General features: G+C 32.9%; 2 protein-coding genes and 1 long non-coding RNA gene across 6 annotated transcripts; 1 reads left to right on the forward strand and 2 right to left on the reverse strand.

Annotated features, from left to right (window-relative positions):
• Window positions 1–3,355: 3,355 nt before the first annotated feature.
• On the forward strand, window positions 3,356–68,449 carry LOC143226424 (lipase maturation factor 2-like). The gene is made up of 16 exons (XM_076457362.1): window positions 3,356–3,680; window positions 15,224–15,274; window positions 17,189–17,397; window positions 18,475–18,503; window positions 21,911–22,128; window positions 22,380–22,558; window positions 24,563–24,689; window positions 38,281–38,436; window positions 47,486–47,591; window positions 48,476–48,572; window positions 50,464–50,579; window positions 53,099–53,223; window positions 57,957–58,070; window positions 60,958–61,069; window positions 62,616–62,724; window positions 67,892–68,449. The coding sequence occupies exons 1-16, from the start codon at window positions 3,587–3,589 to the stop codon at window positions 68,048–68,050; spliced, it is 2,001 nt and encodes a 666-aa protein (XP_076313477.1). The 5' UTR covers window positions 3,356–3,586; the 3' UTR covers window positions 68,051–68,449.
• On the reverse strand, window positions 62,277–81,906 carry LOC143226425 (uncharacterized). The gene is made up of 3 exons (XR_013014612.1): window positions 81,753–81,906; window positions 72,237–72,373; window positions 62,277–62,719 (listed from the first exon to the last, which is right to left on the reverse strand). It is a non-coding gene; the product is annotated as an uncharacterized LOC143226425 (long non-coding RNA).
• Window positions 81,907–84,373: 2,467 nt separating this feature from the next.
• Window positions 84,374–106,690, reverse strand: LOC143226426 (uncharacterized). 4 transcript variants are annotated; one of them, XM_076457364.1, is made up of 3 exons: window positions 104,067–106,690; window positions 95,157–95,332; window positions 84,374–84,432 (listed from the first exon to the last, which is right to left on the reverse strand). In XM_076457364.1, exons 1-3 carry the CDS (start codon window positions 105,012–105,014, stop codon window positions 84,411–84,413), a joined length of 1,146 nt encoding a protein of 381 aa, XP_076313479.1. In that variant the 5' UTR covers window positions 105,015–106,690; the 3' UTR covers window positions 84,374–84,410. The 4 variants fall into 4 exon arrangements, with proteins under 4 accessions (XP_076313479.1, XP_076313480.1, XP_076313481.1 ...); XM_076457365.1 differs by having other exon boundaries at window positions 84,396–84,429; XM_076457366.1 differs by lacking the exon at window positions 84,374–84,432 and adding an exon at window positions 91,895–94,645.
• Window positions 106,691–144,179: the final 37,489 nt, after the last annotated feature.

Raw genomic sequence — 144,179 nt, forward strand, 5'->3', positions numbered from 1 at the left:
ATTGTTTTGTACTAAAAATAAGTACCACAACCAAATCCATTCATCAAATTCGAAATTTATTCGGGTACTGTTTTACTGTAAAATCACTTTTAATGTCGGACTACCTAACCATTTACTGATTTGCATATTTATGTGTATCAGCTATTACAGAATGCAGCCAGTTTTATGTTCACGAACGTATTTGTTCTTGATGAACAGTCATACATAAAATTCACTTGGAGTTGTACCTGTTTGAACATATGGAAATTTGGAGAATAACAGTCGACTGCTGCTTAGTTACGTTGTGTACTATCATGCCAGTTAGTTCTGTCAAGGTCAACAGATTAAACAAGCCCAAAAAGCCAAACCATCAGACTGAGAATGACGATATGGTGAAACGAATATTTTCAACCCATCCAACACTTGGCACAACACATCGAACAACTCGCTAATAAAGTTAGCACCATGATCTGAACTAGCTTCATTAGCCAGATATTCTAAAACATGATATTCATTTTCAGACAATAATTCTGCAATAGTCTGCATAATTTGTTCAGCCACTGAATAAGCTATTTATAGCCCACTTGGTGAGATCATGATAATGACAAATGTATACAGATTATTCTACTTCATTTTGGACAATAGGTCAGTTATATCCAAGGCAATTCACTAGAGAAGAGAATCTACAATTTATGTTTGGGTGTTCCCCATTGTTATTCATTTTCTTCTGGACAGTGCACATGATACACTGTCTGCACCATTCCTTGATGTCTTTTGGAAAAAGCAGTCAGAAAGCTACTTTTACAAATTCCTAGCAATTCTTTCATTATGTACAGTTAAAGTACTTCCTACTTTATACACTTGGATACTGTATCACTACTTATCCGCCTCTATTTGTTGGCTCATAATGGTAGTGCAATACAACATCCTGCTTTCATAAACAACCATAAAGGTATCAGATGATGCATACATTACCACTATGTTTACCAGTTTGTATTAATCTTGTTTCACCTTGCAAAAGACATGTCTGAATCTTTCATCTGTTATTCCAAAAGCTCCTTATTGTTCATTCATGATGTCCATCCACTGACTGTTTTGACTGTTACGCAGTTTCCAAGTTGTGCACATTCGATGAACAGGCTGGATTCAATATACTGAAATTTCTAAGTCTCTGACTCAAGTAGTTTTATACAACAACATTGTTCTTTTGTAAGATCATTATCCAAGACGCAATTATACATTCCAGATTTTCGAAGTACATTAATTGTCTCAATTCTGCATGGCTAACTCAGATAGTAAACTCCTAACCATAAAAGTAGAGACGTAGTATTCAACAGTTATTACAAATAGAAAACGTTCTGTTCTTGATGTGCACTATCGACATTCAGAGGTGTCCAGCATACAATTTATATATATAATTATGTATACTTCACACCATCCTAATACACTAGGACACAACTGCTCCAATTCCATTATCACTGATGATTTTACGATGAATTAACAATTTCTGCAAAGATAATACAGCACTAACGATTCGACCAAAGAACTTAATCATATTCTACAAAAAATCATCAACCTTATCCAGTGCAAACAATTGTGAGACTAGTTTTGGAGAAGTGAGCTCCAAATAATCGATAATACGATATAAAACCTAAAAAACTGTGGATTTCTCGTTTGATCAAGTTAATCCTTGACCACTGCAATCTCCAGAGGGTTAGTGAATGTTCCATTCCTATTAATAAGAACTCTCTTCCATTACAGTCCCATAAGTGTTCCTTTAAAGTGGCAGTTGCATGATACAGAATATAAATTGCATGACATAGAATTGATACTGTCATTTTTTTAAAGATGAAACGGTTACAAATCTAACTTTAACCCTCCCCAAGTTTAATTTCCTTAAAGCTAGAAGTCAGATCTAGTGTTCTGAACCAATTGGCATCATACACTGCAAACAGATATTCAACTGTGTGTGGTAAAAGAAAGGGACTGATACATGTTGCCCATTCACCTGTATAAAATCCACACAAACCATGGGATCTCTTTCTTCCTTCTTAAGTCACTTCCGGTAATAACCAAACACTTGATAAAGGTTGCACTAACCTATCCTTAGTATTTACGTAGTTTTAGAATTAATAAAATCCCTGCTACTCAAAGGATGTCTGGAGGATGTTTGTTTTATTAGACATGTGTCAGTTCTATCTAGATGATGATATGTAATTGTTAATCAGGTTAATCATGTTCCATATGCGCATCTACAAAATCCCTGAACATTTCAGCAAGTTTAAGTCCCTATGTTAAGATCAGATTGTTAGCCCAATTCTTAACTAGATACTTCAACTGCTTTGGAAATAAAGCCTTTGTTCTGAAATGTAATACAGTGATTGTACCATTACTGCCTTTGTTATTAAACTAATGACAATTTAATTTTCCAAGAATTCGACGTTATTAAACAGATTTAAATTATTAGAAGTTATTTATCTCCTCAACCAACTATTTCAGGTACACACATTCAAAAATTAACTAGAAAAAACAAAATAAGACAACTTCATTTGTTGATAAATTATAATGTAACATACAATTCTATATGTTTAGAAAACAAGAATATGGAAAACGTAAGTAAACAACAATTGAGAAATGGGTTTATTGGTTTGTTTTGAATTTTACGCAAAGTTACACGATGTCTATCTGCGCTAGCCATCCCTAAACTTTGCAGTGTAAGACTACAGGGAAGACAGAAAGTCATCACCACCCACCGCCAACTATTGGGTTACTCTTTTACCAACGAATAATGGGATTGACCATTCTTTATAACGCCTACACGGCTGAAAGGGCGAGTATGTTTGGTGTGACAGGGATTCTAATGCTCGCCCTTTCAGCCGTGGGAGCGTTATAATGTGTCAATCAATCCAACTATTCTTGGTGAAAGAGCTGCCCAAGAGTTGGCAGTGGGTGGTGACAACTACCTGCCTTCCCTCTAGTCCTACACTGCTAAATTAAGAAAGGCTAGCACAGAGAGCCCTCGTATAGCTTTGCGTGAATTTCAAAAACAAATAAACAGCAACAGTGCCCGAACCATGTTTCCTGAGATTCTCTGTCCGGCTCTCCCAACCCTTCAGCAAAATCAAAACAACGAGATATCAACATGTATACGGATAATTTGATAACAACGTATAACATTATAACTATCTGACGTGCAAAGTTTAGTCTGGATTTGCGAAATAAGTGTTCGAAATCATTGAAAAAAATAATGTTAGTTGTTTATTTGTGAAACTACGATTGTTTTAATTTTTAAGTTTCAAATTATGTATTTATAAAAATAATTTTCAAATTCATTTATATCAGTATATTAGTGTTTATCCTATTTTGTATTACATCGTGACTCATACATTTACAACAAAAAATGCACAGTTAATACGACTGGATTCAGAGAATGGGCATTAAAAAGCCTTTTTAAGCTTTTATTTAAGTTTTAACTATACAGATGGCGAAACTGGTAACATAGTTATTGAGTTAATTTAAATTTAGAGGCTTAACTTCTTAATTATTTACACTCCAGATTTGTAGTGAACTGTGTCGATGTGCAAGTGTTATCAGAACTGAGAGAAGAATGGGCGAAATTAAAATAACTCGAGATTTTTTCTTGTGGTGCATGTCTGTTATTTACTTATGTGCCTTTTCTTCACTTTACTACCAAATCCCAGGTAACGTAGAACTAAGCTATTTGAAACTTAAAGCACTTTTTTTTTTTTTTTGCATGGTGTTACTAAAGTTAAGGCTAGTTAATATAGAACAGTATTTAATACTATAGTCCAGATAAGTATATTGTTAGTAGCAGTAGCACGTTATTAATACTAGAGCTACAGTATTTATCAGTGTTGATTGGCATTACTGAGAGTAACTATTACTGACGCTGTGACTACCGGTACTGTAGCACTATTTAATCATTATTGTTATTATTATTATATATTAATAATTCAAAGTAATTATGGATGAGTGACAGTGTCAGACAGCAAGGTAGTAAGAAACACCTAAGTTTATACAAATATTTGTAACTGCTTTACTTTTTAATTTGCTATAGAACCATGACTTTTCTGTACTTAAGTTTTAAATGTTTAATATTAGAGGCCTGGCATGGCCAAGCGCGTAAGGCGTGCGACTCGTAATCTGAGGGTCGCGGGTTCGCGCCCGCGTCGCGCTAAATATGCTCGCCCTCTCAGCCGTGGGGGTGTATAATGTTACGTTCAATCCCACTTTTCGTTGGTAAAAGAGTAGCCCAAGAGTTGGCGGTGGGTGGTGATGACTAGCTGCCTTCCCTTTAGTCTTACACTGCTAAATTAGGGACGGCTAGCACAGATAGCCCTCGAGTAACTTTGTGCGAAATTCCAAAACAAACAAACAAACAAACTAATATTAGAAATATTATTGTTAATAATATTATACTCTCAGGCTATATGTGGGAAGGAATTACTTTGCATGACCTAAGACTTAAAACTAAAATAAAAGATAGTAATAATGTACTCTGAGTAACAAGTGGGCTGGTTCAAAAGCGAAGTGTTGTATATTAAAGATGGGGCCCTTTTAAACAAACTAAAATAGATAGCAAGACATTTGAAGAAGATAAAGAACCTTATAAAAGTAGTTTAACCTTGAATGATGGTGGGAAAGTTTGGGAAATTAGAAATAAATAAACTGGTTGGATAAGAAGGACATTGGAAAAAGGTTCAGAGAATTGCAAGTTAAATAACAGTTTAACAATACATTTGTCAAACCTGAACTGTTACTATGAGTATTAGGAACAAAATGGATGAGTTCAGGGCTCTAGTTAAAAGATGAGACTGATGTAATGGCAATTACTGAAAACTAATTAGACGTGGAAAATATTTATAATAGGAACAACTTTGAAATGTTCACGCTACAAGTTATTTCACAGTGACATGCTTTCATAGAAGGATTGGGCTGGCACTTTAATAATAGATGTTGTGCATCCTGTTAGGAAAAAAGAAAAAATCTAGTGGTTAAAAGGTTGATTCTATATATTTAGATAATCTAGTTTTGTTGTAGTAACTTGAAAACTAAATCACTTACAGTAGCTTTGACTAGCACAATATAGAAACATCAAATAATCCTATGGACTGTGTAATAATCCATTAATTTTCTCAAGGTTGTTACATGTTATCTGGACGATGGAAAGAGATATTTAAATTTTCACAAACATTTTTATAAGCAACACCCATAAGATCAGTTAAGAAAACCACATCCCTGGGCTGAAAAGGACTAGTAAATTGAATTTGAAGTTATCAAGCAGTCTTATCATACTATATCTTTGTTATTGTTTTTTTTGTACTTGCATTAATTATATCAATAGGAGCATAATAACTGGTAAAACTTGAGGTACAAAATACTGTATGATTCAAGTGTATAATTAGACAAATATAGGATTTGCTAAATTGCTTTATAACCAGTAAAGACACAGAACTGTCATATCTGTATGAAATAGTAACTCTCACTGGTAGCAAAGACACGTACAAAAAAACTGTACAAACAACTTTCTCTTAAAACCATTTCTGACTCTTCTGTAGATCTGATTTCCAAAAAATGTTTATTTGTAGTATATGTGGTGGGGCATTTGATCATACACACAAACAGTTAGAAGATAGCCAGAATTTGCAATAGTGTGCACAAAAAGAAATAAACAACTGTTCAAAAAATTCCAAGATGTCAGTGTTTGTTATTCTAAGAGAGAAACAAGTGATATCCTTGAGGTACATATGCAGTCATACTTAACTTTTATGATCTGTAGAGTGTTTGTTGTTCTCACAAATTATTCTTAGTTCCCAGACATATCACCTTGTGGGAATATAATGGCAATATATACACAACAAAGAAGATCCACACACCACAGCAGAGTTCATTTCAACCATTGTAGTGATATGTACCCATGTCATAATAGGCCTAATACTAATATTTTGTGAATCCATATACTAGGAATATAATTTTGCTGTGATGTGAACTGAAGTGATAAAGTGAGTGTTTTACATAATTAAAGGGAGTAGATCTGGATGTTATTATGATACCAAATATGATATGCTAAAATTCATGTATGATTCAAGTGGATAGTTAGACAAATACAGGATTTGCTAAATTGCTTTATAACTATAGTAAGTGCAAAATAATGCATTTGTGTTATCATAATTTGGATTGCACCTTCAGTATTGATGGGAGTTCACTTGGTAGCCTGATTGAAGAATATTATCTTGGCACAAATGGTTAAGTCGTTCAAGTCATCAAAGTTGTTATGTATTGTTAGTTTGGTATGTGAGTATGCCATGCATTTCTATCTTATGATTGTATAGTACTTACTCCAAATGTATTCATAATTCAGTGCAGGTGGTCATGAAAGCTCTTATGTTTCTGTTCTAGTTGCCTTCATTTCTTTTTTACTTTCTTGAAAATATACCTGTTCTATTTATCTGATTTACTGCTGTAATACTGCACTTTGTATAAGGATATTGCTGTGTCCTTCAGTGTTAGTTCAGATGACATTTCAAGGTTACAGCTTCACCTCATTTTGAATGACCAGTCATGTCAGTAGTACTAGTTGCTATGGGTAAATATTACATATATTGCAAAGCAAGAAACGTTGGACTTAAACAGTTTTAAGGAATATCCAATGAAAGTGATATTGTGTAATAACAGCAGATACAGTTCATTTTGTGCATTAACTATTGTCTTGTCTGTCTTTTTTTAGATTGAATTATTTTAGATTTAGGAATTTTCCATAATAGATATATTGATAAAATCTCTTGCTTTGCAGATCTATCCCATTATTCTTAACTTAAATCAGTTTGATCTGGGTATACCACACTAGTTGCAAAGATAATAACATTTATTTTTATTCAGTTTCATTGATTGAAAGACACAGGATGAAATTGTCTTTACAAGTCAATAGTTAGGTCTCACATGGAATAGTATTTACAGTATTGGCCTTATCTGAGGAAAGGCTTTATACAAGTGCTACTTGGATGATTCCAGGAGTACATGGAAGAGTTATTTTATTGAGGATTGATAAATCTCTTAATTTTTTTTTCTTTCTTTCTTTCTGGATTTTGTTTTTCCATAAAAGGAAAAAGAAAATCAATGTATCGAAACTGTCGTTCAATGGTGGAAATGATTTGATGTTGAAGTGACATAAAGCTTGACAACTATAAGATAAAGAGTGGACCCATTGAAACACTATCCTCTATTCTTCTAATCTACACAACTTTCAAATTCTGATAAAAGTAATCTGATTGCATATAAGTTTTAAGAGTGATGGCCCATTAGTTCAAGGAATCTAGCTCTTATGGAAGAATGGACATTCACAATTCTTATTCCCTAGTGTTGTGACAACAAATGTTATATCTCCAACTTATTAAACATGTTAAGCTTCCATTCAGTTAAATGATATTGATGTTAAGCCAAAATGTTCAGAATCTTAGATTTGAAGTTTCAAAATAAAATGGCTGGTGAGAAATTTGCAGAGATGTTGATGAAACAGATTTTGAGTAGTCCATATAATTATAGAGGTGAGGAATTACTGCAAGATGGAGAACCCATAAATATTAATTTTTAGTGATCTGTAAAAGTTCTTTTATGATTGTTTTAGTTTTTAATTGGATAATTTTATTGCTCTACTATAAAAGATTACCTGAAATAAAGTTGTTTTTTTGTATATTTGAAAAGGTATTCATTCTGATTGTGTTTTGTAAAAACTTTATTGTAATTTTCCCCAAATTTTCAACTAATTATTTAATATAGAAAAGAAGATATTTCAATGGTAATATCATCCCCTGCTGGGACAGTGGTAATTCTAAAGATTTAGAACACTAAAATCTGGGGTTTGATTCCCCTGATGTGGCTTTGCTATAAGAAAAACACAAGGAACAAGTACTTTAGAATATCCTTTTAAATAGTTTGTGTAGTGTATGTGAAAACTCACCTGTAGAAGGTTAGAGCTTGTGAAATAAAAATGATGTTAGAAAAGGTTAAGAAAAATTTTTAAACTATTTGTAATTTTATCTTGTGTTAACTGTGTGAAATATTGTAGTAATAATTATCACACAATTTTATTGCAAAGAGATGAGAGATGTATTTGACCCATCTATGCTATCATATTTAGTACTGTGGAAGGATGTGCTGTAAGTTATTTTAAAAAGACAGCGAAATTTTCCACTGTGAATTTCAAGTGGTTTTCTAGACTTAATAAAATATTTTAAATCATCTAATTACTTTACATTTTTTCATGTAATGTATATGAGTGACTTGCCATAAGATAGTCTAACAATAACTTTAAAACTGTTTTGGTATTGTTTTTAACATTTAAACATACCTAGTGATGTGGTACTAAATAAAGAAGTGCTTTAACATGCTTAACCACATAAGGTGTAATACCTTTATCTGAGTTTCATTTTTTTTTAATCCAAGCTACTTGAATGTTCTATACTTTTAAAAGAAACATTAACAAATTTTGCTTTTGCTAATTAAATAACTTAAAGAAATTTTTAATACAATTGAAGAACCTTTGCACATTAGGTTAGAAGGTAACTTTGTTTGCCACTAATTCAAGTTTAACAGTCAATACAGTTTAATGCACAACTTATCTTAAGCCTAAGAATCTGGAAGATAGCAATCATTCATGAAATGGATTACTTCTTTTTGTTTCTTTTCTAATTAAATTAAAACATACAATGTGTGTATATTTTATTTTAGCCATTTAAACTCTTTCTTAGCATGATGATAATCCACTGTTTAGGCTCTTTTTATCAACTTACAAATGACACTACTCTTCTATACTATACCAACCAAGATTAAAATGTGTAATTCTGTTGCAAGGATTTGTTCAAGATTGGAGGAGACTCACTAGAAGTGAGTTATCTAACAGGTTACTGAATAGATCTAATAAGAAAACTGTAAATAGGTTTTAATTCCAACTAACAGTTTGCCCATACAAAAACTTTATAACATTTTGGTGATGGAATTACAGACAAAATAAATAAAGAAAAAAAGTCATCACCCGAGGAAAAGTATAAAATTTACACTGTAATTGCATTCTATATTTCAATTTTAAGGTTTATGAACTTAAACAATAAGCAAAAAAGGAATAACTAAAATTGGAAGTAAGAGGAAGAGGGAAGGGTTTACAGTGGAAGCCTTTTTTTTTCCTTCTATCTGATGCTAAAAATGCAATCCAATAGGAGTACTATTTCTCAAAAAATGAACCAACACCAATAAAAACTTGGCATTGAACCAAATTCTACACATTTCACATCAACTGCTGAAACGTTTATGTAGTTTTATAAAGATTTAATATTTGCTGATGAAAACCCTCTGTCATGAAGTTTCTCTAATGGGTCAATCAGTGAGTTTCTATGAGTAGGTTGCAGATATTCACATATTATACATGCTATTTATACCTTACATCTATTTAGTTTCATTTTTAACAAGCATCATTATTACAGATGATGTTAATAAAATATTTCAATCACCATTCTCATTCATGATTTTTCCTGTTAAAGACTTTTTAAACATTTGTTTGTATTTTCCAGGTATGATCAAAATTTGAATGTTGATTGTTATTTTAAACTGAGAATGTGTGATGCATAATATAAGTAATAGCAAATTATGATCCTATAATTGTAATACTTGAACTTATTATATCATAACTGGCTTTTTGATCAGATTGCAAGGTTTTGGACTGAATATACAGTCTTTTTTTCCTATTTTAAAATGTAATAATTAACTAATTAAAGAAATATAACCATGTAGTTTTCAATATCTTGTAGCCCAACTCAAACAGTTTTTATTAACATTTTAGTAGACTTCTTTCTACACATGCACCATTAGTGGCTGTCAGCATGCCTAACTATTGTTTGATTTCAGTCCATCTTTGTTGCAACATGTCCACAGTTGTGGTGGTGATAATGTCCACTTTCTTGGTCCTTGAGTCTGTAATTTCTTCAGACAGGAACAAGCACTAAATGATCCTCACCCTGTCAAACTCTTGGTTTAAAACTTTCAGGTAATGATTCTTCAGGCAGGAATAAGCACTAAATGATCCTCATCCTGTCAAACTCTTGGTTGAAGACTTTCAGGTGATCCTAAGTAGGTTTTTTTTTAAAGTGTCAGGATATTTTGCATTTTGAAACCCAGAAAGTTAGATAAAAAGTTCTCTAGGTAAATTTGGGAAATTTCAACGAGTTTTTAATATGAATATCTTTATCAATTTAACATGAGTAATCAAATTACCAGATTGAAATAATGTTCGCTTTGCATGATACTGATTACAATGTAGCAATTAAACATTTTCTTAAATCATTTTCAAACGATGCAAAGAAGAAAAAAAGTGAAACCTACAAGGGAGACTTTATTTTTTCAGATACAGTTTTCTAAACTTTATCATATTTCTGTTAATTATGTGCCTTTAATTATTGTGTATATTAATCTTTTATTTCTTGTAAACCTATTAATGAAAATATATGAAACAAAATTTCATTTGCATTGTTGTTACTTTATATTTACTCTTATCTTATATTAATTATGGGGTGGGGTGATTCTTTCTTAACTTACCTCCATACTTCTTTAGAGCACTGGTGTCTGTAATTACTTTACACCACAGTCACTGACTTGGAATCTGCAAGCTAAATGACACATTAAGCTGCTTCTTGTGAAGCTGTCATCTTATAGGGTTACACTACTCACTGCAGTAAAAAAATACATTACAGTAATAACTGAGTTTGGCTTTAAGGTGTTGAACACTATACATTGTTGTAATTCCTTAGTTATTTAATTATTAAATTTGAAAACAAAGATAATTTGGGCCATCCCATATATATTTTCACTAAGTGTAATCAAGCTAACTTGTTTATATAGGCTTTATTAAGATCCATCCTATTTAGGTTAGTCTCATAGTTATTAACTCTAACTTCTTGTAAATCATTCTAGTTCTTAATTTCAAGGACAGAATTATTACCCTTTATCAGGAACTAGGGTAGGAGGTATTACAGTTGAATCTATGTGTGTGTTTGTACCTCAGACTTACACTGATGCACATGAAAAATTTACATAAAAAGGGGAGGTGGTATACGACAGTCTTCAGATCTGAATTGTGGATCACTTTGAAGCACTTTTTATTATGTGGAGATAGACCATTTTTGTGGTTTTGAGTTTGAGTTTGTGATCAGATTTGTACCAACTTTTATGGGCACATTAAGGTTGCTACACCTAATCATAATACAGAAGATGATCATCCAAATTGGTGATTGTCTGGATCCAAGAATTATTTGCTGAGTTTTTGAAGGTGAAACTTGAACTTAATGTTATCTATCTAACACATGAAACCTTGAAAAACAGTGGCAGAGCCATGGGCATGCAATAACTCTAATTGCTTTTCTTGTTAATCGAGAATAATATAGCAGGCTATATAAAATAAACATCAGTAATATGACTATCAGTACTAGTCTTCATTAGCAACTACATTTTTTTACATGTATTTACTTTACTGCTTTAACCAAGCAAACAACCATTTGTATTGTCTAATTTTTTTACACTGTATTCACTTAGAAGTCACTCCTCACAGCTTCAGAAACTGTGTATATTTCATAATACATAAGACAGACTAAACAAGTGTTTTCATGAAAATAGTCTTCCATAATAATTTTTGGGTCATTTTTTAAATTTTGGCAAATTCACATTTGGGCTGCTTTGGCTGCTTAAAGCTCTAAGAGTAATGGTGGTAGAAGGCTGAAATTTGCTACACTGACTGAATTAATCTCGCAGAATTCAAAAATGGTCTCAAACCAAGTTTATCTCTTTTAGGATTTGCATAGTGAGGCAGCAAAATCACCTGAAAACCCAAAATTGTAAAAAACATTGGTTTATGTAATAAGCTGTAGCTTTGAGAATTAATATGATACAAAGCTGAATTTTGTTTTTAAATTTCCTATTACATATCAGTTGATAAGTCAGCAATTGTTGTAATTAAAAGTATATTAGATCTCCTGTAAAAAATTTAGTTGCATGCAACGTTTTATGATTTAGCTAAAAATAGCCCTACTTCAGGCCACAGTTATTCAGCCTTTTCAGATATTTACCATATATTCTTACATCTCTGAATATGATCTACAAAAAAAATCAGGATGGTGTTCAACCTACTTTTTGAGTTATAATTTTCTAAAGTATCCTCTGACCATATGTTGTTTTCTTGAAAAAAACAACTTTAATTCAGGTGTGTTAGTGTGTGCAACTATATCCATACAATTGTGAAATAATTGATGAATCCCATTGAAATATTCTAATCAGCCTTTACCATATATTCTTACATCTCTGAACATGACCTTCAAATAATCAAGGTTGTGAACAATAATAAATTATCAAATTTTAAGTGTCTCTGATATGTACCATTGGGTACATAAAGGACCACATTCAGGGCATTCAGTTCTTTCTTGTCAATCAGGAATCAGTCCTGCAGAATTGTGTAAAGTTTGATCTACTTGAGCACCGAAAAACACAAAACTGTGGGAGGTATTAGGTCACATCATAGCTTTATTCTCTACTCTACCAACAAATTGTATACGTGAAGGCTATCAGATATTGATGTGTACACAGTTGTAACTGTTGGTAGTAGCAGTGAAAGTGATGCTGCAGCAGCTCAAATAGGGTCTAATGATGGCAATGACAATTATCAGCCAGTGAAATATGTGGCATGCATATACGATCATGAATGGTATGTGGGAAACCTAAAAGATAGATCAGATGAACACTCCAATGTGTTGGTGTCGTTTATGAAGAAATCAAGAAACGAACAGTTCTCATGGCCTGCAAGGTCACATAAAGATGAAAGCTGAATTCCTTTCCAACATATTTTTTGTCTGATAAGTGCACCTACTGCCCAAGGCAGTAGTGCTCGCCACTTACTTCTAAGTCAAAGTTATCTCAACATAATCAAACTCGGAGATTTATTCAAGTTGTCTGAACAAAGCAATGTTTATTTGATGTTGTTAAGGCTAATTTATTGCCAAAGCAGTTTTTGAAACATTTCATTGTCACAATTATTGCAGTTTGGTGTGACTATAATCTTTCTCAGTTATTCCTAGCACTGTGCATTTTGTGTCTGATTTACCTTTGTATTTATTATATTATGAATCTTAAACTCAGCCATATCTGCATAACTGTAATGCATACACAATATATTTGCATTGCCATGTGATCTAACTAGCTATGCCAATAAACTTGTTCAGAAATGAATTAATTCTTTCTTGTTTCTTACAACTTCATTATTTAACATTGTGAAAGGCTGGTTAGAATATTTCAGTGGGATTCATATTAAATAAACCAATGTATTTTACAATTTTGGGTTTTCAGGTGATTTTGCTGCCTCACTATGCAAATCCTAAAAGAGATAAACTTGGTTTGAGACCATTTTTGAATTCTGCGAGATTAATTCAGTCAGTGTAGCAAATTTCAGCCTTCTAACACCATTACTCTTAGAGCTTTAAGCAGCCAAAGTTCTCCAAAAATGAATTTGCCAAAAATAACAAAAAATTAATTAAATTTTACAGTGCTGTAAATCAGAAACTATCAGAGATATTGATCTAATCTTTGGCAGTTTTTCATTATATGGGTAGATGAGCACATGTGAATTTTTTCAAGGCATTTTGAGGGGTTCATGTGGAAAATTTTCCAAAATCTGGATGATTTGACATGGAATGGCCCAATATCACTGAGTGATTATCACTTTTGCACTTTGATATTTGTAAATAATTTTATTATAATTATCAATTATTCTAATTAGATAACTTTGAAAAACAACAAGAACAACATAGAAACAAGATACTTAGAAGTTTCCAGATTAAACATTTTTTAAAACTTTATTAAACAACTCCTAATGGATTATAAGGTGATGTTTTCTGATTAGTAATTAGACTGTAGAATTCATATTCCCCTTATAATTGCAGCCAACCACATGTCTCTTATCCCTATCCTATCCTGTTGCATTTCTGAATGTCTAGATAGCATTCATTTATGCATGCTACGTGTTTGCTCAAGGTTATTGTTAATTTGTATACCTAACCCACCTGCTATCTGCTTATTTATAGTATTGATTTTGCTGATGCATTATTGCTTTGGCTTTACTCATTTTAAATTTTATAATTGTTGGCTGTAAGTTTCATTTTAGTGATTTGCCCTTATGCAAGAATGAGTGAGCAAACTGGAAAGCAGGGAACAAAAAAGTGTTAAATTAATAAAGGATTGCTACTGAGCTATGATGCAAACTTTTAAAATTGTGGTGATATGTGAGGCAAAAGAAACAGTTTATCTATTTTAGAAAATTTGATGTAATTGAGAACAATGTGAGGTATTGATGGGGGTGGGGAGACTGAACTCCTTAATTCTACAATATGGTGTTATTCTCTCTTTTAGTCAATCCTATATGTGAGTATAATGACAAGAATAATGGTTCCAAGTGTTTGTTTTTGTGAATAAATATACAAACAGTGATCAGTTGTATGTAATAATCAAATTAAAACATATTAAGTAATCACATTAATTCTATACATATTTATTAAATGAAGGAATTAAACATTTGTTGTTAATAGGAAAGCCACCGTCACAGTGATGCTGTGAAATGAGCAAAAAATATATTTAAATCTAACTTTTACCATCCATCTAAAAGTATACATGTCTTAAAAATTGAACTATTAATTTAAATTCTGCCCATTAAAGTAATTGTTTCATGAGTGGTATTTTCATTTTAGTTCATAATTCTAAAAAATAACTATGCAAAATACTTCTGTAATAACAAACTTTTTTAAAACAAATTCTCTGTTAAAAATTGAATTGTTTAAAATATAGTAGTGATACCTTTTAAGATATGAATGACTTTTGTGAAAAAAGTGTACCTTAGAGTTTATTGTACTTGATTATATATCATACTTTAAATTTTTCTTGAAATATGAAATGAAAATAAATTCATTCAAATTCTTCACTCAATCATTTTAATATAGTTTATTGTAATAAAATAAAGTTTAAGGTTTTTTTTAAAGTCATTTATATTTTTTGTTATATATGATTAGAACAAGAAATCTAGTATATATTTTAGGTGTTGGGTTCCATCAAAAATATTTTTGATAAAGCAAAGGCAAAAAACAATTATGCAATTATATTTGTTTAACATTTGGTTGCTAATAGAACTTTTTCTCTTGTGTAGGGTTATATGGAGAAAATGGAATCTTACCAGTCAGTTCTGTTATTGCCCTAGGTATGAAGAGCCGTATGATTTTAACTAACCTTTTTCCACTTCTACTAAATTCTATAAAATCCTTTATTTTTCTAATTGTATATTTATCACTTGCCACATTTATCATTAATAATGTCTGATAAAATCTAAATTATAAGTTAAGTATTTGTTCTTTGTGAGTGTAGTTGTACAAGTAATTTGTAGTATCTTATAATGGAGACAGTGTGTGTGCATATCTGTCTATGTATGTGTCCAAAATGATAAATGTGACACTACAAAAAAGCCATAAAATTTCACACTTTGGGTATTCAAGGTTTAGCTAATTAGAAGAAAATAACTATAATATTTCTTTATTGCAGAAGACAGTTTAAAATAAAAGTACTCTCTTCACAATAAGAACATAACTTTTACTATGACTATACATGAGGGTTTGGTTATATCTTTATTGATGCCATTTGTAAATGTAATACTAAAACATGGAGTTCTTAAAATTTTTTAAGTATTTTTCTCTGTATAAAAACATTACAGTTGATATTGGCACAATTTAAACATTTTTTCCCAAACAGTACTTTCCAGATAAATCCTTTTTCAGGAAATGTTAATTTTTAATACTTTTTTTTTTTTTCAAAGTGGTACAGATACTACAATTGGTAATTACTAACACACAGAGCCACCTTTAGGGTAGAGTTTCTGCCAGTATACTTAATTGTAATATATTGCATGCTCTTTGAAATAGTTTTTTTTCTTTTAACTTTTTCCAGGCATTATACTGTGTCTTATGATTAAATGATACTGACATATTAATGTTTTCTTCACTTCTGGTTTTTTTTTTTTTTTCAAATATTTAAAATATCCACAACAGTAAAACATGCCTTTTATTTCAAGCAACACAATTACTGTACTAATAGGATCCAAATGGTAATTTAAAAAAAAAGTTATTAAATGTTGAAATATTACTTTCAAAATTCATTAACCTACATGTGTTACTTATAAATAGTATCATCTGTTTCAACTTTATTTACAGCATCTACAGATATTACATGTGTATAAATGTCCAGGTTAATGTGTATGTGTGTGTCTTCTTAAACTAATATAACAAGCCATGGACCCCAAACTGAATATCTTTCAAATATTATTTTAAAAAATATCATACTACTTTGAAACAAGAAAAAATATCAGTTACCTACTAGCAGAACATGTATGGTTTGGAAATTTATTAACATTAATTATATTAATCTGGTAAGAGTACTTGTTTCTGGTATGACAGCAAAGTAAAAGCTATAATTTGTTCAACTAAACAGAGGTGAAGAAATGCTTTGATATATCCATTTATTAATAATTTCTATTTACAGAGAGGACAAAATTATTAAGATTCTGTAACTAAAAATATGAAACATTGACACTATGAGATCCTCATTCTTTGAAAACTAAAGAATTTGATTATAGTTAATTTTCAGTTCAAAATTCTCTAATACTGTTTGCTACAGATTGCATAAATTTTCAAACTTGTGTTAGTGATTTAAAATAGCCAATAAAATATGTGAGATTTCAAGGAAACAAAACTAACATCCAATATATTTCTTGTTTGAGGAAATTATGTATATCATCCAGTGATATATGCTAGTGGACAGTTTTGAAATGACAAAGTAGTGTAAAGTTGGTTAACGTGTATAGGAAATGTGCAAAAACTAATAAGATAAAATATTTTGTTGTGCTTTATGACTGGATATGGTATTTGAAGCCATGTTGTAAGAATGGTTGATCAAATGAATTCTCACAACATCTAGAAATGAAACATTTTGTGTAACTTTGCATTCAAATGCCCAAGAAACTCCTATTACAGTTTGTATGTGTATATGACATAATCAAAATGTTTGGTTAAGATCACAGTGCACTGTTTGAGATTTATTACTATGAAGTGCACTCCTTTTACAGAATCTGGGACAGCTCAAGTGGAAAAGAAAGCAAAGGAGCTACCATCATTACTTTGGTTAGCTCCATCATTTGGACTTGATGTGCCAACTTTCATGGAGTTTTTAAGCATAGTTGGCATGCTAGTTTCTTTTGGAGGAATGATATGGGTTCGACTTAGAGACTGTGCTAACTTTGGATTACTGTGGATACTGTATTTCTCACTATATCAGGTAACAGTTTTTTTGATAAAAATGCACTGCAGAACAGAAACTATTACTGAAATATTAAATAAAAAAAAGGTCATTAACAGATTAGACTGATGTAAAGTCACACAGAAGTTTTTTGGTGGTACACAGTTTATCTTGATCACAACTTTTTAGAAGGTTTACTGTCGCCATCATCAGATGAGATATGAGAATCGAGGCTAATAGAAATTAATTGAAGAAACAAGGAATTGCTTTAGAATTGATTATTCTTACTAATCTACAAACACATGATTAAATACATGCTGCTTATATTCTTATGGATTCTTACATTATTCCTTTTCTTGTTCAAGTTAATTAGCCTCAGTTCTTGTATTTTGCCAGATTATGGCAGATAAACCTGATGAAACATTATGAACTAAATAAACCAGTTTTTGCCATGTATAAGATATTTAAAAATAAATAACTATAACATGTATACATAATTGCATGCACATACACATTTGGACACTAGTTTCAGGATGTACATTGTTTTTCAAGTGCAGTAGATCACTGGTTATCCAGACTAATTTGGATCATGGGTAGTCCAGGTGGTCAAAAATCTGGATAACTAGATGTTATTAAAAAATCATATCTTAAACATAACATAACAAAGTTATATTTTGTCTTGTACTTTATGATATTTCTCTGCTAGCTTTTGACCACATTCACCTTTTTGTTTAAAACTTGTTCACAATGTCCACTTTATCATTCAGTGAGAAAAAAAACAACTTATGTTTGGTAGAGATTTTCACCCTAACAAAAAACAACTTTCATTTAAAAAAAATAAAAACATATTTGTTACTTAAGTATGTCTGTACTAAATAAAACTAATGTTTCAAAATATGCCCTTTGCTACGAAATGATCCAAGCATGTTAGAACCTGTTTAATATTTTTGTGTATTTCTTTTATAAATAAAATATATATACATGCATGTACACATTTTGTAAAGTTGACCCAAATAATTGGCATTATATTGTATAAACTTTTTTGTTGATTAGCAAATACTGTGTATTACATTTTCACTAAATGATATTCATTATATATTTGTTGTATTGTCCTAGGGTGGACAGACCTTTTTATGGTTCCAGTGGTAAGTTTTTTCTGTATTTGTAAGTTGTATTATGTTCAGTGAGTTTATGAATGATTTTGTAGAAAAACTAATATTATTAACACACTCAAGTACTATATATAACATATTACAATTCTGAGTTGGTGGTATTAATCTCTCCTCAGACATTTAACAAAAAATAATAACATCTTGAAACTAAAATTATAACAGTGAAGTACAGATTTAATTAATATTTGATAGAAACAAGATAGAAAATTATTAAAACTCTGTTATTTGTTTGCTCACTTTTTTACTGTATGACTTAGGTGTTTTTTCCTTACCCACTGATAGTGAATGAACTTTTCTATTTTGTCCACTTCTTTTAACATAACCTACTTGTGTATATGTATCACAGCCAAACTATATAGAGCTTCATTTGCATATCTTGTGAAATGTATGAAACTTTTCTCATTATTGGTTAATTTTGTTTCCTTTAGTCATCCTTTGAAAAAATATAAATTAAAATTCTATTTATAACTTCAGTTTTTAACAGTTTTGATCAATATTGATTATCGTCTTATGACTCTATACAAAATCTTTTAATCTTTGTTTACATTTTCCAGTCTTTTTGAAATATTTTTCTATCTTCATACATTATTTTAGTTACTATTGTCTTAAAGCAATGGATTGTTTTATCCAGGCCTATTATGGAAAGGCTATTATTAGCTTGTAGATATTTTAACTTACTTTTACATTACTATACATTTTTTGCTAAACATTGTTTGCAGAATTATAAAATATTAAATGCTTGTAAGATTATCTTTTAGTTCTTATAGTAATATATATAACATGTTGGGTAATTTTAAGATATCTACATATGATATGAATCTTCATAGTATTTGTTTTTTTATTTGTTATCATAATACTGTGAGTTTTGTAAAATATTAAATATAAAGCTTCTGAGTTGGTATATGATACCATATTATTCAGTTGTAATTATGAAATATTAAATATAAATAATAAATATGAAATATTTTAATTTGTGTTTGTTTTTATTCATTACCAAAATACTCTACTGAGTAATTATGAAGTATTAAATGTAAGCTGGTCAGTTAGTATTATTTATTTACTATCTTATTATTGTTTTGAGTGTTTGTAAAGTATTGAATGTGAATTCAATAGTTGTTACCAGGGTACTGTGTTGATTGTGAGTTATTTATTTTGATTGTTTTGGGTTTCAGTTTACTTGTATCTGTGGCTGTATATGAATTTAACATGCCGTTTTGTTGCAGATGCTTAGGTGTAGGTGTAAAAAGGTAGATGTTGGGATGTGGTGATACTACATAACAGGTGCAATTGTATTTGTAGTATGTAACTAACAGCTGTTTATCATTTTGAAGAAAATAATTTCAAATAATAGATAGGTTTCTTGAAGGAAATGGTTGAAACTTAAATTACTGTATATGAATTATAATACAATTATTAAATAACTATTGAAATATCCTTTTTGTACTAAGTAGGTGTTGTTCCTGCACTTCAGTATCTCAAAATAAATGTTAATGGACAGATGTAAGTTTGAAATATTTGAATCATTTAGGGAGTGCATTGATTTTAAAAAAAAAAAAACCTTTGTATTTAACTATTAAAATTTGTCTTTTTCCTGCAGCTGGAAATTAAGTTTGAGATATGTGCATGTTTTTGGATCTATATGATTATAATGCCACATATATTCTGTACATTTATGCTTAACATTGTAAACATTTATAAAATGCAAGAAATATGAACAAATATTTTAAAAAACTGAACTTTTTGATTTTATCCACATTAATAATTAGAATAGGACATGCAGTATAGCAATATGCAATACTTAGGTTTTGCACCTGTACATGTATGCACTATTATATAGTATATAATATATGTACTATTACAGTTATGAGATAAAGTGTTTGTACCCCTGCGTCCCGAGTGGTTTTTTCCTCATAACTTAAAAAGTATCACGAGTATGCTAATAGAAGTATAATATATTATAATTATATAACACACATCTATATAAATTTTTATATAAATTAAAGGACAAATAAACTGTATAAACAACCAAAAATAGGAGGAGCATAAAGTGTTTGTAAACACTTTGTAAAGTGTTTGTAAAGGACGCCCCACCAAAATTCCAGAGAGAGAACCAAGAGGAAGGTTCTCAGGGAAGTTAGTAGGAACCCTCATTTAACACGTAATGACATACAAAAACTGGTAAGGGAAACTGGGTTTGATGTAAGCATCTTTACAGTTACGAACATGTTACGCTCTTCTGGATTCAAAACATGCCGTTTTTGTATAACTCCATATTTAAAGCCTGTTCATTTAGAAGCACGAATGAGGTATGCAAGAAAGCATGTAGATAAACCATTTACTTATTGGAAGAGTATTCTTTGGTCAGACAAGACTAAAATCAAGCTTTTTGGCTACAATGATGTTTGCAATATTTTCCGTAAGAAGGGGGAACGAAATCTTCCAAAGAACACCGTCCCTAGAGTTAAACACGGAGGTGGCTCAATCATGCTATGGGGTTCCTTCAGCTCTTCTGGTGTAGGTAGCCCTCACTGCATCAACGGAATCATTGAAAAAAGAAGAGTACGTTGATATATTAGGCACTGATATCAAGAATGATGCTCACAACTTGGGTGTCCTTGGATCTTCCAGCACGACATTGAGCCTAAGCACACATCGAAATATGTGCAATCCTGGTTGCAGAGGAACCATATAAGCACTCTGGAGTTGCCATCTCAGTCACCCGATCTCAACCCAATTGAAAGAGTTTGGCATGAGTTGAAGACCAGAGTTCGTCAGCGTCATCCGTAAAACTTGCAAGAATTGGAGGCCTTCTGTAAAGAAGAATGGAAGAAAATACCATTTGAGTACTGTAAAACGATCATGGAAAGCTATGAGGAGAGACTGCGCGAAGTAATTCACCTGAAAGGCTACACAACTGACCATTAAAGTAGATGCACAAACACTTTCTGCCCCTCCTATTTTTGGTTATTTGTTTATAAACAGTTTATTTGTCATTTAATTTACATAAAAATTTAATATACTTCTATTAGCCTACTCATGATACTTTTTAAGTTATGAGCAAAAAACCGCTTGGGATGCAGGGATACGAACACTTTCTGTCGTAACTGTATATACTTTCCTAACAACCAGAGAAAGAGCAATTGTGATAACATCACAATACATTTAGTGGCATAATTGAGGAAATGGAGTTGAATTTAATTATATCATAAATGTAACTAGAATACTTTCTAGTTATACAATCTGTAATAAGCTGTAGAACACTTTTTTTAAATTCAGGGCAACTTGTGAAAAAAACAGATTGCATTTCATACGTTGTTTTAAATTATTGTTTCCAGAAATGTTATATTAACATAAGTTTTTTTTGGTTTTTTTAAATATAGGGATATTCTACTTTTAGAAGCAGGATTTTTGACTGTCATCACTGCACCACTGGGACTATTGCAGTGGTCAAAGTCAAACACAGCATTTTCTGGCTTACCACATCGGCCCCATGACACAGTAACTTTTTGGTTGATACGGTGGCTTTTGTTTCGATTGATGTTTGCCTCTGGTGTAGTAAAGCTTACCAGTTTATGTCCAACATGGTGGGGACTCACAGGTGGGATTGCTGTTGGTCAACTGAAAGTTTCAGTAATATTCAAAACTACTTTTAAAAATTTGTAGATTGTAACTGAATTATAAGATACTGCATATTTGTCACACAAGATGTATGCTATTTAATACCAGTGTCCTTATTTCTTGATTTACTGTCTATATATTTAATCTGCTCATTATTTTTAATGTTGTATTTGTTAATGTTAAATAATCTACTTATTATTTTATCAAACTATAAATCTTTAACTTTTTCAGCTCTAAGCATTCACTTTGAAAGTCAGTGCATCCCAACAGCTCTTGCTTGGTTTTGCCATTACCTTCCTGCATGGTTATTGAAACTTGCAGTGGCTGTGACACTTGTGATTGAAATTGGTGTGCCTTTTCTCTTTTTTATACCTCTTCGTTCGGCCAAAACTTTCAGCTTTTACTCTCAGGTATTGTAATTAGTGTAGCTGACTATGCTCATTGTTTTCAAGATATCATTTGTAAGAGTGTTTTGTAGAATTTTAACACGTAGATGTGGTGATAATAATAAACAAAATGCCATAAAATTCCTAAAAGCAATCATATGTGCCTTATATAAATACAAACAAAAGTGGTAAAGACATGATTCTTGAGCATGATTAGTAAAGGTTTGGCATAGCATTTATAGTTCAACCAGCAATGCCAACTTTGGACCAAATAGATGCCTAGCACATATAAAACCTAAAGAGCATCAAGACCAACTTCCAGTAATTTAACATATCAAGTACATTATGAAGGAATAGTCTTTAAAATTGAACTATAAAACAAAACTTGGTGATGTTTAGTAGTAACATAAACTGCAAACAAAAAAAATAATTGTGGAAAATCAATTTTTTATAAAGCCACAGTTGCATAACTTTAAGTTTATTCGTGTAGAATATTTTGTGTATGCCAACTAAACTGTGTTCATGTCATGCATTTTGGAATTTACAGTTGAAAGCTAATCTGATAGAAGTTATAAGTGAATTGGGCATATAAATTATTGGATTCTTTTGAATTTTTCCATCCTAAATTGCAAGGAATAAGAAATTCTAAAAGTAAATGCTTAATTTACAAGGTTAATAAACAAAGCAGTTAATAGTTTTTAAACCAAATGAATATATCTAGGATACAAAAAAAAATAGTCCAAACATCACCTGTTATTGTTTTGCCATACATTGAAAGATAGTTTCAAGATTACAGAAAGGCTGAGGGAAAATTTGAAAAATTTATTTTTAGGATCTAAAGTTGATCAAACTACTAAAGAGCCTCTTCAGTATTAAAGATTGAGTGTCGATTTTACAAACATCATGTGGTGTATCTGTATAATTGTGCCAAATGTCAGTTGATGTATTTGAGGAGTACTAAACACCATTTAGGTAACCATCTAAAAGAATGTACAAAGAAGGTTATCAGACAGTAATTTAAGCATCTCCCAGCATATATTGTTTCTCAACCATTATCTTGAATTAAAGAGACCACACCAATCAAAAAATATCAGTCAAAGATGAATTGCAAAAATTAATTTACTTTTTTTTATATACTCTACTTTTAGCTATTTAACATTATCTTTAATAAATCCTCACTTGTACAAGGTTTTACTTCAATTTTTCATCATGTCTGGAAACTATAATTTTTTTAATCTGTTCACTAGTATTTTGTTCTTGTTGCTTAAGAATGATAAATTTGTTTGTCTTTGAAAAATAAATTAAAAAAACTTGTAAAACAATTTTACCAACACATTGTATCAAGCCTTCAAAATACTCTAATTCTTGCCTACTCGTTTTCTTAGAGCCCCACTATAGTTATAGAATCAATGATGATTTTAAGTGTTAAAGTCTATATCACTCATTTAGAAAACAAAACCTTAATCTTATCTTTCATAGGTAGTAATTATTATTGTTCTTTTGAATTGTATTTGTGATGTAATCATAGAAATAAACTTCAGACTACAGTGATAAATTTATCTTCTTTTAAAATGCATAATATATGAAATCATATTTTTGACAATTTTATGAAGTTGTTATTTTACATTTGTGACCAGTTTGGTCTTTGGGTTTAATGCTTGTTGTATTGTGAATATTGAAAACATCTTTTAAAGAGGTTTTTAAACTACATTTGGAAATGTGTATGTAGGTAAATGTATCTTTGATTTTTTTGTTTGAGAGAATCCATAATAGACTTGCACCTTATCATATAAGTTCTTTATAAGAAAATCTAAAATTATTGGAAACTTAAGGCACATATTCAGTTATTTTTATAAACTGAACTTTTAATGAGAACTTTTTGATAACATTTTATTTATTTAGAATTTAGAAATTAAAAAGTAAGTTAACACCTGTGTGACTTTACAGCTTTTTGTGAAGAATGGATACTGCACTGTAATTACAGTAACCTGTTATATTGTTATATGCTGTTTGCCCATTATATTCTAGGTGTTACTTCAGTTGTGCATCATTTTGTCTGGAAACTACAACTTCTTTAATCTGTTGACTATTGTTTTGTGCTTATCTCTTGTGGATGATGAATTTCTGCTGAATCTTGTGGGAAAACCTTCCATTAGTAAGTTCCTCCTTGATAAATCTTAAAAACAGTGAAACTTAGTATCTTTAGAGTTTGGAGCTCAAACATGATGTAAACAATGATTATTATAAACAAAATTATATTTAACTATTTAATCATCTCTAAGAAGTGATCTTGAACATGGATGCTGTAAAATTAGTTTTTCCTCCTATGCTGTTGTAAAAATAATGTAATAAGTGTTTGTGAAAATTTTAAATCTAATTTTTGGAAAACTAACTCCTAGTATGGTGTGTTTAGTTTAAAGTAGCATAATATTTATTTTATTTTTTAAGTTGACTGTATATATTTATTATTAATATCATTAATTTGAATTTTAGTTTCCTTGTTGGTCAGTACTACAGATGTATACTCTGAACATATTAATGTATACTTAACAATCAGTGCTAGTTAACTCAGTGTTAAATTAAGCATAGTGTGATCTTTGTAACATGTTTACTTATTTGTTTATGGAATTATAAAGTATAAAATTATTAAATTTATTTAAAAATTGTAAATATTTAACTCAAAGTTTAAAGCTATCACAGTGCAAATGTATTATTTAACTTCATGATAAATAATAAATATTATATAATGTGAAATCCAATGCAACCACAGTATAACGATTATTTCAGTTTTTAATAACTGCTTAAAAATTTGACCAAAGGTAAAATTATTGATATGACGTGTTCTTATAATCAGTAACCAAAAATTTTATAAAATTTTAGTGTGCACCATAAATTATCAGTGGTATGATAATAGAGTAAATAGATATAAAAATTATTTCTCACAATTTTAGCAAAATTTGTTAGACTTGAAATACTCTGAATATGGAATAAAATGAATCATATATTCTCAAATTTTAACTATTTTGACTTATATTTATTCACTATTCATAAATAATATCTTTAAGAAACATTTGATTAGTTAAAACTTACAATAATGTTTTATAGGCAAAACATTTGAAATTTAGATTGTAGCCTATAAAAGATAACTTTTTAAATATAATTTTGTATGTTTTATTCACCAAAAATATAAATTGCTATAAGATTATATTATTTTAGATTTAATCATAAGTTTTGCATTGTGCATATGCAGTAGTTATTTATGATCAGTACTTTAGATTAAAATGTTTAACTTGTACTGTTCTGTTGCCTTAATTTGAAAATCTGCATTTTAACTTAATATAATGAATTTGATTACAAATCTTATTTTTGTAGTGAAAGCAAAGTTAGATTATATTTAAAGAACAAACAAATTCACAAATCACAAACATGATGACAATGACTTCTTAATGTATTCATATGTTTGCATGCTCTATTTGTTCTTGGTTTTACTGTTGTTAAATCAGTATTTATATTTTGCAATATTAACACTTCTACGAAAAGTGGGGCCTAATAGGCCCCAGAGCAACTTGAAAGGTTATTAATATTGGGCTAATAATTTTGTATTTAAATGAAATTGCCGTTTAAATCCATTAATGAATGGATTAACGAGATTCCCACTGTCCCTATCTACTATCTAGCGAAACCACAGCCAGGGGAACGGGCTTGGAGAAATCAGGACTAGAAACGTCTTTTCGTAGGAGTGTTAAATTAAAAAGTATTTGCACGTTGGTATGTTACAAACAATTAATATTTGCTAGAACAACAAGCTTGTTAATTTTGGGTTATCGCATGCTTTAATTCAGTCACATTCAACCAGTGAGAATACTTCAGATATTAAACAGTTAAACCAAGGATATATAAACAGTTTTTTAATGCCTTCAAGGGGTCTGTTTGCTTAACATTCAGGCACTGAAATAAATGGGAATAATTTAGTGTGAACTCTTTTAGTAAAATTCACTGTTGAAATGAATATTAATACTTTTTTTCATTAAATTAAACTTTTACTATCCATCTATTCATATGAGATGGTACCTTCCACTTTTTTTTGTGTGCAATATTCATTTGGGTATGGATGGTAGATACACGTCACATGGTCACTTATGTTCAAATTTCTGTACACTGGGCAACTGAAGTTTTCCACGTTTATACATGTGACTCCCGTGATTTTACCAACCAGGTTTCTTTTTTCTGTCCTCTTCATGTATGCTATCTCATAAGTTTTATAAATTCCCTTGCATACTGCCACTAGGTGGGAAAAGTTATATTTGCTTTCCTCTCAGGATAATCCAAAAATTCTAATTTTTTGAATTCAGTTTCAATAATTTTGGTGACATCTCATGTTGCAGCACAGGTTATTTCAAATTTCATGTTACATGTTGAGAAATTGATTTTGTACACATGTACCTTTTACACAGGTTATGTTACAGCTGCATATAACATATTTACTGCAAAACTGTAATACAGGTTTGTTTTTTAAATCAAGCAACAATTAATTTTTTCTCTAAAAGAGTCCTAAGGTTTTGCTTTGAAGAAGATTGTTTATTATAAGGTATATTTATTTGAAAGATAATGTCATTTTAATAGGAAAGCACAGACAAAATATTTTTTATTACCTCTAACATTTGCTTTTTAGGAGAACCATAAAAGTGTGAATTCATGTGGTGAAAGTGGAATTTTTTTTTGGCCATGTTGCGGGTAGAAAAGGATGCTGTCTAAATAGCAGTGGTGTGAGATCAACTTTAGTATATGATCAAATGAGAATTCTGCAGCTTTGCAGGTTTCATATTGTACTATCATTGGTTCATGGGTAACTTCCCCAAAATTGCTTTTTCATAACAGGCTCTCAGAAAGTTGAGAAACACTTCAGATGAAGTGAAAAATGTAAATAATAATTCCAGTGTCTGATATGTGGATTAGTAGAGGTCCTGGTATTGATGTATTTTTAGTAAGATTGTGAGTTCTTGAGAGATACTTGTGCCAACAGTAGTGGAATCATAGCACTGTTATCACAACTGAAGGATTGAGTAGAAGGTGTAGTTGCATGTGCTAACCTTTACTCACTTGGTCCTTAATTTTAGTCAAAGATTGTTTGTATAAACTGTACAGCAAAGAATTGTTTGTTCTCCATTTGTCCTACACAGAGTAACCATGGACATCGTTGATTTTCTCTCTGAGAACAAAACACAAGGTCATGTATGCATGTTTACGGTCATTAATTATTTCACAAAGTAAGCAGAGTCTTATCTGTTAGGCAGTATGTCATTACAGTCAGTGGCTGATGCATTATCAAAGCACTGAATAGTCCATTTTGAATCAGAGTTCACTTTAACAACCATCTGTTCTCCAAGTTATTTAAATTTTCTGATGTGGAGATGTGCACTTCGTTTTATCGACGTGTCTCATGGCTTAATAGGGTGCATAATAGAAACTGTTGTCTATGATTGCCAAGTTTATTAATACCAACTAAACTGAATAGAATGAAAATGTTCTGTATGTAACGATGAATTTTGCATAACTGAGCAGAGATCAGCAGGTTGTTCATCAAACATTATTATGCTTGGATAAGAAGTCTTGCTCCCTGTACAATGCTGTGTGGTCATCGTCATAATATAGGTGTCTGCAGAAATATTTGGAGTGGGCAAAATCTACTTTAGTTTGCACTTCAACAACTAGAAAGACTCATGGAACAAGAGGGTCTATGACAAAACAGTGAAGAAACTGAGTGTGGCCTTGATATATGCCAGCAACATAGAAGCCAATCATCTTAGGCTCTAACAAGTGTCCATTGATGTAAATAAGGTGTAATAGTCGAGAAGGTGCAGAAAAACTCAACATATCAACCATCTGCATCCACACAAGTACCAAATGATTGGAAAAGGAGTCAGAATAGGAGACTGAACCAGAGGAAGAAAAAGAGCACTGTCTTATCTCACTCCAACCCAGAGGATGAGAAGGAAGGTGATAGTACTTATCTCACCTTTCTCTAAATACTAGATTTAAGAGGAACAGACATATCCAACAATTGGTTGCAACACCAGAGATGGTCTAGCAATCGATATGGTTGTTATTAAACTCAGTTGCTAGCAGGAACAATTATCTGGTCAAGAAATCAATGATTTTAAAGGAATTCATAGCTTTCATGCTATAACCTTTAAATTAGTGAGTGCATATTTACAAAATTTGACAGATTGTCAGTGAACATTACATTGCTTTTATATGTAAAATAGTAGATTTGTTTATTAAGTTTTAAGGCTTGTTAAGCAATGTTTTTTTTTTTTTTTCTTTTCTTGGTTCAGCTTGCAAAGTAATTTTCATTTGAAGAGTAACCATACTTTTAGGCATCAGAAATTTTCAACTTTCACATGCAAAATCCTTACTCTCAAATAGTTACCAAACATTTCTGAGAAAAAGTTTTATGTCTTATCTGTTATTTTCATTAAATCTTCATACAGGTTTTGTCAATTTGACCACTCTCGTAACCACTATAAAAAAAAAAAAGGAGATAAATATAAATTGTCTTTTTTTGTTCTAGAATGACTACAAACTATAACACAAAACATATACGTTTAGACTAAATATCTTAAATCTCATACATTTATATATAATTAATATATTGATCTTGCAGCCTTACATGACTAAGAATACAGAAGTTACAATGATACAGTGCACATAGACTCCTTATCTTATCCAATAATATAAAACTAACCTTTAGTCTTTACAAAGTGACCTATCTTGGCTGTGTTTAGTGGACTGGTATTTTGTAAAATAGTCACATTTCAATGATTATATATTATCACTGGCAGGGTCACTGTTCTTGATTCAGTACATGAGTGATATCTTGCTAACTAGAAATAATGGAATGTTTTTATTTTATATTCTAGCTTGTCAGTATTGGTAATTTGAGTTTCTAATTCTTACTGAACTATAGACTTTGTCTTCTGGCATTGCAAACATCTGATTCAAACCAATGCTGCATTCAACATTACACGTGACACAAAACATTGATGTTCAGGTGTTTTTCTAATATTTACCTTTAAGTTAACAAGTTAAATTAGGTATAATATAAAACTCTGGATTATAATCTATGGTTTGATACTAAATGTAAGGACATAAATGTAGGAAATAGTAGCTGAATAAATTTTGAATGCGAGTCAACAAATGTGATGATGTGGCCTTTGACCCATGACCCATCTAAAAAGGGTAAAATGTCATAATAGATGTTAAAGTTATATATTCAGTTTTATTTTGAGATAATGGAATATCTTCAGTCATGCAGATTAAAATACAGGGTGTTCACAAAGTTGTGTTCCAGCTTTAAGTGTATTAGAACAAAACCAAAAAAGATAATGCAATTTTTGTATTATATTAGTTGAAAAATAATTATATATGCTTTACAGTGCACCTCAATATGTGCACTGTTTGTGACCTGTAGCACATCCATTTCAGTCCATGTTCTTTGCTTCTCTTCTGATACCATTAATTATCCTTGACATACCCCCCCCAATGATCAGAAGTCTAAGGGTGTAATGTAGGGAAACTTTGATGGCCAAAGAACTGGCCCATCATGTCCAATGACATCCTTATTATTACCCTATCGTGCATAAGTTGACATCAAACATTAAGTTTTGGGCTATTTCAAAATTGTTCTTGAAACATGGGTTTTCAGATCCACATATTCAAAAGTTGCAGCAATTCAATGGTCCAGGCATTTGAAAGTTGGTTTCATCACAGAAGAATACCCTTTTTAGGTACTTTATTCATTGGTTGAGTTCAGCATGGAACATGCAAAATGTCACCAAGGCTCATCATTTTATTGTGAAGCTTGGACTATTTGCACTTTATGTGCAGGACTGTGTATTAGTGATCTTGGTAGCTTGCGTTCAGCTGAAGCATGACAGACTTTTTGAGCTACATTGGAATGTTTCCTAACACTAGTGATGATTTCTTCAGAAACAGCTGGATGTCCACTTCAAGGCAGATCACTTGCAATTTCTATCTCCTGAAGCTTGTGAAACTGCATCCTAATGCTGGTTTTGAAGGGGGAGAATCCTTCTCATATTTATGGCCATTATTTGATATAACAGTTGTCACTGATCTCAACTCAACTGTGCAAATCAGATGACACTTTCAGCTTTCTCGTATGTAGTCACCTTCTTCATTCAAATTTTAACTATTAGCAACTGGACACTCCAATTATAATGTGTAAATCAAAAAACAAACTTCATTAGTTATTCAACAAGATGCTAAAAACTGCATAATTATAGGTCTTTTGATGTTATTGTAATAAACTTTTAAAACCGGAACAGGAATTTGTGAATGCCTTGTGTTTTACACACAATTTTAGTAAAAAGTGCAGTAATAATAATGCATGAAAATATGAAATGTGAGTGTGGTACAGAGGTGGGAGTAATACCCACATGGTGGAATTTTGCCACACCAAAACTAGTACCAAACTTGGAACTGGAAGAGTTCTGAGAAGAGAGCATATAAACATCAGTGGATTTTAAGTTAGAGGCATTGTCTAGACTGAGATGGCTCATGTGAAGGAACCATTTTTATAGTCTCCATCCCATTCCTTCCTACTGAAACTAGGCACTGTTTATGTAACAACCAGATGATAGTGGAGAGAATGGTCCTGGTTCGAAGGATAAGTTGTATTGTCATGGGATTGACAATAGGTAGCAGCACAGTTATAGGTTTTGATCCAACTGGAAACCCACAGAACCCAGGAAACTGATAAGTTCATAAGCACTGGAGATGTATTTCTACAGGAAAATAGGACACAGGAATATGTGAAGCTCGTATAAATACTGCTTGACCAAGGAAATCAACAAATTAATTATTTCAGTGGTAGTTTTTATAGAATAATAATGGTTGTATTCAAACAGTTACTACCCTCTTTCACCTACACAAGTAACTGATTTGACCAATTGGTATTCATCTGAGCTTGCATCTTTAGTCAATACTTTTACTATATAGAATCAAATTCTTGACTATTGTAGTTATCTTGTTTTTCAACTATCCTGTGAGGATTTTTTTAACCAAAACCCTCATTATTCAAAATTCTGTAGAAGGAAATATTTATGACCATCATTGTACTGTATGAATTTTCTATTTAAGGAGCTAGAATTCCTTCACACACCTGAAAATTCCTCAAATCAGTCTAACATTCACCCCTAGAAAGCTGCTGGATGAAGATGATATACTGATCAATGTATCAGTCTTTCAGCATTTTGTCATCATGGTTGTCAGGCTGGTTATGAAGTCTTCCCAGGCTTGACAGCTGCAATAAGATGTGGACACCGTATGGACCCAAGTCCAAGATTCATGAAATGACCAAAGTAGCCAAATAAGTAACATCCCAGAGCACTACCTCAACACCAGTTAAGCCAATCCTCCAAGTGACTTATTTATAGCTCCCAGTTGCAACATTATCATCAATGAGAGGAGTCCAGGCTGACATTATAACACTGGGAGTCTTTCCTGAAGAAGGTTGCATTAATTAATATCCAAGTGAAGACCCCATATGTGTGCCCTTGTGGGACTGCTACTTCCCAAGAGGTAACTGAATGCCAGAAGTTTAAAGACAAAACCTCTTCTAAGTCTCAAATGACAAACTATGATAGGACCACAACAGCCAACTTGCTGTAATAATACCTCATCACCTAGAACTACTTCATCACTAATAATTGTTGGAACCTTCTGGATTAATGAAGGAACATTTACTTCTACAACTGGCCAAGAACATCTAAGGCAGTGGTTCTTAACCTTGTTAGAGGTACTGAACCACGGATGTTTTGTACTTGCATTCACTGAACCCTTTGTAATTGGAAAAATAAAATACGATTTTTTTCAAATTTAAAACATAAGTAGATATTTTATTAGTGCACAAAATGAACCATGCATCAATTGCACACAATATCACTGTGTTCAAAGAACAAAACCAACAAAACATGAATTTCACACAAAAACAAAAACGTAATTCAATGAATATTTACTGCAAATCAACGTGACTTTTGCTGTTGCCTTTCAAAGACAAGTTCAGAATTGCATGACTTCACCTTGGCAAGTGCCACTCTCATATCATTTTCACAACAAAGCCTGTTCCTTTTCTTTGTTTTTATGTCTACCATCCTCAAAAAGGATTCCTCGCAAAGATACGTTGTAACAAACGGTATGAGTATCTCAAGGGTTTTCTTTGCAATAAGAGGGTACGCTATGATTTGGGTGACACCAAAACGTTGAGAGCATTGTTGTTCTGAAAAGTTGCTGTTGAACCTGGCTCTGCTGAAGTTCAATGATTTCATCAAGGTATTTATCGCTGACATCTGCTGTTGCAATACTAAATGTGAACGGCTGTCTCACCCATGCTGGATATGACTTTCTGGTAGGGAAGTATCTGTCAAGAGACTTTGCAAGGTCATCTAAGTGCATAGCAATTGCTTGCTTCAGTTCCCCGGGTACAGAAATGTCTCCGATTTCAGACACATTTTCGATCTTAGTTACACAGTCATCCAGCAGGGGAAAGTTTGTGAAGTTATCGTTCTCTGTTCGTCGTTTCCATAATGGTAGCTTTTTTTGAAAAGCCTTCAGGTTTTCTTCCACTTCGATAATGTTGACTCCACCTCCCTGCATCTGGTGATTGAGATGATTGAAAGCAGTGAACATATCGGCCATGTACGCCAAAATGAGAATGAATTCAGATTTTTTGAAGCAATCTGCATGACAATGTTGGTGCTCTCACAAAAACAGGGCTAATTTCACACGCATGGCAAAAATACACTTCAGCACCTTTCCCCTGGATAACCATCTAATGTTAGAATGGTACAGAAGTACCTCAGATTCAGAGCTCTTTTCATTACACAGCTCTTTGAAGATGCAGTGCTTCAGGGCACTATTTTGCACAAAGTTCACACATTCCACTACAATTTTCAATACTTCTGCCAGTTTTGAAGGCAAGGTTTTTGTTGCCAACACATGCCTGTGCAGAACACAGTGCATTACAATGATGTATGGTGCATCAGCTTTCACCAGTGCACCAAAACCAGAGTTTCTTCCCAGCATGACTGGAGCTCTGTCTGAACAAACTGCAGAAACCATATCCCACAAAAGATCGCTGTCTTAGTTGTTGTTGTAAGAGGCTTACATAATAAAAAATATTTTTTATCTCGTCGTTCTTCACATAGCACACAAATACAACAAGCTGGCTTAGATTGGAAATGTCAGTGGTCTCCTCGAGTTGAAGGCTGAATTTTGTTGGGCTTGAAATCAGATCTGCAACTACTTGAGCCAAGATGCCATCGCTCATGTCATCTATTCTGCTGCTGATGGTGTCATTTGAAAGAGGAATTTGGGATAACTTATTTTCAGCAGTTGTTCCCAGCATGATATTTGCCATCTATAACGCAGCTGGTTTTACGAGTGCTTCCCCAATGGTGTGTGGTTTGCCCTGCTTTGCAATCAAGTACGCAACTTCGTACGATGCTGTGAGGATTGGTTTGTCAATGGGTACCAAAGCCAAGAACAGGCAAAGTAGCTTTTTCATCAAACCTGGCTCTTTTTACCTTGAATTCAGCAAGTGTTTTGTTCTTGTATTTCCCATCTCCATTCAGCTTTAGGGAGTGTTCTCTTAGTTTTGCCAGTGTTAGACTAGAATTAATCAACTTGGCATTGCAAATCATGCATTGAGGATGCTAATTCCCATTATGTTCCATTATACTTGTGAATCCATTTTGTATGTATTCATCCGACCACTTTCTGTTTTTGCTCGACATAGTTAGTACGAAGGGATTGAAAGATTAGAAAACAAATCACAAATGATGCACGATTACTACAGTCACAAGTCAACTGCTAAGTGCACAAAGTTCCCTGCAGCACAGATATTAAGGCCAAGTGATGTAACGTGATCAGCTGCAGCCAATGATGGCCAAGTGGAGCATGACATCACAAATCATACGAGTGGGGTAAATGGAATGGACACACACACAGTGTGTCTCTTGACCTCTGCCAAACCCTTAGGGTTAGATTGAACCCAGGTTAAGAACCACTGATCTAAGGGATCACTGTCAAAGCAAAGTGTGGGAACCATTAATATCATTTTGACAGCTTATTGATTAAGAGGTATCAACATTTACCTTAATGGTTGCCAAGAGTTGATTTGCTAATACCACCACCATAATCCTGATGATGACATATTAACCTCCAGAGAGGATTTATCCAAGAATGGCTGCCAAATGGACCAAGGCCTGTGCTGTGTATAACTGGGAAGAAAACTGATGGTGATAGCAGTTAATGCTACCTTCTATGTTAGAATAAGAGGTTTGCCAGCTGCAGATGGAACTGATTCAAACCAGTCGAGCCTTTGCATGGACCAGTGAGATAATCAGGGATAGTATGGTAGCCAGTCAGTAATCCACCACCACCTTGGAAATCTGTTTTCATGGCTAAACTGAGGATGGGGGAATTTCTAGTCACATTGCTTCCAGTGAAATAAGTGTATATTTTTTGTATAGTTTGTTTTTTTGCTAGTATGTACTTTTCATATTTAAAAAAATTAACTATTTCATATACATCTTTTTTCTCTTTGTTTGTGTAAGGTTTGTTTGTTTTTGAAATTCACACAAAGCTACTCGATGGCTATCTGTGCTAGCCATCCCTAATTTAGCAGTGTAAGGCTAGAGGGAAGGCAGCTAGTTATCATCACCCACCACCAACTCTTGGGCTACTCTTTTACCAATGAATAATGGGATTGACCGTCACATTATAAAGCTCCCATGGCCGAAAGGGCGAGCATGTTTGGTGCGACAGGGATGTGAACCTGCGACCCTCAGATTACGAGTTGCACGCCTTAACACGCTTGGCCATGCCGGGCCTTGTGTTAGGTATTAGGTTGTCGAGAAATAAATGTCGGAATTCTCATGATGACATTTAGAAGCTGAATATTGAGTAACTTATTGTTGGTGTTATTACTTACAAGGTGTCTTAATTGTCAGCCATTTCAACTTTACTCAGAGTAAGTTTTGCAATCCACAAGGCAGCTTGGACAAGAAGGACTTTTATTTGATTTTCCTCTATGACACAAACTTAGATGAAAAGCTATCAAAACTACAAAGAACATCAACTTGATATTCTGCCATGGATCTGTTAATGAATGTACAGTTTAGTGTTGGTTCCAAAGGTTTTGACACTGAGATAAGTCTTGAAGACCACGAAGTCATGGAAGGAAGCCATCCTTAGATGAAAACACATTGAAGGAAGCAGTTGAGACAGACCCTTGTACAACAGTATGTGAGCTTGCAGAAAAGCTGGGTACAAGCAGATCAAGCATTGCCAACCATCTGAGTGCAGTTGGAAAAACAAAGTTGGATAAGGGGGTTCCTCATGAGCCAACTGAAAATCAGTGTTATGAGACCTGTCAAGGGTGACACCAAAATTGAACTAATTGAGAATCAAGGTTCTGCCTCATCCACCTTATTCTCCAGAACTTTGCTCTACAGATTTTCATTTTTCTCAAGCACTTTGTCAACTTTTTGAGCAATAAATGCTTTCAAAATCAGGCAACAGCAGAAGCTTTCAGAGAGTTAGTTGATCATAGAAACTCTGTTTTCTACAGCAGGGGCATAAACAGCATTGTTGTACATTTGCAAAAGTGCATTGAAGCAAATGGTGCTTACTTTCATTAAAATATGTTTTACAACACTGGTTTATACTTTTCCAAACTTTTCAGTTCAAAAACGACATTTATTTCTGGACAATCCAATTTAATGGTTTTTCTGTCTGGTTTAAAAGAATGTCTATTTCAAGTGTGATTACATGGTAACTGTCAATATTTAAAGGTTACTAATTATTTAATTATATATGACCCCTCTAGTAGCACAGTGCTAAGTCTGAAGGTTTATAATTCTAAACACCAGGTTTCAACATACCCTTGGTGGGTAGAGCTGGTTATGCTTTGTGCTATGTTTTGTGAAATTTGTTGTGATAGTATGTATTTTAGGTTATCTTGTGCTATATCTCTAATGTAGTTTTGGAAAAATTTATTTTATACATTTTTATACAGGTCCAATATGTTTTATAATTTTATTCTGTATTTTAAGTTTAAATTAAGAGTCTTATGTGAGCATGTTGTTTTCTCTTCATCAGCTAAGCATTTATTTTGTAATCAGTGTTAAAGGATTTGATTATAATTATTAAAGGCTTTCTTGTTTATGTTGATACTCAGTTTGTTAAAGGGTATTTGATGCACTATGCTTATTATTAAAGTGTTGTTATATTAATTACATTGTGATGTTTTCTTTCTTAATGATTGTTTTGAAATCTAACAGTTTTTGTTAAATATTATTTTATATAACATTTGTATTATAGTCGTTGTTTAAGGGTTGTGTTCTAAGTGTTTATAGGTGCAAGAGAAACTTAACACGTTCATTGACCAAGGCACAAGTTTAAATTTTAAAATTAAAATTAATTGTTAGTTGGAGGACAAGCCTGAAGTAGGGGAGAGAGAAAAGTGTGACATGTGGTATACCATGCATTTCTACTATCTAATTTAATTTAGTTGTATTAAAAATGTATGGATCATTTGGTGTACCTGCAGTTTTCATTTAATGTTGTCACAACATAATATGAGCCTTTGCTCCTTCCATTCTTTTCTGATCACATCTGTCCTTCTCATGGGAATATAATTGTATGTTGCAATCTGTGCAAAGAAGACAACAGTGCCATACAGTGATAGTTTAGGTGGTGTCTTAAAGTCGTGCCCTCCTCTATACTTCAGTGAAAATGACTAGTCACTCTTGAATATATCCAGTATAAAGAACATTGAATTTAAACAGTCTGATAGATGATCTTAGCCTGATAAGTTTGGAAAAAAGTTACCAAATCCAGTAAAAGTAACCATTCTTTGTGTGTATGTGTGCTTGTTCTTACAGTGTTCATGGTAAGTCTGTTATAATAAATGTTGTACATTATATTTATTCTCTATATTTAATTCTTGTTTGCTCAGAGGTTCAGTATTATTTTGTAATAAATACCTTGTTGGATTTTTTGTTATTAAGCTGACTTATTGCATTGCTTTCAGGTTAAATCTGTTTTACCTGAATATTCTGTAGTCGGAACTATTTCATCCAACATGCTTTAGTATTTTTTATAAAAGACTAGATGTTGGCAACTGTTTAGTAGAGCAAGAGGTTCAAGGCTCATGCTGCACACCTTCAGATGTAGATGCATCATGATAGTAACATTGAATCCTGTTATTATAGTAAAAGTCTCATGTACCACTATGCTAAGGATGAGATTGGTGTATTCTTTTTAGTGAGTGGATTAAAGTTAAGGGCATCCATATCTGGACTAAAAGAGGTTTGGCCAAGCCATTTAGCTCATGTGTACAAAACTGTCTTGCAGGCTTAGAATGCCAAAACAATTGAGTGAAAATGTTGGGTGTTTTATGCTAGGCTATCCCATTGTATTAAAAGTACATATTGTTGAAAAAAGGTTAAATTTTGTTGGTCAAGGAAAACCTAGTACTGAGCAAATTGGGAAAAAAAACTCATCTGATCCATTAATAATGGTGAAAGAAATTCAGATTATCAAATGTCAAAAGTACACTGATATTTGTGATAAAATCTATCACAATAAGTGATGGAGAAGCAGTTTTTATTGAAAAGCATCAGGTACACAGCTAGGAAAATTTCTTTTTTTATTGTTAACAGATAAAGCTACCAGCTACAGTGGAAGATCACTTCAGTTTACCAGGATGTTACTGACATTTTGTGCAGAGCTGATAATATTTGGTGGTTTGGTGTACTGGTCAGCAAACCTCTTTTCAATACAGCTTTTACCAGATTGGACCATTTTTTCCAAAGTAGGTAAGTATTGTGGTATGTTAATTAATGCTGTGGACATATGCCTAGGCCTGTTATTTTATTTATTGTAGAACAAATGTTCCTTATTTTATTGTGGTTCTAGATGTAAAGGTTAGTTGTACACACAACTTGTATTTGGATATCATGATTAATTGTAAAAGAAATCTTGAAAATGGATTTCAAGATTAGCTGTGTATGCAAAGCCTGCACATGAAGCACATGTGGTATTAGGTTAATATTATTGTATTTAGTGGTTGTACTACAGAGTCTAACTACTCTCTTATGTTCATATTGGTTTCCATGGCAATGACCAGATGCTTTCAATAAACACAAATAAACTTGTGTTTATAAATACAGTTTATCCTTGATTAGAGCATTGAATATTTGGTAAATAAATTTTTTTTTTTTTTGTGACAATAGTATCTTTTGTTTATGGAAAGAGCAGGGTGTAGTTAGAAAATTATAATTCATTTATTTACTTTCCATTAGGTGCACAAAATTCATATTTAATCATAGAAATATAAATTTGGACAATGTTTTAAAAATTCTTTATTCAAAAGTCAATATTTAGGAAAGTAAAACTAACTGAAAAAAGATCTAATAAAGATTATTATTTGGCCAAAGTGTAGAAGCTTACTAACTTGAAAATAATTTTACAATGCCTCACAAAAATATTCACCCCCAAGTCAAAGTCTTTTACATTTAGTTTCATGACTGCAAGCTCAGGCAGCAACTTTCAAATTGGACATTATATCTTAAATCTGTGCAATGTATTCCAAACTGATCAAGCTAAAGAAATGGTGATATTATGTAAGTAAGTTAAATTTTCAAAGAAAATTTGAATAATCTCAATTGCATAAGTATTCAACCCCTTAGGAATGGCAACTCTGAAATGTATAGCCCCAAAGGTAACAAAATCAGTGTAATTGTCTCTGTCTGTGTGTGATCAAGGTGGTTTAACTTGACTTCAAAGTAAATGCTTCTGTTCAAGCTAAACCTTCATAGTGAAATGGAAAACTAATTGTGAAGACCAAGGAGCTTTCCAAATAAGTTGTGGATGAAGTGGTAGATCAGAAGAAGATTACAAGAAAATTTCAAAGTTGCTTATTACCCCTTTGAGTACAGTGAAGTTTGTCATTAAGAAGTCTAATGTGCTTGATTCTACCAAGCCACTATCGAAATCAGGCTGACCTTCCAAACAAAACAGCTGGGAACTTTGCAAATCTTTCAAAGTCACTGTTGGCTTCACAGTGACTTTGAAAGATTTGCAAAGTTCCATTTATGAGATGGGAGTTAGTGTTCATACATTGACAGTATACAAGTCTTTACTCAAAGCTAGCTTGTATGAACAAGTGGCAGGAGAAAAACCATAACTGAAAAAGAATCATTGTAAATTTTGAAAGGAGTTTGTGACAAAGCATGTAAATTATACTTCAGGCATGTGGCAGAAGGTTTTATGGTCAGACAAGACAAAAAAAGTTTGGTCCAAATTCAAAGTGTTATGTCTTGCAGAGGCCCAACACAGTACATCATCCAGACAGTACCATCCCAACTATGAAGCAAGGTAGTGGCAGCATCATGTTATGAGAATGCTTCTCATTAGCAAGGACTAGGAAACTTATTATGATTGAGGGAAAAATGGATGGTGCAAAGTAGAAGTAAATTTTCAAAGAAAACCTGCTTGAGTTAGCCAAGAATCTAAAACTGTGTTCAAAATTCACATTGCAGCAGGATAATGACCCAAAGTTTCAAAATAATAAAAAAATTATCTTGGTGTAGCCTAGTCAAAGTCCTGACTTGAATCTAGTGTAAAATGTACAGTAAAACTTAAAAATTTCAGTCCACCAGCAATCCTCAATGAATTTCTCAAAATTGGAGCAATTTTGCTAGGAAGAATGGGCAAAGATTACACTATCCCACAGTATAAAGCTGATAGTGACCTATCCAAAAAGGCTCAGAGCAATAATTACTGACAAAGGTTCTTCCACTGAGCACTGACTTAAGAATCTGAGTACTTCTGCAATCACAAATTTTGATTTGTTTTCTTTGCAGATTTTGTTGACATTCAACCTCCTTCACATATAAGGATAGATGTGATCATTGAAGATTTGAATGAAAACAAATTAAATAAAGTTATTTACATTATTTGTATTTCATCAAAATGTAACATTGGTAGGGGTAAATACTTTTGAAAGGCACTGTTTGTATAAAACTTGTTTTGCTGCTATTATAAACTTTTTAATTAAATAAGTGAAAGCATTTTAGAAAACAAGAATTTTTTAACCTTAAGTTTTGAGATTATCCAAAGAGAGAAGTTTTCTGTGAGGCTGTAATCTTAAGACAAATAGTAGTGTGTTTAAAATTTGTTTTAAACCTGGGAAAAACTTTTCAAACATTAATTTCTTACAAATAGACATGAATTAGAGGATCAGCTTACTAGCTATACCAACTATGCATAAATATTAAAATGTTTCTATAGTTTCTTTGTGAACCTGCCGATGACCATAGAAGGTCAAAATGTCATTCACTCCTCTACTAGTGCTTTCTCTACTCATACTAGCCATTTTTAAATATATAATTGTTTCTATAGTTATTTTGTCAATTCCCATATTTACACTGAACCTTACAAAGCACTGTATTTTTATACTATTTATTGAGCATTGTTGTGTGTCTGTCTGTACCTTCATACAGGCATGTACTTAATTGACATGATCTAGCTTTTGAACTGCCACATTTCTCATACATAACCTCCTTCATATTTTTTTTTTTTTAATTTTGCTCAAAACTACATAAGGGCTATCTGCACTTGTTCATATTCAAATTAGGGTTATAAGTAACAAAGCAAAATGTTAATTAGAAACCTATTAATGATTGGTTGTCTCTCAATGACTTTGTTGTCACTGGACAATACATTACATGTATTCATGAATAACTTACTAGAAACCTTGGTATTACATTTTTTCAGTATTTCTATTTAAATGAACATAATTAAATGCATTTCATCAAAATAAGTTTTACCCTATGCATGATGCCAAAAATGTGCATGTCAATGTTTTTCTACAGAGTTACATTGAAAATTTAATTGAACTATTATTATCACTGAGATAAGCTTGGTATCAAAGTGTAGCTTAATTCAAATTTTTATATTATCTAAGTTTTAATTTTTAATTTTGAAAGGAAGTATTTAAATTCTAATCTGCACATCAATGAGTCATGACATGGTTGGACTGTGACTTCACATTTGGAGGTTTTTTTTCTCTGCCATTATAAAGACTTCAGATTGATCAAGCATCAGAAACTGTAAATATTATCAAACTAGAATATAAGTTAAACATTTTATTGAAATATAACTATTTATTCAAACCATGTGACATGCCCCTCCCATCTCTTCTTGTCTTTAACAGATCTCAGTAATTCTTTTTCAGATTGCTCTTGAAGTTGTTTATAACCAATAGAAAGGGCATATTCTAAACTATATATACACTGCTGGTCAAAATCTTAAGGCTAATGAACATGAAGAAAAAATATGCATTTTGCATTGTTAGACTCAACCACTTATTTGAGTAGAGCTTCAAAAGATGAAAATAAGAAAAGGGAAAATAAAAATAAACTTTTTTAGCATTTAATAGGGAAAATGTGAACACTATGAAATTAGCTTAAATACTAGCTGGTCAAAAGTTTAAGACCACACTGAAACGAAGCATTAATCGGTAAACACGTAACAAAATTTAGTCATTTGTGTTCAAGCATTAGTGTTCTCATCATCTCCCACTGACATCTTCTGTGTTACATTGGGTAAAAACATGGCAAAGGCTAAAATGTTGAGAGAGTTTGAACATGGCAGAATTGCCAAGCTGCAAAAACAAGGTCTGTCTCAACGTGTTATTGCTGATGAGATTGGGCATAGTAAAACTGCTGTTGCAAATTTCTTAAAAGACCCTGAGGGATACAAAACAAGAATTTCAAGTGATTGGCCCATGAACATTTCGCTGGCATTGAGCAGGAGGATTCAACGGGTTGTCCGGCAAGACACCAGCCAATCGTTGAACCAGATTAAGGCCCTTATGGATGCAGAATGCAGCTCAAGAACAATAAGACAGCATCTATGATAAAAGGCTTTTAAAACCGTAAACACTTTCCAAGGCCACGCCTCCTTCCACACCATGAAACAGCGCAGTTAAACTTTGCTAAGAAGCACCAAACATGGGATGTAGAAAAGTGGAAGAAGGTTTTGTTCTCTGATGACAAAAAATTTAACCTGGATGGTCCTGGTGGCTTCCAACGTTACTGGCACGACAAGGATATCCCAGCGGAAACATTTTCTACATGACACAGTGGATCTGGGGTGCTTTTTCATTCCATGGAATAATGGAGCTTCAGGTTATACAGGGGTATCAAACAGCAGCTGGCTACATTGGCATATTGGAGAGAGCATCCTTATTGACTGAAAGCCCTTGCTTATGTGGAAATGACTGGATCTTTCAGCAGGACAATGTTGCAATCCACAATGCCTGCAGGACAAAGGACTTCTTCATGGCAAATGTGATTCTTTTTGACCATCCAGCATGTTTGCTCGAACTGAACCCCATTGAAAATGTTTGGGGATGGATGGCAAGGGAAGCTTATAGAAATGGACGTCAATTCCAAACAGTGCACGATCTTCGTGAAGCCATCTTCACCACTTGGAATAACATTCCAGCCAGCCTTCTGCAAACACTTACATATCGACCATGCCAAAGGGAATGTTTGAAGTTATTTGCAATGACAGCTGTGGAACTCACTACTGAGACCTCTTGTTGAGCATTTCCTCCCCTGTTTATGACTTCTTTTTGGTATGGTCTTAAACTTTTGACCAGCTAGTATTTAGGCTTACTTCATAGTGTTCACATTTTCTCTATTAAATGCTAAAATGTTTTTTATTTTTATTTTCCTTTTTCTTATTTTCATCTTTCAAAGCTCTACTCAAATAAGTGGTTGAGTCTAACAATGGAAAATGCATATTTTTTCTTTATGTTCATTGGCCTTAAGATTTTGGCCAGCAGTGTATCAAGTGATTGTTTTGATTTGATGGTTAAGTTTGATCATTTGCAAGGAAAGCTTTTTGTTTAGAATAAAGATGTTTTCCTGAGCAGTAATAGGATTTTGTAATGTAATATACTTTTTAGGTTAGTTAGAAAGCTGGATAAATTACAGTAGTTTTAAGTTATAACACTAAAATCAGGGGTTCTGTTCTCTGCTGTGGATACAACAGATAGTCCAGTGTGGCTGTGTTCTAAAATAAACAAAAAAATCTACAGTGGCTATATGAATGTTTTGTTAACTATTTTTATGAGTATCCAAAATAGTGAGAGGAAAAAGCAAGTTTAGTAAGCCACTAATTGCTAAATTTCTTGTTTTGTTTTTATTTATTGTTATATATTTCCAAACAAAAGTAATTAAATATAAAGCTTAAAAATTTATTAGAATTGATAATAAAACTTAGAGGAAATGGGAGAAAAAAATTTAAAATATTCTCATGATTTTTTCTTATTTGAACTACCAGGGTTATTGTCTCCTGAGGAAACTCAATAACATAATGTTTTGGGACAACATGGGACTTATTGATTCATCTTGTGTTTTTCATCTCCTAAACTAAATTAAAATTTAAAAAAACCTTAAAGCCAGTTCTTATCATTCATTTACTAATCAGACTTTCTTTTAAAATTTAATTTACTGCAAAGGCAACACATTTGAAATACCAACCACCATGTTATAAAAATGAAACTGTCTTAGCTGAAGATGACTCCATACTCTGCCAAAATTTATATTTCTTTCCCATAGTTCTACCATTCTCTCCATTAAGTATGAAAAAAAGATAACACCTCAATCAGATCATCTGCAAGTCTTCTTTTATTGCAAGAGAAAACAGTTTGAAATACTTCAGTCTCTCCTCATATGACAATCCCTCTATTCCAGGTACCATTCTCTGAAACCCTTCTAACAATTTAATGTCTTTTGTAAGGTAAGGACCCCAAGACTCTGAATACAATATTTCAAATGTGGCCTGACCAGCAACTTATACAATGAAATTATAACCTCTTTAGACATGTATTCAGTATTTCTGTAGATACATCTTAAAATCCTATTTGCCCTACCATTAGCAACATCCACTGCTTTGATTGCTTTAGAAACTGATCAACTATTACACCAAGATTCCTTTCCCTCCTAACATTATCAAGATTTATTCCCATTTAAATTATCATAACACATTTGTCATTTATTTGCTCAACTCACTAAATGATCTAAATATTTTTATAATAAACAGGCAGCATTCTCTTCACAACTGGTAACACTGAAGGCTTTTATCATCTGTAAATTTAAGTCGTTTATTGGCCATTCCTTTTCTGTGCCAGTGATGTAAATAAAAAAGAACAAGTGTCCTAAGACTGAGCCCTGTGGTACCCTACTTGTGACACTAATCCAGTTTGACTGAACTCCATTTGTAACAACCCTCTTCTTTCTTCCATCCAGCCACTCTTCTATCTGATTTGCTAATTTATCACCCACAACTACAGAGCTGATTTTTTGTACAAGCCTTTCATGTGGTATCTTGCCAACTGCTTTCTGAAAATCCAGAAATGCCAAATCTACATCCTTACCCTTGTCCACGTAAGCAGCAACCTTTTCAAGGAATGTCAAAAGATTTGTAAAGCATGATTTTCCCTCAGTGAAACCATGTTGACTATCTAATAAAATTCTAAACTTTGTTAAATGACTTTGCAAAGCATCCTTTATCAGACTTTCCAGAACTTTTCTCATAACTGATGTAAAAGTAATGGATCTATAATTACTGGGATCATTTTTATCACCTCTGTTAGAAAGAAGTGTTACATCAGCTAACTTCAAATTGTCTGGATACCTGCCCACTATTCAAGGACCTACAAAAAAAATAGTAGCAAGTGGCTCACATGTTCAATCTTTAACCTCTTTCAAAGGTCATGAGGAAATATTATCTGGTCCAGGAGCTTTATCATTCTTTAAACTTTCTAATGTTTTCTTAACCAGCTCAGATATAATGCAGTCATCTAGTTCTAATTGGCTTCCATATATTAATTGTTCAAGATGTGCAATACTTATGTTTTCATTAGTAAAAACCCAAAAAAAAGATGATTTAATAACCCACCCATCTTGTTATCATCAAATTTGAACATTCCTCTATCACTCTTCAAAACTACTACTCCTTTCCTAACATTTTGTTTACCCTTAATGTATTTAAAGAAATCCTTACTGTTAAATTTTTTTCATGCATTCTTTTTTGTCTTCATTTCCTGTTTCACCAACTCTCTTGATCTGTTATAATCTTCTAAATCTCCTGTCATACCAGTTCGTGTAAATTCCTTAAATATATTATAGTTAGTTAGTTATCACCATTAGATTCCATCTAGGAACATAGGGCTGCAATCGCTTGTGGATTCTTCGACAAGTATTTAAGTGAGTAGGTTGTTAGCCCATTGCATCGAGCCATCCCTAATTTAGCAGTGTAAGACTAGAGGGAAGGCAGCTAGTCATCACCACCCACCGCCAACTCTTGGGCTACTCTTTTACCAACAAATAGTGGGATTGACCGTCACATTATAACGCCCCCACGGCTGGGAGGGCGAGCATGTTTTGGCGGGACGCAGGTGTGAACCCGCGACCCTCAGATTAAGAGTCGCACGCCTTATGCACTTGGCCATGCCAGGCCTTTAAATATATGATGCTTTTCTTTAATTTTATCTTGTACTCTTTGTGAGCCAACCTGGTTTTTTTAATTACAGCTACCCTTTTCTTTATATAAAAAATATGTTTATATTGAATATTTAAAAAATTGTTACACATTTTTCACATTTGATTAGTGTCTCCAAATAATTCAGTATTACAATTGACAACAGACAGTTCTTGTGACATCCCTTCAAAATTTGCTTAGTGAAATTTATAGCCAAAATATCAGTATTCCTTATTTCCATATGTAGCAAACCATTGAGTTTGATACAGCAATGATCACTTGCATCTAGATATTCCAGTTTCTACTCTCTACATTTGAAAGTAACAGTGAATCTAAAATAGCATTGTGTTTGATAGGTTCTTTGGCTAATTGATGAAAAAGCCATCTTTGACTTTAGCATTTTTCAATCTGTATGCCTGAAATTAAAATCACCCTTAATCATGACTTCATTAACAAGTGAAATCTTTATATCATTGTAAAGTTTCTTACTAATTTCATCAGTATCATTTGGTGGTCTGTAACAAATTCCCACCCCTTTATTTTCACTAAAAGAAACCCAACTGGATTCAATCTCATTGTTGTTTTCTTTATCCTCAACTTCAACAGGATGTAACTTGTATAAATCCTCTCCCCCCTCTTTAATACTCTATCCCTATTAAATATTCCTGTATTTCAAAAACTTCTGTCATCAAAATCATCTATGTTTAACCATGTTTCAGTTATTCCCATTGTAACAAAACCCTCCATTCCTACTAGTGTTCTAAGATCATCTTTTTATTCTGTATATTTATAGCATTACAGTAGTGACAGTTAAGCCTATTCTTAAAACTACTTTATATTAATTTCCTATGTTAACTTTTGCTCTGCCTCTTCTTCTTTTTGCACATAGTTTTCCTGGTTCTCACCACTGTTTAGTCTTTGTTTAAAACTTCTTTTACTGTTGAGTTAATAACCTTAGCAAACAAGCCTGCTCCTACTCTATTTAAATGTAAACCATCTGTTCCAGAAATCTTCCTTCTTCCAATGAACTGATCCCACAAATACAAACTGGTATTAATAGTTGTTACAAGGTCAGTCAAACTGACCGATCCCTTGTAATAGGGTCGAAATCTGCCATAGCATTAAATAAATATTTAATTTTAATGTAAAATATTTTTTTCTGTTGTTACTTTTGTAGTATTTTATCTTCATTGCCTTGTTCAAGTCTAACACACACTTAAATTATCTTTAATGACAATTTTATTACAAATTAGAATAATATACAAAGTTATTACTGATATAAACAATTTATTTGAATTATGTTTCAAGCTTTTACTGCCAAAGATTTCGAATTGGCTCTGAAGAAGATGATGCCTGTTACCATTTGTTTTGGAGCACTTTCACTTGTAGTGAATATTCTAGCAGCAGTGTACAGGTAATAATAGTTACATATCATGATTAATTGGTTTTTATCTAATGTAATTTGTATGTGGCTTATCTGTTGTTGTTATTATTATTATGCTGAGGTACATGTGTTATAAAAATAAAATCTACCATAAACACAAACATCCATCGTGTTTTGCATGTCTTCTGTAGTTTATTTATCTCAGTATAATGAATGAATGATCAAAACTATTAATTTACTTTTATTTTCTGTTTAGTGCTGAATTTGATTGATTTCTTGTACATGCTGTTATTTTGTAGGATAATTTGCATTGTATTAAAATAAAGTGGTATATAATCTACACCATATAGTTCAACCTTTTTTAGTTGTGCTGTTGAAAACATTGTCTCCCTAAAGGGATGTTTGGCAACTTTTTGTGATTATTTCATGACACTCAAGAGCAAAGTGGTTACATACCAAATATACATAAATGTATGTACTAAAATCAAATATTGTTAGCTTATTACTTAGATTCTGGTAAGACTGCTAGTAATAGTGTTCACTCGTTTTTTTACATGTAATGAGAAGTTGTGTGTATGTTACACAGTTTATACATATAATGTTCAAATTAAATGTAGTTTATAATGTAAGAATGTGATGTTTTAGATACTGTATGCTAATGTGTTACATTAAAGGGAAAAAAATGATCAAAACTTACTTTTGTTGAATTTGAACCTTTAAGTATCAGGTAGAAACATAATACAAAATATTGGAATAGTTAACGTCTAGAGTGTTTCTTACAAGTAAAGTTTATTTTCATCAGATTTTTTTCACATATTTCAGTGAATTTTGCACTGTATTGTGAATATAACTTTTTATAATTCTGCAGCAAATTTCAGCATATAATTTGGGTGTATGACTTTCTTTTTTTTCAGATGCTTAACATCTAGTGGACATTTTAGAAAAGTGTTTTATATGGTGGGAGTAGTATTTTGGGGTGGTGTATCACTTTGGTTATTTGCTGTCAGCCTGGTAATTGAAACTTTATTACTTTTTCACATATAGACTTGTGTATATTTGAGTGCATTGATAAGTGAAATGAGAACATCTTTTAATCAATATTTGAACCGTTCTTACTGGAAGTACATTATTCTCTGGTCTCAAAATGTTTCAAGGTCATGAAAATAAAACGTCCCTATCTGTTAAGTTGGTATTGATTTTTTTGTTTAGTTTTGCTCTATAATTCAGTCAAAAATAATCTTATTTTGAGGAAACTTGGTGAAAATATATAGAATATTATTTCTCATTGCCCTGCCAATAATTGTCCACATCTGTTAATGGCAGACACATGGACACATTATTGTATTTCTTGAGAGCCGAATATAATAGTGCCCCATGGTGGAATTGTGCATTGAACTTAGTGCTCCTATAGCACATACTAGCACTCTCTCCCTATATTCTCAAAGAAATATAGTTACCTTGTACAATGCACCTGAAAGAAATTCCAAGTCTTCTATTATTATGTTCCTTACATTTTATGACAGTCATTTAATTAAAACATCTCTCTGCAAGTTTAACAAGTGTTTGTGGATAAGTTATGGTGCATTGTCTGACTTTCACTGCTTTGTAACTGCAGCTCAGCTATAATAACCTTGGAAAAGAAGGGGAAAATCAGCTATTTTTTCATTTATATTATAGCTTTTCCTCCATGTTACTCTGGGAAAAATCAAAGCAGTGAATGTTTGAAATGCCCCAATATCTGTCCCTAATAAGTCATGAAAACTGGATGTCTGTAGAAGTGTGCTGTATGTATGTATACACTGGAGATCTACTATAACATGGAACTCAGTATAATGCTGGTCTGTCTTGGACCACAGCTTTTTATTTAAACTTACCCTTTCATGATGTGTTGAACATTATTAAAGTATAAGTGCTCCACACTTGATAAAACTGCATTTTTTGTCAACTTCTGGATTGTCAGTTCTGTTTTCATTATTATTTTAATAAATTTTGAGTAATAAAACATGTAGGTAGATGTCAGCCTTATGACTAATTAAGAGATTTGGCCAGTGAACTTTCCCAATTATGAATGAACACCATTTTTCTCTCTATAAATGTGGATCAAATTTTTATTACCAGAAGAAATAAAATTCAATGTATTTGAATTAATTGTTTTTATTTGTAGCTAGAAGTCACTTTTTTTTTTTTTTTAACATCATATCAGATGGTTTATCTATTCATGAAGTCACTTTAACCAGCTTATCTGTAGTTCTGTATTATTCTGGCTACTGGCTTGGCACTTTTAAAAGGATCTCCTTATAATGCAGTTTCTGAATATGGGATCATGTTACAACAGGGCTGAAGTGAATTTAAAGGAAAAAATTAAGTAACTGAAAGACATAGGACTGGAATTGATAGTAATTCTTGAATGCCACTAAAAGTGAGTGACTGTGTGACAAAACAAAGATTCTGCCATAAAGTCATAAATGACTCATTTATGGTTTTGAAACTATGTAGCAAAAGCCAACATCATAACAAATTACCTAAACAATTTTAAACAAACAAAATAAACTGCTGCCACAGTGAATTGGTTAAATCATTGTAATTTTTCATTTGTACAGGTTTGCTGCTAGTGTTGGAAATGTTTGTTTTGTTGTTAGGTAGTAATGAATAAACTATTATTAGAGATAAATATTATAGCTTGAAAATGAAATATAAAAATGATTAATCATGCATTTATTAGGGTTTATATTAAATATTTATGATAGATAATAGTTAGTGGATTGCTATTGGTTTATTAAATGTTTCACAGAAATTCCCTCTTTTTTTTTGTCTCAGTTGTTTTTTCATTTATTTAATGGATGTTGCTGTTTTTAGAAGTTTAGAAGATAAACCTTTTTATAATTGATTTTGCTCTTTGAAGGTGCCTCATACAGTGGTAGATAGACAGAGCTATCAAACATTGTGGCCCATTATTCATCGTTGGAATTCTAAAGTTGACAAATTTCAGATTGCAAATTCTTATGGTTTATTCAGAAGGTACGTTTTTTAGGATTTTATGTGTATATTTATAAAGTACATTGGAACAAGCGTGTGTGTGTGTGTGCATGTGTAGATTGCTTGTTTTCTTAAAACTGTTAATATCATTATTATCCTTGCTAGTTATTTTGACACATTTACAGTCTGTTACTTTTTCATGTGTATTTTAATGTAGGTAAAGTTAATTTTTACCATCTTGTTGGATCCTGCAAATGTACTTTCAAGTTTTGTTACAATACTACTAACAGTGGTGTAAATTCTTGATATAGTGTTTTGGTTTTAATTATTGAGGACATATTCTTTCTCTAGATGAAAATATGCAGTTTGTCATACATAAAAATCTGGTCAATCTCTTCTGCATTATCAGTGCATATCTCTGTTTCTTGCTTTAATACATAACAGATGTTTATAATTTTAAGCTGCCAAACAGAGCAATTTGAGTGTAATAGTTATGTTGAATATGTTTGATTATCCATTAAACCAAATTATTACATCAGAAAATATCGACAACAGTTAGGGTACCCAAACAACCCTAGTAAGGCTGGTATTTTAAATTAGGTGGCCTGGCATGGCCAGGTGGTTAAGACACTCGACTTGTATTATGAGGGTTGCAGGTTCGAATCTACATCACACCAAACATGCTTGCCCTTTCAGCCATGGGGGCATTATAATGTGACGGTCAATCCCACTATTCATTGGTAAAAGATTAGCCCAAGAGTTGGCAGTGGGTGGTGATGACTAGTTGCCTTCCCGCTAGTCTTACACTGCAAAATTAGGGACAACTAGTGCAGATAGCCCTCGTGTAACTTTGCGCAAAATTCAAAACAAACCAATTTTAAATTAGGTACTTTGATTGCTTAGTTAACTTTTAGTTCTACTCTGTGTAGATAGTAACTTGACGAAGAGTTCTTCATAATAACCACTTGCTTTTTACATATTAATTTCTGTAACACCTTGTGAACTTTTTGCATTATTTTAGTATCTGATTTGTGCAGTTAGTAATACTTCATGTTCTGCAAATATGTATTGTAGTAACCAGTTTTTACACTTCACCTAGTAGTATTGCTTAGTATATTCATTATAAAAAAGTTGTATTTTTTAAGAAATTTTTTTTCTTTAAATAGCAGAAAAACAAAAGTGTATTATGATAAAACAATAAAATTTAATTCCACACAACATTCACTCAATAATACACATGATTTAACTGCAGTTATTGGGTCCAACAGAATTTCTTTGTGACATTAGATTTACAAATCACAAAGTAGCTGGAAAGACTTGTGTGTGCTCAGTATAGCTTAACTACTTAATATAGACCATATAACTTGGAGAACATTGTGAATAAAATCAACTTAAATAATTTGAAATAAAAGTAAAGTTAATAACTGTATCTTATTTTATTGACTTTTACTTTTTTATAAAAAACAGGCTATTTAACTAATGAATATTTTAAGAGTTACAATTAGGATTTTTTGTTTTGTATTTTACTTTTAATGTTTCTCTCTGCTGTAATCCCTTTTTTGTCATGCTGATAGTTGCTACGTGTTATAAATAGACATTTTGATTTCCCCTCTTAGTAAGTAAAATAAAATTTATTTCACTTCATGCTACATTAAACCATTAAAATTTTTACTGCTTTCAAAATTTTAAGCAAAGTAATTTAAGTAGATTTAAGTTGTGTATATTATCCACTGAAGTCTAAGACAATAGTTTTAAAGGATACATGGGGCTCCCATCAGGTGGTCCATGATAAGTTATATGATTACAAAACATAAGCAGCAGCATAGTGATAATAGATCCCATTGTAGGCTATCAAAATAAAAATTAAAAATTCAGTTTGGTCATGAATACAAAGTTTGAGAACCACTGGTCTAAGTGATATTGATGTTCTACCTCTAATTTAAACTGAAGTATTAGATACTTTAGTCTGACAGTGTATATATGTTTATTTTCTAAATTAAAATAATAATTTTTAATGAACTTTTTGTGAAATTTGTACAATATTCTTGTCTTTGCTGTAAAGTTTGATTTCAAGTCTTATCAACCATGTGGGTTCGAATACCAGTCACATCAAACATACTTGCCCTTTCAGCCATGGGAGCATTATAATGTGATGGTCAATCCCACTATTTGTTGGTAAAAGAGTAGCCCAAGAGTTGACAGTGGGTGGTGATGACTAGCTGCCTTCCCTCTAGTCTTACACTGCTAAATTAGGGACAGCTAGTGCAGATAGCTCTCGTGTAGCTTTGCACGAAAATTCAAAAACAAAACAAACTTATCAACCAATACAAATTCCAGAAACAGTCTGTCTTGCAAAGTTCTGGATAGCTTCAGAGTAAGAGCTTCTGTTAACAAGTAATGTTTCCTTCACTGTCTAAGTGGTATTTTGAACATAAGGTGGAAATTCTGTGATGGAGTTATGATTGGTCAATTAACTTCACTATTGAGCAATTATTATGATTTGTACTTAAACTGATGATTTTGTTGTATGATAACATTAAGAGTGTATTTTCTTTCTGAAGAATGACTGGGGTTGGTGGTAGACCAGAAGTTGTGATTGAAGGAAGTAACTCTAAAACATCAGGATGGAAGGAATATCACTTCTTATATAAGCCAGGAGATATGTCTGTCAGACCACCTTTTATCAGTAAGTTGTTCAGAGAATTTCTGTATAAGGTTAAAAGATTACCTACATAAGTGTATTACACGTACATGCAGGATGTCCCAGAATCTCAGCCCTATAGTATTACAAGTAAAGAAACAACTTTTCAAAAAAGTAAGTAAATGCAGGGATGGCTAATATCAATCCTTCACAAACAATGCAAACATGATAGGTAGGGTTAGCATTTACATCATTCCTACAGAATAAAATAGGACAAATTAAACTCAGTTCTGAATAAATGGTTACATATTTTGCTATATGTTATTCTTGCCTTTATCTTAAGTATCAGTTGTGACTGTTCTATGCACTCAGGAACAGTAGGGCCTGTTTAGTTTGATTTGTGGACCTTTGCCTTCTGTTAGCAGTAGAGCAGTAAAAGTTCTATCAGAGTATTACCCTTCACGTTTTTCCTTTATATCCTTCTCCACTTTCTCCTGTTCCTGTTACTGTCCCTCTTCCAAACAATCATTTTTCTTGACAACGTCTGTACATGGCAATGTTGGTCCTATTGGTTAAATATGCTATTGAATGGGTTTCTCCGCCTCCAGAATTTTATTCCTGTCTTTTAATTTTTTCCCACAAAACCAGGGGATTGGTATGTGGTCATAGATATTTCAAGTCTCAGTTGGTTTCTCAACCTCCCTTGATTTATCATGAAGACTTATCACCACAGTGGTATTTTGCTTCAGGTCTACGAACAAGGTGAACGTGTGAGATGCTTATTTTTGCATTAAGCTTCATCCAAATAAGCCACAGTCATTTCTTTCTCCTAGGAGGCAGATCTTCTGTGTTAGTTGTCCAAACTGTAGACTTCTTCTTACGTGCACTCATTATCTAATTTCTTTTGGACATGGAATGAATGGTTTCCATAGCAATGGCCTTTTTCTGCATGGGAGGTTCTCTCTTTGGGGGACTTAGGCTTCCATGTAATTTATTGTGTCATTGGATCTTTTAATCCTCAGACTTTCAAGTGACTTTGCTCTCATCAGAGTACTACTCTTATAGAAACAGTTTCTACTTGCCACAGCAACAGACTTCTGCTTTTCTAGTGTTCTATTCTGCATCCTTCCTTCATTCCTAGTGGAAGATGTACTCAGTCAAGGTTGCATTGACCTCTTTTTCTATATTTACCATCCTTTTTTTTTTTCTTCTCCTTCATTTGGAATACTCCCTGTTGGGTCCTAATGGTAGCTGTGTTTCTCCACTGTTGTTTTTTCTGTTGAACCTTCTCTGGACCTTCTCTTCTACCTCTTTCATGTTATCTTTTTCTTCACTTTCTTTCCTTCCTCTACCATCCAACTGTATCATCACTCTGAATTCTCATGTAGATTTTGTTCAGGCCCTAGAAAAATGTTCTAGACCCTGTGTGTGTGCGTGCATGCAGTCTTCCTTCTTCCATCCTTGTCTACAAATGAATATTGTATATTTTTTGCAGTTAGTCACTGCACAATTCCTTCCTCCTTCTCTTGTCCTTCCCTTCATCTTTAGGAATTCTTCATGTGGCTTATTGACCAAGGTTTATTAGTATCAACCATTGCTGTTTCCTAGTTGTTCTTTTTATTGTTTTGTGGTTTCCCTTTTGCCATAATTTTTTCTCCTCTTCAGTATACAGTTCTGTTCTCTTTAACACTTTTTTTCTCTGTCCTTACACCCACCCCAATAAGGCCTGAATTTTGTCCTGTATCCCTTATCTTCCTCCTTTTGAAATTTTGACCTCCTAATCCTTGTACCATCTCTCACTTAAATTTTATCCTCCTTTTTACCTGTGGTTGTCATTGTTTCTACATGCATGCCATCAATTCTTTCTGTATTCTCTTCTGTTATTCCTTTATTCTTCTCTATCCTGATTACATTTTTCTCTAAACCATCAGCACTTGAATATGACAATGCCTTTACTCCTGTATCTCTCTCATCAGTATCTCACCTTTATTTTGACTCTGATACTATCATCTACTTCGTCTTGTTCATTGTTATGTGGCCTGAACAGCAACTTTTTATGGTTTCTGTTCATTTCTTGGAATTCCACTTCCACCTGCAATATATCTATTATTTTTACTGGGTGGCTTTGTCAACTGATCTGTTTTCCATAATTTTTGTTGGATCAGGATGCTTCTTGAGCTTCCAGGTGATCTCTCATCAAATCTGATGCCTTACTAGCTGCTCACTTGCACAGTCCATTGGGGGAGATTGTTTATGGTGCATATGTGTGATCCCTCACACTGTCTTCATCATCCAGCTTTTACTTCATTATCAGGCTACAGGCTGCCTTCAGTACCATTCTACATCCTACTGATCTGACTGGGTAAGTTCTTTTTGTCTTTTCTTCTCAGAGTCCCTATCATACCACACTGGCTTCCACTCAGTAGCAAGTGATACCTGACAGGGTTCACTTATCCTAAATATGCACAGTGTAGGGCCTTCAAGACCTAATATAATACTCACTTATGAGATGGGGTGTTTGAAAAAATTGCTAGAGATATCTGTGCAGTGCTTACTTTCATGAACAAGACCCCTTCATAGACTATCATAAGTAAAACAGAAAAAGGATAGCTACTGATCTACCATGCTTAGTTGAAAAAATCTGGTGATGGCCTGTCTTTAAATATAAGGTTTTCATGGCCACTCATTGCATTATCTTATGATGTTGCACTGTTCTGGGCTTCCCAGTGTGCTTTCATCCCCTTCTAGTGGAGCATTGTGGTCCTTATCAGTCACCAGTTCCTATATGCTGGGGTGGTGAATCATGGAGGATTCCTCCTTAATGTTACCAATTCCACTCAGTAGAAAGTAGGATAGTGGTATTTCATTGCTGTAGTACATTTCACTTTTACAGCTAGATGATAGGGGCACTCTTCTACTGTAGACCAGATGAAAAATAATCAGCTGCTTGGTTTTGGTCTGGAATTGACCATCCATATACAGTTCACCTCACCAACTGGGTTTACTTTATTTTACTGCTATCGTATGTCAGGTTCCTGGATGATCTGGTGTTGGATAGGTGCATGATCTCCTAACATAAGCCTTTATTTATGAAGATGGTAAAGATCCTCCTCCTAATGCAGACTATAAATGAAAGGTACCTGAGGCCACCTAGTTTTATCCTGGAGTTGAACCACCTTGTATGGCTGGCTTTCCCCAATCCTACTGCTGCCTGGATTTTGGGTACCTAAGTGGTCTGGTGTTGGATAGATGCAGGACTAGCTGGCATGAGCCCTTCATTTGTATGCTGAACAGGTGATACTTTCCCTCCTGTTTCACTGTAATTGAGGTAAATCTGTACCAAACAAAACTTACCCAATATTACCCGGATTTGAACTGGAGTTAGCCCACCGTATACAATGTGACATACCCTGACCACACTACATTAATTGGGATGCATGTGATTAAGATTCTGCCCTGTGCTTGTCTTCTCCCAAACCTCGTGACACACCTCTTCTTTACAGGCAAAGAGTTCACCCTGGTACAGGTGGGATGTGATCTCCTATGGGTTTGCCCCTATACTCTTCTAAGGTACAGGATGGGCACCCCATGGGTTCCCTTCAGTTGCTTCTTGAAAGGGGTCATCTAGATACCTTTTGCACTTGTCTCTCCACAACTTTAATGTGAGATTCTATTTGAAAAGGAGATTAGTATCTACCAGAAATACATTTTCAGTATTAGAAAATGTTAACCTGTGTTCCAGAATTGTTTCGATTACCATCATCAGCTTGTGTTTTTGAGTAGATACTTATCTTCTCCATTCCCATTCTCCCTGGCTCTAGTGGGCTTTCTTCTTCTTCTTCTTCTTTTTTTTTTTTTTTGCCTAATCTTAAAATGATGGTTGAACAATTGGTATAGGAAGAGCCTGCTGTACTAGAAGTGTACTGCACTCTTATTGGTGAAGAATTGTTGTATGGCCATTTGCACACAAACTTGTGATTTTAGGGAGTTTTCAAGGCTAGTGGTGAACAAAAATTGTGCTTATACAGAGCAGTACTGACTCAGGGAGGTTATACCTGAGAAGAAGTATCTTTCAGAAATAGTTGTCAGTGCTGGATAATGCTAGTTTACATATTTCAGAATTGTTTCACTTATCAGTATTACAACCTCAAAGTTCACAATATTTTAAGTACAAAAGCAATTCAACAAGACATTTTTGAATTAAGTGAAAGTTAAATAATACATATTTAAACATTAAGAGTGTAATTGAATTTACAATAACAGACATATACTTAATAATATTGGTAAGATAAAAAATGTAATAGTTTAAACACTTGCATTAAAAAACTTGAGTTAGAGCACCTGGAAAATTGAAAATGATTAGTGTAATGACAATAAGGATGAGTTGATATTATTTAGTGTTGGGTGATCATTGAAAATGGAAATGCTTTTTTTTTACATATAAAACGAATTAGTTCTTAATAATGTCTCAGGGTTAAGTGTTATATTCTAGAAGGAAGTGTTGGTTATTATTCTTGCTATATAATGGATTGAAGATTCATAAATTACCTTATATCTGCTTCTAATTGAAATTCCTATGTGAACGTATTTGTAGGTAATGTAGTTTACTAATACCACAGTTGTATTTATAGATAACTTACAAGCTCATAGTCATTGAGTCTTTTGGTTTCTGAAAGGTTTGAATTCTAATTGTTTATTTAAGTACTAAATTTATAATGTGACATTTTACAGAGAAAAATGATTTTGTATGTTGTAAATAATCATTGTTTTATTTTCAGTACCACATCAGCCAAGATTAGACTGGCAGCTGTGGTTTGCTGCATTGGGAAGCTACAACCAGAATCCATGGTTTCTAAGTCTTGTATATAGACTTCTACAAGGACAACCTGAAGGTGAAAACTTTGTATATTTTTTTGGAAGCTGCCACTTAAAAATCCTCAAAGAATGATATCACTACAAGAAAGCATCATGCACTAATTAAGGATTTAAAATTAAGTATACTGTATGGTTACAGCAAGGTTTACAGTTTCTCAATTATATCTACAAGCTTGTTTTAATTGATTATTGAATGGTTTGTTCCAGTTCTTAAGTAAGGAAGCACATTATGGAAATATGATAATAGGTAGGCAAACAATTTATAACCATAAGGAAAGCACCACATACTACATGTTTTGACAAAACATTGGCCTGTCTTATTCAGATCTGATCAGTACTAGCAATATAAGGTTTACATATTTACAAAGACAATAGAGATTAAATATGTCAGCACATGTGACAGGATATAGGTAGAAGTCAAGTCTAATCAAGTGTATGAGTAGTGAGTAAGCCTTGACAAATACAGCTGATGTTGATAGAGCAGTTATCATGATTTAGTAAGAGATCACGTGCTTAAATTAATTCTATAGTTTGTAAAAAAAAAAAAAAAAACTGATTTTTACTTTTACCATGATGCAAGAGAAAAAGTTCATCCTGAAGTATTTTGTGACTTGTTTTATCTTAAAGACAGACCAATTTTCTGTCAAAAATGGCTCTTGTGTTCTGCCGTCAATAAAACTTTTCTTTATGCTATAAACTGCCTACCTGTTTGTTTCTATTCACTGAGGTTCTCAGGTCTTTAGAATGTGTTGTTTTAGAACTAGCAATGTATATTTTAGTTAAGTCAAGTTACATGGATTATCCTAGATACAGTATAAAGAAATCTACTGTGTCACTGAAATGTTCTTTAGTTACATTTTGATGATTTAAATGTTTGTTTTAATATTTTAAACATTTACCTTTTGCAAACAAACCTTCATGTAGTCTTGCCAAATTAGAATAAATTGTTTCTTACTTAAAGCTATGTGATCAGTTTATGAGTATACATTTTCAGTTTTTTTATTAATAGAATGTTGTTGAGTTGCTGCTGCTTTGAGTGAAAGTTTAACACCTTCCAGATATGGCCTTTGATTCATGACCTGTCTTCGTGTTTGTTGACTTGCATTTAAAATTTTGTTGAGCTACTATTTTATGAATTTATCTACTTAAAGTTGATATTAAAGTATAGATTATAATCCATATTTTCATATTATTCATTACATAATTTCTTAATTTAAAAATAAATATTGGATAAGCAATTTTAAACGTGTCATGATATGCTGAATGCAACACTGGTTCAGAGAACTTTGTGGTGTTTGTGATGTCAAAACATAGTCTGTAGTTTTTTATGAGTTAGGAGCTCAAATTACTTATTGGCAAACTAGAATATAAAATAAAAAACTTTTTTTCTATTTGTTGATCTATCACTATATTTAGTGAATCAAACACAGGGCCCCCACCTCATCTCTTTCCATTTTTGGAAACAATGCATTACATACACTTCTATATATGATGGAATAACCAACCAGAGCTTAGAATGTCCCTTTAGTGATTTTTATTGGCCATTTCCAAATATAAGTCCTTTCTTTCTTTCAAGACAAACATTTGAGCTGATAAGTTGAATCTTAAGTCTGTTTGTTCATGATTTCATTTTGTTTTTTAGATACGAGTACAAGTTAGTTATTGTATTTGGTAAATTATAATGGAATTCTATGGTACTGGTGAAGTAACTTCTACTTTTTTGGTTATTCAAATGTATACATAAAGCCTAAAAAAATAGTTTTACATCCTCCACATGCTAAATGTATTAGGCTTAGTAAGCTAAGATAAGCACCAATAGGTACAAAGGCAGTAACTAGAAGAGATAATTGTTTGCTTTATTTCTTTAATTAGTGTTCTGTGTTTCAAGAAACATAAGCTTAAGCACTTGTTTATAAATAATAATAATAATAATAATCTGTATACATACATACATACATGATTTATAATAATTGGAATGTGACTGTATCTTTGTAAAATCTAAAGGTAAGTTTTATATTATTGATAAGGTGTAACACGAGTGCCTGCATGCCCCATCATTGTACCTTCTGTATTGTTAAACACACATGGGTAAAAGATCAGTATAATAAAAATAATAAATATATAAGATTTTAAGCTATTTAGTGTAGCATTCATGTTTTCATTTTATAACCTGTAGTCATTCTAGAATGAAAAAGGCATAATTTACATTCATGTCTTAATTTATTAAATATGGTGGTGATGAGATCAGTCAAATCAAATGAACCCATAAAAAAATGTTAGTGAAAATAACACAAAATGTAATTTTTTCTTAGGAAACATTTGATAAAACTATCTGGACATTATAAGGATTTCACATGAAATATAAAAATTTTCTGATGCATAAAAGTGTTTTAATCTTAAAATAGAAATTGCTTTGCATGTTGGATAGGCAATATGTAAAAATAAAGACATGAGAAAAATGTTTAACAAACCTTAAGCCTTAATAAAGAAAAATCTGATATTTTGCATATGAAATCCTTTTAATGTTTATTGATAATCTGCCAAATTTTGTAAACATGTACTTACTAATTTAAAAGTAATAGAATGAAAACTACAAGTAGCACAGAATGGTTACATGGTTGGTCCCACTGACTAAACCCCTGCTTAAAAAAATAAATATCAGGTTTTGGAAATTAGTGTATATTGGTACATAAAGCTTTTGGACAAGCTCTGACTTGCCCATGATGAATAGAAAGAATTATCTTAATATGTGAATAAAATATTATTTGTGGAATTCTAGAAAATTCTCCTAATGTATTCTTAATGTTTATTTTTTGAATGAATTTACACATTTAATTATAGTTACATATCTTAACTTTATTAAAACAAAACTACCAATTTGTTTTTATTCTATGCTTTTTATAGTTTTAAACCTTTTGCACAAGGAGAGAAATCCATTCCCTACTCAACCACCAAAATACATAAGAGCAGTTCTATACAAGTACTTCTACACCCCTTGGGAGTTATCAAAAAGAAGGCATGTATTATCTTGTACCTTGTGAGTACTTAAGTTATAGATGGATTGTAGAAGAGTGCTACAATAACTGATGTTTATATCAAATTAATCATAGGATGTGTGACGACTTAAATTGCTTACTTCAGTTTTTGTAAATATATCATTGAAAAATTTTTTTTTGGCTTCACAAACTGCTATGTAATGGGATTGTGTATTTAATATCTGGTTTTCAAAAGATGTTTAAGGCTATGGAAACCAATATAATTTGAAAACAAAAGAAAGAGATTTACTGATTAGTAAATATGGCTGAATACCAGTTACTAAATAATTTAACAACAATGGCCTTAGCTAGTACCTTGATGCTCTGTGTGTGTAAAATTTTTCACTTCTTCACTTCATTTCTCAAAGAAAATTTATTATGTACTGAATTTTTGCACCATAACAATGGTGTTACTGTCATGTGGTCTTATTTAGTCAATTAGTTGGATGCTTTAAAACCCATATAAGGGTAGAAAGAAAAGCTGAAATGGAGAATTTAGTGTGTAAACATGTCATACATGAAATTGTGATTGAGAACTTATTTATATGATATCATGAATTTAATTGTGAACTACATTTGATGTTAAACTTATTAACATACTTTTATAATGCAGTTTAATTAAATTTGGAATGTAACAGTAAAAAAGTTAACCATTGTGACTCATATGCATATGGTTAATGCCTAAATAGTTAAATATATACTTAATTTTTAGTCTGTTTCCTCTTTTATTAAATTTGTTCGTGTAGTAGTTTTATTTCTGTTTTCTGTGTAGCCATTATCCATTGCTCTTTTCTATTGACCTTCATGTTTCCATTTATTGTTTCTATAAGATTCTATATTATTATATTCCTTCTTAAGAAAGGAGTTTGTTTTGATTTTTTTCAGTTCGTTTTTTGTTGTTGTTGTTTATTATAACAAAGCTTGAACATAAGGATGACAGCAGTTCACACTAAGTAAACTGAAACATTTATAGTCTATATTTGTCACTTTGAGCTTTAATAAGCGTGTGTACTTTTCAATATTTTGGTACTTAAACTTAGTGTGAACAAAATTTAGTTCCTACTGAAACAGTTGTTGTTCAAATAACTGATGAAACAAATAGGTTTTTGATTGCTACTATGTGTACCAGAATGCCTGATATGTAGTGAAGGCATGATTGACATAGTGTGTATATACATAACACACACGTTTGATAAATTATTGCATTCTTTACTTGTAGGCTGTTATAATTCTACTAATAACACATTTTTAAAGAGTTATTACTAAAAAAACTAAAATTCAGTTATAAAACTGTTAGCTAGATCTACGACCACTAATTTCCTCATATATATTATTACACATGCACACACACACACACACATATAAGCATATTTGAAACAATGAGCATTTACGTAGAACATTCAATTATTTGTAAGAAAGATAGCATTTAAGGAAATACCTTTTAAATATATATAAAATTTTTATTTGTTCTTGCTGTATTTCAGTTTGTACCAATTTAATTATCTGTTTATTTCTCTAAACGAACAGAACCAATGTAAACAACTGGTGGACCAGGAAGAAAGTTGGTGAATACCTTCCACCAGTTAGTATGGGAAGAGCTCTAGTGGACACACTGAAGTCTGTCAACATTCCTGTGGTAAATAAAAACAGTCTGTTTTAAATCTTTCATTGTGGAATAAGTATATTGATACTGCTAGCAATATTATCCAATAAATAATCTGTATATTACATGTTTTACTGAAATGCACTAAACCACAGCAGGTATTAGCTGATAGTTTTACAGTGAACAAATTGTAGACCACTATGTCAAGTTTTGACCTCAGAACCATGTCTGTCATGACACTGGTTTTACTGGTATTATCTGGTTAACTGCATACAATGTTCAGCATATTACATATGCTATCAAAGGAATTACATACAGATTTTAATCTGGGTATAAAGTGAATGGTAATGTTCGTTTTAGATGACATCTTTATTCATGCTGTAAAAGCAATATGATGGAGCTGCACAGCTGAGAGAAACTGTGATGTCCATAGAGAAAGAAATAGGAATCATGAGAGAAACTCAACATGAATGAGTGACAAAAGAAGTGGAAAAGCTTACAAGGCTTATATAAAATAGTTAACAGATCATTTTGTAAGAAAGCTAGGTTTGTGTTGGTAAGCATATCAGTAGCTGATGAATTATTGTTATTATTTAGATATTTGAATGGAGAATGTTGGTTATCAAGTCTCTTTGCTGTAAACACTAAGGAATGATGATGTATGTGTAGAGTACTGTACTGTGAGAATCAATAAGAACAGTGGCCCTGTTGTGAAGTACTGACACAATCTTGCAGATCCACAGTAACATTTTGCAGTGCCTGAGGTCAGTAATGTTTGAAGACAAGTGTTGGAACTATGCCAGAGTTTTCAGTTAAGTAATCTCACTACTTTTGAAGCATATCTCCACACCAAAGATAGAATTCATTAGTCCTGAAGAAATAGTTCCCTGGAATGAGAATATGAAGATTTCATTATAAATTATAAATTCTCAGTTTCTAGAGAATGAGCTGCAACAATGGTATAAAATACTAAGGCATTATTTTCTGTCAAATTTGATTGTGTCAATAAGCTTGTTCATAAGCACCAGTCAGCCTTGAATCAACCAAAGCAAAGAGATGAATGATTACATGAACATGTCTGTAAGCAGTAAGTACACAGACCAGAAAGTTTTTTGAATTCTCGGAAAGCCTAAAAATTGTTTAGTCGGTACATTTGCTGAAAGCAAAACTTTGCACATGAGAAAAACAGTTTACACACCTCGATCAGTTCTATATTCAAAGCCTGTATTCCTGTCTGTGAATGTGGGTTAAGTTTAATAAATTAGATCAAATCCAGTCTTGCATCATACTGGAGGTTATACATATGGACTAGCTAATGAGATTAATATTTTTACCTTTAAGGATATGAGGATGTCAACCTTGAGGAATAACCATCAGTGGAAAGTTAAGACAGATGAGATAAACTTTTAAAACAAGAACTAATGAGTATCTACTTGTCCAAATTTTCAGTTCATAGTATTTGTGACACACTTGATGTTTCAGTACCTACTTTTATTTATTTTCTATAAACATTTAATTTAGAAGACACTGCTTTCAGAAAAATGTGCATAATCTGATATATAGAAGATTAATACACACAGTCAAGTAAAAATAAAATCAAAAGGAAAACCTGCATTGAAAGCAGCAGATTCACACCTCTGACTACCGATATTTACAAATAAACAAAAACAAACACAAATAAAAAAAAAAAAATGCTCCACAAAATAAAAGTACCACCATGGTACAGGCTATAACATGGAATGTAAAATGTACCCTAGGTTTTGGAGGTGACTGAAGAAGTAGGGCCTATGTTGCACTGGGGATACATCATCTGTCAGTCTTTACCTCTTTTAACACCTTATTCCATATAAAGGCTTATATAGAGTGTGAAAATTAGTAATTACATCCTTGTGCAAATTAACTGAAACAAGATCGAAAGTTACGATTTTTTCAATTTTTTGTGTTTTATTTTTGAGAATCCAAAATTACAAATTAATACATGATATGACCACCTTTATTTTTCAGAAGATCATTAATCCACTTTGGCATCGAGTCCATGAGTTGACTGCAATCTTTACTACTTTTGGTTCGTGGTACCACACCTCAATTAGCTTGTGTTTCGTATAGTACAGTCTTTTCCCCGAAGTCTTTCTTTATAAATTGCCCAAAGATTTTCAATAGGATTTAAGTCCAGAGAGTTTCCAGGCCAGTCCAGCACCTTTATTTGCGTTGTAGTCATAAAATTCTTCACAAGTTTTGATGTGTGGCACGGAGCCAGATCTTGCTGAAAAATGCCAGATCCATCTGGAAATCTCTTTTTCAATTTTGGAATGACTCTTCTCTGCAAAACTTCAATGTACTGTGGTCCTCGCATCATACCTTTTACGATATGTCAGCCTCCGATGCCATAGTAGCTGAAAAAGCCCCAAAACATCTTCTTCAAGGGATGTTTTTAAACTGATTGATGTGAGATTCTCGAAGTTTCTCACCTGGAGATCTGCAAACATGCAGACTTCTTTGACCCTGTATGAAGAATGAGCATCCTCACTGAATAACACCTTCCTCCATTTTTCTTGCATCCAATCCTTGTATTTCAAACCCCATTGATACCGTTTTTTCTTCATTGAGTTGGTAAGAAGTTTTTTGACTGATCTCCTTGCTCTTCTAACGCAATTTCGAATGACGTAATATTCCTCAAAATTTCGTCATATATCCCAAAAATAGATCGACCGTACTGGAAAATACAGCTAATGACGCCGCCTGTGTGAAAAAATGACTATTAAAGGAAATCATCGGGTCCAGCGAGCCTACACTGGCCCCCATGCTGAAAATATTGTAAAATGACCATTTGTTTCAATTAATTTACACAAGGGTGTACAGTGGATTTAATGGGTGATAGTTAGGAGCTAAAGTAGTTAGTGTAGGTAACTGGTCAAGTTTCTCTATACTAGTATAATTTTCTACTGTTCAACTAACTTATGTTTTTACTACTATAATGGAGGCCAGAGTGTAAACTTCAGGAGATAAATTTATCTTACGTACCCCTATCTGGTAGTAGTACCTTATTTCATGTTTTTTTTTCTTCATCTTCTTTACTTTGGAGAGCAGTCACCTTCCTACAACTGCTAGTAGGCAGTGAAGAGTGACATAGATGTGAGGCATTGTGAGCTTGAACACCCACATCTCAGTTTCCTAACTTCTGTTTCCTATTATTGTTTTATTTAATTTTGATTATGTAATTATTATATTTATGAATCTCTTCATGTGAGACTGGAGAACAGATGCTAAGACTGATGTATTCCCACCATCTAATTCTTATTTTGTCTTGTCTTGTTTTTCATTAGAACACACACACACTGATATAAGTATTATAGTCAGTAAACTCTGTATGTAGGGATGACCAAGGTACTCGGTAGGCATGATAGAAATATGCATGCTAAGAAAAGGAACCATGACAGAGTTTTACTTTGTTACTCTATGCAATAAGTTCAAAAACAAGACAAGAAACCATCACTAAGATACCAGTGAGTGACCAACCCAACTAATTATTCATCTTTTTTCTTGTTTCAAGAATATTCTACAAGTCAAGATAATTCTACAACTACATTATCACTAACATCAGTTTAAACCTAAATCAATCTTGTCTTTCTGGGTAGTACATGATGTCATTGCTTAGTTGTAATAGCTAGTAGTAATTTTGATAAACTCATAATTATAGTGTAAATAATGTTACCATCATTTCTTGAAGTTAGTTTTGTTTTTTACAGTAATCTTGTGTTTCTTTAAAGAACTTAAGTACATTGTGAAACAGGAATTACCAGCCAATATTAAATGACTGTAACAAGCAGAATGCTATACAGTCTGTGTCTTTAAGGAGCCAACCCCTATATTATGTATGAAGTGTAGGAGTAAAGAAAATCATTACACATGATATTAAATTTTATTACACTTGTGTAATAAAAATGTGTTTTGGTTACAAGGTTGCTCAAATTGACCAACAACTTAACTCTCTTGTACTTGTGCATTTAATTGTGTAACATTAAATTACAATCTTGAAAATCATGTAGGAATGAACTATGTATGGCTGTCATCTCTATGTTCTTGTATGCATTCTTTTTATCACTGCCATTGCTGTATCATTTTACGAGTATAAAATATTTGTATTACTTGTTTTATATATATAAAAAGTTTAAATGGCAAATACTGTAAATTGGGCAGGTAAATGAGCCTTTTCAATACTTCATCTTTGTTTAGTGGCTTAAATTAAGGTATTGTGTAAAAAGGCTTCTAAAATGTAAACTACCCAACAACAAAAAAAAAGTTGAACTTAGTGGAATTTATACCTACCAAGTAAAAAGGTTTAGGAAAAATATTTCTATAAATTATAGACTTTAGTCAGTGACTTTTTTTTTGTGAGCCCATAAAATTTAGTATGTTTCTGATATTCTCAGTGTCTTGAGAACAAATGGTCTCACTACCCCATATTATTTTGTAATTATAACAGGTGTATGTTCTGTGTTTTAATATCTCTAACTGTTTTAAAGTGTTCTAAAACAAACTTGGCCTGATACGACAAGGTAATTAGGGCGCTCAACTCATAATCTGAAGGTTGCAGGTTCAACCCCTCTTCACACCAAACATGCTCACTCTTTCAGCCATGGGAGCATTATAGTGATGGTCAATTCCACTATTTGTTGGTAAAAGAGTAGCTCAAGGGTTGATGGTGAGAAGCTGCCTTCCCTCTAACTTTATACTGCTAAATTAGGCACAGCTAGCACAGATAGCCCTCATGTAGTTTTGAGCAAAATACAAAACAAACTAACTAAAACTTAATGCTTCTACATTGTATTTTCTTTATCGTCTTTAGTGTGTATCCTTCACGTAGCTTATGTTAACATAATTGGAATAAGCATCAAAATCCAATTGAATATGATGTATATTTTAAAAAACTTTGGAAACTGTCTTCAAGACAACTTGTACTCTTGTGATTTAAACGATTTCTGTTGGGATGATGGCTGCAAGTGAAATATTATATCTTTATTTTTTCTTCACAATATTGTGTAATATTATTAATGTATTTATATAAAATTAACATGCACTTGTAAACAAGTAACAACTTCTCTTTTTATAATATGATAGTTTTAACAAATATATTCTTCTCTGTTTTCCTTTAACTTTTCTGTGGTTGTAATTTTTTCGTGTATTTATTCTCTCCTAATAGGAAAAGACTCGATCAGTGAAGATCACCAACACATTTTTGTTTAACATACTTTGGCATTTGAAAGAAATAGCTCAAAAAGTCTATGGACACACATTTGTTTGGTCAGTCATTGGTACTGGACTGGTCATCAGCAGTTGTTCTGCCCTCCTTGCCATATAACATTACTACAGATCCTCAGAATTTCAAGCTTAAACGTAAATACTGTAATTTTAATTTACTTACTGTTACACTGCCGTGGATTAAGAACACATTGCATGAAAGAAGTAATTCCAATCTTAAGTAAATTGAACAAAGCTTTGAAATTCTATTATTAATAAATATGGCCTGTTCACCAAATTTCATCAATGTTAACATTTTTATTTCTGTATGTTTTATCAATATGTGAATTAAATTTTGGTAAGCTTGTTGCTGTTATCTTGTCAAAACTTCATTTGAAATTTACTTATGTTTGGTTTGATAAAAAAAAAAAAAAAACAATTACTTTTATACTTTGAGTGACTTGATTTCACTTTATCTTGTGTTTTGAATAAGGAATAAATAAAAGATCATGGAGATAAATTGCATTATGTTACTGAACTATTGTTGTGAAACATCTGTAACAAACATCATTAACACTGTAACACATGTATGCTCTCCCTTGTCATAAAATGTTAAATTGAACTGGAAAACAACATTTATTACTCAGTCCTTTTTAGAATTAAATGATAGTTTTTCCATTTTGTTGTTTTCAAATCACACCTAAATTATGCTAATATTTTGTTTGTCACACATGCAGCTAATATTTATGTCCCATGTAATTTTTCAACATCTGTTGTGTTGTTTATACTGCACAATATTACTTAATGGTTTGGTAGTACCTCTGATTCTTTCTCTATCATGTGCTTTAACAACAACAGTCTCCCTTCACATGCCTGCTACTTCTCAGTTCTATTCTAGATCATTTATGTAGAAATACTTTTATATGGACATTTCCACATAATTTTTGTATTTTTACTTTTTGCCCTGTCTTCATTCTTGTGTGTTTCCTTTGCAATCTACAGTTGTCTTTGGTACCACTGTAATTTTGCATTTTATGTAACATCAAAAAAGAAACTTCCAGTTTAATATTATATACTAATTGTAATCTAAGGCAATAAATGACCTGGCTTTTATCCAGAGTGACTCCAAGAATTTTAACTTATAAACATTTAACATTCCTGTTTCATACAATTGTAAAAAATTAGATTTGTCTGATTTTGTGTGCTTGGATTTTGCTTTCTTTGTTATTTTGGAAGGAATTCCACTTCTCTCTTTTATAATGTGCTTGATAATTTAGCTTCACTTTCTATTTACATCATACATACTTTGCTCATTTCACCATGAAACATTTAATGCCATTCTGTTGAGAATAAACAAGTCATTACAAGCATAAAAACTTCAATATTAGTTTTAAAAAATTCATTTTGAGTGCAATACAATTGCAGCCTTTTTTTACAAAGTTTTTACCTTCTTAATATCACCATAAAGCAATAAATATGAAAGTTAACCAATAGGACTTGTTGCTAGATCACAGAAGGAAATTGATATAATTTCATTATAAAAGTGAAATTAGTACATGAAAAATATAAACACAAGGTGTATAATAAGTATGATCAGTCTAGTAATACTGGAGAAAGATCATATGAAAGTCAATAAGTTGAATATTTTTATAATTATTAATGAGGTTAGAATGAGACAGTACAGAAGTTAGTTTTCATTAAACTATATTGCTCATATTTATGGGAGTTTTTTATAATTTATGAACAAAACACGTTCAATTAGTTGTTATCAAAGCAGAATACTGTTAAATGTTTTAAGAAATGTTGGTTTCAAAGATCACATTATATTCAAAGTGATTATTGGACACCTGGACTACTTTCTTGAATGAAGCATTAATTTCCTTAATGACTACATAGCTTTTTAACTACTGTCTTGAATGGCTCCTTTTATGATTTGCTTAAAAAGAAACTCATCAGAAGTAAACACCTACATAAAGCAATCTATTTTTTTTTTAATAATAGCCCATGTATATAATTTAGTAGTTGTTGATACCTGTTCTTTCACATGGTGTTACCATAATTTAAGATGTAATTCTCCTGAAAATATTGACATAGAACACACTAACTGCTAGTACCTGTGAAAGTATCAACTTTAAAGTTTTAGAATAGAAATTACTGTCTTATGAAACTGAATTTCATTAAGATGGCACTGATACTTAAAACTTGGTAAATTTACATGCTTAGAAAAGACGCATATAACTATGAAGTTCACTTTCAGTCATATACATGTCATGTGCATGTTTAATATGGCAGGGACAGAGAAGCACACAAACTGTTTTAATGCTGTAACTTCACTTGTGGATAATAGAAATGTTAACATTGATAAACATGCTCTTTGTGAACATCCTCATGGCTTGAATTAAATCTTTACAAATTTTCTGCATTGTTAACAAGCTATGGGCAATTAATTTTAACACTTTCGTTTGTGATATTTAGGTTCATAACATGACAATTGGTAAATATTTTTGAATTTTAAAAACTTTGAACTGTGGAAGAATGTAATAACAAATCTGCTGAATTTTATGCTGATGTTGGTTATAAAGATGAGGCTACCATGCTACTAAATTAGCAATCCCAGTGAAAACTAAGTTTTTGGAAAATAGCCATTAATACAAAAATGAATTATCTATGTAGAAAAAATCCTAAATCTTGATTTAGGTTAAATGTGATTTTTAAAATATTGGGACTACTTTTTAAGGGGCAGTACTACCTTAAGTTTTAATTGTTTATCATTTAATATTTGTGTCTCAGTAGATCGTTCCATTTTAAGTCTTATTCATTTAGTTGGTGATTGTACAACATCCTTCTCGCTAATTTTTTCTTGTAATTTTTGGCTGTATGTGAATGTTAGAATTAGGTTTTTTGTTCTTCGGTCCATTTTACTCGTTTCATGAGAACAAGTATTTTATTCCTGGTTATGCAAACTTTTCTTTGGGACTGTAACGATTTACTCTGTATTAACTTATCTTTCTTATCAGTTTCAATTATTATGCTTGGTAACATTTTCTACATACAAGAAATGGTCCACATTGTTAACATTTCTGTTACCTATATGCATGATTGTACCAGTATTCAAGCATCAACTTGTGACTAATGATTGAGTTACATTCTGTGTTTGTCCTGAAATATTACTGAACATCTAGTTTTTAGATGATCTTCATATGGTGAAAATGTTTGTATAAAAACATGTTAATCAGTTTCATTTTCCAGTCAAATTTTAAGCCAATTATATATATTAGGAACTCTGAAGGTTTTTTCTTCTTCTTGTAAAGATCATATGTATACTGATTTATAAATGCTAAAGAAAATGATCATTTGTAATTTTTTTCACTGTTCCAAAAGTTTAATTTGCCAAAACTTCATGCTTAATTTGGTTTAAGAAAAAAAAGTAGTTTGGTCAATTTTAGCTACAAATGTCTGTGTGTTTCCAACATTACTTGTTTAAAAGTTGATAAACAAGACAAATATTGTTTAAGGCTTGCAGTTGGTCATAGTTCAGGTTGTCAAATTACATTCAGATAATTTTGTCTACCAGACATTAATACATATGTTTAAGGACTATTGATTAACCTGTCATATAGGGTTCCTCTGACACTACAGATAGAAATATATGCCTGTTGTTCAGATATGCCATAAAAACATGCTGGAATGTGAATCTGATGCACCATAATATCTTGTATATTACCTGTTTTTTCCAAAACAAAAGTAACAGAGTGTTTCCAACTGTTTTTGAGAGTTTTTTTTTTCTTTTTTAAGTATTACTAACCTTTTTGATGCAGCCTTTAGACCACGTCTTTGTGTTTTGACAAGCAGGGTGTAAATGAATTTCGCAGCAAAAAGTTGAGTAACAACACTTAAGATTTAAATTTCCATTGGATTTCTTATAAACTGTTTTAATATGTGATGGATGTGTTGTCTTCTGTAACTAGTTTACGTTAATTTGGTATGTATGTATCTATAACATGACTAATGTATTGAATAAGTACTTTAATTTGTCTCAAGCCAAGCTTACCAAATAACCATCAAAATATATAAACTGCACCAATAATCAGCAAATTTTGCTTATTTTATCTGACTTACTAGTCTGTGCTCATCCAGAATGCTTCATGTAATATGCCAGTGCTATTAGAGGTTTTTTTATTTTTCTTTCATGTGGATAAAGAAACATTAGTTCTACAAGCTAATTCTTTACCTTTACAAAAGGCAGACATTATGTATTTACAGGACTTCTATAAAAGATATAATAGAACATATCTTTTAATACTTACTTTGATATTAGATAGAGCCACAGTCTTTTATATCTTTTGGAAGTTGCTGCTTAATATCCTGCATGGCTCTCTAAATGGTATTCTTTCAAGCAGATATTCCACTTGTGACATATAGAAGCTGAGATAGCATTGTTTACCTTCAAGAAAATACAAGTTTTTCAGTTTCTTCAACAATGTTTCCACTACATCAATCAGAAACTTCCTTACTTGTGTTTACAAATGTTTAAAGCTGTCTTAACTCTCAGATGTTCTAAATTTAACATGTTAAACAGTAGGTCTCCACAACATGGTGTTTCATAAACAGATTGTTTACAGCAATTTCTAATTGTTTGTTTAGATCTTTAATTTTTTTTTGAGTTAAAGAATGAATGAAATGTATAACATTTTAGCTAACAGCCAAATTAAGTATCCATTTCCCATAAGATGTGCAATAAACCTGAAGTAACACGGAAGACACGAGACTAGATTTAACCGATTACCTCAAATGTGAACATCCAAATTTCAGTTGGCTGTTTATGTGTCATAACTGAATGCTGTAGTACAAACCAACACTGAATGAAAATTGTGCAAACCTTGAAGGTATGTGTAAAAGAGTAAACGTGCTCATGTGCAATGTTAAGATTTAAAATAAGCACACTTCAGTTTAGGTTTTATTGAAAACAATCCCAGTCATGAATAGCAGCATTGTTTTATAAAAGTCTGATGTTTCAGTATGTGCTAGTAGTTATTTACTCAAATCTATGTCATTTTATCTGGCTATCAGTGGTCAGCATCACCTCGTAAAGAGAAATGTACTAAACAATACAAAAGTTTGTTTTATTACTGAATTGTTAACAGTTTCAATAAATTTGTTTTTGTCTTTGAGAATTTTATTATAACATGACAGTAGTTAGTTATCAGTCATGAAACCTTATTGTATTCTTTCTCCATCAACTTATTTAAGTTTGTTATCAAGAGATGATAAAACTTTTTGGTAGCTTTTGTAATGACAGCATTAAAGGTAGTGAGTGGTTCTTATGTTCAGGTACTTATTCTGTTCTTGTGTAAACACAGAAATTAGCATTTTCATTATCTGTTTTGTCTTTCAAAATGAATTTGAAATTCACTTCTAAATCATATAGATGGTTACTTTGAACAAGATTTTGTTTTTACTTGATCAGTGGCAGTATTGAACACCATCATTAGTGTTAAAGCAGATTTTAGCTTACCTTTTATATACTTTTGTACACACTTTAATAACCCTGATTATGGGTTTAACTGTTAGTTCTGCATGAAAAACTTTTAAATAAATTATGAGTTAGAATTAAGTAATCTGTCTTGAAGTTTTTATCAGAGAAACATATAAGAAATACACATAATTTTATCAACAATAACCAACTTATTTTGTGGCATTGTTTTCATAAGGTAACTTAGATATATTTGAATTTTTTTCAAGAGTTTTAGTTGAAAGGTATTCACTCAACATGCAGTAGATCTTGGTAACTACACATTTTTTTTAACTATTGATGTGAGACACTTGGTGTATTAATTTCAGAATTAGCTAATTTAAACTTGGAGAATTCACTGGTTTCTTTTTATGTGATTATAAGATACTAGCATATACATTTAAGTGATTTGTTTTTATAAAGGCCAGTGTAGTATACCCATGGATACAACATGACAAGAAATGAATAGTGAGTAAAGACTTTTTTCCTGTACAGCTGTGTCAGTTTTAAATAATAGTAATATGAAACTCAAGGTTTGTTATGGATAAATTATTAGAAATCCATAAAATCTGTAAAAAATGATTAACCTGGCTATGTATGTGTTTTGCATTTTTATTTTTGTATATTTTCATTGATAAAAAAACATCTATGTATCAAACTACATAAGTATAGTTTATAAATTATTGCACATAGCATGATAAATACTCTAATTGTATGCTCAAAAGTTTATGAATTCTGCTGTCTGTAAACTGAAAGTTTTTTAAGAGTAATGACTTTGTATTACCAGAAGTTATAATCATATTTTTTTTATTTTGTATAAGACAAGGAAAAAAATATTCTGTAGATAAAATCTAAACCAGTATCATTACTATGTTATTCTTTCTTCTTACATGCTGTAATGTTTAATAGCTCTTATCACATTTCAGTTTCTGAATTAATAATTAAACCATGTACTTTAGTATCTTGGTTTGCTTAGACTGTTAACTCTTGAAAACAGAAAGTGTCTGTACATCTTATAGTGAAAAGAAAAACAAACAAATGATTATTTAGAAACCAAGGAATAAGGTGGCCTTGAAGATAACAAATACCAATTTTATGAATATTACAATTGTATGTTTTTTATAGAAATTAAGTATTCTGTCATACAATAATTATTTTGCAACAAACAATACTTACAGGGATTTTTATTTTATTACCTTAACAGGTAAATAACAAATCTTTTTCATGGCATGTAATGTGTAAAAATAGGGCATTTTAATGTTCTATTTCCAAAGTAATCAAATTGGGAAAAATATCATTAGTTTGAAACACAATAAGATTCAGTAACACTCCCTAGCAGTTTCATGAGTGATTTTTGAGTTACAGGCATTTACATATTGAAGTATCAAGTGCTGGTCAGTTGGGGGAAATCTTTGAAAAAAATTCATAATTTCTCCTTATATTCAGTGGGTTTGCATCTGTAACATTAACATCTGTAAATTAACTTCACTGAAGGATTAAGTCATAACTACTTATCTCAGTTTATTTCATATTTTCTTTTGTACAAAATGTAATGCATTCATGAAACACTGGGTATGTTAATATCTAGATTTTGAAGTATGCCCTTTCTTTTTAAGTTTGATAAAGATTATACTTTTACAGTGTATAATATTACCATAACTTTTTCACTAAGACCTTTGAAGTTAAGAAAAGATGGAAGACCAGCACTGTATTGCATGTTTGGAAATGTAAGTAATTCATGAATTCATTTGTTTTGCTTCTCAGTAAAATAATTTTCATGAAAGCTTTGAAAACATCTATCTTACTCAAAAGGAAAAATTAATTAAGAAGCATCCAAGACCGTATCATAACTTTCATAGTGATAGCTAACCATTATTAAAGTTGAACTACTAGTCCATTAAGGTAATTCTTTACTGTGTTTTTACATTCTTTTATTTTTCAAATTACGTCCAAACAAGCATGCTGTTGGTAACTGCTACACTCGTATACATACTTGAAGTTCTATGTGCATTTCTGCTCACTTTATACCCTCTTAACATACTAATTTTAAAATCTTTGAAAAATCATCTAGCCTTTTAAGTTCTGTGAGCTCAGTGTGTGTGTGTCTGTGAGGAAATAGCTTATATTCACTTCTCATATGATAATTTTGTTTATACAAGACTTTTTCAATCTTTAGTAAGTGGATTAGATGCTAAGAAAAAAATATTACGAGTACAGTCATAAATATTTGTGTAAATATATGAATCACCTGAGTCATTCATATTTAACAAATATCAGTCACTCACACCAAATTGTTTGCACTCTGGATATGTAATCCAAAAAGGTTGATTGCTTGAAACCTAGAATGTATGCAGCATACTTATGAGTGCAAACAATGTTCCATTCAAGGTTTCACTAGAATCACTGATTATGGAAAACCTAGAGGTTCAAATTAAGTAGGAATTGACTTTTTGTGACAAAAATTCTCATTCAGAAACATTAAAATGTTACCACATCGCATTAAAGAGAACCTTGCATCCAAGATGAACACTGGAGCAGTAGCTCCTTTTTTGGTCTCAAAACTTCCAAATGTTCAGACTGAATGTCTATTTTGTAATATACTTTATGACTTAAGATTGATGAAAAAAGTCATCACATTTGCATGAGAATCATCTATTTTCAAGAAATTTATTGTGAGAAAGATTCCTGTTAAGAATATGTTTTAACTACTTCTCAATCTTTCATAAGCTGAATCTGTAAAGATTAAATCTTCATTAATACAGATAATATACTAAAATATGAACTCGTAATATTGGTAGGTAGTAAATAAAATATCTATTATAGTTTGCTGCATTTTTCAGTATGTGTTGAATGGTATTTCATTGGTTTTTACTTAAATATAGTTTGTTATTTTCAGAGTTTAATTTGTTGAAAATACTCATACTAAGTGGCATTAAAATACCAGTAAATATCTTTTATCTATTCCCATAAAAACTGATTATTTTACAGTAATAGAACCTGAGTTACTTTTAATATTGGTATTTATTGGTGTTCTGTGGTAAATGTCTTATGGTAATAATGTTTCACACCAGTTCCTTTAGACTGATTAATTCCTTGATTTGTAACATCTTTATGTTACTTACAAGGTACACCATGAGTTTTACTTAAGGTTTAACTAATCAGATGTTATACATGTTTTTTTTTACATTCCATTTAAGTCAGATTATGTGTTGAAGAAACTTGTAGCATGTAATTTCTTTATTAACTGTTATGATTTCAACTCTTGCATTTATGTTTTTTTGTACCATTTTTTTGCTAATCATAAATTTACTGTTTGAATAAGAAAAGAATTAATACCTCAATGCTTGGAATAAAATCAATTTACTGTCTTGGTAAATACTCTTCAAATTTCACCTTGATCTAGGTGCTTTGAGAGTATTTAGTTATATTGTTTGTTTGGTTTTTAATTGATAAATGTGGTGTGTTAATCTTATATTTCTGGAAAACTTTGTTCATATTTGACAAATAGATGTTGCCTTAATTTTTTTATGTTGAAAATTGTGTATTTGTGAAAAAGAATATTTAGTTATCAGGTCTATATCTTTTTTCATTCAAGTTAGGTTTGTGTATTGTGGAATACCACACCCGCTGTCTCCTTGCTGTTTATAACTTGGGTTTTATTTCTTGTGCACTTATTGGAATTACAATAAATTACAGAAAGTACCCTGTTTAAACCTCCATATTATAGCTTGGTAATGAATTCTCTTAATCAATATACTCTATTACCTATAAGTAATAATCAATGTTATTTAAAATAACTGATTAATTAAAATAATTATTAAATCAATTACAGTCACCAAAAAATAACTAAATGAAATTGTTTTCAGGTATTCCATCTATCCACATCATTTAAATATTACAATTATGATTTCTACTTATTATTTTTGATTAATTCAAAGCTGTTTGTTTTAATCAATTAGTGTCATGACTAACTAACTGAAACTTCCTGATTATTATTGGTTATAATAACCAATTAGTTTAATATCATTGATTAATGAGCTTGATCATAAATTGATTACTAAGTTCCATTACTTACCAAGCTCTAACCCTACTAATAGTGAGTAGTCTTGCATTACTTCTTATTGTACTGATAATAGTGATGAAATTGTATTAAAGAAGGTCCATACAGGTAATGTCTAACACAAACCTTAAAATATTATATTTAGTATTTTTCAGATTTGTAATAAATATATAAAAGTAATTTTATTTAGAGTAAAAAATGTTCAGTAGGTGTAATAGACTAGTCTTGTGAAAATTTATACTAAGAAATACACAGGTCATTATATTTTTAGGTCAGGTTTCATAATGTATCGCATATAGGATATATTTTATTATATGCACTTCTTGAACAATGTAGAAAGGACTGAATAAAATATGTAGTGTTGAAAACATACATAGACCTAACACTTTTGTCTTATAACAAGTGTAGTTAATCCTAACATTTAATACATAAACACATCTTTTTTCCCATGTATTAAATAATTATCTTTTCTTCTTGCCTGGTCTAAATGTATATTAGTTTACCACCAGTATTCTCTGATCCCACTTTGACCTTCCTTTTTCTTATATCTAACAACATCTCCCAGAGAAGATCTTGACCTTCACTATTTTTCTGTTAGAGTTACTCTAATCGTGTCATTAAGCCATATTGACACTTTTTATTTTATACCTACCCCTATCAGCCATCCTGAATTGTCACCATGATCTTTGAATCTAATTTACTAGCTAATATAGCTTCAACCTTTTGTCTTTCCTTGTTATATGTTAATTATAAACTATGAGCAGTAGCTAAATATCCATAATAGCTCTTCACCCCATCCCACTGCACCCCACTTTGTAATATATCTGAATTAGATATTACTTTAGTTGCTTTAAAGGCGAATAATCAGTGAGCAAATTATATAAATATATAAATTACTTTTACATATTTATTACAAATCTGTAGATTTTTTCAGTTGCACTCGTTTGTTGTAAGAGTAAATGAATATTTAACTTGTATGTGATACCATGAATTACAAGTTGTTTTGACATTATTTAATTTCTGTTTTTATGAATTGTGTTTTACTCTTTCTTGTTGTAAGCTATAAACATTTGTGTGTTTGTTCACTGAAGAAGTGTTTTATAATTTTTTTTTTAAAGTTTAAACATGTTCTATGTGTGTTCTAATAAGAGTATTTTTTTCATTGCAAAAGTTATTCCCATCATAACATCTTGGTAATCCTTTTGGCTGAATTCTACAGTGTGACCAGAATGTAAACTAGCACTGATTGTTGTAATAAATTGTGTGGATATTAAATTAAAACATGATAAGTCGAAATTAATATGATACATGTAACAAAACACTTCATAAATGATGTGTGTCTATATTGTTTCTGAGGTACCTTTTAAATATTGAGATTGTGAATGTAAATTGCTCAAAATGTAGCTTTGGTTTATCTTTACAAGAAAAACACAGTCTTTCTTTTCAAAGTGACTTTTATCAATTTTACTTTTGGTCATTTTCCTACAACATTTAAAAGATGACAAATAATTGAGTATTTTGCACCTTTCTTTCACCAACAGATAAAATGTATTTTATGATAAATATATCAAAGTATTCTGTCCTCTAAGTTTATCTTTTGTCAAATAATATTAAATGTGTGTTGTGGCTTTATTTTGTGTTTTCCATATAATTAACACAGATGGTTAATACACTCGCATAATCATATAGTATTCTGTAGAAGCTTTAGCTTAGTCTGAAACACTTGTGTGATAATAAAAGTTTCATGTTTTATTTATGTTATCATTACATTCACTTTGGATATTAGTTCTACATAAACAAAAGTAACTTATGCTCAAACTTTGTGTATTTATCACTTTGTATTAAGGTTCTAATCAGAGTGCCCTAAAAATAGTGAAGAGAAATTTGAATTATTGAATTTTTTATGGCATTGATAAAGGTTAATGTAAATTACATGGTTACAGCAACTTAATTCTAGTACAAGTTACTGTATTTAATGCCAACAAACATCATTTTAAAAGTAAACTATGTTACTGCAAGAAACTCTTACTTTGAAATATCCTATAATATACAAGATAAGTTTTTATTTATGTGCTAACTTGTTTTTGTTGTTTTTTAACTTGCAGCCACCATTTCTTTCTATAAGGAATATATTTATCTTGAACATTTAAAAGTTTATCTTTAAAAATTTTCCAAAACAATTCAGCTGCCCAATTTACAAGAAATAATTCTTGTTGTATCCCTTCAAAATTAGCTTTTTGTAACTATATATGAAAACATCGAACCTAATAGAACAGTGATCACTTGCACCCAGATATTCCCAAATTTTCGCCCTTTCAAACATTTCTATATTTGGAGTTAATAATTTTTAAATAGCCTTGTTTCTAGTAGGTTCCTTGACAAACTGGTGAAGAAAATCATCTTAAACAGTTTACAAAAACCTTTGTTTTTCATAGTTTGACTAACATTCCCCTTTTATATGCTTGAAATTACCCATAATTATGATCTCATTAACAAATTAAATCTTAATCTTGCTATAGTCTCTTTCATTTCATCAGTATCATCTAGAGGTCTGTAACAAGTTCCCACTAAAAACCTTGCATCCACTTATAGAAATACGAATGGATTCAATCTCCTTACTGTTATCTTTAGCATCTTCAACAGTATGTAACTGGCATACATACGCAGACATATAACCACTCCACCCTACCCCATTCATTAATCATAACTCCTCAGACCGCGTGTTGTTTTTCCCCAATTATGAATTTCGTTAAACCAATGTTACTGTATTAAGGAAATGCAATGTTATTTTTAGCTAGTTTACATTTTTGTCTTTGGTTTCCGTTAAGTCCAGTTTCTTCAATTTAAATTGTTTAACTCCAGCAATAACAACTAACATTTTCCTACTGAGCCAAACGCATCCCAATTGTTAATATACTGGATTGTGGATTTGTGGTTATTTCTGTTGTTAACATACTGAAGTGTAGATCTGGAATTAAGTGTTTGATGCACCGTTACCTTCAGAAACAAAATCGCACTCCGAATTTTGGAACCGTAGGTGCATTACATGAGTGACGGCCATATCCCATTATTCGATTAAAGTAGTCCCTGAGATGACGATGGAAAACACTGAATAGCTGCCTTTCGTCAAGTTTATCAATCTAAAATTAGCGTAAAAAGTCCTCAAGGAACTTTGCACGAAATTCATCAAACAACAATAATCGCTTACTACTTTCATTTTCAACTGAATTCTATTTTTGTAAAAGTTTTTGTGCTTGCTATTCAGACCGAATATAATGGTGGGTGGTGATGACTAGCTGACTTCTCTAATCTTATGCTGCTAAATTAGAGACGGTTATCACAGATAGCTCTTGTGTAGCTTTGCGCGAAATTCAAAAACAACCAATCCTTCACCGACCAGCGACAAGTCACTTCGCTTGTGCTTTCAAATTCTAGATTCGCCAGCTTCTCGACGTTGCGTTGATTTGCTAGTTGTGCGCTTTACTTGTCAATACCTGAACATGAAACTACACATTATCTCAACTGAAAACATGAAACCTCTTCACGAATGTAACGATATTTAAGTCTCTTTTTTTTTTTTATTCCAACATGGCTCTAACCAGAGCCAATAACTCCTACTTCCAGTTCAACTAAAATTAAGGGCTAGACATGCGAAATTTTCTATCACTTTGCTGCGACATTTATGTTGATGAATTCGGAAACGTACTGTTCAACAAAATAGACTAAAAAATCATGTTTCTACATATATCATGAAGTTGAAGCTTTCACTGTTGCATCCAAGGGCGACTGTTGGTTAAGACAAAAAAAATGCTTTTCTAGATGTTTTAATTTCAAGAAATTCTAATGACATACTATTAAAACGCCAAACAGTATTAACCTATTCCCCTCTATAAAAAAAATATAATAAAACCGTGTTCTTACCTAAAAGGTAGTGTTTACAAAACATTATTTTGATGCGTGCTAAATATCAGCCTAATCTTTTAAAATGTTCCTGTAACGCGAAGATTTGATACCAAGAAAATCAACAATTTATTCTACGAATTAAAAATTTCATAAAGAAGTCAGAAGAAATTTCAAATAAAGTAGGTACATTGTTTAAGAAGTAACTTAACTGCAGGAAAATACCTCATAACAATTTATAAAAAATATATTCGATTCAATGCTCATGTAAAAAAGTCTATGTAAGTTAAACTAAACGGTCTATGAATACAAGAATAAACGAATATGAAATAGATAAGGTTTCATGCATACCAAAATGATCCCATAATCGAATTCATAGGAATAATAAAACTTATCATAAAGAAGTATATGTGAAGCATTTAAATAAAAGCACTGACAGACTCGTAAACAATGTTATAAATTTCAACTGAATTTATTGTTTTAAACATTCTTCAATGGAAGGAAGTATGACGTAATTCATGACGAAACCGGACGGGAGAAATTATACTGTAAACGTCGCGATTATCACACAGTATTCCCTTGAAAAGGTGATGCAGTAGGAAGTTTATCGTGTAATGACGTAATCAACAGTATATTTTTGTTAACAACCACCACTATAGGGGTACAGGTGCGTTGGCGATACAATTACTGGATTCACATCTACAGGGCAAACACTTAGTTTTTTTCAACCACGTTAATTCTTTACACTGCAACATCAAGTTTACTTGTGAACACGAAAAGCTAATCAAACAGCATTTCACAACTTCAAGAACCGATACACAATTTAAAACAGAAATCCACAGAAAAATCACCCATATAAGACTGTACATTCCATGGGACTAAGCATATGAAACAACACAAAAACTCAACATATTAAAAAACCAAATAAACACAGCCACAAAACTATGCCCACTCGATAAAATTAATGATGAAAACAACACTTCATCAACACTAACAAATTTCTTCCAAAAACCGTGGAAACAATTATACACACACACACCTAGATCAACAATAAACAAACAATAATAAATTCCAAGAAACAACAAACTATAAAATTTACACTGCTGCATATCGTATATTCCCAATATCAACGGGAAAAACAACACAACATTCCAGTAAACCATAAATTTATTTAAAACCAGGTACAAAACTAAAGTCCTACGATGTAAAAACTACACTGACAAACAGCACCAACATTATCTATAAAGTAGTATGTAACAATTGGCACGATTTCTACGTTGGAAATACAAACAGAAAAATGGGAACCCAATTCAAAGAAGAGAAAAAAAAACTCCTTCGCACATTTTTGAACACTGTAAATCAAATAAACACAACATAACCATTGAAAACACCCAGATACTAAGTGGTGAAACAAATATAAGCAAACGCAAAATCAAAGAAGCCCTACTTATACAGAAACTAAAACCAAAATTAAACCAATATAAAGGAACACCTTTATACCTAAACTTATACTAATTAAAAACCTATTATCTAACTGCAACGTCCCCTACAATTCCCTACCCGTTTACACTCTTGTCTCTAAGACGTGCGCCTGGCAACAGTCAGTTGCAAACTTTCTTTGTTAACCCGAAGATGACTTAAGAAGGTTAGAACATTGTTCTGTACTTTATTTTAATAAATACCATAATAAAGTTTTAAAATCCATATCAGTTGTCTTGAGAATACGTTTTTACTGCGTTTAGTTTATTTGTGTTTTTATTCTTAACATATGCTTTAAGACGTTTTTAACGTTGGTATTATTCGTAAACAGTAAAAAGTACTTTATAACTTGATAAGTTTATATATCTGTGTTCACGTTAAATACACAGAAAAGAGACGTATTTATAGTTGAGTATCAAAAACCTTTTTTTTTTTTATTAATGGTTACTGAAGTTTCGTGATGACGAGAAACCCACTTGAAGTAAAAATGTATTTTCAAGACAGCTAATACCTACACCAGCCATCTTGAGAATACATTCTTACTTAAATTTGTTTGTTTTAGAGTAAAATTAGACAGGGATATCTGCTGTATCCACTATGGGAACTCGAACCCAGGGTTTTAACGTTCTAAGTTTGTAGACTTAGCGCTGTCCAAACAGGGTGATACTGACTTATTTAACATAGGACATCTAAGCCTCGATTTTTTTGTTTTTAAATTCTTCCAAAGCTACACGAGGGCTATCTACGCTAGCTCCCCTTCCTTTCGAATAAAAGCAGGTAGGCAACCTTATATACCACCATCTCGTGGGCTATTCTTTCACCAACAAATATTGAAATTGGCCTCCGTATTGACTTTTGTAACAAGCTTAAAAATAAAATGAGCTGAAATCGAGGTTGAGTAAATCCTGTTTATATTAAACTTCTAAGTAAATTCAGAAATAATAACTGATCTAAACAAAGACGTATTAATTTTCTAGGTTTATGAAAGGTTACAGCGACAATAACTTAAGAAACATGATATTACAAGTGAAAGAAATAATATCTATTTAAAATATTAACCATGGTTTTCGAAAATACAATTACAGTTTAACATTTAACTTAAGACAGTTTTGCAGTTCAGTTTTCTTATAAGTTTGATGATTTACTTATTTCTCTTATAAATTAATTACATGTTTTACCGTTTTTCCAAAATTATTCGATTACAATTATTTCTGATGTCCTCAGTTTTGTGATTATACAATTTCACCAAATACCGATTCAATTATTAACTATTTAACATTTTTGCCTACCAAAAAACACAAAAGTATAAATAAGTGATGACCCAGTTGTGATTTGAGTTATCCAAATGTATCTTTTAAATACTTCTAAGTGTTTAACAAGAAGAAGATTTAGGAAGTTTTAAGCAACAAATAAACATGGACAGTAAAGGAAAAGAAGCAGACAAAAGTTTGAAAATAAAATATTTATTAATACAACGTATGAAGTTTGTTTGTATTTTCTGGAGTTTTATCATACTGGCAGGCTTCTGTTCTACTTATCTGACTTACAGCTGCTGGAACGAGAAAGAGGACGGACAAAGATAAAAACAAGAATCGTAATAATACCACACTTTTAAATCACACAAAAGACCAGTTTTTACACATATACATAAGATAAAACTTGTATAAGTCCATGCACCATCTCTTGAAATGACTTTGACTTCACTACAAGAGAGTAATTATGTATTTTCTTTCCATGAGCAGCTACTGTAACAATGTGAATTATACTGTGCAACAGAATTGTAATTATTATTAGTTTTATATTAAGTCGTCTGCAAATCAGCTTTTAAGCAAAAAGAAAAAAAAAAAACAATTTATTTTAACGCTGTTTATTTATTTATATTAGCTCAACTATCATTCATAAGAAGTGAAAAACCAGCTAGCCTTCTTGCTAAAACATAGAAATTAAGCTCAGCAAACAAGCCTTATTGACAATCGTTACATGTAACCATCCAGTTTGCAATGATGTCACTTGCATGGAAATTAGAATAAAGGGTATCTGAAAGTAAACAATCATCCTTTACGAGTTATAGAAGAATGCTTATTTAGTTATTTCAACCGCAGTAATTATATTAGTCATTTACTAAATAATCTCGATAATTACGGTAATGAACTATGTTTATTTTTATATGGGTAGGTAGATGAACGTAAAAAAGAAAATGTAAATATAGCGACATATATTGTCTTCAGTTTGTATTTGAATTTCACCCAAAGCTACACGAGGGGTCTCTGCGCTAGCCATCTCTATCTAATGCCACCCGTAACCAATTCTTAGGCTACTCTTATAGCAACGAATACTGCGATTGAGATTGACCGTAACATAATAACGCACACACAGTCTAAATTTATTTGTTCTTCAATGGAACAAATATATTTCTTTAACCTGCATGATTTCATGAGTCTTCGCTTTACTTTCGGTATGAAGAGTTTGGTCAAGCAATTTTTCTCCTTTTATCGTTAATTTTATCACTGTGAAAATCGACCAAGACAGTTTGATAAAAGTACTTTATTACGTGCCTAATATGCGTAGTAAACCAAGTGTAACATTTAAACATCCAACATCAATGTAACATTTCAACGATGTTGCACCATATGAGTTAGATACCTGTTTCAATATCAAAACCAAAATAGGTTACAGTTACACTAACGTAAACTTTAAATTACTACTTTTGTATAAGAAAACGGGATTCCAAGTCCTGGAGACTGTTGTTTTATTTGTGTCAGTAAAACAGGTTTAGTTTAACAACCCGGAAGTGTATTACTTCTCGTTAATGTGACGTAATTACTTAAAATATTCTGATTGATCAACTAACTTTGTGAGTAATAGACAGAGAATTTCCATTATACCAGCTACGCTGGGGTTGGCCCGTATCTCTAGAACCGCAATCAAATGTTACAGTCGTGTTTCCATGGGCGTTTATTGTTTATCACACCTCTAAAGGATGTTAATATTTACTCTATCAATATCATAAAGGGAAGGTTTTTTTTCATATCCTTAAGCAACATTCGGATTTTACCTAACTTGTATTGACACACGTGAATACGTTGTTTTGAAATATCTATCACTTATATATGTAAAACGTATAACTCAATTAATTTTGCGTTCATTCCATCTGTTCTAAACACAATGCCAGTTGCTAATGGAGATTACGACATACTCATTTTGTATTTGAGCCAATTCCTAGATTTACTCATTGTCTCGTATTCACCAGCTACTCGTATAGTGCATCAAGTTGCGACACCAATATTATAGTTATCTCACAATATTGCATATTAAAGTTTGTTTGCAGTTAAATTACAAAACTACACTGCGCTATCTGGGCTTTTTTTCTTTTTTAAACGTGATAGTCGTTTAGGTTTTAAAGACCTTTGAGGGGGAAACTTCAAAGATAAACCAGGGGCGCTCAAAAACTTTTGTTTCTCTTCAGCCCCACACCCCTCTAAGGGTTAAACGTGTCTTGAAGGGTAAGGTAGAAAACGAAAAAAGCTGAATTGTTTTTGTCGAAGAAAACCGAGAAAATAAGAAAGCTGAGGAGCGCTGGTTCTCTTCGATACAATATAGAGTTGTAAATCCACAGGCACACTGTTGTGATACTGGGAGAGGGGATATTTTTATTAAAAGTGTAAGTTAATCACACAGCAAGAGCGACTATTTTGCAAGTGTCACTACTATTGCTTAATAATATTCTGTAAATAATTAATAATTTTGTAAACAATTTCCTTCTTGATGACGAGAAACCCACATGAAATAAAAAATGTATCTCAGAACGGCTGGTATGGGTATTAACACTTTTATTGATGAGGAGAGAACAACGTTTCGATCTTCCTTGGTCATCTTCAGATTCGTAACATGAGAAACGATTTCTTTCTTTCTATAAACCATTACTATAAACAAGATCTTTAACTTTATATTTTTGTTTGTTTTGATTTTCGCGCAAAATTACACGAGGGCTATTTGTGCTAGCAGTTCCTAATTTAGCAGTGTAAGACTAAAGGGAAGGCAGCTAGATATCACCACCCACCACAAACTCTTGGGCTACTCTTTTACCAACGAATAGTGGGATTGACCGAACCTTTATAATATCCCCACGGATAAAGGGCGAGCATGTTTGGTGTGATGGGGATTCAAATCCGCGACCTTCAGATTACGAGTCGAGTGCTTTAACCACCTGGCCAATTCATAAAATATGCGTAAAACTAACAGAACAAGAGGAACACAAACTGACGATCAAAATATCGAATTTATTTTCTAAAACGTTTCTGTAGCAATGTGATAAGTCATCGAGTTAAATTTAGTTACAACGTTACTTTAACGTGAACGAATGATTACAAATTATGCGGCTGTTGGTTATACAAGATAAGCGGCATAGTTTAAACCGAAACCAGAACATGGTTCAATATTTAACTTTGGTAAAAGAAAGTACGAACGTAGGATAAGACTGGAATAAAACATGATACGACCAGCAATCCAGTTAGCATATTCCATCACCACTGCAAAGGAAGTTTAAATTCTGCACTGGAAACAGAACTATTGTGGTATCATTCAAATTTTGATGTTTTTTTTTTTAAACTGGTTAAAAATGAAATTGTAAATATATATTGACAGTCAAATCGTACTATTTCATTAAGGTAATAGAAGAGTTAACAAAGTATTTTGTTGACTAACTGCATTCTCTATATTAGTTCAAAATTAGGGGCGGTTACCACACGTGAAGCTTCACGCGATTATTCGAAAAACATAAAAACTGTCAGATACCAGTTCTCAACAAACAAACGCCCATTTTAAAAGTACTCCCCGTGTTCTACAGGGTTTTTCGACGATTACTAACCACGTAGGCGGTTAGGGCGCTCGACTCGTAATCTGAGGATCATAGGGTCAATCCCCGTCACGCCAAGCATGCTCGCTCTTTCAGCCGTGGTGGAGTTATAATGTTACAGTCAATCCCACTATTCGTTGGTAAAAGAGCAGCCCAAGAGTTGGCGGTGGGTGGTGATTACTAGTTGCCTTCCCTTTAGTCTTACACTGCTAAATTAGGGACGGCTAGCGAAGACAGCCCTCGTGTAGCTCTATGCGAAATTCAAAACAAAATGTGTTTGGAGTTTATTTTTGTGGGGGTTGAGATCAAAGACGCGCCATATTAGCAATATGTCGTTATCGACATTTTGTTTTACTCTAAATTGTACACATTTCTGGCTTATATCGAAGGAACATAAAAATATATCAAGTATTTCACTACTGCCATATGAATATGATATATGCGCTGGTGCTTAATTATTTAGTAATACCAAATTGGGTTTTTCTCTGAATTCTAATAATAGCATTCTTTCGTTCATATTTGTTGTTTTACATCCAAAAGTTCTGTGTTTGCTATTAAAATCGCCTATAAATATTGAATTGTTATTATGGCCAAAGATATTGCGTAATAAATTTTTATCTATTAATTTACTGGGTGAAAATATATTCTGATCACTGCTATAATCATATCGGTATTTTTTAAACACATATCTACTGTAATACATTCATTTATTTCACTTACAGAGGCTTGATTTAAATAGTAGGGCTATTTCTACCCACTGATTTTAAATCTATTTTATAGAATAAGTTTTCACTTAATACCAATGGGTTTCTTTGTTGGATTGAGTCTTTACTCTCGTGTTTCTTTGAAACAAGTGCACCATAAATGTTGGTATTTTGAACTGTGAATTTTAAGAGGGTAAAATCTTGTAATTGAGATTATTATCCGCTGTAGGTGTGGTGTTTTTTGGCTATCTTCAGTGTTAATTCAATTCAATCTTTCGTTTGTGCTGGTTTGGAGTAATCTGAAATAACGTCTGTGAACATGCATTTGGAAATATTCATGAGAGTGTCTCTAAGTTTTCTCCTATTAAAATTTTATTTTTCTCGTTTTCAATTGCTTGTGTGTTTCATTGTATTTACAGTTACATGCTAAAAATTGGTATTCGATTTCCTGCGGTGGATACGCAAATAGCTCAATATAGCTTTATTCTAAAACAAGCAAGCTCTTGGTGAGGATTCCTGTACGTGATGACCGGTCCTTCTACAAAAGGTTATTTCAGTTACCTCCTCTGGGATCTGAACGTCCACCCATCTGTTTGTCGTGCGCAGCGACCCGTGAAATGGAGGAGTATAATAGGTTCATTCTATTGTGATGCGTAGAATTTAAATCCTGACAAAGCTATTTCTCCTAAGCCTTTTGAGAAGTATATACCCCTTATGGCAAAAGTTTTAGGCTGAGGTTTAGTACCCGGTAAGCGTTTATTTATCTGACTTGATCCAAAACTGTCTGCAGCCTATTCCTTTAGAATTCTATTTGGTTCAGCTTGTTCTGGCTCCCTGATAAAATATTCCCAACCTTGACAGACACTTTATGCTGACTATTAGAAAAGATAATTTATTTCCCGTCAATTGTGGCTGTTAAGTCCTCCTTCTATGACGACAGAATATTTTAGAGGCTGTGTTTTTGTAAACCATTTCTCCTGGTTTGTTGCGATCTAGCAGAATGTTTTCTTTGACGTTTAGGTTTTACTGCAATGTTTTGTTTCCTTGTTCATCGTTCAGGAAAAAGCTACACGCGGATAGCCAACTGCAATGAGCCTACCACAGATATTGAACCTCGGTTTCTAATGTTACAAGTCCGCAGATTTACGGCTGTGTAACTGTAATGAAATCGTCATTATCATTGTCTTACGTGTATCCATGTTTGTGTATCATTATTCATAGCGGTATCAACGTCCAGTGATTTATGGGTAAATTTATGATTCATTATTGACTAGAGAGACCTCTGTAAGTCATCATCACTTTAGAGGAATTTGGCGAAAACAATGCGAAATGTTTGTGCATATTAACAACAAAATAAAACCTAACTGCTTCTACTGATAAAGTGGACTTTTCAAATGTTTGTTTTTCGAATTTTGCACGAAGTTACTCGGGAACCACCTGCACTAGACGTCCCTAATTTAGAAGTGATAGACTTTATAAAATGAAGGCAACCACTCAGCATCACCCACAGCCAATGCTCACCAAAGAAATGTAGGATTTACCGAACATTATAAAACCCTTATCTCTGAAGTGACATGTTTGGTAACGGTATTCAAGCTCGCGATTAGTTGACTGCGCGTCGAGAGGCTTAACCGGTAAAAATATAAACAAATACAAGACTTCCAGGTGTTTAATTAAGAAGCCTTTAGTTTGTTAAGGACAATGAACTTTTATTTACATTAAGTTTTATCTACAGGGTGGCCCGTAAGTCCCTACCCATCCATATATCTTATAAATCAGTGTATCTGTGTGCTGTCCCTCATTCTCGCTACATAATATTATGCGTACCTGTCACAATACGCACTCCAAGTGTAAATGGGTTTACATCGGCCATATTTCTCTGAAAAAAAGAAAATTTTATAATACATGCGTAATTGAATATAACATAATAACATACGAGGGCTGTTAAAAAAATACGCGGACTGACGTCATAAAACAAAATGTACTTTATTTAGAAGTTACAGGTCTGGGACCCCTTCAAAGTACTCTCCTCCCCAACGCACACAATTATCCCAACGGTGTTTCCACTTGTTGAAACAGTCCTGGTACGCTTCTTTTGTAATGTCCTCCAGCTCCTTCGTCGCATTTGCCTTAATCTCGGGAATCGTCTCAAATCTTCTTCCTTTCAAGGGTCTTTTGAGTTTGGGGAACAAGAAAAAATCGCAAGGAGCAAGGTCAGGTGAGTAGGGGGGTGGGGAAGAACAGTGATCGAGTGTTTGACCAAAAACTCACGAGTTCTGAGGCACAAATTTCGCAGCAACGCGGTGCATCTTCAATTGTTCGGTCAAAATCTCGTAACAAGATCCAACCGATATCCCACATTCTTCAGCAAGCTCCCTGACAATCAGACATCGATTTGCCCGCACCAGGGTGTTGATTTTGTCGACGTGTGGGTCGTCAGTTGACGTGGAAGGACGTCCAGGACGCTCATCATCTTCAATGGACTGTCGACCATCCTTAAAACGTTTATGCCACTTGAAACATGCCGTACGCTTCATAGCAACATCACCGTAAGCCGTGTTAAGCATAGCAAAAGTTTCAGTCGCAGATTTTCCAAGTTTAACACAAAATTTCACAGCAAGTCGTTGCTCCTTCAGGTCATTCATTTTGAAATCCGCTAAACGAAAAAGTCGCACTTCACTTAAAACCGCGTAGCTAATACACAAATGAAGATATCTGCAATCGGGAAATGGCGTCGTAATCAGCTGATCTGTGCGAACCTAGCGACACCAAGCGGATTCCCCTGGAACCAACTGGAGCCGCGCAATTCAAACAGTCCGCGTATTTTTTTGAACAGACCTCGTATGGATGGGTAGGAACTTACGGGCTACCCTGTAGTTTACTTGTACACTAAGGTTACAACTGAACAGTTGTACAGTTTTACTTTTCAGTTTCCCTGCAATTAATTTTTTACACTTAAACCATTTGATTATTATTTCCCAACTTTCCGCCATTTCCTTTTTCTCTGCAAGTATCAGTTTCATAACATTGCAATGAACCTCAAAACTGTCTGTTGTTGTTTCTTTGTTAAATCTTTTTTATTCAGAGTATTTGAAACTTAAACTTTTCTTCCCTTATTCAAAGTTCTCATATTTAAATACAATAAAAGTGGTCTTTCTTGTTGGTTAAAAAACGTATTAAAAATGTTTATGTAACAATTCATGGATACTTAATTACTGAGAAAATTACCATACATATTTGATTATAAATGTGTATTTCTGACAGCAATATTGAAGACATGGAAAACTCAAGCAATATTCTTTAGTGATGGTAGTTTGATAAAGTATATGTTCATATTTTGAAAATTCACTTTAGTTTTGTAATTAAATGTATGTAATACAAATTGTACATAGTGAATCTCAAGTTAAACCTGTTACATTTTTCATAGAAGATTTATACACACATTATGCAAAATACACTTAAAAAAATCAGTATATTTAGGTTCAAACTTTGTCACCCTTTACAATATGTCAATTTTAAAATACAAATTCAAACATCAATATAAGAAACATGAAAAACCAACAATATTCAACATCATTTTTTTCACTACATTTCAAACTTGACATAGATGCTAAATCAGATTTGAAGATCAAAGTTATATCTAGCTCAAACCTGCATATAAACAGCTTAATCTTTGTGTTCAATACTGAGTTGCCTCTTTCAATACAATAAAAATTAGATTGAAACTTCATTACAACTCTCTCTCTCTCTCAAACTGACTCAATTTACAAGTACTCAGAATAATATTTTGTAATGTTATGAAATTGTTTACCACAAACTGGATCACTTGACATACAGAACTTACCAGAGTTATTTTTCCCTTACATGTTTAACCTTCCTGTCTAACATCCTAAAATGTGGCATCTTAGCGTGCAATCGGGAAAAAAATCTCAAAGTAATAAAATCTTCCAATAAAACTATCTTTCTTACACTTATCAGTTCATGGTAATTTAGCACCATTCCCAAAGATTCTATTACACATTTGCAAACATTTAATTTTGTTTTTCATGTGAAGTTTAATCAGATAAATAGACTGATCAAGTAAAATGTCAATCAATAAACATCTGATCCCTTTAGAGCAGTGGTTCTTAACCTGGGGGTCGTGACCCCCTGCTGGGTCATTTGAAGTTTCTTGGGGAGTCACGGAAGGTTTGGGAATTATTGGGGAAATCACGGAGCAGTTTAGTTTTTGTAGTAAGTTCCTGTAACTGCCCACCAATGAGAAACACGCTGATGTGCTGCAGTTGAACCGCGTCGAGATGATTGTTGCATAACCACCTGTCTAATTTTGAGTAAAAATTTATATATTACATTTTGAATTACCTAAATTTTTAAACTATATAATATTAATATATCAAACTTAAAATATATAAATAAAGTTTCCATCGTATTTAGTATATATTATATTAACCCTCACACTGAGTGAATACGTAGGTTTTGTATGATGTTCAGTAATTCCATGGATTTTACATTTGTTTAGCACTTGTAGCATTTCTCAAGGTCATTTATTTTTAACATTTTCAATAAATTAGGATCTTTATATAGTTTTGTTTTATTCTACTTTTACGCAAAGTTCACCATTACAAAAATTATTATAGGGGTCATGGTAATACCCTGGAGTCTCAGGGGGTAGGACAATGAAAAAGGTTAAGAACCACTGCTTTAGAGTGAGAAAGATATCCTAGTAAAAGTCCAACAAACTTCAATATGCAATTTATCTAGAACATTTTCACAGATTGGTGTTTTATAATTTTCATTCCAAACTTTAAATTTGCAAATTTTTGTGTTAAATAAATAGCAACATTTTAATAATACCACAAAAGTGTAAAAACTTAAATTTTTAAGCTTATCAAAAAGTAACATTAATTCAGATTGAAATTTATCCTGTATTTACTTATTTAAAAAACTAGCTATTTTTGTAACGTACATCACAAGATATAAAGATTAGCCCTACAATTTGAATGTTCATATTTCATCAAATTTTAATAATAGACAACATGCTTTCTTATCACACAAAACTTGAAAAGTAACACTGGTAGCCAAAAATAACACAAGTTTCTCCTGACAGAACTTATAATGTATTCACAATGTTAAACAAAATTCAGATAGGCTGGTATTAATCCTGAATGAACCTCTTCCATCTTTTCTTGAAGTTTTTATGAGCTTTAAATGAGATTTCTTGGTAAAGCTTAACGTCTTGATTTTAAAATGTAACAAGACATCTTATTTTCTACATAACAAACACTACACCTATAAAATGTTCATGTTACTAATAAAATACCTCCAGTTTAAACTGTTATTCAAATGCTAATAATCCTAAATAAACACAATGTGGCTGACAAGCAACATGAAAATTCCACTTCTACAATAGGTATATACCAATGATGAACCAATTCAGTGTTAAAGCTAATATATATTGAAAACAGCTGAAGAAATCATTATATAGTACTAATCTGAAGATATTTATTAAAGTAACTTGTTTTTTAACATTTTAATTTAGTTTGAAATTATAGTATGTGTTCACTTATGCTTCAGATTTTAGAATTGTTACCTTTATACAATTTAAGAAGTATAATTTACATTTCATATTTTTCCCCTTATCTATGTACATTAATGACACTTAACCTCAAAGGTTGGCTAGATAGCATTCTGAAGCTTAGATATCTTTGCAACTTTAAAAATATGTTAAAAATCTACTGGACAGTGCAGAAAATAAGTCATTAAGAATTAGACTTGTAATTCTGATTAAAAACAAAACAGAACTGATATTGTTAGACATATGAAGTACTTTATACTTAATTTTTGTATTTCACATTGCTTTTGGAGAAATCAGTTTCATGGTTGTTTAGCATGAATTGTGACAGCATCAGCAACATCTTGAGACTGTCACAACACAATGCTTATGGTATATATTCAATTACTGGTAGTGTACACTTACTTTACTTACTATTTAGCTAGATAATTTCTCCATTCTCTAAATTATGGATGTATACAATCCAATGATTACTGAATACCATTAGAAATTATTTGCAAACTTATGTACAAACCTTACCTTGGCAGATTTTTTGAAAACAAAGGAACATTATAAATGAGATATATCTTTAAAAATGGTCTACACTGCATTCTTTTCATACCTTTTGATGAGTACACCAACTTAACAGTTAACCCTTAAAAGAGAAACCAATACAGATTTTGAATTTGTGATTTACTATAGGTACATTTGTTTTAATGCAATGCTTAAATTTTAATTATAAAACATCTTTGATGTAATCATAATGGTATTTTTTTAAAACAGGAACACTTTAAGCAATGTGACTTTTTGAAATAAAATGTGGAACAATTAAACATTAATATTGAAGTTGGTTTTATACCTATTAATGTTGTCTACATAAATGTTTTGAATTTAGGACACTTTTTGTACTGTTGTCAGTTCAGTACACAATTCATCTAGAAAATACAACATTCTTTCACCTTTTCAAGCCTTAAAATAACTTGCATACAGAAATGTTACTACTACACCAACATTCAGTTTTAATTAATAGTAAAAAACTGTTCTACAGTAGCACAATATGCATGAAAATAAATTATACCATAACTTTTATAACTTTGTGCACATGTTAATTTTTCAACAAGTTACATAAAACTCAATTTTCTAGATTTTTATAAATCCTATCATACATTTTTTTCCTATGACAAGGCAATAAAACAGGTGAGATGATATTATCAAAGTCCGAGATCACTTTTTGAAAACGGCATCTATCTCTTGCAAGTTCTTCCCATGGACCTTTTCTGGACTCTGCCACATCTGTTAGTTCGTGAACACGAGTAAGCTGTTTCTCTGGAGCAAAATGGACCTGCAAAACAAAACCACTTTAATCATTTAAATCCACAAGTAAAAGTCAGTTATAATAAAAAAAAATGGTAAGGCAAGTATTTGAGTTTGTGGCTGATAGAGTAAACACATGTTTTGTGGTATGGATGTATTATGCAAACTTGCTACACAAAAATGTAAATTACATGATTTCGACTTTTGAGAATTTAGACTGAATTTTGTAGTTAAAAAGTTCTAAAAGTTGTGAACAAGCAAAAATAAAATTTCCAAAGTAACACCAAATTTAACTAGATGCTGAGCTTCCATAGTGCTCAGTTAAATATTGTGGTGTTGCCAAAATTTATACTTCTCAATCTCATGTCTATTTCAAAAATAGGATCTCTTGTGGCTAAATATCACTACTCTTATGCCCTCTTTCTGCTGCCACAAACTTCTGAAATAAAGACAGACTTCAGAGCTGCACCATGTTAGATGGTATAAGAGAAGAGGATCATGACAGACAAATTTACATATTTTATCACCAAGAAAATAGCCTCAGAAATAATGCATTTAAAAAATAAACTAACAAAAGAAAACTGAGAAAAACTGTCAAACTCCACTTTTTTGGGCAAGCACAAACAGGAGAGGTACCCAAAACTGTGGCCTTGTGTAAAATTAGTAATGTAAAAAGAAATACTGGACTTTTGTAGAAGATTACTATTGTCAAAAGGAGACTTGTATGAAATATATCAAAGTATTTGGGACAGAATAAAATTACAAAAAGTCATTACTTGTAGAAATATTACAAAATGGACAGACACAATTTACAGTTGATATGTACTAGTGTGGCTTCATTCAAAAGAAACATGTATTTCATGGGTCCTACAAGATATTTGCATATGGTTACAGGGTGTATCTCAAAAATACCATGTAGCAAAAGTCAATAACACCTAAACATACTACAATATATATGCATTAAACATGACAGTGGAATAACCAAAATATCATAAATAACTATACTGGTACCGTAAAATTCCACTACAATTTATTAAGCTTAGTAACTAAGATGTATTTAGATTTTAAAAAATATGAAACTTTAAGCAGCCTAAAGACACAATCTACCTTTTTGAAAAATTGGATTGAAAGAATATTGTAGTTTTTGCACAGATTAAAATGACTGAGTAAACCACCAATGGGACATTATTTATAAAATCATATAAGGGACCATTTCAACAAAATAGAAAGATTAAAAGGGGCCACTGTGTCTGATTCAGTACACAAGCTATATCAACAGAATAAAATACCAGGTTCTTGTTTATATTCTAGCATGTCAACTGTAGTCATTTGAGTTCCTAATTTGTATGAAACTATAGACTTTGTACTTTAATGTTATAAACATCTAATTTTAAACTGCTACATTCAATATACCAAAACTCACTAAAATATGTAGATTTGTTTTATTATTAAGAAATTAACTCATATACAGTATTAATATTTTGAGTTATGATCCACAATTCTAAATTTATTTACATAAATTCATAAAATAGTAGTTCAATAAAATTTTGAACACAGGTCAACAAATGAGATGACATGGCCTTTGACCTGTCACAAAAGGGTTAATAATCTGGTGTTTACTGGTTGTATTCAAAGCTACAAGTAACAGTCCAAGATCACTTAACATTTGGAGAACTAAGGTCCTTACACAGACAGGAAACCATGTGACATCCATGAATTCAGTCAGCTACTGTTTACAAGGATTAAGCCAATTTGTGTTGTATGTACAACAAACCTTACACCTGCCTCAAAACGTATACATAAATGTGTTTGATACTTATTACACTGTTAGAACACTAGGATTAATACATTGTATTACTGCTTGTCACACTTATAAACCAACATTTTCATGCATGAAATACTCAATGGTGGGCAAGGTTTATCAAAGTCTGTTATGGCTACTACTTTACTCAATGGTCATAACAAGTTACATTATGTGATGCTGTTAAGGGTCTTCAAAGAAAGAATTTTTTTTTTTTTTTTTATCTATAATTGCTAGTGATGCAATCAATGTTAGAACATTTTAGGTGGCATTCTAGCTCAAAAATTAGTTAACTTCCAGAATATTGTAAATAAAATTAAAGATGCATTACAGAAAAATCAGTCAAAAATTACAATACAAATCATATTAACTGAAGTTTTTTTCCCCGATATTTTAATGAGTTTGTCCACTGCAGCTCCAAAATGAAAAGCATCTACAAAAAATAGTTTAGATCTATATTACTACACTGTAATACTTTAAAATGGTCACAAAGATGATGCAGTAATCATGGGAGACTAATTATAGAAACAGTGATCACTATTAAAATCTATACAGTCAAGTAGTAAGTAAGAGTAGTTTCTTGAAATGATTGAAGATTGTATTCTACACAAAATCAATGAGAGGATGCCACTTTTTATAAACTGTTAACCATAAACAATGATGTGCTTACAGATTTAAAGTAAGGGAGCGTTTTACAGAGAGTGAACATTTTTAATTAGGTTCAATGTTTTATTACAAACGGAAATTAAGGAAAGTGGAATTTTAGTTCATAAATTTCAGGGAAACAATTACGATAAAACATTCATGGAACGAGTTAATAGTTGATGTGCAGACTTTAAAAAGTAAATCACATTTATTTCAAGATATACAAGATCCTATAAAGAGGAAAAACACAAATAAGGAAGATCAAATTTGATTGGCTTACCACGGACAAAGAGTAAATGTGAGATGAATCTCTAACATTTAAGTCGACAAAGGAAAAGTCAATTATGATCACAAAATAGAAATGAATAGATCAAAGGGTTTACAAGAATAGCTGTTTGATAGCATTAAAAGTTAAGTATTTTTAAAAGTAATTTTTGGTAAGCTAAGTGCCAAAATTGAGATTGAACCCTTAAATGATGAGGATGGAAGGGCTTCTGTTGAGATGGATAACTATAAAAGTTTATTTATTTATTTATTCAAGAGAAAATGTCAGAGATAGTGCTAGCCATTCTGTGTGAAATATGTGAATCAGGTAGATATTAAACCACTGATGTTAAGTAGGAAGATTAAAAGGAAAAGGAATAATGCAACACGACAAATAATCCATTTCTGAGCATGTCAGAGATCTGATATCCAAGCTAGAGATGGAAGTGTTGACCTTAAAAAAAAAAATTTAGTTTCTAGAAAAGAACAGAAGCTTTGCAAAATCATTTAACAGGATATGATATCATAAAGGAAAGACACTATGAATTTACTAAATGAGAACTGACTTTTACTTTATTGCTAACCTGCCACTTATAATGTGGGTAATGGAGAAGCTATAGACTTAGGAATGTTTGGAAAACTTGATAAAGTGACACAGAGAAAGAGAGAGAACAACTTTCTAAGATGTTGAGGTATGTTGACAATGCCTTTCTTCAGATGTTAAGCTGGACAAATACTTGGCAAATTGTGTAATATATTTGGTTCACACATAATGCAGACAAACCTATCAATAGCTCAATAGAAAAAAATCTTTGCATTGTGTTGTAAAAGTTAATCAAGCCATCAAGGCAGTGCTCTATTAGTACTAGTAAATATAGTAATTTAGTGTATTCATAGGGTACTGCTCACAAGTTAAATGAAATTTTCTTTATACAAATTACTATTCAGACCTAAAATAAATTGCATAAAGTTGAAAAATGATTCATTAGTCATAAAATAATGTTCTGAGTTTCCAACTTATGGTTGGTTGGTTTGGCATTTTATGGCACAAAGCAACTAGGCTATATGGTAAAAAGTTAAAAGTATTAAAATTCATAAAAAGGAATCAAGGTAAAAAAGCTTAATTTTAGAATTAAAAACAAATAACATTAAATCCAATTTTTACATCTAGTATACAATAGTAAAAGAGAAACTGCAGTATTACTAGTTTTAAAGGACTTTCTGTAGCATAATTTTAATTATCATAACTTGCCAGCATGGCTAACTGGTAGTTCAAACAGCAGCATTAGTCACCTGAAGTTGGCCTTTCCAGTCCTGGTTTTGGGTAATTTGACATTACAGCTATTTTATAATTTTATATTGAACTAGTTGTACTTCAAAAAGGAATCATATTAAAAATAAATGTAATATATGAATTAAAAACTTAAAATAGTGTTAAAAGGGTCAATGGCCTTAACAAACTGAAAACAACTGTAAGGTGGACAGTGTCATCATTGTCAATGATACTGTCCACAGTTATGGATAAACCTTGTGACAAAACACATCTAAAATGGTGAGATCACTGAGAGTCGTAACGACAGCAAGACAGTAAAATGTAGCTTATTGTGACCTGAGTATCACACAGTCCCAGATAAAGGAAAACAATGAGTTAAAACACTGACCAATAAGTAGCTCACTTAGGACAATTTCCTCTTTCCAATCCTTACAGAAATAAGACAGCCAAAGTCCAACAGATAGTTTTATTTCGAAAAGATTGTTTTTATGTTGCTCACTCCAAGTCAGCTGCCAACTGGCATGGAGCCAAGCATTGAATACAGGAACAAAGTTCACATACAAAACAAACAGCACTGATAGTGCCAGGGCAGAAAGACTTAGCTGCAATTTAGGAAAGCTCATTCCCACAAATACCAAAATAGCCTGATATCCAGAAGAACTGGATGTTAAAGAAAATGGGCCAGTTGGTTTTGAAAGTCAGTGAGAACCAACATGAAGCAATTTCAGGGCTAACCAAAGGCCAGCCTTTAAGTGAATTAGTATAAAAAGTACAGATTGTGTCCTACATAGCTTTTATGTGGATACAGGGCAAGAGAAATGGCATACAATTTGGCAGTTAACACAGATACTATAGAGGGGATTATGTGTGCAACAATCAAATCATGGCAAACAACAGCAGAGTCATCTGATTTTGAACCATCTGTATAAAACAGAAGGATGGTTTAAAGGATGTTCAGCAAATAGAAGGCAATACTTCCAATCAGGAATATCTGCCTTCTTCAGATGACTCAAAGAAAGGTCACATTTGAGGATGGTAATTAGTCATGGTGGGATGGGCTGACTTGTGGGGATACCACTGTCATCCAAAGATAGACCCAATTCATCTAACTCACCTCGATACGAAGGCAAAAATGAACAATGGCAGACTGTCTATTATAAAAAGAGTGGCCCACTGAGGAAGGAAAACAACCCCATGTGGGATGCTGTAGTAAAGATTGAAATTTTGAAGAATACATTAAAGACAGTTGTAAGTGATGAAGGTATAGAGGGGGTTCATAGAACTGTGTACAAACTCTGGACTGGAGAAGTGCAGAAGGCCCTTGTGCAGAGCCAAAGCCTCTGATGGTGAACAGGGTCCAACATTTTCAAGGCCAAAGACCTGGCAGAACCATAGTCTAGTTTTCATCAAACAAGGGCAAGATAGATTTTTAGCATGGAACTTTGATCTGCCTCCCAAGAGATGGAAGAGAGAACACAAAGGATGTTCAGTACCCTTGTACACTTGACACACAGCTGCTTGATGTGTATAATAAAGGTCAGCTTCCAGTCAAAGAAAAGCTCCAAGAACTTTGCCTCATGGATCATAGGAAGCACAACTTCACCAATACAGAGTTCAGGATCAGGGTGAATACTCCTTTGACAGCAAAAGTGCATGCAAACAGGTTTGGAGAGAGAAAGGTTGAAACCTTTTGCTTCAGTAAATGATTGAGAGCAGCCTGTAGCTGCTGCTCAATATACCTCATATTTGACGACTAAAAAGAGATGTGGAAGTCGTTTACAAAGACCATTTGTAACTGTAGGGGTACCTGTCCACTGATGGCATTAATCTTTATAATTAAAAGTGTGACACTCAAGACACAGCCCTGAGAGACTCAAAATTTCTGTGGGAAAGAATGGGAAAGTGTCGTACCCACATGGATCTGGAACTGCTGATTCATTAAAATAATGTTTACTATGTGAAAAGTAAAGGTGAGTAGATAGAAAGATCTATAGCAGTAAAAGAATGACTAGGTGCAAGAAAATAAGTACAAGAACCAGTATTGAAGAGAGAGAGGTTGTGGTCCAAGAGCATATGCTCTATAGCTCAATCCATCCCATCAATACTATCACCACCCCAGAAGGAATCATGTCCATTAAAATTCCCCAATAGTAAAAAGAGGGGAAGATAACTGCTCAATGATGACATGAAGGTCTGACTATTATCAATCTCTTCAGGAGGCAGGTAGAGAGAACAAAAAGTAATGGTATGACCCAAGGAAACACAGATGGCTACAGCCTCCAAGGGTGTAGAGTGACAAACACAGGGTGGGCACATGCTGATCAACCAGCAATGCTACCCTACCATGCACTTGTCCATCACACAACCTGTCATTTTTGTACTAAGAAAACTACCAAAGGGTGACTGTATCAGCAGGTTTCAGAAAAGTTTCCTGTAAGGAGAGGCACACAGGATGGTAAGAATCAATCAAAATCCTTGTTACCTGTATTTGACTGAAAACCTTGACAGTTCCTCTGGATCAGAGTGACCATTGTTATTTATGTAGAGGAGGATGTAGTGGGGAGATCTTCTGTTTGTGACCATGTTATTTTTTCTTTACTGAACAAAAATCTATTGACCTCCATGGATTCTGCCCTGGGTCAAGTAGGGAGGTATCTGTCTGTGGACAAAAATTCCAATGCTGAAAACATGAACGAATGATCAATATACTTCTTGGGGCTACAGAAGAAGATGGACCCAAGAAAACACTTGAACCTGAAGGATGTGAAACTGGGCTGTCACTAGAAGAAGTGGTAGGGAGAGAGATGGAAGTAGATACAGATGCGTCAACTTCTTTTAATTATAGAGGGAGCAAGATTCTCAAGATATTTTGCAAATGACTCTGTTGGAGGCATGGAAAGATCTACCTGCACTCCCGCTATGGTAGTGGAATGGAGTGCAGCAGCACGTCCGAGATGGAGTTGGGGACAATTTCCGAGCCTCTGGGTAGGTGATATTATTAACATTAAGTGTTACACCTCTTTCTTCTACCAATTTAGAGCAAAAAATAAAGTAAGAGGGGTGTGGGTCACTACAGTTAATGCAGTGTGGTTCCAGGTTGCACCAATAAGCATCATGGTCTTTACCACATATCAAAGAACATGTTTTTGAGTGACCAAACTGCTAACACTGGAAACATCCAAGAGAGTTAGAAATATAAGGCCATATATTGCATTTCAGATAACCTGCTTTGACTGTGGCAGGAGGATGTGGTGACGTAAACACTGACATCAGAACATTGGTACAGTCCATAATTCCAACTTTACGAGTGAAGATTCAGTGCACTGCAGTAATGTCTTGGCTGGAGAAACCATTGAGGATCTCTGACTCAGGAATATTCTTTAAATCCCTCTCAACCATAACTCCTCTGGAAGAATTCAAAGTTGCATGGGGAGTAACCTCAATGGGTATATTCCAAATGGCCTTTGATTTCAAGAGGAGTTTGGTACGCTGTGGTGAAGATGTTTCTGCCAAAATGTCTCCAGAGCACAACTTCTTTATTGTCTTTGGAGAGCCAGCAAAGTCCCTATAATCACTTTTGAATGAAAAATTGAGACATCTGCCCCAAGGATTTCTCAGATAAGGAATGGATAATAAGAAATTGAGGTGCAGAATCTGACTGTAATAATTACTGTACAACAGAGTCATCCATGTGTGGTAATTTTCCAATGATCTGTTTTTTTTTCATTATTTGTCAGAAACAGGGGTATCTGTAATAAAGAAGCTACATTTCAGTGCCCACTGACCCTACCCACCATATAGACCTACAAGAGAACACACTACAGTGCCAAACAAGGACAATGCAGCAAAGCCAGGGTTTTGTGAGCACTATACCCAAACACCAGCATCAGATACAATGTCCACAATGCCTGTTGAAAGCATCCAACACTAATATTTAGTTGCTCCTAGCCCAAGTGAACCAGCCAAATGACTCTAGAAGGGCCACTTCAAGACTGCTCATCCACAGGAATTCAAGGCCAAAGTAGTGCATTAGGGTTGGACCCCTCAACCACCAGGATCTTCTCCTCCCCTTCACAAGTCACCATGCATGGCAAACACATGGGTGGATGTTCAGATCACAGAGGAGGTAAACTGAAAGAACAGAACCTTCCCTGGGAGACCCCCTCATGACATACAGGAATCCACACCAATGGGTCCAATTTACAACCACTGACTTTATTTGCACATACTAAATAATACAGTATTATTATAGGATGTTATTTAAAATGTCTGAGTCACACATCTGTCAATGTAATGCATAATATTGAAGTTCAGATGTTATAGATCTAATACATAGTAAAAAAAAAAAATAGCCAGCTCTGATGCATACATTTATATTTGTGTCAGGGATGTATTTTGTTAAAATTTTATCATTTCTTGAAATACCAAAATAAACTGTCTTTGTAATGGGCCACTGAATAAATATTAGAAGAACAGATGTAGGGGTAAAAAGGATAAGCTATCTCCTTTTCCCTAGAGAAATGAGAAAGAAGATTTTACTGGACTCTAGAATATTATCTAGGAGATTGGTAGCCTGCCAACTCCTGGCTTATCCACACTGTATTCTGAAGATAAGAATCAAACATAAGACTGGGAAAAAAACAACTAAGTAAAGACACTTATTAACCCAGTGTCTTTATCAATGAAAGTTGAACAGAATAGAACACACACACGTATTGAAACTTGGACTCACGTAAACTTGTTCTATAATAGTGGATCTACACTTTATTCTACACTCACCTTTTTACACTTGATTTTATGTACTTGTTTCTCAGGCACTTTTGCCATTGCCTCTTTCCACTGCTGATTGACTTGTTTGAGCCTTTCTATTTCTTTCCCTTTGAGATACTGTTCTTCTAGTGTCTTACATTCTTGTTTAATACATAAAGCATTATCTAGAGCAAATGCTATCAACCCGTCTTCATTATTGGATACAGCAGCACTTGAATCAACACAGTCATTTAGAAAAGACCCTAGTTCACTCTGCATTAAACCCAAAGATATTTCTGACAGACAAAAGAAATCTTCTTCAAAAGAATCATCTTCGTACCAATCACAATCAGAATCACTTGAAAAATTATCAGAATCACTATCCACATCTTCATTCCCACCAAGAATATAGGCAAGAGTAGCATTTTCATAAATCGACACTGGAAATTCACTATTGCTAGCAGTTACATCTTTTACTGTGGGTACTTCAAAAATTTCATCCATTGGATTACACTGAATTTGACCATCAAAACCTGTGTTCAAAAATGTACAATCTTGACTAGAAGGCTTGTTAGTTTTAACACCATCATTAACACCATTTACATTCCCTATTTTCGTTATAATAGACAAAGTTTTGGAATTTTTATCACTTTCTATATCACAAGCCTTATGTGAGATTTTATTTTTTACAACTCTTGTGTCAGCACTGCTATCACTTAGAGACAACTCACTAAAATTTTCAACATTCTGAATATCTGATTTAAAACTGATAGACTTGCATTCTGTGAAACTGTTACTACTTCCTACATCCAGTAGGTCATTACTGCTGTCTTTACTCTTGTTGAGAATACCAATAGTTTCAATAAATTCTTGTGTGTCTTCTTCATAGAAATTCATTTTTTCAGAATCAAGCAGTCTTTTTCCTTTGTAAGTTTCAGGTTTTGTTGTTTCCTTCCAAGGCACATTTTGTTTACACATTTCTTTCTTCCTTGTTGTTGTCTCCAAAATGATCCATTATATTACTTTCTTTATGGCAGCTATCAAGTGCATGACTCTGAAAATTTGAAGAAGAAACAAATCTATTTTTATCAACACTTGGAACATTAACTTTAGTAACAGAAGCATAAGTTGGTTTTAGCTGCTTCTCACTTTTTGTTACAGCAGCATATGTTGGTCTTCTGGCAATTTGTGAAATTTTTGATAAGCTTTCATCTAGAGCTCTTACATTCATCATTCTTTTCTGAATATTCATTTTGTTACTAATACCATCTAGATTGGAACATTCAGGAGTCCTCAATTCACTAGGGTTGCTAGCACTAACAGGAGTAATTCTTTGAGAAGTTAAAAGATTTTCTTTTGAAGATGCTGTTCCTATACAACCAGAACTTTTAACTCCCTGAGTGTTATTTACAAGGTTGTTTTTTTTAAAACTTCTGTCTGCTTCCATTACAACCATCATTGATAAGAATTGTTCTAACAAACTTTCAAATGGAACCTTAAATTCTTCACGAGAACTTTGAATTTTACTCCCAACAAATCCTCCAATCAAAAATGGTTTAAAAGACACTAGATGAGGTTTCATTATACTATATGTATGATTCTTTAATATATTTTCACCACAGAATGTCATGTTAGTCCCAAAATTACACTTGGAGTTAAAGTTCAATTTTGACTTTTGCACAAGTGATATCTCTGCATTTTTAGCTTCTTGTTCAGCTGCCTTAACACCTACTTTATCAAGATTCATCTTTCTGAATTCTTCAATTTTCAATGGAACTTCTACACCCATATCAGCAAAACTGTGTTTTTCTCCAGTCCAAAATGACTGACAAAATTTAACTACTTCTGTTGACAATCCAAAATTTTTCATTTTCAAAAACTTCGTAGCATCTTGATTATTACGATTTCCGTCTCCCACAAACCAATGCATTTTACTGGCCTTGCAATAGTATAAACTAAACCTTATCACAAATTTTATAGACTTTGCAATAGCTGTCTAAATGAAAACAACCATGTAATTAACTTCACATCACACTGACCATTTAAAAGCACTACACTTAAAAGTTCACATTAAGTAACCTAACAGTTCATAAAGTTACTATAAACCTTGATATTATTACTCATAACTTTCAGAAATTTGTTGTATTATCACCAATACTACTTTACCAGCTGTTGATTCACGGTCACACAGTAGTTAAGCAATGAATAAGCATTAGGCCAAATTATAATAAAATATTCAGAACTTCGTAATAACTTCAACATTTCTTTGTAAAGCTTCTACGTTTTTCACAGTTGTATACAAGTTCCATAAAGATGAGTTACACTCATTCGTTCTTTTTACCACAGGCCAAATTCTTAATCGAAATACGTCTCCAACGTGATCGAATTTCAATTTAATGCAGTTACGCTTCCCAAAATAATGGCGACTGGAAGTCAAGTCCAAAGAAAACTGACTGCAAATATTGTGTTGATACAAATATTGACACCAATATTTAATTTCCATCAAAAATCTACCTAAACATAAAAATTCAAGCACGTATATTATGAAAACATATCTGTAACTATCATCACAAATTATTCTCACCATTGTAACAAATTTCCTTTTACACAGATTACTTCCTTTTGTACATATTGCTAATGTAATGGCGTTTAGAGTCACGTAACCAACTTTTTTTTTCGATAGTGGATGAATACATGTTTATCTTAGTGACAGTACTTTTTATTATCTTATAAACAGAAATCATTGAGTAAAAATTCTAACTAATTCAAAATCCATGGTACTTTTAATGGTATTTTTATTAAAGCCAAAAGTTTATATATGATAATGTTATAATAGAACTATTTTTCATACGTTTCATCAGCTATGACATCACAGTAGACGTTTAAGGTGACGAAAATTTCCCATTAATCGCTTTAATAATCAACTCTATTATTGCCGTTATTATAATTATTAAAAGCACAGTAACAAAACGTTCTATATTAATAAACTTTTCGGAATTGATTTACATTCCATCATCAGTGTTAAAACCAGAAAAAGCTAGTTTACAATATTTTAATTTCAGAAACAACATTAGCTCTTTTTACATATTCGATCATAAGTATAGAAAGAAAAAATAAGGCCTGGCATGGCCGAGCGCGTAAGGCGTGCGACTCGTAATCCGAGGGTCGCGGGTTCGCGTTCGCGTCCGCGTCGCGCTAAACATGCTCGCCCTCCCAGCCGTGGGGGTGTATAATGTGACGGTCAATCCCACTTTTCGTTGGTAAAAGAGTAGCCCAAGAGTTGGCGGTGGGTGGTGATGACTAGCTGCCTTCCCTCTAGTCTTACACTGCTAAATTAGGGACGGCTAGCACAGATAGCCCTCGAGTAGCTTTGTGCGAAATTCCAAAACAAACAAACAAACAAAAGAAAGAAAAAATACTATAGATTTCTTTTTTTTATTGTTACTGCCAAAGAAAGCATACTGGTAGAATAATTGTAAATTTTCGTTGAAAAATAAAACAGCTAATATACCAAGATAATACAATCAGTCTTGAATTTAAAAAGTAAATTTCGTGGATTGATTATCATCCTCTTATCAATCTAATTGAAAATCTGAACTTGAAAACCATCGCTGGCCTCGCATGGCCAAAGCGCGTAAGGCGTGCGATTCGTAATCCGAGGGTCGCGGGTTCGCGCCCGCGTCGCGCCAAACATGCTCGCCCTCCCAGCTGTGGGGGTGTTATAATTTTACGGTCAATCCCACTATTCGTTGGTAAAAGAGTAGCCCAAGAGTTGGCGGTGGGTGGTGATGACTAGCTGCCTTCCCTCTAGTCTTACACTGCTAAATTAGGGACGGCTAGCACAGATAGCCCTCGAGTAGCTTTGTGCGAAATTCCAAACAAACAAACAAACAAAACCATCGCCAGGCTTGAACACGATCATAATGCTAAGCTTAATAAACTAATTTCAGTGAGAAAACCTAGTGGCATAAATTCGTATGTTACTTTTAATTTTAGTGATTTTACCTTAAGTAACAACGTAAAAATACTCTATCAAGAGACTTCGATTTTTACCTACTTGTAAGATTTCCCCGTTTGAATGTATCTACAGAGGTCTTATTTCCTTCCATAATTTTAATAAATATAACAATAAATTTCAACACAGGGCATTGTCCTTCTTCTATAACTTGAACCCATTAAAAAAACTATTTTTCCTATTACACAGATTGAATTTCTGCCTTAAAATAACATACCAGTGATAGAAACATCGTTGTTATTAAATGGCGAAGGAAATGTGTGGAGAGAGCTTCACTTTTTAATCAGTTCCAGTATATATGTATATTAACATTAAGATATTTACTATTAGAAAACAACAACAACAACAGAAGAATGCGCAAAATATAATCCAGAACACAAAAGGCTCCAGGACCCTAAGGTAAACGTGGACCCACACTCTAATGGGTACGCTTGTGGCGCATATTTCTTCGCTTCACTCGGTCAAATAAGCCTTCTTCCCCACCATTTTTAATCTGCCTCCAGCCCGTAATCCGAAGGTCGCGGGTTTGAATCCCTGTCACACCAAACATGTTCCTCCTTTCAGCCGTGGGGCGTTCTAATGTGACCATCAATCCACTATTCATTGGTAAAAGAGTAGTCCAAGAGTTGGCGGTGGGTGGTGACAACTAGCTGCCTTCCCTCTTGTCTTACACTGCCAAATTAGGAACGGATAGCGCAGATAGCTCTCATGTAGCTTTGCACGAAATTTAAAACAAACAATTTGCCTCCTATATCTATATTTATCTGTGCGGGTGTGTTCATTTTAACCAGATATGATTATGTCTCCAAAATGGAAGATATTTTAATTGAATAACAAAAAAAAGTTCAAACCTCTCGATAATGATCTGCTTAAACTTACTTTTAAGCTTGATAAAAGAAAGTTCAACGAATATTATAATATTTCAAAAATTGTAAACTCGTCTCTGACACCAGTTTTTGCAAAACTTTATCCTGCAGGTTCTCACCTCGGCCTCACTTATGGTTTACCGTAAATACACAGAAATAGCGTATCCCCCAGATCTTTTCCAACTGTTCTTGGTTAACATTTCTACAAACTCGCTAAATATTTTGTATCTGCACTAAGCTCACTAACTGAGAACGAATTTAATGTTAAAGACTTTTTCCTTTGCTGGACCAACTAATTCGTTATGGCCAGCTTTGATATTCAGTTTTTATTCACTAACATTTTACTTAAGAAAACAATTAAAATAATTATTAAAATGCTTTTACCAACCAAAAATTTCCTGCATTCTAACGTTAATAAAAAATGTGAATAGTTTTTTTAAATTTGCTCTCAAGGATTGTTTGTTTTCGAATTTCGCACAAAGCTACTTGTGGGCTATCTGTGCTATCTAATTTAGCAGTGTAAGACTAGAGGGAAAGCAGCTAGTCATCACTACCCACCGCCAACTCTTGAGCTATTCTTTTACCAACGAATAGTGGGATTGACCGTATCATTATAACGCCCCCACGGCTGGGAGGCGAGCATGTTTGACGCGACGGGGATGCGAACCCGCGACCCTCGGATTACGAGTCGCACGTAATTTGTTGCTCTCAAGGACTGTCACTTCGTTCTTAGGCTAGCATGGCCATGTGGTTAAGGCACTCGACTCGTAATCTGAGGATTGTAGGTTCGAATCCCCGTCACACCAAACATGCTCGCCATTTCAGCCGTGGGGGCGTTATAATGTTATGCTCAATCCCATTATTCGTTGGTAAAACAGTAGCCAACGAGTTGGCGGTGGATGGTGAGACGACTAGCTTCCTTCCCTCTAGTCTAAATTAGGGACGGTTAACACAAATAGTTCTCGTGTACCTTTGCGTGAAATTCAAACCCAAACCAATGATAACTATCTTCACTCTTTACTATAAACTAATGTTATATAAGGAAATACGTTGATAACCCTTTTCCACTCTTTAACAACATTAATTATGCCAAGAAGTTTTAGAAGAGTTAAACTCAAAGGCTCACAGAATCCATGCATAAACTTTATATGTGAAATGAAAGAAAACCATAAGTTAGCTTTTTTAGACATTTAAGGAAATAACATCTAATAACAACCATCGCAGGTGGGGAAAAACGGGTGACAAAAAGAGGGAGATTGAGTGTGTCACATAAATTAATTAAATCAAAACTTGCGACTAAACTGGCAAGCATTTTCAGCAAATATTTATTAATCAATTAGTCAAGACGCGTTTTTTGTTCATCTTAGGGCATGAAGATGGGTTAAACAAAATACCAGGCCTAACTAACTAATGGATGAATATTTACTGTGAAATTATTGTCAAATGCAATAAATGTTTGTTTTGTTTTTTAATTTCGCGCAAAGCTACTCGAGGGCTATCTGCGCTAGCCGTCCCTAATTTAGTAGTGTAAGACTAGAGAGAAGGCAGTTAGTCATCACCACCCACCGCCAACTCTTGGGCTACTCTTTTACCAGCGAATAGTGGGTTTGACCGTCACATGTTAACGTCCCAATGGTTGAAAGAGCGAGCATTTTTGGTGTACGGAGATTCGAACCCGCAACTCTTAGACTACGAGTCGGGCGCTTTAACCATTTGGCCATGCAGGGCTGCTATAAGTGTTGCCAGTAGTTTGTCTGCTAATTTCAGTTTCATTCCTTTTGACTCACATGCTCAATCCCTTTCTGTTTTGGCAGCTCTTTTTCATATCTAAGATGTTTGTTATTATATATCACGATCTTTTGTCAATATACACTAACAAACCACAGCAAGTAAAAAATGATACTCGATAATAACCATAATTAGTTTTAGGATCACAACCCTACTATTCGGAACAGAGTTATATTTTATAGAACCAACCAGATTCTTAAGATATGTAGTGGTAGTTCTTCCACTGTAAAACAGTATTAATAATTTTCTTTATAGTAATGCTATGGAATCGAGTATAACAGTTTTTTGTCATCACCCGCATGCATTCGGTACATCCAAGTCAAGATCATTATTTATGCTAATTGGTTAAGTTAGTGTCATGTGGCGCGAAACGCTTTTTAATTAGGGGAATTTCATAAAATGCAGAAAATCTGTGTATAAAAATTGATAATAAATAATAATCATCCACCAGTATGATTCCTTTGAAAGCATGAGCAGGAAACCGCCAATATAGTTTGCTTGGCCTTACCAAAATTTATGTTTTTGCACGTCCTTTCATCCTATAGTGTTGCTGCTGTAAATCAGTCGTATTTAATGCGAATGACAACAACTAAAAAACAGTCCACTTTTACTCTTAAGTGAAGCTGCAGTAAACATTTTAAACGCATTGCTCACGTGGTTCTTTGTAGGAGTGGACAGAATTTTTGATCAAATTAGATTTTGTGAGATGACGTTCGCATGTGGCTTTTATTTAGGCCAAACATGATACGTAATTGTAGCTTGTAAAGGTTTATCAGTGTACCAAATTTGAAGAAATAGAAATTAAACTTAAGCATGTTTTTCTATCAAATAAAGTCACCGTACTTTTCATGCGAAGAAAAAAAAAAAAAGAGGAAAAGTTTCTATCATGTATTTATTAAAGGATTGCCTTGAAAGTTTGCTTATGAAGTACGGTTCAGTAGAGTACATTTACTGAAAATATATGTTAGTTTGAATTAATACAATACGAGCTACAGAAAGCGAAAAATTGCCGAAATGTCACTCCTGTTAATAATACAAAGTGTGTCCTGCAAGTTGTTTTGGGCACATTATACACTACCGTGAGTCTTGATAAATAATCTATTTGTCACATCTGTTTACCGTAAGGACACGTTTACCGGTTTATACAATATTTTTAAGAATTTCTCGCCAAACGCCTTCAAATGTAACCTTGTTCGAAATATTCTAAATAGAGCAAATAATATATATTCGGATTATTTTCGTCTTCACCCAAAAATTAATAAAAATCATAACGTATTACAAAGTAACTGTTATCCCAGAAATGTTTTTACTTTCTATCAGACGAACATTTTAAAAATAGTCTACGATGAAGCCGCATATTGTCCTGAAATAACTATCAGTTCTTATCACTCCTTTCATAAGTAAATAACATTTTAATGTGAAATCCGAAATTTAAAAAAAAACAAATAAAATAAAATAAAGACATATTACTCACATATTAATCCGTATTTAGTATTTAGGTCAATATTTACAATTAAAAATAATGGTAAAATCAGAGACACTGCTCATTCCTAAGGGGTGATGTGTCGCCTATAAACACAAGTGTGTTAGCTATAAAGCTATCTTCATTGGTAAAATTCCTCGTTTCCTGCAAATGTTCCCCGCTGGAACAGCGGTAAGTTTATGGATTTAGAACGGTAAAATTATGAGTTCGTTTCCCCTCCGTGGACAAAGCCGAAGTGACTTTGCTATAAGAAAAACCATACGCACAGACTCCTACAAATACGTACGCACGGTAATTTCAGCTATAAGCAGATGTAAACCAGATAATCCAGGCCCACCGAGAGGGGGGTACCGAGGAAAATCCCCGGGCTCAGACACCTGTTTTGTTTGTTTGTAATTAAGCACAAAGCGACACAATGGTCTATCTGTGTTCTGCCCACCACAGGTATTGAAACCCGAATTTTAACGTTATAAATCAGCAAACATACCGCTGTGCTATTGGGGAGCTCAGAAGAGAGGGAAAATGAAACAGGATAAAAATAATAAAGTAACTGATCAAATAATATGGAAAAATTGTAAGTAATAAATATGAATATCCTAAGGATCATTATTCGTTTTTGATAATTAAAATACGCAATTCCACAACAGTCAGAAGCCAAGAGAATATGTCATTATATGAATGTATGAGAATATATCATTATCACTGCACTGCGCTATTACAATAATATATCGTTTAACTAACCCCATACATTATTTCTACGCCTGTAGAAACACTTCTCGATTACGTGTGCGATTATCAAAAGTTGCCAATGAAGTATTTTGATACTGTATTGCCGAACTGTAAGATTTTGCAACACGTCTTTGTCAATTTATCGTTTGTAATCTAATGATTTTTTGATTTGAATTACACCTTAACATGGTAGTTGCAATATCGCTGTCCTTTCCAGTTCCAAGTTAAGTAGTCCAACCCACGTCATCGTACTTTCTTAGCTATGTAAATTTGCTATTGGTTGATATTAACATAGAATATTAGATTAAACCATTATATTTTAAACTAAATGTTATAGTTGTCCGAATTAAAGTTTTTAGTTATTACGAGAGTCGTGAGAGAGATAAAGGATTACACTTATCGAGTTTCGCACAAAATGTTCCCTTTAAGATTTCATCAACCTTGTAACTACCATAAAAAATACGAAATTATTCAAAATTACCAATATTTTTTTTCTTTCTAGAACGACTTCACACACTTCTAAGATAATTCCCTGGCAGAGGTTACAGCAAATAAACCGTAAGTGAGCCAAGATGACCATGCCCATTCATTGGATACTAATGTGTTTGCATCACAATACCTGGGTGTGAGGGTGGTTGGCTAATCCTTGTCTAGGCTCAAAGCTGTTTGACGTGGGTGCTTGGGTAGAAGTGTCTGTTCAAGATGAGGTTACTGTAAGAGTTATTCTATGCTGGTTCCTCTCTTTTGAATTCTCTGTAATGACCTTAATCTCAACTAGTTTGTGGTTGGCTGGTGGTTTTAAACCAATACTTTTACTCGCGAGTGATCAGTCTATAAAGAAACGATAGAATCGGTATTTTCTTTTTCGACTGATGTGAAGTTGGCATTGAATACTGTATCGTGACAGAAACAGCATTAGTAAGTAAGACATGACCTCTCACACTAAGGTTATGTGTACCATCTCACTGGGTACGTTTTCGATTCGCTAAAACCATTGGAATGTAAACTCTACCATGCAAATGACATAGAACTCTCACACAAGTGTTAACATTTCTTTTGATATCCTTCATCCAAGTGTCAATTTTGGTCCAATTTATTGCAGTTTTCTAAAATAAAGGTCAGACCATAAGTGAAATCCAGTAATGACTATTTTGCAGTCTTTGTTTTTCGTTCAAGTGGTTGATAAAGTTTAAAACATGCCATCTAAACTCAAACCTAGATGCAGTATGGTCTGTTCTGAAGTCTAACCATTCCAAGCACTTGCCTGTGTGAAAATGGTCCAAATCTTTTTTGCTGTACCCCCGAATGTTGTTGGAGTTATCTGCTTTACCTCATTTGTAGGGACTTATTTTTGCTAGATTCCCTATTTCACAATTTCCTGGCTATCACTTGATCAAGCTTTCACTCATTATTGTAGATACTCTTATAGACAATAATATTTTGGCAGATGATAGAGATATTGTCTAAAGTTATATAAAATACTGTGATATGGCAGTTATTTCATTAGCCTTGCATGTCCCTCAACTCCTCCATAGTCCGTAGCTATCTTGATAACACTTTTCCCAGTTTGAAATGGATCATCCAGCTCTATAGTCCATTCACTTCACCATTTTGTGCTTGCCATTTCATCTATTAGTAAGATAATTCGTTATGGCATTCGTCCTTCAATAATGACACTTTAAATATTGTTCTCATTTTGCCAGACTGATTTGATCAGAGATTGGTTGGATTACTGTGGTTGAAGTAAGGGTGGGAGACCTATACATAGTGCTTCATCCTGCCTCAGATTCGTTAAACACTCCATCACCATGACAATTTTCAGTCGTCATCGTTTCTTTCACATTGAGGTCAATTCTCAAAATGTTCAGTCTTCTGATTCGAAACTGATATTGTTTGTTACTAAAAATATGGTAGTTTAACACATTAAACCCATACGGTAATGACTATAGACAGGGGCGTAGATCTTGAGGGGGATTCCGCAACAGCTAGAGATTACTACAGAAGCCAATATTTTGAATTTGTGGACACAGTCATAGAACATCTGACCACTAGATTCAATGCAGACAACAATGACTTGAGGTAATACCTGGCACTTGAGAACATAATCACATCTGGCAAGATTGACAACTTGGTTATAAACTTCTATCCAGAAATCTCTGTACAACGGCTCGAGTTCTCCATGTTCAAAGGAACAACAAAAGCAGTATCTCTGAAAGGTGTGAAGGATGCTTGCTGTAAAATGCATGAAACAAGCCAGCAGATGTTTAGTGAAGTTTCTTCTCATGAAAATTTTGCTTGTATGTCCAGTATTCAGCTGTGAATGTGAACGCAGCTTTTCTGCATTAAGACGGTTGAAGACGTGGTTAAAGTCAACTATGTCTCAGTGCCGCCTCAACCATGTGGCCGTTTGTCACACTCACAAAGATGAAGTCGACAAGATAAATATAGAAGAGCTTATGAAAGAATTCATAAACAGATCATCACAAAGGAGGTCTACGTTTGGGAATATGTATACTAGAGGACTAGATGAATCTTACTTCAATGAAAAGTATGAATAATTATGTGCTACATTGTATTGATATGTAATTTTCAAGAGTTCACAAAGAAATTTTAATTATTTTTATCAAACAACATGAACAGTTTTTCAGTAGATATAAACTTATCAAGGGTAATTACTAATCTTATTAATATTTGAAAACGTAATTCATGCAATGAAAGTTATTAGTAACCTTGTCAAGTATAATGGCCATCTTTTATACTGTGCAGTGTGCAGGAATAAATTCATGTCACAGTTAATTTGTGGCACGTTTGTCTTTATTCTATTAATATTTTGAAAACTGGTCACAACACCTCACTTATACAAACCTACATGGAAACCTTGAAGTATCGTGGCAACAAGATTACTTTGTGACTGCATGTTTACAGCTTTCAGGTTCATGTAATCAGAGATTACCAATTTGCAAATTGAACAGTCCACATAAGTGGTTGCAAAAATCATTTCACTTATCGGGTGTAACAAATCTACGCCCCTAACCATAGATACAAGTTTACTTTTAAGTAATGGTCCGCAAAAAAAAAAAAAAAATCCGCTCATTCTTTGAGGTCATAGATGTGTTATAAGAATGAAAGTCAAATTCAGGTATTTGATTAAAGTTGGAAATAGATGCTGTTCATTGGCTGTCACTCCTTTACTTTGTCAGTTGATAGTTAGGTATGACCCTTGTGAAGTTTTGTGAGATTCGAAATAGAACAAAATAAACCTTGTTGTGACAAATGTAAACAACACTCGTTCTTACATATAAGAAAGAAAAAAAGAACAATCCTTAAATATAGTACAACATTTCTTCTGAAGTTTTTATTTTGTTTATATCTGTTAAGACAGAGAACAATAAATGAATTCAGTTATTTGGTTCAACTGAAAAAGGTATTTAACATTTAACTTTATGATTAAATTGTTGGCTTTAAGTCCTCTTCTTGGAAGGCTCTTGAAAATAAGCTGCACTCTAAATTTCTCAGTGAAGGATTTATCTGAAACACATTTTTTGCAACCTATGAATGTGATAGTTGTTCAGAAATTAATGTAAGGAAGCCACTGGATTTAAAGTTTCATTAATGCTAATAGCCTGTTTGCGTGTTTTAGAGCAATGTCAGTTGGGCTATGTACTACGTCCACCAAGAAGGCTTACCACTGTCCCAGCGGGGAGTAATTAAAAAACAGTTCAATTTTTTTTTGTTTCTCTCTCTTTTTTGTTATTGTTTCTGATAAATTTTGCACACCGATGTGTGATAAATCTAATGTCAAAGTGGTTTGATTTGTTTTGAATTTTGCACAAAGCTACACGAGGTCTATTTGCGCTAGCCCTCTCTCTAATTTAGCAGTGTAAGACTAGAGGGAAGGCAACTAGTCATCACCACCCACCGCCAACTCTTGGGCTACTATTTTACTAACGAATAGTGGGATTGACCGTCATATTTTAACGTTCCCACGGTTGAAAGGGCGAGCATTTTTGGTGTGACGGAGATTCGAACCCGCGACCCTCAGATTACCAGTCGAGTGCCATAATCAGCCAGCCATGCCGGACCAGTAAAATAGGTATGGAAATATATAAACTTTGGACCATGCCTGCACACTTGTGTAACTGTACTAAATACTGTAATTTAAGTCTGAGTGTATCCTTTTTATCCCTTTTTCTACGAATAGTAATCTGTATTAATAACGAGTGATCAGTATGACATTACATCAGTGCCGTGGTTAGGCTATTCTGGCACCTTCAAAATTATCATGCTACTCCCCCCCCCCAAAGATAGTGATACTTTATTGTGCTTGGGGTGAGTAATAATAATTTATGTAGAAATGTTAAAATATATAGCATTTTATTCACAGTATGAAACCATCACTGTTTTGCTACAAATAACGGTAACTAATAAAAGTGCAAATATTTGCTTTAATCTTAAACGTTCACAACGATAAAAGAACACAGACATCTGCTAACATACTTCCTATAATCGTACATCAATTCATGTATTAGGAAACGAATAAAATATTTGCTTTTTCATGATTAAAAATTAGGTGAAATTTGAAATATCTCGAAATTGAAACACGTAAAAACGAATAACCAATTCTTTACATTGTAGTATACATAAATGTAATAGCAACGAACTAAAATCGTAAAAATAGGTTTAGTTTCAACGTACGTTAACGAAAGTGTTTGTGACGAGCTTTCATCAAACTTATTCAATCAGTTTCTTATAGTTCAACTTCTGATTAGATACACTTTCGATGGAGAGCATTACTAGCTAAAGAAGAAAGTCTCTCATCAGCCACGGCTCACCTGTAGTATGTTTTAATTTGCTCTAATTTGTTGAAGCTAATCAGCGCTTGCTACCAAGAACTGCGAATCGTTTGCGCTCCGTTTTCAACTCATGTGAGTCAGTGTCACATCTCACAGTGAGATGACAGCTTGTTCTCATCGTGAATACAGATGAGATTTTTTTGTCATGATACGAGAACTCGTACAGATCAGACACGTCACTCATCTGATTGAAACGTTGTTATAGAAAACTAAATGTGGTCCAAAAGCTGTAAAATAAATCTTGAACTGTTGTTTTGGAGAAAATGTGTTGAAATTGGCAGATTTATATTTAATGAGTTTCATTTTCGGGACGATAATTCACCTCAGAAAAAAAAATTCTTTCCACTTCGTTTTTGATATTTCACGTGATGGAGGAATCGCTGTAGCCAGTTTCGTGATGTCGCTGAAGAAACTTGTACAACCTCTTGATCCCACTTTCCAAAACATTGATTAAAACATCATATGGTGTAGTAGTTTGCTAGGTTTGTTAATTTGGAAAAAAATATCGTACTTGATAACCACAGGTAATATGAATGGTCGAGAGGAAATATGCGCAGCCAGTGAATTCACTTCGATAGCTGTGTTACCATATTTTCTCTCTTTTGTATACTTTTCCAGTTTTTCGACCACTTCTATGACTTTAACTAAGTAATAGTGGAAAGTTATTACACAAGTCATAAGCTCTCTCAGCTGGTGTACAAACGAGCTTGGGACACAGAACTTTAAAGCTGTCGAAACTCGACACGGAGGATATATGATGTGCAGTCTTGTCATAAACCCGAAAAACGACAGGCCACTGGTAAATGATATAACACCATCACCTATGACGAGATTCAGTGAGTGACTTGCGCTAGAGATATGTAAATTATTAACATTCGTTACAAGAAGCAGTACTTGTATGTTGATATTCTTGCCTTTTGTATTCGATCCATTGCCAGGCGACTGACCTCGACAATCCAGAATATTCAAGTCCCAATCTCTCACGAGATTGAGAAATGCTTCCAGTAGTCCTTTGTCTGGCGTATCTCCACTTTCAGGTAACCAAAAAAATCTTCTTCAATATTCACTCCTGTGCAAGAAATGCACTCCACCGATCTTAAAGTTACAGTCATTTATTCTTTATGAAAAGTATGAGGTGCACATTCGATAAAGGGGCCCGGCATGGCCAGATGGTTAATTACGTGCGACTCGTAATCTGAGGGTCGCGGGTTCGCATCCCCACCACACCAAACATGCTCGCTCTTTCAGCTGTGGGGGCATAATAATGTGTCGGTCAATCCCACTATTCGTTGGTAAAAGAGTAGCCCAAGAGTTGGCGGTGGGTAGTGATGTCTAGCTGCCTTCCCTCTAGTCTTACGCTGCTAAATTAGGGACGGCTAGCGCAAATAGCCCTCGAGTAGCTTTGTGCGAAATTCAAAAACAAACAAACATTCAAAAATTAAGGAAAAATATTTCGCGGACTTAAATAGACGCATGTTCGTGGGTTCAACCTCTTTTGCTGTCAGTTCAGTTCATTCATTTTGAATAGTACTGCTAAAGTGATGATCGTTGATCTGGCTGCTGGAAATTCTAATTTGAAAGTTTTTAAAAAGTGAATCACGTTTAGCCGAAAGTTCAAACATACCCAAAAAATATCTATTATCTGGCGAGCCTAATACTTCCTCTGATCAATGAAAATAGGCATGATTTCTTTCGTAAAGAAAGCTCATATTGTCAATCAATGGTTTTAGCACCATAAATTTCATTTTTTGGATAGTATTTGAAGTCCTTGTTTATCTATTGTAGTTCGATTAGTGATGCCTAAAAGAAGAAAATAATTTTAAGAAACAGTTTGACTATTTTCTTTCCTATTGTGCTAAAATCTGCTCTCCCATTTGACAAATCCATGATTAAGTAGCGTGACTTATCTAGGAGTACACGTAATAAATCGAGTAGGATTCAATAAAGTTTTGTTGTATTATATACTTACTTTTACTCCTACCCCGTACCGATGAAAAGCAAGGAGTTCGAAGCTGGTCGAAATTGTCGAAAGCTCTTGTTAAATTAAACAACTAACAACAACAACACAACATCTCAGTTATAAAGCATTCCTTTCACGTATATCCCCACTGGGACAGCGTTAATTCTACGGATTTACAAGCTGAAATCAGGAATTCGTTTCCCTCGGTGGACACAGTAGATAGCTCGATGTGGCTTTACTATAAGAAAACATACATATCTTTACGTATACTGACTTTAAACTCAAATCCACCTAGAAATGTTCTGGAAAATTTAGGACAAGGAAAATAAAATGAGTGTTAAACATTTGGTTAAGGTATCTACCCTTTCGTAACTTCATCCATGTTGTGAAACTTTTAATGCGTACCGTCATTTTTATGGTCCTTCAATTTCTTTGACAAGCCTTTCCAAATATTGGTTTTATACGGCAAGGTATTTTGAATAGTTTACAACAAAAGTAAAATATTTTATTACATTTTGTGCAATATATAAGTCGTGAACGAACGTTAGTTTCTCCATTCTTCATTATACAACTGTAACGGACAACAGAAAAATGGCGATTCGCATCATTGTATGGAAAGTCTATATTCACGCGTGTAGGGCTACATTAGATTATATCACATAGTTGACCATCAGAAATTCGCTCAGGCCAGTTTTCAGGATCATTGCTGAGTGGAAGAAAGGGGAGCAAAGTTTTGCATCCAATGAGTCATAACCCTCTCAGAATCGTCTGGAACTTCATACGTGGTAAGCCTCTCAGAATTTGTTGTTTTATTTGAAATCTCATGCGTGGTAGCCCTGTTAGAACGTTTTGATTCAACGTCTAATGATTCAGTGGTTGTAGCCTTCATGGATATTGATGGAGCTTCATCAGAACATCGCCAGTATCAGTCATGCCATCTTCCATGTCTTTATCGCTACTTTGAGCTAGTTTAAAAAACGATATCACTTTAGGTAGTTTCTAGACTGCATCTCTGATAATAGTAACTTCCTTTTGTTTTCTGACAATACTTGCTGCCCGTTTCATTTGATACCATCTCGAACAAAAATTCTGTCCAGATGAAAATGTTTTAATAGATTAACCTTTAATTACTGGCTAAGGAATTAAAATCTTTGTCATCAAGCAACGGTTATAAAAACAGCTTTGTTATAAACGGAGTATTCTACGTATGTGCCATTGATGGTGAGAATGCTCTAATAACATAAACTATATAATGTTTGTTTGCTTGCAAATTGCAGAGGTTATGACATTTTATGTATTTTCAAGTTAGCTTTAATGTTCTCTGTTTTAAACATGCTATTTTCAGTATTCTTTCTGAAACCTTTAGTATAGTTAAGATAAAGCAAAGTCAAATTCCTCAATGAATGAAGAAAGAGTAGATTTATTGTTTGCTGACTGTACTTCTGAAATATTTATAAAAATATGAATTCCAGAGAGTCTTAAAGTTGGTTAAGAAGCGATGATTATAGAATGTATTGCATATATTGTACATTACAATACTACTAAATATATTGTACATTACAATACCACTAAATATATTGTACATTACAATATCACTAAATATATTGTACATTACAATACCACTAAATAGCTCAGAAATTAAGGAATAATTCCTTTCAATCATTGATTTCTCGACGAAATTACTGTTTTATGTCTGAATAATCAGGTTTAATTATAGCTATTTGAGCTAGAAGGTCTTAGTTGACAGTTCTGTAGACTACAGTAACTGTATCATGTTGAATATTGAAGGTTCCTTGTTGACCTGCTTTACAATATTCTCAAGGATCCCATTGTTGGAGACTTCAATGGTAGACATCATAGGTTTACATTGATCTTCATAGTATAATGAAAAACCTTGTATGGTTAAACTCGGGTGAACCAACAAAAATCACTAAGTCATAGGACAAAAAAAGACTTCTGTATATAACTTGCTTTTGCTAATTCTAACTTGATTGTCATTTGTACCTGGCATAAGGGACATAATATCCGTCATGTAAGATGCACGTGAAGATGGAAGACTAAATAGTATAAAATAACCTGAAACCTCATACAGTAATGTCAAATTATCTCGTGGTGCTCGTATTCTCGAGTGTCTCTCCAATGTCATCAGGAAAAGCCAAAGTAACAACTTTTTCAAAAAGAACACCTCAAGCTGATGTATCAGTAGAAACCATGGAATGAAGCCCAGGTTGAGTTCTTAAATACAGTACATGACCAAACTCTGTCAGAGGATTCAATAAATGCACATAATAGAGCTTTTACTCTGCTAGGCAAACAGCTTCCAAAGTATGAGACCTGAAATAGAATGAGCTTTACAGAAGACAAATCTTGCAAACAAATTATTTTGGTGTTTCTACAAACTTATGGTTGGCAATATCTCATTAGTGGAGCTTAGTAATGAAACTCATCTACTGTTTTATTCGATGGTTCAGTGGTTGTGTTTTGTCATGTGGAACTGATCTACAGCACAGGTATTTCCAGATGTTTGCTCTCCAGGTTTCTGATTCGTATGCTTCGGAGAGCATGTGAAATGTGAGAACAGGTTGGTGCTTTAAGTCTGATTTGTTTACGTCTTGGGAAAAACCAAGTTCATCTGTCATTTCTTTGATCATTTCGCTAGTTTTGTTTAGTTTTTCGTTTAGATAAACAGACAAATTGCTATAATTTATTTTTAAAGCACAATTGTTGTTGTATTTTTCTTATTTCAATGCGGCTTAATCCGTTTGGCCATTCAATTCCATTACTTCAACTTTAGCCATCCGCTAGGACAGCGATAATTCTTCGGATTTACGAGGCTAAAATCAGTGGCAGATATCCGATGTGGCTTTGCTATAAGAAAACATATACACACACAAATCAAATTTACCATATTACAAGAGTTATTTTATTGTTAGGTCATTTTTTCTTCTGTTTCTTGTTTGTTTGAATTTGAGCACAAAACTACGCAATGGGCTATCAGTAGTCTATAAACCAAGGGTATCGAAATCCGGTTTTTAGAGTCGTAAGTCCGCAGACATGCTACTGTGCCACTGGAAGGGTCTTCTGTTTTCAAGAAAAGTAAAAGAAAAAAGTGTTTTTATTCTAACTGTCTTGTCAATTTGACAGTGTAGTAATTTGTTACAACTGAAACAAATAACTATATCTGGCCTTCTTTGTGTTGTGAAAATCAGGTAACTGTGGGATTCGTCCTTGAAATATTGCTTTGAACTAAAACAAATATTAAATTAATTACAGACTTAATAACGATCGATTTCAATTTCTAATGTCTGCGTAAGGACTTGTCTGCTTTATAAAACAGCCATAATAAAATGAGCTATCCAGTTTGTTTGTTTGTTTTTTAAATTTCGCGCAAAGCTGCTAGAGGGCTATCTGTGCTAGCCGTCCCTAATTTAGCAGTGTAAGACTAGAGGGAAGGCAGCTAGTCATCACCACCCACCGCCAACTCTTGGGCTACTTTTTTACCAACGAATAGTGGGACTGATCGTCACATTATAACACCCCCACAGCTTGGAGGGCGAGCATGTTTGGTGCGACCGGGATTCGAATCCGCGACTCTAGGATTATGAGTCGAACGCCTTAACACGCTTGGCCATGCCGGGCCTAAGCTATCCAGAATCGTGAGACTTACAGTAGATTAGGTTTTTTTCTTTTACATTTTTTAGGGAGAACTAATTATTTCAAGAAATAGCTGCAGTGTCTCATCATTAGGTTTACGTAAATAAACTAAAATAGCCTAAGATAACAATGAATGTTTTAAAATCATAACTCAATACAGCGAAAGATCCATAAATTTGAGGTTAGAGACTGACTGCTCTCTACCAGTAGAACTTACAACTTACAACATTGATATATGAGGGTTCGAGTCCCTGTGATGAACAAAGTAAAATATCCCACGATAACTTTGTTCTAAAAACAAACATAGCTTCACTGTTGTAAAATATATCTCAACGTTCCAAAGTATTTTTATGATATAACTGATATCAAGTTAAGTGGCTACATAAAAGTATGGTTGTAAATGAATAATACACAAATATTTTTATTTACACAACAACTTTACGTGTCATCTCCACCGAATGCTTGTAACATGATTACTGAACCAGGATGGTCACAGATCATATTTTGAGTCAAAATAGTATACTTTACATTCAGGAGATGAATAAGTTTAAATTATGGCTTTTTCAAAGTCTTATATCCTACTAGAAAGTTCCACAAAAGAGATCTTCATATCGGAAAAGAATGGACTTCTACAATTAATTAGGACGTTAATCGGACATTAAAACAAAGATTTTCAGAAGGGTTTTCAATGAAAAAGGTATCATCAAACACTTCTTTTCATCTAAAACATTTCTTGGGGGGATAGATGGTAAAATATATGAATTATTCCATATTGAAAATCAAACAACGAAAGCAATCATGCTAAATAAATTACTGTGAATGTGTTCGAATTTAACTTCACTATTATGCACTGTTGATGCATTATAACACAGTAAGATATAACAATAAAAAGCATGTCGCGGTAGCAACTTTAGAGTAACTTTTTACAATATTTGGTCTTCCAGTGGGATAGTGATAAGTCTTCAAATTTATATGGTTAAAATAAAGGATTCGATTTTATTTTGTTGGACACGGCAGATAGCTCGAAGTGGCTTTGTTATGAAAATCCACAAACACACATATAAAATATTTGTTCTTTATCATGGATGCAGTTTATATAACATATTATTATTGCTCTTTATTAAGTATTTGAAGAGTAGTTTAAATTTGAAGTTGTTTTTTGATATTTAACGTCGGGAGTGGATCTAATTTTTATAATTATCCAACTTACCCTTTAATTTACGACTTCTTTAATATTATACTGACAAAATTAATTTACTATTAGTTATGCTTCTTTAGTGTAATAACTGTTTTTAAGCAATTATTTTTTTCTATTAATAAATTCTAGTGTGATGTTTAATCTATTATTTCACAAAAAATTCGTTTTGTTAAAATGAATCTTTACAGAGTTGTCAGCCGCGTTTTTTCCGTCATGTGGCACCATCTGCAGTCAAACTGTGTTATCTAAAAATACAGAGTTTGCTTTTAAAATTTCGCGCAAAGCTATCTTCGCTAGTCGTCCCTGATTTACCAACGAAAGACTAGAGGGAAGGCAACTAGTCATCACTACCCACCGCCAACTCTTAGAATACTCTTTGTTACCAACGAATAGTAGGATTGAGCGTCACATTATAATGCCCCGACAGCCGAGAGGTTAAGCATATTTAGTGGAAATTCGAACCCATGACTCTCAGATTGCGAGCCAAGTATCTTAACCACTTGGTCATGATATGTATAACGATGAGGATTTTTTCTTTTGGTTTTTAATGAAATATATCAGATTTTGTGCCTGCATGTTTTAAGTTTTTATATCATAAAACATTCGGTATTTTAACTGTTTTTTTCTGAAGTGAAAGTAATAGTCGTTGTTTACTAGGTTACTTTTGTTAAATTTAACGGTAAAAATATACTTATGATATGGTTGTTGCCGTTATTATTATTTACTAAGTGCAAATCTCCTCCAACCTGTTTACCGCGGAGAATCTAACCCCGGATTTTAGCTTTGTAAGCCCATCAACTTACCGCTTATCCGTTTGGGATTTATTGTGTAGAGACTGTGTATTTTAATATTTCTATATTTTTGCATTGTTTATGCAAGACTTAACTCTCCACAGTTCAACGTTGTGGAAAAAGTGAATAATTTTTCATGTTATCTTATTGAAGATAAGGCGTGAGACTCGTAATCCGAGGGTCGCGGGTTCGCATTCCAGTCGCGCCAAACATGCTCGCCCTTTCAGCCGTGGAGGCGTTATAATGTAACGGTCAATCCCACTATTCGTTGGTAAAAGAGTAGCCCAAGAGTTGGCGATGGGTGGTGATAACTGGCTGCCTTCCCTCTAGTCTTACACTGCTAAATTAGGGACGGCTAGCACAGATAGCCCTCGAGTAGCTTTGTGCGAAATTCCAAAAACAAACAAACAAACAACTTATTGAAGATTGAAGGAGGATTTGAAATACATCCTATCACGGCTAAAAACACGCACCATGGATAAATATCACGCTTCGTAAATAATTTTCCTTCTTTGGGAAGCAGTGATTGTGACGGCATCTAACGGTTTAATATCAAGTTATTTATCACAACATTTTCCAGTTAATATTTATTTAAGGTTATGAATGTAAGAAATGCAGTGCTTACCCATTTAGATGAGAAATCTCCAATACCAAGTTCCAAAAGTTATGTTCTTAATCTGTTTTCATGTGTTACATGATTTTGTGGCTAAAATGACACTTTTGATAGCAGCTTTTCTGTAGTATTTTCATACAGTGTTTTGTGGGGAACTCGATCTGTGGAACGTAATCTTCCAAAGTACATATGTACACAAGGTATTAATAAAGATAGATCTAGGCAATGTTGAAGTAAAGGACTATAACAAAACTTACCAATATCACCAATGATTACACCAGTGTCTCTCACATATACAGCATAGTCAGTTATAGGATTATGGTCAATAACGTCGTTGCTACTAATGATAAAAAAACATTCTTTTTTAACAGCTACAGCATGATAGTATTGTATGTAGACACATCATATTTTGCATTGAGTAGTTTAAAATATTTTGGCCACTTGTGTTACAAGATTCAGGAAATGGTTTTCGTATCGGTTTTTTTGTTCATTATTAATATACATTAACCGATGTTTAATATTTACAGTCATGTCTGAGGTTACGTTGTGAAACTAAGGTTGAACGTTTGACGACACAAATGAAATCGACAGGTTTTGTTACAAATGTTATAGATTTTAGAAATTTATATATATATATACACGAGGATCTATTGAAATTAAGAAGACAAGTGCACAAACATTTTAAATAGAAATATTAGGAAGTAGAAATGTGAGTACCAAAACTAAGGAAACAATGTAGGAATATACCGATATATGTACACAATCAAATTATTTAACCCTAACAAAATGTATGGTATCATAAGAGGATGTGTTTGATGTCCGAAGTAAAACGTGAAGCTCCAAGAGTCATAATTGGAGACTATGCATAAAGCATAGTTATATGCTTGATAAAGGATGGACCAAAAAATCATATTAAGACCATTGATTTTCAATGTTTTTAATTTGTTGAGTTTTTTTAGAAAGGGTTAGATACTTATAAAAGTTAATTGAAGTCTGTAATTGGACCAAAATACATAGTAAAACAGGAATGAGCGGAACGCTGAGTTTGGATCGTGACAGAAATAATTAAGGGTTGTAATGTTATCTCGCACTTTCCTACCTTGTTTCCTTACTTTGATGATCACATCCTTACTTCCTAATTTTGTATTTAAAAGTTTTGTATACATGTCTTATAGCTATTTGGTACTAAGTCTAGAGAGTAACTAGGCTATAGGACTGTGCTTTTCGTATCCTTAATTTGTGCTAAGTTTTGAGAGAAAGTGGGCTCTAGGCCTATCCTTCTTGTAGTTGTTCTTAGAGGTATCTCTCGACATTTTCTGGCTTTTGGTGATATGGTTGCTATATATTTTTTCCATCTAGCCAAAATGGCAACCTTTTCATTGGCTGAATTAATAGCGAAAGCTTGTTTTACAGATTCAGCATTACCGTTTCTAACTGATTTATATTCTTGCAGTATTGCTTTCTTTGCTGGGACAGACTTGAATACTATCAGCATAAAATTTTCTATTGTCTCTCGTTTTGTTTATTTGAAAGGCATATTTTAAAAGTCGCACTGTTTAAAGTGCAGTCTCAGGTATCAATAGGTTACAATTATTTTGAAAACAAGCAAAGGTAAATTATACAACTTATTTTTCTTGTTTTAAGAACAGAACACTCGAAAAAATCCGTGTCAAACTTCAACATTGGTAGTGCATGTTTTCACGCAGGAGACTCACTTCTTAAACACTAATTGCTATGATAGATTTGCTTTTTCCAACACAGAATAAAGGATAGATCATAATTAGAACCTATATTTAGAGAATCTATGTAGTTCACGTTTTGTATTTAGCTAATATTGCTACAGGCTGATCACGTAGAATGTGTACATAACCATTCGTGCACTTGAACATGATAAGAGAGAGTGATGCTACTTGGAACTTCATAGAGTGGGCTCGTAGTCATAAAATATGGCTATTAGTGTACCTTATTAGCGATGTTGCAAAATGATTATTATTATCACTTGTTATTACCAAGGTTATAAGTAAAACTAAGAAAAACGCTTTATTAAGAAGAAACTTGATTTACCGCTAAAATTCACACAAAGCGTTAAAGTGTGTATACCATAATTCAACATTGCATATGTCACAGACTGTTACCAGTTACGTTTATGGGGAAAAGCCCTTAACTTTTATGCATATGTGCGAGAATTCGCGTCGCTTTTTGAAACTGGATCGTTCCTCTACTTGGGGGCGGGGAATGGGTGGGGCAAACAAAGAGCCAAAGTGATATGAGCTTCTAGCCTTTGGCGCATGCAGCTTTATCTCAGCAAGAATTAGTACATATTTAGGGCCTTGTAAAATTCGATTAACAGGAACGTCACACTAAGTACAAAATGATTCACGAATATTTTTAATTTACCTGAATACATGACTGGGGTTATATTCTTAAACAGTTATAAAAGTGTGATATTCATGACTATTTCACTCATTACAAAGTAAATCTATAATTGTCATTAAAAAATGTGTGTGGGAGAGGTTGAAACTATAATTTTTAGATTGAACATAATCTTATGAAACAGTCAGGTCTGGGATCTAACTACAGTCGTTTCTGATTTTGCGCAACTTATCAGAGGGAAGGCAATTAGTCAGCACCATCCGCCACCATAAGATGAAAATGATGATCTTATTCAGAAGTGTCATGTTTCGAACAGACCGACAAGTTAGTCACGAGGCCACTTCCTACCCACAACTTTAAAAAAAACAACATAAAGATAATTTTTTATATCTCAATAACAATGTGATATTATTACCGTTTAAATATTTCTATAGATACTTTATAAAGTGTTGATAATTTTCGAAAAGACGAACAAACAAGGAATGAATGTTTGGTTTCTTAGAACAATATTTGAAACTGTTCTGCTCACAGAAACAATAAAGCGGCCCGGCATGGCCAGGTGGTTAAGGCACTTGACTCGTAATACGAGGGTCGAGTGTTCGAATCCCCACCACACCAAACATGCTCGCTCTTTCAGCCGTGGAAGCATAATAATGTGTCGGTCAATCCCACTATTCGTTGGTAAAAGAGTAGCCCAAGAGTTGGCGGTGGATGGTGATGACTAGCTGCATTCCCTCTAGTCTTGCACTGTTAAATTAGGGACAGCTAGCGCAGATAGCCCTCTTATAGCTTTGCGCAAAATTATAAACAAACAAACAAAAAAAAACACAGAAACAGTAGGTTACACCTTTTCACGTCCGAGACAATCTTTGAATTAGCAGCTACAAAATCAAACTATTCATGAATGTTAAGTATAAGTTAAAACTATTTAGAATCGAATTAAGAAATTTTAGTGATATAACTCTAGATATGTTATGAATATGTTCATGTTATTTAAAAACCAGATCCACTTAAGTTACTTCATCTAAACGGATTGTTTGTCTAAGTAGATTCTTTATCATTACTAATTCAATTAATGCTCATTAATTTGTAATCATTTAATATTTAATTAATTTATATAATTTCATAAACGATGAGCTTTATCTTCTAGTGATTATGGCCAGGTGGGTTAAGGTGTTCAACTCGTAATCCCAGGGTCGTTGGTTCGAATCCCGGTCATACCAAACATTTTCGTCCTTTCAACCTTGAGGGCCCGATAAAGTTACGATCAATCCCACTATTCGTTGGTAAAGAATAGCCCAAGAGTTGGCGGTGGGTGGTAATGACTAGCTGCCTTCCTTCTAGTCTTACAATGCTAAATTAGAGACGGCTAGCGCAGATAGCCTTTGTGTAGCTTTGTGCGAAATTCTAGAACAATCTAGTGATCATTTTATTACTAGAGGATTACAACCGCTTATATTACAAAAATTACTACTAGAAATCCACATCCTGTTATGTTATCAATTACCACCAGAAGTTTACAGCTGTGGCCAAGCGTGTTAAGGTGTGCGACTCGTAATCTAAGGGTCGCGGGTTCGCATCCCTATCGCGCCAAACATGCTCGCCTTTTCAGCCGTGGGGGCGTTATAAAGTGACGGTCATTCCCACTATTTGTTGGTAAAAGAGTAGCCCAAGAGTTGGCGGTGGGTGGTGATGACTAGCTGCCTTCCCTCTAGTCTTACACTGCAAAATTAGGGACGCTAGCACAGATAGCCCTCGAGTAGCTTTGTGCGAAATTCAAAAACAAACAGTTTACAGATTATTATCACCAGGAGCTTACAACTAGAATATTTAAATTTGTTTATTTGTCTGAATTATAAAGAAAAATGTAAAATTAGTGTGCGTTATTTAAATAAGAAACAAGAAGAAATTTACAAATTACTGTGTTAACAACTTGCAAAGTTTTATCAATATCATTTTTGTCTCTTTGTTAATATATTTTTCTCATCAAAATGTGAATTTCAATTTAAAAAAAAGTTAACATAGGAGTCTAGTCTGAACTTTCTAAACACCTGTATCGATGTTCAATTTACTAGCGACAGTGTTCCATGTTCCAATTTAGGTTAAACTGAAATAGTTAATTTGTAGGATATTGTTAACTCCTGACGAAGCTGTAAAAGCGAAATATTAAGCTAATAAAGTTACATCGTATAGGTTGTTATTTTATTTACAGTCTTTTGTTTCACCTGGATTACAACAAGATGTTTACAATCTGTTGTTTTACCTAAGTTACAGATAGAATATATAATCTACTGTTTTATTTTGATTATATCTAGAAGTCCCCAATCTGTTGGTTTATCTAGATTACAAGTAGAAGTAAAATATACTGTTATTCAAACTAAATCAAAAGTCTACAATATGCTCTGTTATGTATGCTATGAATAAACAATACCAGAGAAGTACAAGCCACAATAAAAGTATTAGCCATACTGAGTTACTAGAAACATTATAAACAGTTATAACTTTCTATGTTACTTGAAATAATACCCGAACCCTCGAATCTGAGCGATAAGCAACTTGTCTATGATTTGAACTAAAAAGAAGTAAACATTCTCTTATATTGTTTAGGCCTGGCATGGCCAAGCGCGTAAGGCGTGCGACTCGTAATCCGAGGGTCGCGGGTTCGCGCCCGCGTCGCGCTAAACATGCTCGCCATCCCAGCCGTGGGGGCGTATAATGTGACGGTCAATCCCACTATTCGTTGGTAAAAGAGTAGTCCAAGAGTTGGCGGTGAGTAGTGATGACTAGCTGCCTTCTCTCTAGTCTTACACTGCTAAATTAGGGACGGCTAGCACAGATAGCCCTCGAGTAGCTTTGTGCGAAATTCCAAAAACAACAAACAACTTATATTGTTTAAGTTATAGACAAAATTCCATAATTTGTTACGCTCTCTGAATTATATCGAGAAATAGGTAATTAAATGGGTTGTCTAAACTACATCCTAAAATGTGTTATCTGATGTATTACCTGAACTGAACTGAATTAAGAAATAAGTAAGATGGTGGGTTATCTGAGCTATATCCGAAAATAGTTAATCTGATTTGTTATCAGAATTACAACTTGGAACAGGTAATCAAAACTAAATTTGGAAATAAATAATCTAATTTTCATGGTAACTACTGCTTGAATTAGGTTATTTGGACTATTCAAAAAAATATAATCTAATTTATTATCTTAGTTGTGGATTGGAATTGGTAATATGAACTACATTCAGAAATGGATAATATAATTTCTTATCTTGGAATGGGTAATCTAGACTACATTCGGAAAAAATAAACTAATTTCTTTATCTGACTACATTCGAAAATAGATAACACAGCACAACAAAGATTTTGCTTCTTGAACACTGTTGGGCGTTCTTTATAGATATTTGGCTGCTGATCACGAAAATCACATCCAAATTTGCCCATCACGTACCGTTTCATCGAAATCTTTAGTTTCACCAGGACATTGCTACAATGGAAAAACGATATCAGGTCAACTGGAATCTGTCAATGCTTGCTGACTACTGTTGGACACTGCAACGTGATGCATTGGACATTGAATACAAACGAAAATCAGGAGCAAAACACTTTTAATTATGTTGAACTTAATAGCGTATTAGAAACATAAACGCGATTAAATACGTTATTGCCGTTAAACAGTTAACTGTCTATTTCTCAGAGTTCCTATGTGATAAACCAAAACTATATTTGTGCATACCCACCAGGTACCTGTCACAATCAGCAAAAACTTTTCAAAAAAATTGTTGCGCAATATAATCATATCTTAACTACAGTTAATTTTTATCTTAACTACAGCTTGAAATGGTAACCTGAACTACATTGACAAATAGATAATTTAATTTCTTATCGTAACTACAGATCTGAAGGGTAATCTAAATTACATTTGGAACTAGATAATCTAAAAATTTATCTTAACTAAAATTTGAAATAGGTAGTACAAACCACATTCGAAAACAGATAACCTAAACTAATTTGGAAACAGATAATCTACTCTTTTATCTGAACTACATTCTGAACTAAATAATCTAATTTTTTTATCTTAACTACAGCTTGGAATAGATAATATAACTTTCACTTGAAAATAGAACAATCTAATTTTTATTTTCAGTTCAGCTTGAAATGTGTAATCTGAATGATTTTCAGAAATAGATAATCTAATTTCTTATCTTAAATACCGTTTGGAATGGGTAATCTGAACTACATTTGGAATTAGATAATGTATTTTTTATTTGAACTATAGCTTGGAAAAGGTAATATGAACAATATTCTGTGATAAAAATCTAATTTCTTGTCTTAACTACATCTTGAAATATGTAGTTTAAATGATATTCGGAAATGGTTAATCTCATATTTTATCTTAGCTACAACTTGGAATACACAATCTTAAAGATTTTTGAAACATATAATATAATTTTTTATCTTAACTAGAGCTTAATTTAATCTACATTTGGAAATTATTAACCTATTTTCTTATGTTAACTACAGATTGGAATAAGTAATCTGAACTACATTCGAAAATAGATATTTTAATTTCTTATCTCAACTACAGCTTGATAGAGTAATTTGAACTACATTTAGATATATATATTAACGTAATTACAGCTTGGAATAGGTAATATAAACGACATTGGTAAATTGATAATCTAATTTTTTTTTAATTTAAGTATACTTTGGAATATGCAATCTGAATTAAATTCTGAAATAGATAAGCTACTTTTTATCTTAAATAAAGCTTGGAATAGGTAATCTGAACTATATTTGGAAATAGATAATCTAATATCTTATCTTAACTGCAGTTTTAAATATGTTATTTGAATGGTATTCGGAAATAGATAATCTCATATTTTTATTTTAACTAAAAGTTAGAAAATGTAATCTGAACTACATTGTGAAATAGATAATCTTTTTTTTATCTGAACTACAGTTTGGAAAACATATTTTTAGCTAAATTCAGAAAATATATATGTGAATATATTATTTTATCTACAGCTTGGAACTGGTAACCTGAACTAGATTTGGAAACAGATAATCTAGTTTCTTATGCTAACTACAGCTAGGTATGGGTAATCTGAACGACATTAGGAAATATATAAGTTATTTATTTTAATATTAACTACTACTTGAAGCAGGTAATCTAAACAACATTTGAAATAGATAATCTGATTCGTTATCTTAATTACAGCTTATAATAGGTAAAACGAAATACTTTTGAAAATAGATAATTCAATTTTTTTTATCCAATCTACATTCGGAAATGAACAACATAATTTGTTAGTTGAACTACAATTTGAAATATATAATGTGCTGTGTTATTTGAATTACATAAAAAATATAGATAATTTAATTTAACTTAAAACTTTTGAGGGTTAATACCTGAGACTATGTGATATTTATACTGCACAAAACAAGAAAAATATAATCTGAATTTATAGTACATAGTACATAATATACAGACAGCTACACCTTATAACTGTGATGATGAGTGACATTTATCGGATGTTAAAAAATATACATCTTCACTTTCAATCAAACAGTTTCCAGTATATTCAGTTTTCTATTGAAGAGTTTTTCAATGCACTTTAATATTCCAACTAACAATTACTCAATATGTTTTAGTTTTCTGCGAAACAATTCAAATTCTGTAATTTAGCCTTGTGTTTTGTCCCTACACTTGTTGTTGCTTTATTACATAATGTGTATAAATATAGTTTCTTTTACGAAGTAGGAACACTAGCGGTATGTCTGCCATAAACCAGGTTTCAATACCCGTGAAGGGCAGAGCACATATAGCTCTTTGTGTAACTGTGTGCTTAATAACAAACACGCAACAAGTAAGGACAGCTGTGCTTAATTACATCTGTAACAAAATATCTCCAAGTGTGACAGATTTCTATAATGGAATAAATAACAGTTAACTCTTTAATTTGTGTTAGTTGCATTAATGGTTCGACGGATACAAGTTATTCTAATTTAACATAGCGTTGCTTGTACGTATATAAACAGTCATTAATAATTAACTGTAGCATTAAGTCAGTAACTACATAGAGCAGAAATTACGAAATTAGCTTCATAATTATAGTTTCAAGATTCCCCCGAGGAGGTTTACTTTATGGAGAAGGAAAATGCTTGACGAGAGCACAGCAGCCTTCGAATGACAGATTTCACAAATGTGACATGAGTCTGATTGAGAAATAAATCAATTAGTTAACTTTTTTGAGTTAACAGTTTCGTATTTCACTTTATAATAAATATAAATTATGTTAAAATGAGAATCAAATAATATACTAAATGTTCAAGGTGACGTCCAGGACAAAATGATAACAACGACAGAACCTTTTTTTTTGTTGTTTACTTTTGCACAAAGCTACTCGAGGGCTATCTGTGCTAGCCGTTCCTAATTTAGTAGTGTAAGACTAGAGGGAAGGCAGCTAGTCATCACCACCCACCGCCAACTCGTGAGCTACTCTTTTACCAACGAACAGTGGGATTGACCGACACATTAGAACGCCCCCACGGCTGAAAGGGCGTTCATATTTGGCGCGACGGGGATGCGAACCCGTAACCCTCAGATTACGAGTCGCACGCCTGAACACGCTTGGCCATGCCGGGCTAAACAACAACAGAGGATACAGTTTTATGTAGTCCTGACTAAACTAAGCAAGTTTTCACGTAAAAGCTAAAAGTTTAATTCGATTCAAAAGATTCTTTTAAATAACATTTTTTTCAGGCAAACTAAATAATATCGGGGAAAGAAACTTTCGATATAAATAGTTCGCAGTATTAGATTAAAAACACGTTTTTTGTTATTTTTTCATTCCTTGGGTAATAACAGCGAAAACAAATATAGGGCAAAATTCAGTAATTCTCTATGGCGATATGTGAAAACCCCTACACGTGAATGTTTTATGGTATGTAAAACTCTTCTATATAAATGTTTTGCAGCATATGAAAAAAAAACACATTTTGTATTTTTATGATACATTCTGTACGAATGCTTTGCATTATCTGACCATTTTTTATTTCATTATTTTGCAGTAGGTTAATGTTTTTCTATATAAATGTTTTGCAGTATATGAAAAAACAACACTTTTTTGCACATCTTTGGCAATCTGTGAAAAGTGATATGTAAATATTTTTGTGATACATGAAACTCTTCTGTACGAATGTTTTGCATTATCTGAACATTTTTCTATATAAATGTTTCGCAGTTTAGTTTGTTTGTTTTTTGAATTTCGCGCTGAGCTACTCGAGGGCTATATGCGCTAGCCGTCCCTAATTTAGCAGTGTAAGACTCGAGGGAAGGCAACTAGTCATCACCACCCACCGCCAACTCTTGGGCTACTCTTTTACCAACGAATAGTGAGATTGACCGTAACTTTATAACGCCCCCACGGCTAAAAGGCCAAGTATGTTTGGTGTCGCGGGGATTCCAACCCGCAAAATTGTAGTTGGCACAGTACAGTTAACCTATTGTGTGGCTTTGTGCTCAACAACAAAAGTTATAAAGTGTATTCCCTTTTGACATGTGTATGCTCTATATTGTTGTTTTAGTGATGGGTAGATCTTAAGGGTTAAAGAACCTCTTCGACAGAAAGAAGCGACAGAACTTGAATAATGCTCTAGTTAAACTATTTAGGAACGTCGAGCTTCTTCAAACTCTCTTGCTGGCAACTGACAGATTCCTTATTTACATCTTATAAACACAGACAAGTTTTACGTATGCTCGTAGCTTTGTTTGTTTGTTTGTTTTTTTGGAATTTCGCACAAAGCTACTCGAGGGCTATCTGTGCTAGCCGTCCCTAATTTAGCAGTGTAAGACTAGAGGGAAGGCAGCTAGTCATCACCACCCACCGCCAACTCTTGGGCTACTCTTTTACCAACGAATAGTGGGATTGACCGTAACATTATACGCGACCCTCGGATTACGAGTCGCACGCCTTACGCGCTTGGCCATGCCGGGCCAAATGCTCGTAGCTACATGCAGTGATACTGTATTAGAAAATACTTTGAATTTCTTTAAAAAAAAAGATACAGATATTTCAAATCTACGCAATTTCTGGTGTGAATGTATGAGATTAATTATAAGTAACACACCATAAACCATGAAAACAGGTTCCAGGATAAACAAAGCGCATATTTTTCCTGTTTTCTTTTATTAATGCCTGATTTTACAGTAAAATTAACGAGGCTGATTTAGAAGCCCTCCAGTGGCACAGCGGCATGTCTGAGGACTTACGCCGCTAAAAATCGGGTTTCGTTACGCGCTGTGGGCGGAGCACAGATAGCCCATTGAGTAGCTTTGCGCTTATTTCTAAACAAAATTGATTTTAAAAAATAAATAAGTCAAACATTCGAATACAATTAGCTTTAAAACTGTACTGCCATCAACTGATGAATCTATATAAATATAATATTACTCTCTGTTGTCTGTTCATTTTACTACTTGTCTATATAAATATAATGTTACTGTCCATATAACTACTTCACAAACTGTGGATGGATCTTCACCAAAATTGTTATGGAAGTTCATTATGTTCATGTGAGGGGTGTACAATACAAATCTTAGTTATGATGATGTTGGTGCGTGTTTTTTTACCACTTATTCGTCTCCTTTTGATGAATATTCATCAAATTTGACACTAAGGTTTCTTGAGTCCATGCTGGGGTAAAATAAATTTGCTGTTTCACATTTTGTGTTTTGCAGTTTTTACGAGTGTTTTTGAGTTTTTATTTTTTACGACTACATATAATAAAAGCAAATTTTCATGTCTTAAGATAACCTTTCATTAATCATGAATTTAACATAACTTCCGTCTAGGGGGCGTGTATTTTTGCTAGTAAGTGAATACATACATATATATTTATTTATTTATAAATGAACTGTTTTAATATGAGATTGACTTGTTATTTAATCTCAATCGGAGTATTAGATCTTAAAACAAAAACTTATTCTGACATTCATCTAACAACAACTCAATATTTTTGGTTCATTTAAAACTTTCGAACTTAAGACTTTCTTATAGAAATATATGATGTAAAAGTAAGAACGTAGAACCTTAATAAAATTTATGTTTATAACTAATCAACAATCATACTTTTTATTTTTGTGTTTCTTATCCTCAGTCTTTAAGACTTAACTTTGACCTTATTAGCGGTTAGCAATGGATTCTGATCCCATGAAGACGTCACAAACATCTGTGCACTCTGTTATTTGATAAAGCAGAGTGACAAACACGCTGGATTAAGTACTTCATACACGAATGCAGCTATAACTGTATAGAGCTTTCAGTAAATCGTACTTAGTTTGTTTTGGATTGAAGCTGAACAGGGGTATTAGAAACGTTTGGACGATTTACATGTAGAAACTCTACAAGTAACAATGAGAATAGCCATAATATGATAGATACAGCATAAACACATGGTATGGAATATTATTTGTAACGCAAAACAATATATATATATATATATAGATATGCATTACGGCCTATTTCGCTAAAACTTAAACGATGTTTAAATGAGACTACTGTTCATTGTTCGTTATACTGTTCGACGTTTCATGCCTTTGTCTCATTATGTATGGTAGCAATTACATCAGTCAACATACTAAATTATATGTTAGAAATTAGTGGGGCAGATTACATGAGAACTTTTAGTGTGTTCAGTACAATATAGAAATGACTTAGTGACTGTATATTGTTACGTATTATAATTTATCTCTTACGAGTCTCCGATTTATTATGTTACGTACAGTACGAATTACACTTTCAAACAGCCGGAAATTTTAATTTTAATTCAGAAGTTAATTGTAGGTCGATATGTATCAAATTTATGATATTTGGCAACAAGACTGATATACACAATTTTCTTTTTTAACACAAATATATTTTACTATACAAACAACAATACAACTTATAATAAACATTATTACAAATAACGGTTTACATAAAAAGGGTTTACAAACCTACAAATAATATTAAGTATTTTTTACGACTTGGAATTTTCTTGATATTTTATCGAGGGTTCACGATGAGCGAATGAATTTTGAGTTGATATCGGTACAGTTCCTTTAATGACTATCAAGCCAGTTCTCTATTCTGACTTTTCTCCGACGAAGATATCTAATGTCCGCGTAGAAATATTGACGTCCTAAGTTAGTTCACTGATGTTTAACGGTTTACAATGTTCGAAATTTATAAATGTTTCTAGTCAAGTGTCTGTATTTTCCCAATTAAAAAGTATTAATCACAGTTGTAGCTTTTGAGGTTTATAGTATACTAACTGTAGCAAACCAACAATATATATACTGTATCATAGCGCGCCGATTTATAAACTTTAGACGAGGCTCTCGAAATTTCAGTTGGCAACAATACGATATTTACATACAAAGAAATTAGTTTCATAATTGTACTTCCGAGTTTTCTCTGAGGACGTTCACTTTACAGAGACGTTAAATGCCTGACGAGAGCACAGCAGCCTTCGAATGACAGATTTCACAAGTGTGGCATGCGTTTGAATGAGAAATAAATCAATTAGTTTACTTTTCTGAGTTAACAGTTTCGTATTTCACTTTACTTCTCTAAAGGATTTTCTACAAGTTTACGAATAGGCGGGAATTTCGCAATAAATATTTAACACTATAAGTTATATGCGTTTCTAAATATAAATTTAACTTGCCCAAATGTCGATATTAAACTAAATATATAACAATAAACCGCTATAATATGAATATTAAGTAAGTTTCGAACGAAAATCTCCGCACGTTCTAAAACAAGAGAGTTGAACATCATCTGTTGATTAGAATTATTTTTCTAATGCCAAAAATTTAGGTTTCTTGAATTTTGCGCAAAGCTACAAGAACGCTAGCCGTCCCTAACTTCGCAGTGAAAGACTAGAGGGAAAGTAGCTAGTCATCACAATCCACTGCCAACTCTTGGGCTACTCTTTTTCCAACGCACAGTGGAATTGACCATCACATTATAGCGCCCTAACGGCTGAAAAGGCGAGCATGTTTGTTGTGACGGGAATTCGAACCCGCGATCCTCAGATTACGAGTCAAGCGTCCTAACCATCTGGGTATGCCGAGTCGCCACTAATTTAAGTTGGAGAGACAGTTTAGGTTAAGATAATTATTGGGGTATTATTTTCACATCGCTTGTGTCTTCATTTTTTAGAATAGTTTTATTATGCTTCTGCGTAATTGATTTTTTTATACGAAACGTGTTACCCTAAATTACCAAATTCCTTTTTTAAACATTTACTCATATTGTAGACATGTACTGCATTTTACCTAGTTGTTTTGTGCTTCATCCGATACGTCAATCAATGTAATGAACTGAACAAATATTATTATTTTAGTGAAATCACATATTTTCCATTTAAAATATATCGTGAATCTCAGCAGTAGTTAATGGAATATTGGAGGTGTTTTATCTGACATCAGTTTTTGTGATTCATATTTTTTTGTTCATGAGGTTTTTGTTTGTTGGTTTGAAGTTAAGCACTAAGCTACCAATGAACTCTTCGTGTTCTGCTCACTATAGTTATCCAAACTCGGTTTTGAGTATTGTAAGTCCGCAGACATGTCGCTATGCCACTGAAGAGGCTGTTAATAAAGACCCTATAAACAAAAAAAAACATTATTAGCTCAGAAAAATTGTTTAAAGATCCGTTAACCCCACTTGTAGCTTAAGGGTTAAACATAACAAAAGTACACATGAAGCCCAATCAGGTCATCTGATTCATCACTCGTCATTCAGTTATATTGGTTTTAAGGATGATACACTAATATTTTTTCAGTATCTTACACAGCTTGTCTGCTGAGTAGATTAGTTAGTAATATTAAAACTTTATATTGTTCTTAATCTAAATAATTATATAATACTCACTACAGTAATGAGTTAAAATATAATTATATAATACTCACTAAGTGACAAGTTAAAATATAATTATATAATACTCACTACAGTGACAAGTTAAAATATAATTATGTGTGTTTTCCTTATAGCAAAGGCACATAGGGCTATCTGCTCAGCCCACCGAGGGGAATCAAACCCCTGATTTTAGCGTTGTAAATCCGGAGACATACCGCTGTACTAGCGGGGGGCTAAATATAGTTATATAATACTCACTACAGTGACAAGTTAGAATATAATTATATAATACTCACTACAGTGACAAGTTAAAATATAATTATGTAATACTCACTACAGTGACAAGTTGAAAATAAGTTTATTACTTAAATAATACGCTCCATTAAGTACCTTTTATGATAAATAACATGTAAATGTTTGCTTGCAACTTACGAATGACAGTACAAATTTTTTACTGTATGACAAATTGTGATGTTATTTTTAACCATCAAAGTTCTCATTTTCGTATATCATTTGCCCCAAGATAAACGATGACGTTAAAAGTAAATTTAGTGGAATAAGAAATATAAGTTTCTGATTACCTAAGTTAAAACTTATGCACGATTGTATTGCAATGATCTACAAACATTATTCATTAACGTATCTCTATGTGATTACTCTTTTGGTGACTGGAACATTCTAGCAAAGTTAAATTATTTTGAATAAACAAATGAGCACATCACGTGACTACCACACTTGATATAAATATTTTGACACTGTTTAGAGTTTCGTAGGCAATGTGGAATAGTCAAATATTCATCGCTTTTCTGAAAGTTTCATAACAGCCATTTCCGACGCAAAATATTCATGAACTCAGATCATGTAAATGTGTTTAGATCAGAGATTTTGAATTTCTAGACTGTGATATCTCTTGAATGTAATGGCGTTAAAAACAAAGGAATATGGTTCAACTTGGGGTACCAGGATCGTCCGAAAAGAGATCTTCAACAAGTCGTATTCCATTCATAGTAAGTAAAAAGACTGTAAGTAAGAAAAACTGTATCAAAAGCCATTCACGTAATACAGGCAATATTACACGATTTAATCAAAAAAGACCATTAGATTGTCTTGAAATGAGATCAATATGGTTTCAATTTATCTTCATCAGCCTTCTAGTTCATACCTCCCGTTCAATTGTCGCATATATCAAACAGCTGAAGTAGAAATCGGGTTATTATGTCATTTCATACGAAGACATACTGAGCAAGTCGCCAAAGGATGTTTTGTAATTGCACTGTTGAAATTGGCGCTGAAAAGCGGTCTTCTTTATCAATTAAAAGGATTATGGAAAGCGCTTAGAAGTAGCAGTATGCTTTGGACATGACCACCTTACGGCAGTCTTTTAAAATAAAAACTACTCTACAAGGTTATTGTCAAGATGCCTATATTGTCAGGTAAAGCATAACAGTATGTTGCACCATAGACTAGAAAGATGTGATGAGGTTTAAAAATCGTTTTGGTATTAAGTACTCGACATAGAACTGTCGTCAGGCTGGTTGATCGAATATCCACCTTCTAAGACATTGCCACCCAATGCGTCTAATTACTCAGACCAAATATATAATCATAATAAGTCTCACATTCACTCATGATTTCACTTTCTAATGGTTACTAATAGTAATAATGTCACTTACTTAATAATATATAAGAATGACATATAGTTTAATTACGTTTTGTAATCAAAATGACTATTTTTATAAGTTTGATACCTAAAATATAGCATCTACGTTAATTTCATGTTTATGTTGTTTGATATATTGATAAAAGTGAATACACACATACAAAACCACACTAACACCCTATGTTTCCTGCTAACATAAACGAAAAAAAACCCAACAAAACTTAATGTTGGAAACACACTTCCTACATTTCATATCCAGGCTACTGATCCCTCGTGTAATACCACAATAGTTTGTGTGTTGTTAAGCACAAACCTATACAACGTGGTATTTGTGCTTTGCCACCACGGGTATCGAAACACGGTTACTAGCGTGTAAGTTCTCAGACATACCACTGTTCCACAGGAGGACCTGGTGATCAAGAGACGTAAATGATATTTTTATTGTTGAATATCACAATGCAACATTGGTGCTATATTATTTTCGTGTTATATTTTCCAGCTGTCTTACAGTCTCCCAGTGGCTCGGCAGTAAGTCTGACGACTTATAACGCTAAAATCCAGGTTAAGGTACCCGTGGTGTGCAGAGAACACATAGCCCCTTGTGCAGCTTTGTGCTTTATCATAAATGAATAGACTTATCTTCCTAAGATAATATAATTTATCTATTTGTTTCTTTTAGTAAACAACATACAAATTTTTTAAGGTTTTTTTTCATTGGAACACTTAGATTAAGGTCCCCTCAGCGGGACAGCCATAAGTATAGAGATTTGCAAAGCTAAAGTCCGAGGTTCGATTCCCCACACTGTACACAACAGGTAGCATAATGTAGTTTTGCTCTAAAGCAAACATGAATTAAGTAGGTGATATCAGCTCCAGGGTTAAAAGTAGCCCACAACAACAACAAATCCGAAGTATTTAAATAGTATAGGTTTTCACAGTGACTTGGAAATGGCTGTTGAATGAGAATATGCCGTTTAGAGTTTTCAACATGAGTGAGAATTGGCTAAATAGCTAGACCATAGACTCTGAACGCTGAGATATAGCCATTCATAATTTAGAGCCACGAGCTAGAAGTACAACCACTTATCAGCAGCATCCACCGCTTTTGCGATTTATCGTAACCGATAATAACGTGCTAAACCATATTGCCGCTCGAACCTTGGACTTTGCGATTCAAGTCTCCGCGTCTCAACCAATAAGCCACATCTGCCACAACACGTAATAATTTAATTGATTAACAGATTTCTGCCAAGTACGAGATAATTAAATCTAAACCACAAAACGAACATTTTCTTACTGATTTAATTCAACTAAAAATTATATTTCACCATATAACGTTTATCTTTTGTTGCTCGCAAGTGGCACAGCGGTATATCTGCGGATTTACAACGCTAAAAACCGAGTTTCGATATCTGAAGCGGGCTGAGCACAGATGACCCATAATGTGGTTATGTGCCTAATTAAAAACATAAAAAACAACAAATTATATTCCGTTAAAAAACATCCTTTAACTTATTTTTCTCTTACTGTAAATATTTCTTACAATTCCAAATGCTTTACAAACCTTCTGTATAAGTGATTTCTTACTTTCCAAATTCATACATTTAGTTTAAACCTCACACAGGATAATCTTTATATTACGGTGAGATCAATTTTAAATTAATAAACTAGGCTGTTTAAACAATATATGAAAAAAGAAAGGATACCCCGGTTTTCTCTTATTTACTTCAACCATCTCACTTTTATTATTTTCGTTGAAAAAAGTTATTCACGGTTTGTTTTTTTAAAGAGGATATTCAACAAATGGAAATTTAAGTTTATTGAAATCGAACCGTCTAATACTTTGGGTGATCTTGGACAAGGAGAATAAATTCCAAACGGCAAATCCTGGATTAAAAAACACAATCTTCTTGAGGATATTGTGAAAATAAAAGAGAAACGAAAACAATTACTTTTTTTATTTTGTGGATTGAAAACATAGATACGATTACGTAAAAACTTGAATAATAACAGACGAGTTCGAATAATCATTATTTAAGGTATGCTCAGAAACTGATGATGAAACATTTCAAGTACAAATTAATATCAGAGTTACAAGTAGAAATTATTATGAAATTTATAAGTAAAAATTAATATCAAATTTATAAGTAGAAATTAATATCAGAGTTACAAGTAGAAATTAATATCAAATTAATAAGTAAAAAATAATATCAGATTTATGATTTGGTCTGTAAAATAAAATTAGT

Source organism: Tachypleus tridentatus, chromosome 9 (assembly GCF_004210375.1).
Source record: "Tachypleus tridentatus isolate NWPU-2018 chromosome 9, ASM421037v1, whole genome shotgun sequence".
Lineage (NCBI taxonomy): Eukaryota > Metazoa > Arthropoda > Merostomata > Xiphosura > Limulidae > Tachypleus > Tachypleus tridentatus.

What these genes read in the sequence shown, in the direction of transcription:
- LOC143226424 (XM_076457362.1), top strand. Translation starts at nt 3,587, where the DNA reads ATGGGCGAAATTAAAATAACTCGAGATTTTTTCTTGTGGTGCATGTCT. An exon ending in AACATGGTGGGGACTCACAG is followed by an intron (nt 22,129 to 22,379) that starts GTGGGATTGCTG and finishes TAACTTTTTCAG; the next exon opens with CTCTAAGCATTCACTTTGAA. An exon ending in CTTTCAGCTTTTACTCTCAG is followed by an intron (nt 22,559 to 24,562) that starts GTATTGTAATTA and finishes ATTATATTCTAG; the next exon opens with GTGTTACTTCAGTTGTGCAT.
- LOC143226426 (XM_076457363.1), bottom strand. Translation starts at nt 105,014, where the DNA reads ATGTGTAAACAAAATGTGCCTTGGAAGGAAACAACAAAACCTGAAACT. An exon ending in ATAAAATCAAGTGTAAAAAG is followed by an intron (nt 95,333 to 104,066) that starts GTGAGTGTAGAA and finishes TTTGTTTTGCAG; the next exon opens with GTCCATTTTGCTCCAGAGAA.